The sequence below is a fragment of the Macrotis lagotis genome, chromosome 1 (genome assembly GCF_037893015.1).
Source record: "Macrotis lagotis isolate mMagLag1 chromosome 1, bilby.v1.9.chrom.fasta, whole genome shotgun sequence".
Classification (NCBI taxonomy): Eukaryota; Metazoa; Chordata; class Mammalia; order Peramelemorphia; family Peramelidae; genus Macrotis; species Macrotis lagotis.
Window position 1 is genome coordinate 220,773,992 of NC_133658.1, and position 138,068 is coordinate 220,912,059.

The following is a 138,068-nucleotide window of genomic DNA, read 5'->3' on the forward strand; positions in this document are numbered from 1 at the left end:
AATCTCAGTTTCTTCCACCTAATTTTCTTGTATCTGGTCATTTCCAGCTGTTCATAATGTAGGGAATTATCTACCTGCACAAACCTCAATCCCATCAACTGCAAAAATTTTGGAGAATATATATTTTCCTATTTTTATACCTTAGACATTGACAAATAGAGAATTGTGATCAAAGATTTTTTAGTTATTACATTTATCATGGAATTTTGTATGCTTATAATATATGCATAGAGATACCTTGCTAGATGAAATCCCTTAAACCTACATTTTACTCTATGAAGTCTTATCATTATTCATTTTTTAGGGTTTTTTTTTGCAAGGCCAATGGGGTTAAGTGGCTGCCCAAGACCACACAGCTAGGTAATTATTAAGTGTCTGAGGTCGAATTTGAACTCAGAGTCGGTGCTCTTTCCACTTCGCCACCTAGCCACCTCCTTATCATCATTCATTACTAAAACCTAACCTTTGATTAATCCCTACCATCTACTTTCTCCATTCCTATTCATGTTGCTTAATGTTGCAGGAGGAAGTTATATAACCTTGTTGACTTAATTCATTATAAATTTCACTAGGAATTCACTGTTATGGCAAAATGGGACAAATGGAAAAAAGGCAAGCATAAATATTCCTTGCTTGGTTCTATTCAATCAGTAAATCAATAAGCATTTATTACCACAATGAATTTTCTCGGACTGATTCTAACCATGGCTTATACTATGAAATATTGAAAAGTTCCCTAATGAATTCCAAGCTGGAACTAAGTAGATGTACAGATGGAGCAATCCTCCCAATCTATCACCCCTTTCTTCCAAGCCACAGTGAAGCAAAATTAATTTGAGCTACCTCCTGAGAGCCAGTTGAAGGCAGGGGAGCTGGTTTGTCTCTGCACCTGGTCATGCCAAATGGGAGCTTAGAGGTGACCAGGGCATTGTTGTTAAAGTAAGAATGGCTGAGATCAGTAACATCTGTACCAGGACAGGAGAGATACCCTGAGGAAAATCAGGTATGTGAATAGTCATAAAGGGAAAAGCAGCTTCTGGGAATATCATTCCACCTCCATTCCTCACCACAACCCAGAGAAGCACAGGGATGGTATAGTAGAAAGAACACTGGCCCTAGAGTCAGAGGGACTCATTTCCAATTCCAATTCATCCCCCTTGTATAACCACGAGCAAGTCAATTATGCTCCCTGGGCCAGATTTTCCTCATCTGTAAAATATCGGTATTGGTAAAGATGGTCTCTAAGGTTCAGACAAAGTCTCTATTTTGCAGGGTCATTGTGAGAGTCAAATAAGAAAGTGCTATATAGTGCCATAAGTTTTACAATTTCCTTTTTTCTTTGGCTCCAAAACAGCCCTTTCATTTGTAAGGAAAAGCACACAGATGGCTGAGGCTTTCCTTATGGCTCAGTGTAGCTGAGGTTTCCAAATACTTTGACTCAGATAAGAAACTAATCAGGATTTATTGTCTCAGTTTTGTGATAGCCATTTGTTAGTCCTCTTAGTGTTTGTTGATGAATTTATCAGATTTAATTTCTTTCCTGCTATCTTTTTTCTCTTCTGTTACCTTTTGACAGGTAAACCTCCTTACTCTAGAGTAGCCATATAATTAGCAAAAGATAAATTTTACAAGCTTATCTTTGAATGAAAGTCCTTCTCTCTCTCTCTCTCTCTCTCTCTCTCTCTCTCTCTCTCTCTCTCAGAAATATAAACCCATGACTTCTGGGGCAGAGCCAAGATGTCAGTGTGATGCTCCCAGAGCTTTTCCCCTACCAAAGATAGCCTCTACTCTGACATTCACACTGCAGATCCAACTAAGAAAAAGAAAAGATTCAAAGAACTTTTCAACTGTAGACATTGCAGAGGATCTTCAGTGAAGGTCTGTCTCTTTGGAAGAAAAAGGGAAGTAAAGTTCAGGAAGTGGAAGAGTGGAAAAACCAGAAATTGGCTTTTAGCCACAGTGCAATCCAGGTTCCAACATCTTAACAACAGCATAGGTCCTGGCAGCTAGATAGCAAGCCAGCAGGGAGGATCCCAACCCCAAACCAAGTCTGAAGCTGAGAACAACAGGGTAAAAGACAGGAATGGATTGGGAACAAACCACTGTTAAGTCAGAGCCTGGATATAAAGGAGGAAAAAAAAACCTCTACAAAGGCAAGTCCTGGTCTACATGGGCAACATCTTAGCCAAGGACAACACAGGGATCAGACCCCAGCCCCAGTAAAATAAAAGCTTAGCTCTATATTCCCTATACCCCAGGAGCAGAACTAAAACATCGAAGATGAACAAAAAAGAGTCTCACTATAGAAAACTACTTTACCAACAACAATGATAACAATGCCATATCTGAAGAAGAAAGCAGTGAAAAATCAGGGGAAGTATAAAACAGTCTCTAAATTGGACTCAAATACAAAAGCTCTTCAAAGAACTTATAAAAAAATTCAAAAACCACAGAAGAGAAGAAGAAAAATGGAAAAAAAGAAATTAAAGTCATGCAGGAAAATTAGGAAAAATTGACCAAAGAAATCAACTCCATTAAAAGTAAAAATAAGGAAACACAGAAGCTAATTGAAGAAAATAACACCCTAAAAATTAGGATTGAACAGTTAGAAACCAATAAATCTACAAGACTACAAGATTCCATCAAGCAAAATAAAAATGCTGAAAAAACTGAAGAAAATGTACAGTACCCTTTACAGAAAATAAATGACCTGGAAAATAGATCCAGAAGAGACAATTTATAAATTTTTGAACTACTGGAAAGCCTGGACCACAAAAAAGAACCTGGAAAATATCATGCAAGAAATTATAAGGGAAAACTGTCTAAATCTATTAGAACAAGATAATAATATAACAATTGAAAGAATCCACAGTACCCCTCCAGAAAGAGACCCCAGGATAAAAATTCAAAGGGCCATAATAGTCAAATTCCAGAGCCCTCAAATAAAGGAGAGGATATTGCAAGCAACAAAAAGAAAACAATTCAAATACAAAGGAACAATCAGACTCACACAATACCTATCAGCCCTAACACTAAAGGATCAGAAGAACTGATGAATAGCTTATATTGGAGAGCAAAGGACCTGGGATTACAACCCTGCAAAATTCAGCGTATATGATCAGAAAAAAAGATAGATGCTCAACTGAGGACTTCTAAAATTTCCTGACACAAAAACCAGAACTGAACAGAGAATTCAATCACCAAATGCATGACTTAAGAGTTGCATAAAAAAGGTAAATGAAAAAGGGGAAGGAGAAAACAAAACAAATGCTGGTCAAAAACCATCAAATTATATACAACCCTAAAAGGGAAGATATAACAGTTCTAATTCTTTAGAAGTTTACTTCTTTTAGGATAATTAAACAGTAGAATATAATTGAGGAAAATGAACCTAAAGGATATAGGTATGATTGGGTCTTAACTCTTCATTGAAAAAGTCTAAGATGATATCACTGTTTGTGGCAAAAAGCCCTCAAGAAAAGCAGGGTTGTTACCTTTAAATTTAATTGTCTCATAATTCTTTAACCCACTTTAATCCTACTGCGCTTATCATGGAGAGCGTCATAAACAGTGAGGACCTGAGGTAGTACAATCATTTGTAATCATTACAATCATTTGTTCTCAGGTGAGACCTCCAGAGCCTCCCAGGACTTAGAGCACTTTAAGCATCATAAATTTGGAGGACCTGAGTAAGTGTCTGTAACTTATATCAGTTGTAAAGTTCACAGGTAATACCTTCAGAGTACCTTCAGTATTTAGAGATCTTTAAGATTCTTGTAGTTAATTAGATCAGAGTTTGACTTAACCCATGCTTCACTTAACAAAGGGTTAAGTACCCTGAGTGGTCGGGGTAAAGTAGGAGAGAGAATAGGTTTTACTTCACTTAACAAGGGGTTAAGTACCCTGATCCTGGGTGGGGGAGGGCAAGGGGGATAATGTGTGAGAGAAAAATAGGCCTGGGGGGGGGCACAAATAGTTCAAGAAATGATATGGCTTTGGAAGATACTTTGGCTTATGGGGAGGCTTGAAAGATATTTGAAAAGGGGGTAAAGTAAAAAATAAATATAATTATAATCTGATGAAATTTGAATCAATGCTGTTCATCAAGCAAACAATCTGTGATGATAACTTGATTACAATATGATTTTATCAAGCAATCAATTAATCAAACTGTGATTGATGATGATACCAGATTAAAAGTATTAGAGAGATAAATAACACCAAGGGAAAAAGGACAAAGATTTTTAATTTTAGAGGGAAAGAAGGGAGAATGTGAATTCTGAGTAAATTCTATCCAATAGAATTAGGCCAGAGAGGGAATAAGATACATTCCCACTTGGCTTTAAAAATCTAACCTAGGGGGTGCCTAGGTGGCAGCTAGGTGGCGTGGTGGATAAAGCACCAGCCTTGGAGTCAGGAGTACCTGGGTTCAAATCCGGTCTCAGACACTTAATAATTACCTAGCTGTGTGGCCTTGGGCAAGCCACTTAACCCGATTTGCCTTGCAAAAATATAAAAAAAGAAAAGAAAAAAAATCTAACCTAATCTGGGGTTAGGTGGTGCAGTGGATAGAGCACTGGTCCTGGAGTCAGGAGTAATTGAGTTCACATCCAACCTCAGAGACTTAATTATCTAGCTGTGTGGCCTTGGGCAAGCCACTTAATCCCATTTGCCTTGCAAAAACCTAAAAAAAAAAAAATCAAACTTAATCTACAGGGAAGGGAGGGACTAGGAAAGGCAAAGATAAGGGAAGGAGGGACTAATAAAAGGGAAGGGAAGGTATAAGTAAAAATAAAATGAAAATTAATATTTTTTTAAAAAGTCAAAGGGGAAAGGTAGTAAAATTTTGGTGAGGAGGAATAAGAGAAAAGGAAAGAGAAAAATATAAATGGAGAAAGATAGCATGGAGGGAAATATAGAATTAGTCATTTTAACTGTAAATGTGAATGGGATGAACTGTCCCATAAAACTGAAGCAGATAGCAGAATGAGTTAAAAACCAGAATCCTACGATATGTTGTTTACAAGAAACACATTTGAAGCATAGAGATACACACAGGGTAAAAGTAAAAGGTTGGAGTAAAATATATTATGCCTCAACTGAAGTAAAATAATCTGTATCAATTTTAATCTCAGATAAAGTACAAGAAAAAATAATTGTCATAAAAGGGATAAGGAAGGAAACAACATCATCTTAAAAGGCATCATTGGTAATGAAGCTATATCATTACTAAACATATATGTACCTAGTTGTATAGAATCCAGATCCCTAGAGGAAAAGCTGAGAGAATAACAAGGAGACATAGACAGCAAAATTTTAATAATGGGAGACCTCAATCTCCCTTTCTCAGAACTATTTAAATCTATCAACAAAATAAACAAGAAGATGATCTCACCAGGTTAGAAGATATCCAACATGCTAATAAGGAAGAGCAGAGGAGATTTACAAGTGGTTCTAACATTAGTGAAGTAGCTGGGTCAAAGTCAAAAGGAAGCTCAGCAGCAGATGAGTTTTGTAATGAAAGGAAAGGTCAATGCTGTAAAATCAATATCACATAAAAACCTGGAATGTAAGATGAATAAACCAAGGTAAGCTGGATGTATGCAAACAGAAGATGAAAATATTAAAAACATCAACATCTCAGGTGATAATGAACTTAAATGGATCAGTATGAGTGAATTTAAATCATTACATATACTACTGTGGGTAAGAATATCATAGAAGAAATTAAGTAACCCTCATAGTCAATAAGAGGGTGAGAAAAGCAAATTGGGTTTAATATCAAAATTTATAGAATTATAACTGTCTGAATTCAAGTAAAACCATTCAACATCACAGCAATTCAAGTGTCTGCTCCCACTACTGATGCTAAAGAGGCCAAAGTTGATCAGTTCTATGAAGGCCTACAATATCTAGAAATAAAAACCAAAAAAATGGCACATGAATCACAGGGGACTGGAATATTAAGGTAGAAAATCAAAAGATAATTGGAATAATGGTAAATTTGACCTTGGATTCCAAAATGAAGCAGGGTAGAGACTAAAAGAATTTTGTCAATATAACTTGATAAATATACTTTTTCTTTTTTCAATTATAAAGATTTTATTTATTTTGAGTTTTACAATTTTTACCCGAATCTTACTTCCCTTTCCCCACCCCAACAGAAGGCAATTTGCCAGTCTTTTTTTTAATTCTTTAATTTATTTTTTAATATTTATTTATTCTCTTTTTGTACAAATAATTTTTATACATTAATAAAATATTCTTGTGTAAGAGTAAACAGAATGCCCCCTCCCCCCACAAAATATAGACTCGCTTGAATGATAAAGTAAAGGGGAGAGAAAAAAATTAAAATAAAAAAAAATAGTAATAATTGTAGGTATGGCCAGGTGGTGCAAGGGATGGAGCCACAGCCCTGGAGCCATGAGCATCCGAGCCCATATCCAGCCCCATACACCCAACAATTACCCAGCCATGTGACATGCAAGCCACCCCAACACCACTGCCCTGCAAAAACCGAAAAAAAGAAAAAGAAAAAGAAGACCCAAAATAATAGTGGGGTGGCTGGGTGGTGGACAGAGCCTTGGCCCTTGAGCCAGAAGCACCCAGATCCAAATCCGGCCTCAGACACCCAAAGATCACCCTGCTATGAGGCTCCAGGAAGGCCACCCAGCCCCATTTGCCTTGCACCTCACCCCAAATAATAATAATAAAAACTGTGCTTCAGTCTTTGTTCCAATACCAACAACTCTGTTGCGGGTGGATCACATTCTTTATGATAAGTCCATGGCAAAAGTTAGTTCCATATTTTTCCACCCTTGCCATTGCTGATCGCAACTCACTCCTTTCGTAGTTCTCCACTACCATGTACTATATTTTCTCTCTCCTTTCACTCTGATTCTGCTGTAGGGTATCTGAGTGATGCAGTAGACAGATCCCTCGTCCTGGGGCCAAGAGGCCCTGAGCCCCCCTACCACCCCTTAGGCCCAGCATCCACCTGGCCCTATGGTCCCAGATAGGCCATCCAATCCCAGCCTCTTGCAAGAAGTAAAAAGGAAAATGTGTTATATCTGACCACTCTCCTCCCATGGTCCATCCTCTCCTCCATCACTCACATCCCCCCTTCCCCCTGTCCTCCCCTCCTTCTTACTCCAGATGCCTATACCCCATTGAGTATATGCTGTTTCCTCTCCTAGCCACCTCTGATGAGAGCAAAGATTCCCTCATTCCCAACTTGCCTTCCCCCACCTTCCATATCATAGCAATAGCTCATTGTAATAAAGAAAAAACTTATTATATGAGATATCTTGGCCTATTCCCCCTCTCCTTTTTTTTTCTCCCATTACATTTCCCTTTTTTTTTCCATTGACTCCATTTTTACATCATATTTTATATTCAAATTCAGCTTTCTCCTGTGCTTCAACTATAAAAGCTCCCTCTACCTGCTCTATTAACTGAGAAGGTTCATATGAGTATTATCAGTGTCATTTTTCTATGCAGGAATACATGCAGTCATTAAGTCCCTCATATTTTCCCCTTCTCCTCCAATCTCTGTGCTTCACCTGAGTCCTTTATGTGAAGACCAAACCTTCTGTTCATTTCTGGCCATTCCAACAGGAACATTTGAAATACCCCTGGTTCATTGAAAGTCCATCTTTTTCCCTGGAAGAGGACATTCAGCCTTTCTGGATAGTTGATTCTCAGTTGCATTCTAAGCTCTTTTGCCTTCCGGTGTATTATATTCCAAGCCCTATGAGCTTCCAATGTAGTTGCTGCTAAGTCCTGTGTGATCCTGACTGCAGCTCTACAATATTTGAATTGCGTCCTTCTGGCTGCTTGTAATATTTTCTCTTTGACTTGGGAGTTCTGGAACTTGGCTATAATATTCCTTAGGGGTTGGTTTTTTGGGATCTCTTTCTCGGGGTGATCGGTGGATTCTTTACATTTCTATTTTGCCCTCTGCTTCTAGAATATCAGGGCAATTTTCCTGTAGTAATTCTTTGAAAATGATGTCAAGGCTGTTTTCCTGATCATGACTTTCAAGTATTCCAATCATTTTTAAATTATCTTTCCTAAGTCTGTTTTCCATATCAGTTGTTTTTTTAATGGGATGTTTCACATTTTCTTCTAATTTTTCATTTTTTTGGTTTTGAAGTAATGAATCCTGGTTTCTCATAAATTCATCAATCTCCCTGAGTTCCATTCTTTGTCTGAAGGATTTGTTCTACATCTCTCTCTTTTCTTTTTCCAGTTTTTCTTCTAACTCCCTCATTTGATTTTCAAAGTCCTTTTTAAGCTCTGTCATAGCCTGAGCCCAATTTCTGTTTTTCTTGGAGTCTTTAGATGCAGGAGCTTGTGCTTCCTCATCTTCAGACTGAGTATTTTGATCCTTCTTGGGCTCACAGGCAAAATATTTCTCAATGGTGTTCCTTTTATTTCTCTGCTTGCTCATTTTCCCAGCCTGAGCCTATTTTGGGGGTGCTTCCTGAGCTTTTGGGACACTCCCACAAGGGTCTCCATGTGAGAGGCTCTGTCATCCCTCCCGGTCTGTGAATGGAACTACAAGCAATAAAACTGTTCATACCCAGCAATTCCAATTCTAGGACTATATCCAGAAGAAATTGTAAAAAATGGGAAAAGTCCTACATGTTCCAAAATATTCTTAGCAGCTCTTTTTGTAGTGACAAATAATTAGAAATTGAGGGGATGCCCATCATTAGGGGAGTGGCTAAACAAATTATGGCACATGAATGCTATGAAATATTATTGTTCTAAAAGAAACCATAAATGTTCAGACTCTAGAGAAGCATGGAATGACCTATGGGATCTGATGCTGAGCAAAGTGAGTAGAGCCAAGAGAGCAATGTACACATCAACAGCATTATGAGATGAACAACCTTGATGGAAGCAATTTCTCTTGACAGTCCAGAGAGCTAGGACAATTGTATTAGACTGGTAATGGTCTATATTATCCCCAACCAGAGGAAGAAAAACAAAACACACACACACACACACACACACACACACACACACACACACAGAAAAATGCATAACAAAAACAAAACACTTCTACTGAATCCAATGAAAACTAAATAAAAATTATCTTTTATGTATCTTTCCCTTTATTCCCTCATGCCAAAAATTACTAATTTGTAAATATGTTTTAAAAATATGTATGTAAAATGCTAACCTGACTTCCTTACTGAGGGGAGGAGGGTGGGAAAATTTCATAACTTCAAAATATGCATGTACAAATGGATGAAAATAAAAACATGTAAGCGACAAAAAAGGGGCTGCTAGGTGGTGCAGTGGATAGAGAACCTGCCCTGGAGTCAGGAGTACCTGAGTTCAAATGTGACCTCAGACACTTAATAATTACCTAGCTGTGTGGCCTTGGGCAAGCCATTTAACCCCATTGCCCTGCAAAAGCTAAAAAACAAACAAACAAACTCCATGAAGATGGAACCACATTGATTAGCAATAGGGACATTATCCTAATGGGATGGGCTGAATACTTCTATAGTGTTTTTAACAGATCATCATCAATCAGTGCAGAAGCCATTGACTATTTACCTCACATTGAAATCAGGCCCTGGCTGAAGTTCCAACCGAAGAAGAAGTTTTGAATGCCATTAGACACCTTTCAAGTGGCAAAGCACCTGGTTCCGATTTTATTCCAGCTGAAATCTACAAGGTGGGGGGAGGTCCATTGCTCACCCAAAAACTAACTGGAATTTTCCAGATTATGTGGCATGAAGCGGTTATCCCCAAAGAATTCAAAGATGCCTCCATTGTTCATCTCTATAAAGGTAAAGGGAACAGATTATCCTATGATAATCATAGGGGTGTTTCTCTTTTAGTCATTTATGGTAACATTCTTGCCATAATCCTCAAGAGGCTGATCCTTCACCTGGAAGATGGTCACCTCCCTGAGAGCCAGTGTGGCTTCAGAAAGAGTCAAGGAATAGTTAATATAGTATTTGCTGCCCAATCACTCCAGCAAAAATGCCAGGAACACAATAGAGGTCTATATATAGCATTTGTAGATCTGACCAAGATCTTTGATACCGTCAGTCATGAGAGTTTATGGAGAATTATGTCAAAATTTGGTTGCCCAGGTTCTGGATAGTGGACGATACTCTTGAGATTTCCCAGTCACCAATGGAGTGAAATAGGATGTATCATTGCTTCCATGCTTTTTAGCATGATGTTTTCAGTCATATTATTGAACACCTTCACTGAGGATAAGCATGGCCTCAAGGTCAGTAACTGCACTGATGGCAAATTCTTTTACTTGAAAAGGCTACAAGCTAAAAACCAAAGTGGAAGGAGTGTTGGTGTGTGATCTTCTATTTCCAGATGATTGTGCATTCAATGCAGCCTCTGAAGCTGAGATGCAAAGTATGGTTTGATTCTCTGCTGCTTGTGCTAATTTTGGTCTAACAATTAACAGCAAGAAAACACAGGTGCTCCATCAGCCAGCATCACACCATCCATATTTGGAACCATCAATTACAGCAAATAGAGAAGTTTTGAGTATTGTGGACAAGTTCACTTACCTTGGCAGTGTCATTTCCAAGAAGGTACACATCGACAATGAGGTTGACACACACATTGCCAGAGCTAGCTCAGTATTTGGGAAGCTCAGAAAGAAAGTATGGGAGAGAAGAGGTATTATACTGACTACCAAACTGAAGATCTATAGAGCTGTTGTGCTGACTTCATTGCTCTATGCCTGTGAAACCTGTACAGTCTACCAGCACCATGTCAGGAAACTGAATTGCTTCTATTTAAATTGTCTTAAGAAGATTCTGAAGATCACCTGGCAGGAGAAGATACCTGACACTGAGGTCATTTCTTGAGGTAAACTGCCTAGCATTCCACCATTACTACAGAGAGTGCAACTGTAATAGACAGGACATGTTGTTAGAGTGCCAGAAGACTATTCTTTGAAGAACTCACACAGGGCAAGTGCTCACAAGGGGGTCAGAAGAAGCGATACGGGGACACACTGAAGGTCTCTCTTAGGAACTTTGGAATTGATTGTGCAGCATGGAAGACACTGGCACAGGACTGGCAAGCATGCCCTCATCAGTGAGGGTACTGTATTCTATGAGGAAGACAGAATTGAAGCAGCCTCACCCCAAATCCCCTCATCAATCCAACCAAATTCTAAAAAAACTTCTGCTTGACTCTTGTCCTAGCACCCTGGCTGACAGTAGCTGGCCTGGAAACTTGGCTTCAAAGTCAACAGAGTTTGTGTTTCTGAGTCCAGAATTCTATCACATGTACTCAGACCTGAAAAGGATACTTGAAACAGATCAGGCCTGGTTCTTAAGACCACGGGATTGAAGGGAAGGTAGTCCTTTCTCCCACCCACTTTAGTGGCCATACAAAACCTTCACAAAGCAATTTGTGGTAATATACTTCTTTTGAAATTCTCCCATCTCATGATTTACAGCCATCTAGCAAGCAACATGGGGAAATTAATGGAATCTAGGGAGATTTTTTTTTTACAAACAATGAATTATGTTCTAGCATAAGTAAATGAAATTTAATGATTTACACTAAAGTCTAAACCATATAGAACTTCTGGAGGTGAAGCAGGGTCAAGTTTGTCTCTGTCTCTGAGTTTTCTTATCTGTAAAATGAAGGGACCAAGTTAAATGATTTAAAACTTGCCTTCCAGTATTTAATATCCTAAGATCACCAATTGCACCAATGTTTCACCATCTAATGTTTATTTTTCAAAAGCCTTTATTTCCATTATTAACCCAATTAATTGTTTTGCATTCCTATTTACTTCCTCTATAAAAAGTAAGCTTTTGACTAGTTTCTTCCCATGATAGCATACCAGAGTCATTTCCATAATCTATAAACATTTATTAACCACCTACTATGTTCCAAACACTTTGCTAAGTGGTGAGGAAGAGTACAAAGAAATGCTCTGAGAGAGCTCACAGTTTAATGGGGAAGAGAACATGTAAATAATTATGGATAAATGAGAAATATTATGAAGATTGAAATGAGAGGGCTTGGCAACTGATTGGATTGGAGGGATGAAAGTAAGGAGTAGAAGATGACAACCTAAGTTGGAACCTGAATGACTGGAAAGATAGTATCCTCAGTAATAGGGAAGTTAGGAAGAAGGTAGAATATTAAGGAAAAGCTACTAAACTGATTCCAGTTCCTGTTAATCTATCCTTTACCTAACTCATTCTCTCTAAGAGGGGTCTCATCCAATCTGTTGTCAGATTTGATTTCACCCTAGGAGCTTCTCTCAGAATAAGCCTCTTTCTCTCCAGTCACTCTCCCTTTGCAAGCCCTCATCACCTTATGCCTAGGCAATAGCCTGCTGGTGGTTTCCTATCTTAAGTCTCCCTCCCTTCTATTCAATCCTCTACTCAGCCATGAAAGCAATATTCCCAAAGCAGGTCTGACCACATCACTCAGCTATTTAAGAAATGCCCAAATTGAGGGGATGCCTATCAATTGGGACAAGGCTGAACAAATTGTGGTATACATATATATATATATATATATATATATATATATATATATATATATATAATGTAATACTATTGTTCTATAAGAAATCATAAGGGAAGGGATTACAGAAAAACCTGGAAAGACTTGTATGTACTGATGTTGAGTGAAGTGAGCAGAATCAAAAGAATATTATATAGACTGACAACAACATGGGGTGATAATCAACCAAGAGGGACTTGCTGTTTTCAGCACTACAATAATTAAAGACAATTTTAAAAGATTTGTGATGGAAAATATCATCCATATCCAGAGAAGGAACCTTGGAGTTTAATTAAAGGCCAAGCTTATTATTTTCAATTTCTGAAAGTTGTCTTATGTATTATGTCATCTCCCCCGCTAATGTTTTGTTTCTTCCATTTGGATCTGATTCTTCTCTCATGACATGATCAATATAGACCTATATTTAATGATGATGTCGGTCCTTCAGTTTCCAAGAACATGACACCATAACAAGCATGTGAATTGGATTTGAGTGCAGGGGTTCTATGTAACATCACCAGTCTCAGTTTCTCCTTCAGAGTCATCTGGGTCCAGTGGTCAGATATGAATCAGAACGACTGGAGATGACCCTGGATGTAAGGCAATCAGGGTTAAGTGACTTGCCCAAGGTCACACAGCTAGAGTCAAGTGTCTGAGGTTGTATTCACACTCCTTTCCTCCTGACTGCAAGGCCAGCTGCCCCTGGATTTATGTTTAGTATAGGTATAAATGTAGAGTCTCTATCAGATTGCTTTCTGTCAGGAAGAGAGGGGAGGAGCATAGGGAGAAAAATGTAAATCTCAAAATCTTGCAAAAAAAATTGATAAAAACTACCTTTGTGTATAATTGGAAAAACAAATAAAATATTTTTAAAAATGTTCAGAGGTGGGGCAGCTAGGTGGTGGAGTGGATAGAGCAGCGGCCCTGGAGTCAGGAGGACCTGAGTTTAAATTCGGCCTCAGACATTTAATAATTACCTAGCTGTGTGGCCCTGGGCAACTCACTTAACCCCACTGCCTTGCAAAAACCTAAAACAAAAAAACAAAAAACAAAAAAAATGCTCAGAGGCTCCCAAACACCTCTGGGATCACATATAAAATCCTGACAAGCAGCACTTTAAGTAAGATAATCCATCAGGGTCTCTCCGCTCCCCCCCCCCCCCCCCCCCCCCCCCGTTTCCTGGTTTATCTGGCTTGCCTTCCTTCAAAAATCAAAGCCCACCTTCTCCGAGAAGCCTTTCCTAGCCCTTCTTAATACCTCAATGCCTTTCTTAAGCCTTCTTTCAGAGTACCCCCAAGTTATCCTGTATTTATGTAGTTTGCAGGTGCTTTTGCACGATGTGTTTCCCGTTGCATCGTGAGTTCTTGGAGAGGAGGGGGCTTTTTTTGGCCTTCCTTTGTATCCCCCAGGGCTTAGCCTAGTGTCTGGCTCATAATAGCATCTTAATAATGCAAAGTAATTGACTGACTCCGGAAAAGCCATCTTTGAACTTGTTTACTTCAAGCGCTCACAAACGCCAAGGATCACTGGGGCGACAAAGCATCCATCGCCAAACAAACATAATTTGGAGTTGAAGCCGCTCTAATGAGGCGCAAGGTGAGCTGGGAATTTTCCTTTTATAGAAGGCGGAGCTGACGGGGAGGCGGGGCTGAGAGGAAGGCTGCGCAAGCGCACCGCCGGAGCTCCAGTCAACAAAGACCTAGGCGTGCCCGTGAGCTACGGTCCCCCGAGAACGTGCGGAGCGTGCGCGTGTCCGCTTCGCAGCTGCAGCCTATGAACGGAAAGCGAGGGGATGACGTGCGCGCGACCGCCCGACTGCATAATCCTGTGGCGGAGAGGGCGGGGCGGGCCCGGGAGCTGTCCCGACACCAGGCCGGCTGGGCATGGTGTGAAGCGGCGGCGGCGGCGGCGGCGGCGCGGCGAGGCTCCGGACCCAGCGGAGGGGCGGGGCGGGCGCGGGGACAGCGCGCGCGGGGGCGCCGGCCTTGCGTCCTCCTCCTCCTCCGCCCCCTCCTGCCCGGGCAGCCGCCCCGGCCCCGCCGCCGCTCGGTCGCCGTGGGCGGGTTATGGCGGCGGCGGCAGCGGCGGCCGTGAATGAATTCTCCGGGCGGCCGAGGGAAGAAGAAAGGCTGCGGCGGCGCCGCGCCCGCCGGGCGCCCGCCCCCCTGCGCGGGCCCCGCCCCTGCCGCGGCGGCCGGCCCGGCCCCGGCCCCGTCCCCGCATAAGCGCAGCCTGCGCTCCTTCTCGTCCCCGCTGCTGGCCGCCTTCGCGCTGCTGCGCTTCGTCGCCTTCCACCTGGGGCTCCTCTTCGTGTGGCTGTGCCAGCGCCTCTCCCGCGCCCTCATGGCAGCCAAGAGGAGCACCCGGGCGGCCGCCACGGCGGCGGCCCCGGCCCCGGCCCCGCCGCCCGCGCCGCCGGCGGCCGGGGACGCCGAGAGGGTCCGTGCCTTCCACAAGCAGGCCTTCGAGTACATCTCCTTCGCCCTGCGCATAGACGAGGACGAGAAAGGTAGGCGGGCGGGGCGCCCCCTCTCCGGCTCGCCAGCCGCCGCCCGCCCGGGCCGGGCCGGGCCGGGCCTAGGCCGGGGCTCCGCGGGGGAGATGGCGGCTGCTGGCGCGGAAGAGCAGACGCTCCGAGAGGGAGGGAAGGAGAAGAGGGCTTCTTGGGAAGGAAGTGCCTTTATTGCCCACACTGTATTCGCGTCAGCTGAACAAAAGCCGCGTCTCCCCACCTTTTTTTTTAACAGTAAAATGACGGGTGTAATGTCAACTTTTGACACTCGTGCATTGGAAAATTAAGTCGATTTTCATTGCGCAGGTTTGATTGCCAGTTTCATTAACTTCATTTAACCTAACCCGTCCCAGGGAGATTTGGGAAGTGTTTGAATGCCCTGTGTATACGGTTTTATACATTGTACGAAAGGCCTAATATCATATTTTTGGCCTCGGTGGAGGAAAGGGGAGAGAATTTGGACTCTCAAAATTTTTTAAAATGAATCTAATAATCATTTAGCAAAAACCTAAACCTAAAGTAGTTTTACTTTAGAATGAAAATCTAACAGGGACCGCCTTAATTTAAAGTGTGTTTTAATTAGAAACAAGGTATGATTTTTTTTTTTTTGGATATAGGATTCTCTGACAATGGTCTTTATTGTGTTTTGTTTGCTCATTTTTACTTGCTTTCTACATTATTAAGCAAAGAGTAGCTATAGTTTCTCCATGACTTTCATTACTGTATGACTGTTCCCTTTTCAAACACCTAGGTGGGGAAAGATGCAATAAAGGTGAAGACCACAAACATTGTTGATAGGAATCAGTATATAAAAAAGCAGTTTTTAAGGATTTGTCCTATGACAAGTACTGTGCTAAGTGACACAAGAAGAGGCTTAGCCTCCAAATAAAACTCTTCAATTGGGAGATCAATATGTAAATGCAAAAGTATATTGTTAACTTTTGGGGGATAAACAGCTAGCAACTGCAGAGAGCTAGGAACTCCATGACCAAATTTAATGAAGATAGCTATTGGATTGAGCTTTAAATGATAAAAGGGAACTCCAAGTGAGGATAAAGATTCATGAGGGATGGGTATGTGAAAAAGCAGGGAGAGTGCTAGGAGATGGGATATATTACAGGAGAAACTACAGTGGTGGGCAGTTTAGCTGAATTCCTATAATATTTAAAGAAGAATGATGCATACTAGAATTGAAAATCACTTGTAACTTAAAGCTTTAAATGCCAAAAAGCCTTATTTAAGATCATAGAGGTAATTGGGAACAGATAATCTCAAGGTAGACTTAGCAAGATCTGGGAGAAGATTCCAGCACCAAAGAGTTGGATATTTTAGTTTCTCTACCCTTCTGTTAAATTCTGGGATAGCAAGGGAAGAATCTTAAAAGAAAAAATAGTAGTCTTGTTACTTTTTTCATAGCTCTGTGAAGTTAGTAGTTCCAAATATATTACCTTTTATAGATAAAGAAAAGTGAAATGCAGGGAAGTGAAGTAACCTGCCCCATAAGATGAGTCAGGACTTTTGAACCTTGATCTCCTGACTTGGTTCAGGACTCTTTCCAATATATCACACTGACAAACACTGCTGTATTGTAAGGAGGTATCTATCACAAAGAGTTACTCTGAGCCACAAGGTGTCTAAAAATAAATGAAGTTAAGGACTTGGAAATAGGAGTTTGTCAACTACTGTAATTTGGGAGGGAAAGGGGAGAAGAAAAGAAGGGAATGCCAAGTAATGTTATTTAACACCAAAATTGATTCAGGACCAGGTGAAAAAAGAATCTAGTTATACTAATAATAGCTCACCTTTGAATAGGATTTCATTGTTGGTGAAGGGCTTTCTTGTAACAGCTCTTTGAAGTATACTATAATATTGTCTTAAATTTTATAGATGAAAAATAGTGTTAGGTGAAGCTATTTACCCACAGTCATACAACAAGTTAAGTGTTGGACCTAGTATTTAATCTTGGCCTTTTGATTCCCAAACTCATTCCTTTGCTCACTACAGCATGATGTCCAAATGAAAATAATAAACTCAAAAGATAGCTTATGCTTTATTACAGATTCGTGATCTCACTGGTGTGAAAACTCCTCCCAGTGGTGCAAAACTTTTGTGTTCTTGTGCTTTTCCATCTCATCCCCTAACATCATGTTCATCCTTGTTTAATCCTCTATACTTAGAGACAGCTTGTCGCACAGTGGATGGATTTCTGGTCTTGGAATCAGAAAGACTAGTTCAAATTCAGTCTCACACTTACGAGCATGTCATTTAACTTCTCTTTGCCTCAGTTTTTTCAACTATAAAATGAGACAATAACAACGATAATATTTGTTAAAAGTGCTTAGCACAATGCCTGGCATATTGTGGACCCTAAATAAATTACCTTCCTTTCTCACATAATCCTACTCTGAACAGGTTTAGAAGGGATCAGCCCCACCTCTTGACATAACTCTTAGGTTCCAGGGTTTTCTGCAATCAAGCACAATCAAGCAGGGAAGTACCTGGGTAACCTCATTGGTGTGTAGGGAACTTATTTTCCTTCTGGAGTTATGCAGGATCTCTTTGATAAGAGTAATAAACTTCTTTGAGTATAGGTACCTTTTGAATGCTTTGTTAAATACCATCAAAACATTGATAAACACAAATTAATTCTGAGGTTCAAGAAATCTTGAATATCTTGTCTGGAAAATGCCGTTTTGGAGGTGAATCTTTAAGCCTGTTTTATTGTAGTAAATCTATTTTATAATCAATGAATTATAAACACAGTAGACTCATAACTTATATATTCCCCATTCACTTGTATGACTGAGAAAACTTAGTCTGCTAAAAGGAATCATCCACTAATTTTTCTTGTTTTCTTTTCATATTTTTGTCAGCGATACCCTTGATAAGTTTGAGGACCATTTTCATAAAAGTTTTATAGAGAATAAAAAGTAGACTAATGGATTAGTTGTTACTGAGATATACATACTGAGATATACACACACAAATATATTTTGATGATTTTTGTCCTTTTTCTAGAATCATACATTATTTGAGAGCTTGAAAATCTATCAAGGCAAAAAGTATTTATTAAGCATTTACTTTGTGTCAAGAATTGTGATAAGTGCTGGGGATAGATATATAGCAAACTGACTCTAATGTAACAAAAAAATTCCCAAAAAGCACCTCAATATGTAAAAATTCTCATAGACCATTTAAGGGGAGAAATGGGATTTGAGGCATAGTGCCCCAAAACTTGATGACGGGCATTAAAATAAATGATAGGAACCTAATTTCTAAAAATAACAGCACCTCCCCCCCCCCATATGTATGTGTGTGTGTGTGTGTGTATGTGTATATATACATATATATATGTATATATAATGTCATGGTTAAACAATCTATTAATACTACGATAAATAATGTCTTATGTTCATGATGTGAAGTTACTGCTCTAAGTTGTACAAGCAAATTGGGCAGGTCACCACTTCAATAAGGGGTCCTTGGATCTGAGATTGCAGTGGAAGGGAGTGGGATGGTATGTGCCAGACCTTCTCCAGTCATAGCTCCTACTGCATAAGAAGATGTTTTTTAAAATTGTGATACTTTATCTTGACAAAGACCTAAAGTTTACTTATGGGAGTAGGCATTGGAGGAATTGTGCCTTTGAATTATTGCAGAGTAATGCTATTTTCTATATTTTTGCTGTTTCTAGTGGAAGAAATAATGAAAATTTACATTATGATCAAAATATTTTCTTAAATATCAATCACACTGGAACAAGTTCTCATTTTGGTAATATGAGTTGATGTTGATGATGTTTGGTCTTTGTTTTCAAAGAAGACCATGATATCAGGGAGGTGATGTCATGACATGAATGTGAATTGGATTTGAGTGAGGGGATTCTGTGCAAAGTCACCAACCTCACTTTCTGCCCAAGGTCACCCAGCTGGTAAGTATCTGAGGCTGAATTTGAAATCAGGTCCTACTGACTCTGGGGCCAGTGCTCTACCCACTGTACCCTCTAGTAAACAAAAAGATAGTCTATGCCCCAAGATGTTTACATTCTTAAGAGAGCTGAAAGTAGAGATGGGGTGGAAAGGAATAGTGTTCACAAAGGGATGAGGTGAAAGAGTCCTCAAAGAGAAATAGAGCCAGGAGATGAATGAAGGACACCTGATCTCAACCTTTTCTCAAAATGGAGCTAATGTTTACCTTGTGACTTCCATCTCCTTTTGGGTTCAGAGTGTTCACTGAGGGAAGGTGGTAAGGGACCAGGTTAGGTGTTTCCCATTTGTACCAAAGACATGACTTCCATCTATGTCAGCATAAGACTATTCCTCTTCTTATCATCCTAGATCTCCCAATTGGAATGTGGAGAACTTCAGTCGCAAAAGAGGACCAACCTACCCTTTGACTTAAGGCCTTCTATAAACTTTTATGCCTGTCCTTTAGGAGAAGAGGAAAAGGAAAGTTGGTGGAGAATAAAACTTCTTTCTTCTGAATTGGAAGTTTATTCTCATACCTGGTCATACCCTTCATATCTCATTGATTCAGAACCACTGTAGATCATCATCATCCAAACCCCACTCTACAGTCCCTCATTTCCAACTCTTCTCAACCTTCCTACCTCACAATTTCACCCTAGCTCTACCCAACCCTTCCACTTTGCCCTCTAGAATGATTGTTCTATAGGTAACAAATTTCCCTTCATCCGAAATTTTTTCCTCTCTCATATTTATTTATATCTATTAGCTATTACTGAAACCTATCTCCCCTCAGTTGTCACAGCTTCCTGGGCTACTCTTTCTAGTATTTGTTTCACTTTTTCTCATTCCCCTCAACTCGCTGATTGAGGCAGGGGATTTGGAATGTTCCTTGTTCCCTGTTGTCACTTTCAGATACTCTCTCTACCTCTATTAATCAGTAACCTCTCTTTCTTTGAGATTCATGCTATTTCTTTCTACCAGTTAAAATCCTGATAGCTGTTTCTACCCCCAGGTTACTCCCTTGCTTTTCTGAAAGAGTTTGTCACATTGTTTGCAGTTTTTCCTCTCCACTCCAAATCCTGTCCTCATCCTAGGAGACTTCATCATATAGATTGACTCTACCTCAAACTCTCTAATAATTGAGTTCTCAGCCTGCTTACTTTGCATGAAATGTTTCTCCACCACACCTTCAGTCACATTCAAAAATGAAATGATTTTTGCCATCATATAAAAATGTACCACTTTTTTAATAGTAGAACAAAAACATTTGCTAATTTTACAACCATAGTCTATTAACTTTTCACACCTTTGTTTGCTTTCCTTTGCAGAGTCCTATTCTTCATATCATGATGATCTCCACTCCCTTGACCCCTCAGTTCTCTTCTAGGACATCTCCCCTTCAATAGCTACTTTCTTCTCATCTTCCCTATCTTAACTCATTGGTGAACCTTAACAACACCACACTTTCCTCCTCTCCTGAATCCCTAGCTATACTTTATCATACTAATTATGTCCTGCAAAACCTCAGCCTTGGATCACTACCACCCTACCACCCACTACCCTCCTTCTTATATAGATACTGCTGAAGCAAGGGGAAGAAAATCATTCAATTGTTTTCACTGGGTCCATTACAAATTTATATAGCATGGCCTCAACTGGGCCCTCACTTCTATTAAGCAATTCTACCATATCTCCCTTAGCAACTCTCTATCCTTCTCTTTACAGTGGTTCTTCCAAATTTCTTCATCTAACTCCCATGGCTTCCCATCCTCTCAACTGACATCTTTGCCTCAAATATTACAGAAAAAAATGAGACAATTTACCACGATCTCCCTCGTCTCTCAGTTTAATTACCTCCTATCACTCAGGTGCTTCCTTTCTACTTCTTCCTTCACCTGACCTCACATGGTGAAGTGGCCTTACTCCCTCTGCTGTTCAAATGATCCCATTTCCTTCAAGTAATTCTATCTCCACTTATTTTCAATCTCTTTCTATTTCCTACTATCTACAAACATTCCCCACATCTCCTCCATCTTGGAAAAAACCCTCACTTGATTCTTCCATCCCTGTTCTCCTCTATATCTTCTGAACTTTGTCACTACACAACTCAAAAAGATTATCTATAAAGGGGTTGCTAGGTGGCGTAGTGGATAAAACAGCGGCCCTGGAGTCAGGAGTACCTGGGTTCAAATCTGGTCTCAGACACTTAATAATTACCTGGCTGTGTGGCCTTAGGCAAGCCATTTAACCCCATTTGCCTTACAAAAAAAAAAAAAGCTATCTACAATAGGTTCTCTACAGTATCTACTTTCTCTTCTCTCATTCTTCTTAACCTCTTAAAATCTGGTTTCTGACCTTATTTCCCTAAAACTCCTTTCATCGAAATTAACTATTATCTCTCAGTGGCCAAATTTTAAGCCTTTTCTCTCTCCTTATTTTTTTTTGGATTATAAAGATTTTATTTATTTTGAGTTTTACAATTTTCCCCTAATCTTAACTTCCCTCCCCCCCCCCCCCCCACAGAAGGCAATTTTCCAGTCTTTACATTGTTTCCATGGTATACATTGATTTAAATTGAATGTGATGACAGAGAAATCATATCCTTAGGGAAGAAACCATAAAATATAAGAGATAGCAAGATCTTCATCTTTGTTCAAACTCCACAGATCTTTCTCTGGATACAGATGGTATTCTCCATCTCTGACAGCCCCACATTGTCCCTAGTTGTTACACTTGATGAAATGAGCGAGTCCATCAAGGTTGATCATCACCCCCATGTTGCTGTTAGGGTGTACAGTGCTTTTCTGGTTCTGCTCATCTCGCTCAGCATCAGTTCATGCAAATCCCTCCATGCTTCCCTGAATTTCCATCCCTCCTGGTTTCTAATAGAACAATAGTGTTCTGTGACATATATATACCAGTTTGCTAAGCCATTCTCCAACTGAAGGGCATAATACTTGAGCATTTACTTGATTTCCAATTCTTTGCCACCACAAACAGGGCTGCCATGAATATTTTTGTACAAGTGATGTTTTTACCCTTTTTCATCATCTCTTCAACGTACAGACCCAGTAGTGGTATTGCTGGATCAAAGGGTATGCACATTTTTGTTGCCCTTTGGGTGTAGTTCCAAATTTCTCTCCAGAAAGGTTGGATGAGTTCACAGTTCCACCAGCTGTGCAATAGTGTCCCAGATTTACCACCACCCTTCCAACAATGATCATTATCCTTTCTGGTCATATTGACCAGTCTGAGAGGTATGAGGTGGTACCTCAGAGAAGCTTTAATTTGCATTTCTCTAATCAGTAATGATTTGGCTCAATCTTTCATATGACTATGGATTGCTTTGATCTCCTCATCTGTAAATTGCCTTTGCATATCCTTTGACCATTTTTCAATTGGGGAATGGCTTTTTTTTTTTAAATCTGACTCAGTTCTCTGTATATTTTAGAAATGAGTCCTTTGTCAGAAACATTAATTGTAAAGATTGTTTCCTAGTTTACTATATTTCTTTTGATCTTGGTTACATTGGTTTTGTCCGTGCAAAAGTTTTTTAATTTAATGTAATCAAAATCATCTAGTTTGTTTTTAGTGAAGTTCTCCATCTCTTCCTTAGTCATGAATGGCTTCCCTTTCCATTGATTCTCTCTCATTTTTTTAGAAAGATTTTATTTATTTTGAGTTTTACAATTTTCCGCCATTCTTGCTTCCCTCCCCCCCACCCCCCCACAGAAGTCATTCTGTTAGTCTTTACATTGTTTTCATTTTATACATAGATCTCAGTTGAATGTGATGACAGAAAAATCATATCCTTAAGGAAGAAAAATAAAGTATGAGATAGCAAAATTACATAATAAGATAATGGTTTTTTCTTTATCTGATTTGAAAGTAATAGTCTTTGGTCTTTGTTTAAAGTCCATAATTCTTTCTCTGGATACAGATAGTATTCTCCATTCCCCATTATTGTCTCTGGTTGTTGCACTGGTGGAACGAGCAAGTCCATCAGGGTTGATCATCACCCCCATGTTGCTGTGAGGGTGTACAATGTTTTTCTGGTTCTCATCTTGCTCAGCATCAGTTCATGTAAATCTTTCCAGGCTTCCCTGAATTCCCATCCCTCCTGATTTCTAATAGAACAATAGTGTTCCATGACAGTTTGTTAAGCCATTCCCCAATTGAAGGACATTCATTTAATTTCCAATTTTTTTTGCCACCACAAACAGGGTGGCAAAGTGATGTACAAGTGATGTTTTTACCCTTTTCCATAATCTCTTCAGGGTATAGACCCAGTAGTGGTATTGCCGGATCAAAGGATATGCACATTTTTGTTGCCCTTTGTGCATAATTCCAAATTGCTCTCCAGAATTGGATGAGTTCACAGGTCTACCAACAATGTATTAGTGTCCCTGATTTCCCGCATTCCTTCCAACATTGATCATTGCCCTTTCTGGTCATATTGGCCAGTCTGAGAGGTGTCAGGTGATATCTCAGATGCTTTAATTTGCATTTCTCTAATAAGGAATTATTTGGAGGAATTTTTCATATGACTATGGATTGCTTTGATTTCCTAAGTTGTAAATTGCCTTTGTATATATCCTTTGATTATTTGTCAATTGGGGAATGACTTGTTTTTTTTGAAAATTTGACTCAGTTCTCTGTATATTTTAGAAATGATCCATATTCAGAAATACTAGTTGCAAAAATTGTTTCCCAATTTGTTACATTTCTTTTGATCTTGGATACGGTGGTTTTGTCTGTGCAAAAGCTTTTTAATTTAATGTAATCAAAATTATCTAGTTTGTTTTTAATGATGTTCTCCATTTCTTCCTTGGTCATAAACTGCTTCCCTTTCCATAGATCTGACAGGTAAACTACGCCTTGATCTTCTAGTTTGCTTATAATGTTGTTTTTAATGTCTAAATCCTGTATCCATTTTGATCTTATCTTGGTATAGGGTATGAGGTGTTGGTCTAATCTAAGTTTCTTCCATACTAACTTCCAATTTTCCAAACAGTTTTTATTGAAGAGCAAGTTTTTCTCCTAATAGCTGGACTCTTTGGGTTTGTCAAACAGCAGATTACTACAATCAATTCCTGCTATTACACCTAGTCTATTCAAGTGATCCACCACTCTATTTCTTAACCAATACCAGACAGGTTTTATGACTGATGCTTTATAATATAATTTTTTGATCTGGTAAGGCTAAGCCACCTTCTTTTGCATTTTTTTTCATTGAATCCATGGAAATTTTTATTTCTCCGTATAAATTTACTTGTAACTTTTTCTAACTCATTAAAGTAATTTTTTGAAATTTTAATTGGTCAGGCATCTCTCCTTATTCTTAATGACTTCTTTTTCAGCCTTGACATTGTTACCACTCTCTCTTTCTTGATATTCTCTTTGTAGTTTTTGGGGATTCCATTCTCTTGGTTCTTTTCCTACCTCTCTAATGGTTCTCTCAATTTCCTTTGCTAGAATCTCGTCCTGTATACCCTCGATGCCTGCCAGGGTCCAGGTCCTCTTCTTTTCTTCTATGCTACTTTAATTGGTGTTTTCCTCTGCTCTCATGGATTTAACTACTATCTCTATGTTGATGTTCTCAGATCTACCTATCTTGTCTGCTGATTTCCTGTCTCATATCTCCAACTGCCTTTCAGTCATCTCAAACTGGATATACAGTATATCCAAAAAACTCCTCTTTCCCCCTAAACTACTGACTCTTACTTTTCTTTTTATTGTAGAAGGAACAACATCCCCCAGTCCTTCAGACTTGAGGCATCATTGTTGACCCCTCACTATCTCTTCTCCCTGCCCTGTCCCCAAACCTCTAATGATGCCAAAGCCTGTGGATTTCACCTCTACAGTATCCCTTCTGTCCTTTGACACTGCTACCACTCTCATGCACCTTATGCCTGGATCCTTGCAGTGGCTTGCAGGTGAATCGGGCTACCTCAAGTCTCTCCCCACTCCATTCCATAGTCCAATCAGCCACTACAATGTCAGACCATGTAACTCCCCTACTCAATACTCCATTGACCCCCTATTACCTCCAGGATCAAATATAAAATGATCTCTGTGGCATTCAGAACTCTTTATAATCTGTACTCCAGGCTTCTTATATCTTATCCCCCGACCCCATTTCAGAACAATACACTCCATGTCTTAGCTATAAGTATTTTTCCTGGCCTGGAACACTCTCTTTTCTCTGTTCCAACTACTGACCTCCCTTCTAAAATACTGCCTTCTAACAGGAAACCTGTCCTAATCCCTTTATTCCAATGTTTTCCCCTCTGTTAATTATTTCTTATTTATTCTTATACAGCCTTGTATATATTTATATGTTGTTTTTTTTTCCTTTAGATCGTAAACTCCTTGAGTTGCAGGGACTATCTTTTGCCTCTTTTTGTAATCTTTGTGCTTAGCCAATGCTGGACATTCAGGTACTTAATAAATAGTAATATATTGATTGATCATTATAAAAGAGATGGCAGGGTGAGAGAATTGAGAAGGAAGAAGTGGGAAAGGAGCCAGGAAATGGGTGGAGAATAAGTCAAAATTCATCTTCCATGGTTCAGGTTGATTATAGAGTCCAAGGTTGTTTGGAGCTTGGTGAGTGCAGAATGCTGGGAAAGATTGGCAAGATACATGTTTTATCAAGATAAAGTGAAAGTTCACCTATCAGAACCTAAGATGATTCTATGGATCGATTCAGAAGTTTATTTGGGGAAGAGGTAGGGATGATAGGAGGCTCCATGGCATGGAGGTGACCTTTAAAATTGTGTTACAATCTCTAGGATATAATATAGTTGCCTAAAAATCATCGTTGAACCCATGGAAGCTGACCAGATCTTCAAGAAAGAATGTTTACCAAAAATAGGACCCAGTATACAGCATACATCCTTGGAGGAGATATAGTTAGGGATTAGGAGTTCTGATATAGCTATTGATGGAGAAAATGAGGATTTGTAGGAATGACTTTACATATCTAAGAAGAACCAGGAAGAAGGGTGGTGGTGGTGAGTTTCAGAGATTACAGAGAAAGTAGGAGCAGCTAGTTGGCACAGTGGATGAACATTGGACATGAGTCAGTAAGACCTGAGTTCAAATGTGGCCTTCCATACTTGCTTTATGACCCTGGTCAAATCATTGAATCTCTGATTCCTCATCTATAAAATTGTGGATACTAATAGCACCTACATCACAGGGTGGTTGTTAGGATCAAATGAGATGATAGTTGTAAAATATTTGCAAAGTGCTTTGCAACCTTAAAGCACTGTATAAATGATAGCTATTAAAACAATAGATAGTTTGAGGATTGAAAAAAGATGACCAGATTTGGCAGTTAAGATAACTGTCTCAACCTTAGAATAAGATTCAGTGGAGAGGTGTGGTTGGAAAACTCAATGCAAGAGGTTGAGAAATGAGCAGGATTTGAGAAAAGATACTGTAAGTTCCAAGATTTATGGCAGGATCGAAAGAAGATTCTTTTTTTTTTTTTTTAAGGTTTTTGCAGGGCAAATGGGGTTAAGTGGCTTGCCCAAGGCCACACAGCTAGGTAATTATTAAGTGTCTGAGACCGGATTTGAACCCAGGTACTCCTGACTCCAGGGCCGGTGCTTTATCCACTGCACCACCTAGCTGCCCCAAGGAAGATTCTTTAAAGAATGTGGGACCTGGAGCACCATGTAGTTAAAGATCTAGTAAATGAAGAGGTATTGAAGATGAAAGAAAAGGGGGGAGGTGATCCAAGGGCAGTTTCTGGAGGGAATGGAGTCAAGGGTATTTATATAGGATTTTTACCTTGGGAAGGTAAAATTTTTCATATAGGACTAGAGCTGAGAAGGAGAAAGGAGTTTAGAATATAAGGTTTTATTACTAATTTGTGCTTTTCTAAATCAGTATTGGAACTGTATAGAGATCCATATCTATTTGAGTTGGACAGTGACCATTAAACCTTAAATTAGGATCCCTGCAAGTTACTGACTTAGAAAACTAGACATTTATATATACATCAGCAAATTAAAATCAGATAGGAATTGCATTTTAGCTTGGTTTTGATCACACTTGGGAACACAGTAGGATGCATCAGATGTTTGACACTTAAGTAGAAGACTTTTATCATTAGTTCAGATGTTCAAATATAGTCCCTAAATGATTGTAGCAAGCATAGAAAGGACCACAGAATTTTTGTGGTGATAAAAAACTGAGTATATGTTGTAGCCACCACATGTTGATGTAATAAAAAAGGTTTCTAATCCCAAATTGGAGTATATTTAGCCTCCAAAAATTGTAGTACAAAGATCTGGAACAATAGATACCTGGAGTATGCTCAGTAATCTAGTTCCTAAACAGGAGCCATATATAACATTTTTCAAATGTGAGATATAAATACTTCTACTGTAATAGTGACACCTCTTGTGAAGAAATAACCAGTAGTTGACTGAAGAGTACCATTGAAGGGTAGCACTTTCCCTGTGGGGCCTTATTCCAGATCTTCCAGATTTTTCTCTCTTCTCCCATTTTTTCCTAAATAAGAAACGAAAACATTTCAACTTTTCAATGAAGAATGGAATAGAGGATTGCAGATGGAACTGAATTGTTAGGAAATTTTATTTTGATTGCATGTTAGATTTAACACAAACTATCCTTGTAATAAGCTGCCCTCATAACAAAACTGTCTTGCTTATCTGAACTTTCTTAATTCTCTTATCTGTATTTTTAAATGTTCCACTGATACTCATCTTTCTTTTTTTGGTGGTGGTAGTGTGGGGCATTCTTATTATTATTTAGGACCCCCCCCCAAACTTCTTACTAGAATACCAATAAGTATAGTCAAGCAAAGATAAATCAACACTTTACCTATATCTAATATATTCTTTCTAAATCTTTAATACATCAGTTGGTAGGGATTAATTATCAGCATCCTGAAGATTATTGTATAGATAATTGTCTGGAGTCTTTCAGAGATATTTTCCTTCACATTCTTGTATACATCTTAATATGCTCTACTTCATTTCAGCACCTCTTTCCTTGAATCTGCATATTCCTTATTTCTTTTTTTGATAATGCTGTAGTTGGTTCAGCCATATCTTAATTGGTGAGCATCCACTTTGTTTCCCTTTTTTTTTTCACTAGAATGAAAAGTACAGCTATAAATATTTTTGAATGTATACCATCTTATCCTCTGTCTTTGAAGTTTATGCCTAATATTAGTATTGCTGGGGCAAAAGGTAGGAATAGTTTAGTGACTTTTGGGGCATAGTTCCAAATTGTTTTCCAGAATGGTTGAAACAATTCAGTTTTAGAAACAATGCTTCACTGTATTTCTTTTCCTTGTAATTCTTCCAACAATTGACATTTTCCCCTTTTGTTATCTTTACATATCTCAAAATTATTTTAACTTTCATTTAGCTTGTTAATAATTGAGGGCAAATTTTCACTTTTTTGTTTTTTATAGCTTGCATTTTTTTCTTTTAAAAGACTTTTTAAAAAAAGAAAAGAAAAAGACTTTTTTTCTTGTTGAGTCTCTGAATCCTTTTTCTCTCATTGAAGCTCTATCTTGCTCCTGTATCTCTCTGTCACCAGATCCTACATGCAGATGGTTCCCTATGAAAACGGCATAGATGGACAAGAATCATTTCAGTTTTAGGTTCAACACATTCTGCCTCTGTATTTGTATCTCTTTGGGAGGACCTTTCTGAATCATGTGATGATCTTTCCTTTAGAAAGATGATCTAATATAATGATCTCATAATCTCTTCTGCCTTCTGTATTTTGGAAATGCATTTATATACCCTAAAACTAGTATGGCTATGACTATCCCATCTCTTTCCTAATCAAAATAAACTGGCTGAGACTGTTTCTGGACTCTTTTGCACTCCTTGTTGTGATGCTATCTCATATTATTTAAAGTTCTTTAAGAAATAATGATACTCAGGGGCAGCTAGGTGGCACAGTGGATAGAGCACTGGCCCTGGAGTCAGGAGTTCAGATCCTGTCTCAGACACTTGATAATTACCTAGCTGTGTGGCCTTGGGCAAGCCACTTAACCCCATTTGCCTTGCAAAAAAAATAACCCTAAAAAAAAATAATGATACTCAGAGCCAGTATATTTTACCTATTTCCAGTTTCTAAGAGTCAATGGCTTATTTAATTAAGTAGGTCAGTTTAGAGACTCTTTTCATTGCATTTAGTGTCTTATCTTTTTGTATTAATTTTATGTTAATTTTGACTTTTATTCTGACCAAGTAAGTTGATTTTATTTATTTTATTTATTTTTTTGTTTTTTGCAAGGCAATGGGGTTAAGTGGGTTGCCCAAGGCCACACAGCATGGTAATTATTTAAGTGTCTGAGGCTAGATTTGAACTCAGGTACTCCTGATTCCAGGGCCCGTGCTCTATCCACTGCGCCACCTAGCTGCCCTAGTAAGCTGATTTTAAAATCTGTGCTTATAAGTAGTTGTTTTCTATCAATATATTTCATTTTCATTTCACTATTCATGACATATATAGATGTGAGTTTTCTGAATAAACTATAAGCCATTAGCTGCTTAGCTTTCATAATCTTAAACTATGTTTTCCAATGTTTGGATTGCTGACACCTTCATATTAGCATCCTCTCCTAAAAAGCTACATTTTGACTTGGTCCTTGGAGTATGTTAAGTTTTGCTTAGAATTTTCTACTTTGGTTGTAAAAGATATTGGTGCAGTTTTGGAATCAGCCAAAAAAGTGCCTTGACAAAAAATGGAATTTAGAGAATAGTTGATAGACTTTTTCCCCCCTGAAGTTCCAAACTCAATTTCTATTCATCAAATATTTATTAGTAATAACCTATTTGTGCTTTCATGGTTTAAAAAGGGTCTTTTCAAGGTCACTAATTTGAACCTTAACATGGTCTAATGAGATAGGCAGTGCTGTTATTTAAATTTTATAGATAAGGACTTACTCAATATCTCACAGCTAGTAAGTGTAAAGTGTCTGAGATAAGATTTGAACTCCAGGACCCATGCTTGATTATCCACTACTGTCACTTAACCCTGATTACTTCACATCCAGGGCCATTTCCAGGCTTCCTGATACATATTTGGCCTCTGGACCTAGATGGTTCTGGAGGAGAAAGTGAGGTTGGTGACTTAAATACCCCCCTCACTCAAATCCAGTTCATTTTCTTGTCAGGATCTTTTCTGAGAAGCTCTGATGTTATGGCCTTCTTCAAGAATGAAGGACAGACATCATCATTTTGGAAATGATTCTCAGAAAAATTAAATGATTTGTTTAATTCATATGTCTAAAAACTGGACTGTTGAATGAATTGTGCTTTTTGTAACCCCATTATGTTGAATACTATTTGGGACTACAAATGTGAAAAATGAGAAAAAAACTTGAAAGCATTTTCAATCTGTTGGGTAGGTAAGGGGATGAGACATGTACATAATTACAATTTTTCAGTGGATGCACAGTGTCATTTGTGTGTTTCACACACACACAAATTGATCCAACTCACAACTATTATGGGACATTCCTTGTATGAGCTTCTTGTTCATGTTTTTATAAACCCTCACTCAATTACCTATTTCATACATCTTCACCCTTTCTTTGGGTCTTTTGTGATTTTAGAGGCATAACACAACATCGGAGCATCATGATAGATGATAATATGTTAGATTATAATAAAGTGCTTAAGTAACAGCAGACTGTTATGAGAGATTGGAGCAGAGAAGGATCAAGGATTATATAATTTAAAGCAGGGCTGTCCAACCTTTTTAAAGTTTTTATTGAAATAATAGACATGATTTTTTGATTTGCCATTGCTATTCTGTAGTAGATCAGCTTCATTTACTAAAGCATTTAATAAACCCATAGGCAGTCCACATAAATTTGTACTGTGGGTTGCATTTTGGACAACCCTGATTTAGAGAATGGAAGACTTGTAGGTGCCATTTACTCTGAGCTCATAAATTTTTCACATGAGGGAGGTGACTTGTACAGTATTACCCAATGAGTGGCAGCACCAACATTCACAATGCAGGTGCTCTGACTTCACAGGCAGCTGAGTGGGAGAAAGGAAGTCAGGGAAGGCTACAAGGTGTTCAGCAGTCAGAAATATGATGAGAGATCCTATTGGGCAGAGGAGATGGTATAGAACATATTTCTGGATGTTAGAGAAAGGACAAATCAGAGAATGGCCAGTTAGCTCTGAAATGAACAGAAAATGTGAAGTATGAAGTAGTGAAATTAACCTGTGGCCTTGAATTTTTCTTATATATCATAGTTACTAGATAGCTACTGAAGGTTTTTTCCAAGTCTTCTGGAAATAATTTTTTTCTATTCTATAGTCTTTACTCTGGAAGAAGTTGGTTGGCCAGAATTCACAATTAAAGAAAAAACCCTATATGAGAAACTGGAGGCAGAACTAGTAGAACTGATACATTCACACTGCTACCATTTTTAAAAGTGTTTTTTAAATTACTTATTATGTTTTTGAGGTTTCACTGGTATTTGTACTACTTCTCCATGAATAGCTCTTAACTAATTCATCATGTTTTATTCACACATTTTAAAAAAGAAATTTTTGAATACACTTTGATTTCTGAAAATAGAAAGGATAATAACCCTAATTTGAGGATTCTATAGCTGAATAAGTTATTTAGAGTTGACATAAATCATCACTGTTTTGGAAATTTTTATCAGATTTTTATTTAATGAATTTTTTTGACAAGGAAATCAGTATTAAGTAATTTGCCCAGGTCACACAGCTAGTAAATGTCAAATGTCTCAGGTCTAATTTGAACTCCTGTCTTCTGGACTTCAGGACTAGTGCTCTAACCACTTCACCATCTGCTACTCCCAGTTTTTATTTTTTACTAATTTTATTATTTTCATTTAAAAGTGGTACAAAGTCTTTAAAAAGTGATATAGTGTTGATTTCTATTTCTTAAAAATTATCTCAGATTTTTGTCTTTGGGTTTGTTGAGATTTAGGTTTTGTTCCAGTGTACTATTGTGATGAGGGACTTAATCCATTAGTAGTAAGGAGGTTTTCTTTTTGAGGGGTTTCTAAGATGTTAGCTATATCCAAAAACCATACTTTTTTTCCTGTTCAATTAATTTTTTGTGAGGGATTAGAGTTGCCCCATCAGATTTTCTTTAATAAAATTATAATCTACTTTAGCCTCAAATTCCTTGGAGAAATATAAACATAAAACTTTTAAATACAATATATGAGTATATTTTTATAATCCTTATTCATTTGATCCAGAAATGTTTTACTCAATCCTCTAGCCACATAGGCCTTATAATATTGTATAGTTATTAGCTTAGACAGGAGATTTAAGAATTTCAGAACTTCTAATCTCTTGCTTCTTCAGATTCTCAGATTGTTTAGATTATCAGTTGCCCTTTTCTTATTCTTTTCAGTTTTATCTTTTCAGTTTAATTAATGTCTTTAATTAAAGACAAGAAACTGTTTGCTTTGGTAATTAATATCCTTTCATAATTCTTAGCTTAGTGATTCTCATAGAAGTTAAATATTTCCTAAACATACAGACCTGACAATAAGTCTCAGAGCAATAGCTTGTTTTTATTCAGTCATTCAGTCACATCTGACTCTTCATTATTCCCATGTAGGGTTTTCTTGTCAAAGATATTGCAATGATTTGCTCTTTCTAGTGGATTAAGACAAACAGAATTTAATTGATTTGTCTGGGGTTACATAACTAGTGAGTGTTTGAGGGCAAAGGTCATATTTGAACCGTGATCCCCCTGACTCCAGACCCAGTGTTCTATCCCCTCAACCACTGATCTGCTTCAGGGCAGGCTATACAGAGTTACACCGATAATAAACTCTAGCATGATTTTTTTCAGGATGCTTGTAATATAAGCCCTACCCCCAAAATAAGTCCCAGATAAGATTGTTAGCCAGAACTGCAACGCGTGACAGACATATTGAATTACAAAATAATAATATTAATATATAATTAAATGTATATTAAATAATATTATTGACATTAGTACTTAAAATAAATGATGACTTAAATTATAATTATTTGTAAATAACCTAGTAGGCTTCTTTGGACAAGAGATAAATTCCTATGTAAACAGATGAACTTGAAACTTATTGCCAAATGACCAATCAGTGTACAGACGTAATATGCGAATAATATGTTCACACTTTGATAATGGCTAGATGGAAAGAAATCCCCACCTTTATTCATTACTAAGGGAAAGAAAGAGAAGATTGAACATGTTTAAGACATTTTATGTTCTTGAAACAGAAAAAGCCCTGGTGCACACAAGCAATTTTAAGGAAATGGGTTGATTTAATGCTACTGCCACTTGTTTTGCGAGGTGGCCAGAGAGGTTTGCTAGTCTGGGATTCATGAAGAACCTTCCTTGCAGAGAGGAGAATAGATCAAATAATGATTCCTGCAGGAGTGACAGCCTATCTCCTGATATTCCCTGAAAATAAACCCTTATACATCATTTGGTGCAAAAAAAAAAAATTTTATATAAGACCAGGTCTTATTTTCTGGGAAATACAGTAGATTGTTATAATTGGTAGAGTATTGGTTCAGGAATACCTGAATTCAGGTATGACCTCAGAGATTTGCTAGCTGTGTGATCGTGAACAAATCACTTAGCTCTGATTACTTCACATCCAGGGCTACCTCCAGTTGTCCTGATTTATATTTGTACTCTGGTCATTGAATCCAGATGATTCCAGAGGAGGAAACAAGACTGGTACTTAGCACAGCATCCTCCTCACTCAGATCCAATCCATATTCATGTCATCATCTTCCTGATATTATGATTTTTTAGAGAATGAAGGACAAACTATCAACAGATCTATATGTAACTGAGAACCAGATGAATAGACAACCACGATTTTTTGGGGGAGAATTTTAATTTTCTACTGGAGTTCTTACCTTAGGAACTAAGAGCTGTCCTTCATATATTCTGGGATCCGTGCAAGCTTTATCAGATTAGTTGAATTGGCTCACACTTTTAGTGCCTGTAATTAAAAATCTTTTAGCAGTATGAAGAGGGCCAGACTAGGATTTTGTTTTTATGAATGCTTTAAGACACAGAGTTGATCATTTGAACAGTGAATGTTCATTTTGTATTCTTTCTGATAGTCAACTTTGAGATGTATAATATATGCATATATACTTGCACATTCATATTCTATGTGTATATTTGTTTCAAGTCTTAAGAAAACAGGCTAGACAACTTTGTTACTTGTCCAAGATTACACTAGCAATATATCTCAGAGGCAATATTTGAAAACAAGACTTTGTAACTCCATTATCACTTATACTAGGCTTCCTCTCATGGAAAATATGTGTTTTTACTATGTGTGTAATACAATATGTCTCCCTTATGTAGGGATTTTATATAGGAATTTTACCTAGTTATTGAACAAATCTGGAAAAATGATGGCTTATATGAAGTGCAATATAAACATACTAAAGTATAGAGTCAAGAGCAGGATCAGAAATAAAGTTTAAGTAACCTAGGTGATAATTTGATATTGTAGATCTTGTTGCTTCCTTAGATCATATGGAATGATATCTACAGTTTTGGTAATGACTGTATCATTGAATTCTGGGAACATAAAAAGTAGGAAAAAATTTACTATAATACAGTTGATACTGCTTGTAATCAAGATAATCAAGAACATTTCTAGACAGGTTTTGTATAGAGCCTAATAGTAGTAGACAAACCTGAAATTTGATGTATCATGGTATAGATGCTTAAGATGTGATTTTATTACATAAAAATATCTAGGTCTTGAAAATAAAATCCATTACATTTAGAGTTGCATTTGGTTTTTCAAGTTTATATAATATTAATATTTCTGAGATGGGTCAGAGTTTTTCTTGGTAAATTATGTTAATAAACTTAAGATAAATTTAATATTTAGTGAATTTTATTGTTTATAATTTCTCCATTTAAATCAACTTGGTGCTTTTACTTAAATTTAAAACAACAACAATAAGCTTCCATTAATCACATTCATTCTCTATCCTACTTTTCAAAGTGGAAGTGACAAATATCACACTTAGTATACATTCTGGGAATTAAACACTCAATTTAAGCTGAATTCATCTAGGTATTATTTATAAGGTTTTAAAATTCAAATAATGAAAGTTTGTCAAAATGAAACCTAATTACTTTTCTGTCTTAACTATAGTAATAGTATAATCATTAGTCTGCCTGGTGTAGTAATTTTTACTTCCAGAGGTTTTATGCTGGAAATTTGGGATTCTGAAGCACAAATTTAAGAAGTAATATCCTTACTAAATTGTAAAATAAACAGTTATTTAGTCCTGTGAGATTTCTTTGTATTTATGCCTTCAGCATCTAGCACAGTACTTGGCTTATAGTAGTTGTTTAATAAATGTTGAATGATTGAGTTTCTCCTATGGAGAGAAGATACAACTTTATCCTCTTGTGGAAGTTGTTGTTGGGGCAACCAGGAGACGCAGTGGATAGAACACTGGACTTGGAATCAGGACAGGTATTCTAATCCAACCTCAGACGCTTGCCACTGAACTAGCTCTGTGACCTTGGGCAAGTCACTTAATCCTGATTTCCTTATCCAGAGGCATCTCCAGTTGCCCTGATCCAAATCTGGCCACTGGACCCAGAACCTGAGTGAGGTTGATGACTTTGCATAGCAGCACCTCTCACTCAGATTCAATTCTTGGGCTTGTCATGGCATCACCTCCCTGATGTCTTGGTTATCTCTGAAAATGAAGGACAAATTTTATTAATGACTTAGATATAGTAACTTCCTTGAAGTAAGGACTGTTGAAAAATTTTTTCTTTCTTTTTTTTTTAATTTGCTTAGCACTTACCTTATAGCAGGTGTATAATAAATGTTTGGTTGGATTGGATTTTTGTCATGTGGCTCAAAGTTAAATCCTAAAATATTTAGTGGGTTTCCTTGGCAAAACATGAAATGACCATTTATCAATTATAGGGTTTTTTCACATTATATTATATTGAAAAACCTTTCCAACTTTGAGATTCTACACTAGAGATTTCTGAGATTTTTCCTAAAAAAAAAATAGAAAGACTGCAGATTGAAGTATCATAGATTGCAAATTGACATGCTTTTGTTCTATTGTATTAGCTTTCAACCTATATAGTACCTGCAGTAATCTGAAATAGCAGTGAAACTTTTCAGCGCTAGGATGGAAGAGTTTAAGCTGCAAGTACACTGTGTTTGCAGGTACACATTGCTTGATAATTCCCTCTGCTATGTCCCTGCTTCCATTTAATCCAAGCATGAATTGGCAGTAGCAATGGTCACTCCTCCAGTTCAGAGCTGATAGTTGATTAGTGTAGCTTTGTTATTATTGATGATATTGTTATTATTAGCCACCGTCTTCCCTACTCCTGTGGTAGCCCTATCCCTAGTTCTTTGGTACTGCTTTTCTACTCAAAAAAACTTCTTTGTGCCTAATCCTCTGTCATGGAGGTTGAGAGTACTAATATTAAATAACAAGATTTAAGAAATACTAATAATGAAAAATATAATAACAATATCTTTCATAATGCTTTTCTACTTAAAATCCATTTCCTCATGACAACCCTGTCAGGAATAATTTAGTGGAAGAAATACTGTCTCTCAGTAGATGGGAGAACTTCAGCTTGAATGAAGTTGTGACTTGCCCATAGCCCCATACTTAGTAAGTGATAAAGCCACAGCTTAAAACCCATGGCTTCTGATTTGATCAATATTCATTGTAGAGTATAGTGTCTCAATTCTTGAATTATCTCATAGAAGTTCTTATGCTATAATCTTTGACATAATGAAACTGAGACTAGTAAGTTAGCCCCCCCCAATTGCCTTTTCTACTTTTTTTGAAGATGTGAAGGTAGTTTATTTGTAATAAATTTGTTTGAATTTTCAGGTAATGCATTATTTTGAATCATTTTTATTTAATTAAACATTTGTATTAAATTTTTCTCTGATAATATAGTCTATAGTGTACTATTGGTTCTCAGTAAATAAATATTAAATATTTCCATTTTATAGCAGGACAAAAGGATCAAGCGGTGGAATGGTATAAGAAAGGAATTGAAGAGCTAGAGAAAGGAATAGCTGTTGTAGTCTCAGGACAAGGTAAGGTATTATTGTGACTTGATGTACATATCTTTCTAACATTATGCTTATTTACAAGATTTTTTCCCTTCATGTTTTTTCCCTTGTTAAAGTTAGAAACCAAAACTTTAATATAGATTCCTCTACAATTAATTATATAAAACAAAAGAAGGAATAGGATTATCTAAAATCTTAGAGTAATTTTTGTCTGACTTTGGAATAGATTTCAGAAGCTCTGGGATTTGAACATGTCCTTTATTTCCTGCATAGTATGAGTGAAGAAATGTATCCATGAAAGGGAGGTGATGTTCAGCTGTGTTTGAAATTGCAGAGAAGTCAGAAACATTGAGAACTAAAAGATTTAGCAGTTGAGAGATTTTTATGATCTTGAAGAGAGCAGTTTAATTTGAGTGGTGAGATTGAAAGCCAGATTGCAAAAAGTTGAGAAGTTAGTGGGAAGTGAAGAAGTATAGGCAATGACATAATATCTATTTTTCCTAGGAGTGAAAAAGAAAGAGATGAATAGACCAAAAGAGACAGAAAAAGATTCAAAGGCAGAAGGAGCTGGTGAATAAGGGGAATGAAGATCAGAGCAAGAAAAATTCTAGAGGGGCAGCTAGGTGGCGCAGTGGATAGAGCACCTGTCCTGGAGTCAAGAGGACCCAAGTTCAAATGCAGCCTCAGACACTGCATAATTGCCTAGCTGTGTGACTTTCGGGCAATTCACTTAATCCCATTGCCTTAAATTAAAAAAAAAATTTAAAAGAGAAATGCTGGAAGGGACAAATTCCTAAAGACTATGGGAGGCATAGCATAAAGGATCCAAATAGGTTTGGGTTGACCTTGACAAAGAGCAGAACTACTTGTTTGTCACATCTAGAAGCAAAGGGGTAAATAATAGGAGATGAAATAGAAGGAATAATACTTGAAGTACACAAAAGATAAACTTTTCTTAGAAAAGTAAGGGATGAGTTTCCTTGCTGGAGGAGACTTAGTTTGAAATAACTGCTCAGAAGATTATAAAAGAGGGTCAAGTTAGGAAAGAATAAAAGAAGTTCCGTGTAACAATGAAGTCCCGTTGCAAATTAGCATGATTTTTTAGTGGATCTACTTAACAAATGTGCAGTTTATGGTTTACTATATTTTATGATAATAGTTTAGAATAAAATTTTGAACAAATTAACTTTAGATTTATTTCAAAAGAAATGAATAATGCCCTAAAATTCCAAGTCCCATTAATCAACTACAAGAAATAATCTAAATTATTTTACTGTACCTGAACTTTCTTATATTTACTACTGATTTTGATAAACTTTTTTTAAAAAGTTACTTCAAAAAGCACATTTTAACTTTTAATTGGGTTTGTGTTGTGCATAAAACTCTAGATTGTATCTTTGTAAAGAAACAGATATTTTAATGAACTTTGATTTTTTTTTTTTCCTTTCTCTTAGGTGATCAGTATGAGAGAGCTAGGCGCCTTCAAGCTAAAATGATGACTAATTTGGTCATGGCCAAGGATCGTTTACAACTTCTAGGTATTGTTAACATTTTGGGGAGTGGACTTATTAATATCTGTGAAAATTTTACTTTATATGGATATAAAACTGATACTCATTTTGAAAATATGCAGAAACTCACATTTCTAAATTTAATTACTTATAGCTATTGTCCCCACCTCCCCACCCCACTAAAAAAAAAAAGAAAAATTGTATGAAAGGTTATCTAGCTATTTACTCATTTGTTTGGGGGGGGGCATGTAGAGAGATGAGTATTTTTATTGGGAGTTAACCCTGGTTGAGATATGTTTCCATAATTTAAGGACTACCTGCTTGCCTTTATCAATGTTTCTCCCTTACCTCCTGCCATAGAATACTTGTTTTGTACATACTTCATTCATATTGATTGATATTGCATCATTATTCAAAAACATGTTAATCAGAGAATATTGTAACAAAGCCTTCTTCTAATAAACCTACTTTTCTTGTTCTGCTTTGATTTTATTAGTTATATTAAACATACAATGTGACTAAAGTAGTGACTGATTTGCTCTGTAATTTATAAAAACAGGAAGATATAGCAGTGATATGCTAGAATACATTTCAATTTGTAGTAGCAAAATGGATAACTTTTATGTAAAAGGCTGTCTTTTATTTGAAGTGTTATGCTAGAGTAACCTAACCATTTTTTTAGATAAGTCTCATCCTGAGAAAAGTTCTTTATTTCTCACATTTCTTCTTGATCAAAAGATGATTTTTTTTTGAGGGGGGGAGAATTTTAAATGCTACTGTGTTCTATATAATATTCCTCTTGTTGAAATTTGATTTGGGGATTGAATATTGTTGTAAATTAAACATTTTGAATTTCCTCTTTACAATAAGATTCATTCCTTTTGTTTCCAATAATTCCCAGTCTGTGAACCTAGTGATTGCTGTAAGCTGTAGGTTTATATGTATATATGTAAAGATTTGTGAAAAACCATATGGGATGGTAAATTAAGTCATTTTTGGAGTTTGGAAATCCTGGGTTCATTTTCTTCCTGTCACTTTTCATCCCGGTAAAGTCAGTTAACTCTGTGAATCTACTTTCTAAGTAACAGATTAGCTGCTGTTCAGTATCAGAGAAAGGAGCTGCCAGAGATCCTCCAGATCAAAAAAGAAATTATAATAAAATATATAAATAAGTATTTATATATTTTATATAAAATATATTCTGGAATATGAAGCATTCTAGAATTCAAACTTTTCTTTTATCAGAATACCAATGAACAAATCATGATTGTTAGTCCTAAGATTTAATTTTATAACATTCATTAGTAATATACCAATTTTAAATAAATATTTTAAAAATTTTTAATTATTGAGAGTTTTTATTATTATTATTTTATAAAGCAAATACTTAGGAATTCAAGATAAAGTAATAATCTAGATATGAAGAATGAAAGAATATAAATGATGAAAGAAGTTTTTGATAATAGTCTTGGTCATTTTAAGTAAAAGGAATCATTCTGTTTAGAATTCCTTAAGGTTTTTGTTTTTATTTTTGGCAGGTGGGAGAGGATACTAAGACACATAGCAATTCACTTACACTAACCAAAAGCTGAACATGCTAAGCTTTTTTTTTTAATTATTTAAAGCAATGGGGCTAAGTAACTTGCCCAGGGTCACAGGGCTTGTGCTCTATCCACTGTGCCACCTAGCTACCCCCAATGCTAAGCTTTTTAAAAAAATAATTTTAATAGATTTAGAGAACCATTAGGAAAACCAAAAAGCAAAATAAGTCTTCCATCCATTTCAGGACTTTACAAAAAAGACTGTTAAGAGTCTTGAGGAAGTTCTTAGTTGAGATAAGTGTAGACCTAGAGCAGAGGGCAAATCAGCACCCAGCTTAAGAATTAGGGAATGTAGTAGAGGAACTATCAGAGAGAGAGAGATATGTGCTAAAATTAATTTGTTCCCTCTATGCTGACTATGTATTTTATATTAACACGGAATCTCATCCTGTTCAAGCTCTGGAGAGTATGTAAATGAATTTTTTTAATAAATTGCCCCTCTCTTAGAAGGATTCTGTAAATCCCTGCTCCTAGGTACAAGACTGGCCCTTATCAAGAAAGCACTGAATCCCTGCCCTAGCCTGAAAGGATTAAATCTTTGAGCTTCTACTCCTCAACTCCATGTCCTTAACTACCTCATCTTTGCTCTTTGAGCCATACCCCTCATCTTCATATCCCTCATTACCTCATTTCTGCTGTCATTAATTATCTCATCTTCTTGCCCTTTTAAAAGCTCATCTCTCCTCAGTTAAGTTGCTCATCTTCCTTTGGGAAGCCAGCCTGATCTTGAGGAGCATGCTCTTATACCTTTCCTTCTGCTTTTCCTCTCATGGCAGCTGGTGCTGCTAGTTTCTCTCCCTTACCTTCTGTTAGCCACAACACCTAAATAAACCTGGATCAGATTGATCTTTCAAGTGAATTTTTCCACATTTGCTCAAACACTTGAAACCTTTAGCTGGCCACTTCTACCAGCAACTCTTAGACACTGGAGTGCCCAGGCAGCCCACACCCAAAGCTCAGAAAAAAGAAAAAACTAGGATTGGTACTGGGAAGCATACTACTAAGGGTCTTTCAGTAGTCTACCTCAGGTGGGGATCACAGCAAGAGACAGAGCCAGGGTTAGGGTTGGAACTTTGCAAGAAGGAGGAGACAGAAGGAAACTCAGCAGAAATCAGGAATTCCTTCAGAAGATGGGACCTAGTCTGTCTCACCAAATCCAGAACTGGCAGCTGGACCAGTCTATACCATGGAAGAGAATAGGAGTAAGCCGAATTTGATTCATACACAAAGCCTCAGTCCAAAAACTGACTCTAGAGTTATGAGTAGCAAAAGAAAATCATACAGTGAAGGAGTTCTGTGGCCTGAAAAAAAGTGTCCTGGAAGATGAGAAAACTCCACAAGTCCAAATAAGATTTCAGAGAAAATAATGCCCCAGTCACAAACACATCAGGAGAATATAGAAGAAATAAAATTGAAATAGGGGAATTGATAAGAGAAATATGTTCTATCATTAATAGCCTGCTCTCCCTCTCACTCCCCTGTAACGCCCACCCGCAGACTCATCGTCCAGGCTAAGTACCTTCTCCCCAGCCCCTTTGCTCTTCTTAATTACTTATTCTCTGTTTGCTTGTCTTCACTGACTTCCTTTTCCTTTCCCTTTTCTTAACTTGAATATCCTCTTTGCTCTTCTCCCAGTTGAATCTTCTTTGGGTAACTCCACTACCTTCTTAGAAACTCACCCTCTTTACCTTGTTAAAATACCTAAACTTAATACCCATATGACTGTTTTCCCTCATTAGGATTTCACTTTTGCCCTTCTTTCCCTTAGCTTTTAATCAATCTGTCCTTTAAGCATCTTTCCCTTTAGCTCTCAGCCATACAGACATTTACTATCTTTTTGCTTCTTCAAATAACTTAGCTTATGAACTTTTTGGAGTAGCTTATAGCTTGCACTTTTGTGCAGTCTGTGGATTAAAGTCTAAACTGTGATTTTGTCACCCAAATGAATCACAGCTATCCCTGCAACAACAAAATGAGATACAAAATTTAATTTTTAAAGAAATGACAATGAGGGAGTAAAGAATGGTCAAGAGAATTAATAACTTAAACTATAAAATGTTCAATCTTACCTTGGAATTGAACTCCCTGAAAATTAGAACAGGGTAACAAAAAGCAACAATTTTATGAGATGAGCAAGGCATATTAAATCTAAATCTAAAGATTGAAAAAAAAGAAGAAAACCTAAGGTATTTACTATCACGTAATAGCATCTTTAAATTTTGCAAAGAACTTTACATGTGTTAACTCATTTGATTCTCACAATAGCCTTATTGGGTGGTTGCCATTATTTCCATTTTATAGATGAGAATTTTTTTGTTCAGTTGTTTTACTTGTATTCACTTTGTTATCTCATTTGAGGTTTTCTTGGTAAAGATACTGGTTTACCATTTCCTTCTCCAGGTCATTTTACAGATGAGGAAAATGAGATAAATAGGTTTACGCAACTAGTAAGTGTCTAAAGCCATATTTGAACTTAAGGACTTAAATCTTCCAGGCCCAGCACTCTTATCAACTGTGCCAGCCAACTGACTCACTTGGGCTTATAAGGCAGAGTACAGAATCGAAATATTTTCTTTAATAGCATAATGCTATCACTCCACTTTTGAATAAAGATTAAAAGCAATTGTAGACTAAATCTATATATAAATTTATAGATCAAAAAACTCCAATCAGTTTCATCAAAGAAAATAATGAAACAACTTACTAAAGGTTATGGGATACAGCCAAAACAATTCCAAGGGAAAAAATTATATCTCTAAACATTCACATTAACAAAAGAGAGAAAAATCAATAAAGTAAACATTCCATTAAAACTGCAAAAGCAGAATTCAAAAGACTTAGCTAAATGTCAAAATGAGGACTCAAAAAATTAAAAAGGAAATAAGATTGAAAGAAAAACCCAGTAACATTGAATTAATAGAAATAGGAACTTTTTTGATCTATTAAGATTGATTATCATATAGTCTGATTTTTTTTTTTAGGTTGTTTTTTTTTTTTTGGCGAGGCAAATGGGGTTAAGTGGCTTGTCCAAGGCCACACAGCTAGGTAATTATTAAGTGTCTGAAACCGGATTTGAACCCAGGTACTCCTGACTCCAGGGCCAGTGCTTTATCCACTGCGTCACCTAGCCGCCTTGATTTTTTTTTTATAAAAGAAAGATTTTATTTATTTAGAATTTTGTAATTTTTCCCCCTAATCTGCCTTCCCTCCCCCCAGCCCTCCCACAGAAGGCAGTCTGTTAGTCTTTACATTGTTTCCATGGTATCCATTGATTTAAGTTGAATGTGATGAGAGAGAAATCATATCCCTAAGGAAGAAAAATAAAGTATAAGAGATAGCAAAATGACCTAAGATAGCAGTTTTTTTAAAAAATTAAAGATAATAGTCTTTGATCTTTGTTCAAACTCCACAGTTCTTTCTCTGGATACAGATGGTATTCTCCACTGCAGACAGCCCCAAATTGTGCCTGATGCAATGAGCAAATCCATCAAGGTTGATCATCAGTCCCATGTTGCTGTTTGGGTGTACATTGTTCTTCTGGTTCTGCTCATCTCGCTCAGCATCAGTTCATAGAAATCCTTACAGGCTTCCCTGACTTCCCATCCCTCCTGGTTTCTAATAGAACAATAGTGTTCCATCACCATATAGTCTGAGTTTTAAAAGGAGAAGTAAACCAAAAGTTTGTATGATAAAGTACTATTCACAACAATTGAAGATGAAATCTTAAATGTTCAGTTGTAATTCATCAAAGCTGATAACTGACTAAATTGACAAATATTTACAAACAAAATAAATAATCTAAATTCAGAAGAAATAGTTTCTTCAACCCAACATCCGAAAAAGAAATTGATCATATCTTAACCTTCCCAAAGGGGAAAAAACCCAACCCAAGATCAAATAGTTTTATAAGTGAATTTCATCAAATATTCAAAGAATAAATCAAAATTTATGTAACTTGTTGAAAAAAGAAGTGAATGAATGAAACAAAATGAATGAAATATTATTTGAATATGATCTTGATTCCTTAATTATTAGGGAGGGACAAAGCCAAGAAAGACAAATATTAACCAATATTCCTAATGAATATGTAAATATTAGCTGAAATATTAGCAAAGATGCTACAGTAACATTAAAGTTGTTTATTATAATCAGGTTGTATTTATACCACAAATATAAGGTTGATTCACTATAAGGGAAACTATAACAGACCATATCAATTAAAAAAAAGTAAAAACCACCCAGTCCTATCAAGAAATGCTGAAAAAAACTTGAAAAAAATGCTGACAAAATCTAGAATATCTGTGGAATACCTAGCAAAAGTGACTGAGAATAAGTAATCAGGGCAAAGGAGAACCAAAAGATCAGTGGCATGAAATCAAGGAGTATCTAGAAGGGAACAAGGTGACAAAGGATAAGAAATAAGAAAAGGTTATTGAGTTTGGTAATGAAGAAATTATGAGAACTTTAGAGACAGTGGTTTAGTTGAATGGAAGTCAGATTGCAAGGGGTATAGATGTTAGGGAAAAGAAAGTAGAGGCAATGAAAGTAGACAGCCTTTTCTAGGAATTTGATTGTGAAAGGGAGTAAGGAACAAAATGATAGTACGAGGAGATGAAGATCAATTTGGTATAGTTATCTAAATTAATGGTAAAACATACATATGGAATTGATCTAATTTTTTTATCTAGTTTTGCTTGCTTTTGGACTCTTAGTAAGTCATTTAATTTCTCTAAATTATGTTTTTCTCAATTGAAGATTCTTTTGCTACCTTCATTTTGGGGATTGTTGTAAAGAAGAAATAATGTAGGTAAAGGATTTTGTAGACAGTAAGGTATCCAGGCATTCCATCACCCCATACCCTTTATTTTTATTTGATCCTTATTACAACACTGAAGGATGTATTACCAATAAGGATAATCTGTTTAGAGCCAGAAGGACCTAAGAGTTCATCTAATAAAACACTTTCATTTTATAGTTTAGAAATATATTCAGAGTGGTCAGTTAACTTGTGATCCCACAGTCTGTTAGAGGTGAAATTTGAAAACAGGTCCTTCTGATTTCAAACTCAATAGTCTTTCCACTTATTCCCTTACCAGCTGGAGTCTTACTGACAGCTCAGCATCTAGTTACATTGATGGATCCTGTAATTATTCTTAGGGCTCCCCATTATTACAGATTTTTTTACATATCCATACTTCTTTGGGTGAGGGGAAATAGCTCATTGTTTAACTGAAGAAAACTTTCATTTATAAATATTTTCTTAATTGAAAATGGTATTTTTGCATTGTAGCACTTTCTATCTTGACAAATTTTGTTCATTTAGTTTCAAGTAAAATTTATTTTTACTTTTTTTAAAATTAATTCTTGCAATATAGATTTTTTTTTAACTCAAAAGTTTCCAAAGAGTTTCCAAAGCAGAGCATTTGTATTCTGGGAGAAAAGTGTCTTAGCTTGTTTTCCTTGACTAACAGTGAACTTTTTTGGAGTAGATTCACTTTGGCTGTGAATTCCATAGATCAAAATCGACTTTACAGTTTTCATGTAGACATAAACAGAAATAGGCTCTGTCATTTATTTTAGGAATAGGTAGAACTTCTTAATAATAATTATAAAAATGTACTTCATTTCTGCCCTTCATTTTTAATTGTTTAAATATTTTTGCACAGTTTTTTGAATTTAACATTAATTGATAAAGGTGACATTTTTAATTGTTTTATTTGCTCTAATTCATGTGTTTTACCAACACAAATAGTTCCTGTCTCTGAAGAGTATTATCATTGAGAAAAATCAGATGACCTGTTAGCTAACAAAATCTTCTCCAAGGTATATTATATCAGCTAGCCTAGAGCACAAAAGCTCTGCAGTCCTTTGTGCTTTGTGAGAAAAGGGTAGTTGCTATTCAACCTACCTTAGAGGCATGTGCAGGCTGTACCACAAACCAGCCATGGTGCCTGCCTGTCTGACCTGCAAAGTAAAGCTTAAGGGGAGTCACTGTGTATGTGCAGACTTTCCTATGTTTTGTCTGCAGAGGTGGAAGGAAGCTGAGAACTCTATGTTATATGTCAATACTGAATATGAACTACCTGATTAATATTAAATTACTGAGATATAAATGTTAAAATGTCTCTCTGATCCTCCAGAATTACTAGGAGTGCTGGTCCACACTGAATATAATAATCATTTTATGGTCACAGATCAAAATAATATCTATAGCTGTAATAATATAATGTCTCAGACTGATGTTATAAAAAATCAGGGTATAAGTTAAAGTAGGTTGAATTTTAATGGATTAAAATTTGAGTTTTGTTTTATGTTCTATCATCTTGATGCTTCAGCAGTTGTTTGTGGTTTGCATTTCAAAAGTTCATTTTATGTCATTTGTTTGGGATTTAGATGATCTGAATACTTAAAACCTATGTCAGTGAAACACAAGTGATGACAGGTTTTACTAAGCTGGGAAAGCTTTCAGTATAGGACAAATAAAAAGACTTGTTTATCACTCATCTGAGAACCAACCCAAGTTCAGATTTGACTTAAAGGAAGATGAATTTTTCTTCTACAGCAACATTTGGATGATCATCTCTGAGTTTTGATCTATATTGGTGGAGGGGGCATACTTATGCCAATGAAATTTATTCCTTAAGGGTCTATAAGTAATGGAATCCCAACACATTTTCTGTTGAAAATGGTGTTACAAAGGATGATAGCTTGTTTTTCCTGCTCAATCCTCAAAACCCTATGCCATAGTTGAAATACAGTATTAATAATAATAATGTAGATTAGGGATTCTTAACCTTTTTGTATTTTTTTTAGGTTTTTGCAAGGCAAATAGGGTTAAATGGCTTGCCCAAGGCCACACAGCTAGGTAATTATTAAGTGTCTCGAGGTCAAATTTGAACTCAGGGACTCCTGATTCCAGGACTGGTGCTCTATCCACTGTGCCACCTAGCTGCCCCATAAACTCATTTGGTGTTCTGATAAAACCTATGGAATCCTTAGAGTAGCCTTTTTAAATAGATAAAATGCAAAGCATTACAAAGGAAAAGTATTAAATTGAAGTTCATCTGTCAGAATATTAGTTAATTCACACTCTAGATTAAGAACCTCTGCCCTCTGCTGTAGTACTAATTTCCATCTATTTCATTCATCCATAATGTATTTTGAGTTTGAAGTAGAGATACCTAGAACACATCTCTTTCTGCTGCAGTCACAATGATGTTTTTCCCCTGACCCTGACAAATAACCCAAGGGTGCTGGTCCTTGGCTCGGCTTTCCTAGGACAGCAGAAGTGAGAATAAATAATAGAAGTTGTATTATTCATTAAAAAAAAAGTGTAGATGAGTAAGAAGTGAGTTATTCATGAAATAAGATGTGGCATTAAGGTCTTTAAGAGCTATAATGTATATTGTGTAAGCAATAGCGTGATGATTCTGTTTTGCATCATCAGAAAGGATTTTGCCACAGAATTTGCATTTTTGTTTGCTTGATTATAAATGTAAAGAGGTAGGGTCTTGGTTTCTTCATGAGTTATCTGGAATGACACCCCCACTTAAAAAAGTCTTACTTTCCACTTGACTTTTTTTGTCTGTACTTTTGTAATTTTCCTAATTCTGTTTTCTCTGTTGGATTAGTTTTCTGTACCTATTTGCTCATTAAAATCCTAAGGCCCAAGTCAAAGGCCTTTTTTATAAAACTTTTATTTACATGCCAGCCTATCCCACAGTGATATCCCTCTAATACATATTCTCTTCTACTTTTATCTACAGTTTCATACTTACATAATCTTGGAGTTTTTTATTACAGCATGTTTTAACCTTTCCAGGTAGAAGGTTCTGAGAAGTGAGAATTGTTGTGTCTTAGACTGTGTATTATCCACAGTGTCTTAACACATTTTCTTGTCCATAGCAGGTGCTGAACAAATATTTATTAAAAATAATAATAAGCAAATACTCAGCTTATAATTTAATAACCTTTCATGTTTGCCTATAAACACACTACAGCTATTGATTTCTACAGTTATTTTCCATGCATATGCTTTTTTTGCTAATTAGAATTTATTTGGGTCATATAACTGCATAAAAATCTTAACTCTAAAACCCATTTGATCTTAATATGTACATTTTATTTGTTTACTAGTTTTTTTTGGTTTATTTTGTATTTTTTTTACCCCCTTTCTGTTTGTTGCATAGAGAAGCTGCAACCAGTTTTACAATTTCCCAAGTCGCAAATGGACGTCTATAATGACACTACTAACCTGACATGCCGCAATGGACATCTCCAGTCAGGTGGGTTTGGGTAACTGACACTTATGTAAGTGAGCTCCTGTCTTCAAACCATAAGACTTGCATTTGAAGTTAGATCAACTACTTAACTAGAGGATATGTTTTTCTGTTTTAGAAATTTTAGTTTTCCCATTTCATAAGGCTCTGTTGACTGCTTGTTCTTTGACATATTCTTTGGCATATCTTTGTTCCTGTTGTTAACAATACATGTAAGTAAAATTATATTAAGGAGAATATTAATTAAAAGACAAAACGGTTTCCTGCCTCTGTTCTCCTTTATGCTTTTTTACACAAGCCATCTAATATGAGTAACACTTTTTTCTAATTGATGTTTGAAATTCGTTTTTTCAGAAGGGACATGAAACTTATACTTTTATGTCTTTTGGTGGTGCTACTATAGTAGTAATTTTTGCAAGTGATATTTAAAATTTGTGGGGTTTTTTTACTGATTTTATTGTTTTAGAATTATAATGTATATATTCTAATTATACTTTAATGTAATGTGTACATTATGTATATATATATATTATGAATACTGTATTGTAATATTGAAAATTTGAAGTCAGCTTTATGTGGTAAAAGAAATTGGAATGTTCAGCCAATTCCACTGAATCACTTTGGAATAGATGAAATTTATTATATATTTGCTTGGTAACTGGATGGCAAAAGAAGAAATTAAATTCCATATAATTTTCAAACTATCAGTTTCTTCAATATTTATATATAGCATTTTCCCTTCTTTTATGTCCACTGAAAGTTATTGCTTTCTGTAAACTGTTCTAGGATCAATGTATATTAGATATGAGAACCTCCCTGACTCTACTATAAAGATTATGAAATATTGAAATTTAGGAAGATTATAAAGTAGGTTTTTTTGGTGAAATTCTTTAAAAGGTAAGGTGTTTTGCTGAACTGATTAAAGAGGTTTTCCAATATCTTTTTTACCTTTAAATTTTGATTTTTTACCATAAATTTGATTAGGTTATCATAGAATCTCAGAATTGTAAGAGGCTTCAGAAATTAGTTTTATCAAATTTAGAAAACGTCTAGTCCCTTGTCTTCACCTAACAGTTTGCTTAGGTGCTTTTTGTTCTGAGGTCTATTCTACTTTTTCCTAATTCTAAAATGAAAATATCCCTTTTATCAGTCCTGGTTCTGCTTTTGTGCATTTTCTAACCCGACTTTGTAGAGTTACTATCTGGGGCAAATCAAAACAATTCCTCTTCCCTATTATAATTCTTCAAATACTTGAAGACTGTTATCATGTTCCCTAGTCTTCTCTTCTCCAAACTAAACATCTTAATATCCCTTAAACAAATCTCATGGCATGATGTCAAGGCTGCTCACAACCCTTTATATATATTTGTGTGTGTGTGTGTGTGTGTGTGTTTTCTTTTGAGAATTTTTCATATTATTTTTATCCCATAGTTAAACACCAAATAAAACAAATATTTACATATACATTGTAGAATGGAAGCGACTTATACAAGAAAGAGTCTCTATTACATAGAGCTTGCATTTCATTTTAAGTGAACGATTGACTCAATATGCAGCTCTTAAAATTGCCCTTCTTTTATCTGATTCTTTCTAGTCACTTTTTGGAGGGAAGGAGCCCAATCTCCACCTCCCTTCCCACTTCTACTTTCCCCTCTTTGAAAGAAAAAATCCTTATAGCACATATACATAGTGAAGCAAAGTAACATTGAGATATACAGTTCTCATTCTGCAAGTTGATCTATCAGCTGTCAGGAAATGAGTAACATGCTTCTTCATCAGTCCTCCCTACTGATTGATTTAATTAGAGTTTTTGAATCTTTCAGAGTTATTTATTTTTATATGTTTTTGTTATACAAAATATTCTGGTTCTGCCCCTTTTGCTCTGTATTAGTTCTTATAAAGCTTCTCAGGATTCTCTGAAATCACTTTAGCTACATTTTATGATATAGTAATGTTCATTTACATTCGTGTCCCATATTTGTTTGGTTATTTCTCAATTGATGGACACCTCTTTAGTTTCTAGCTTTTTTGGTATATCAAAGGGAGCTGCAATAAATATATTTGAATATATGGCTATTTTTCTTCTTTCTATGATCTCTTTTGGAAATAAACCTGGTAGTTGTATCTGGGTCAAAAGATATACACAATTTGTTGACTTTGAGGATATAATTCCAAATTATTTTTCAGAATGGTTGGACTAATTCATTGTCCCATCAATAGTATGCTAATGTACCTTTTTTTCCTGCAACCCTGTAAGTAATTATCATTTTGCTTTTCATCTTCATCAATCTGATAGAATTTCATGAAGCTGCTGTCATTTTTTCCATTTATTTGTTAGTGATAACAGCAGAATATTTTTCCATTTGCTTACTGAGAATTTAGATTTTTCTTTGAAAACTGTTTATATACATTGACAAGTTATCTCTTGGAGGATGGTTCTTATGAATTCACATTGTGTATTTGAGACCTTTATCAGAGAAAACTGCTACAAGAGTCCCCCCCTTCCCATTAGCTGTTTCCCTTGTGATGTCAACTTCATTGATTTTGCTTCTGCAAAAACTATTTTAATTTTATGCAGTTAAAATTATGTACTTTATCTTCTTGTGATCATCTCTGTCCTTTGATTATGAACTTTTCAATGCCCAATCCATACATGTGAAAGATATTTTCTTCCTATCTCCACTGATTTCTTTTATCATTTGATTTTTTTTATATCAAAGTCATATACATATGATGCATATACTTGAAGCTTATTTTATGGTGTGAGATGATTCACACCTAATTTGGCCCAGAAGTGCTTTCTAGTCCTTAACCGAGTAGTTGGGATATTTTCACCTATTAAATATGAATACTATGCTGCTATATCAATTTGTTTCTGAATGTTGTATACCTAATCTTTTTCTTTGATCAACTTTTTTCTTTTTAATTCAGTATTAAGTAGTTTTGCTGATCGTGTTTTCCCAGTTTAAATTTTGGTTTTGTTAGTTTTTCATTAATGCTTTATGTTTTTTGATCATGTATTTCTCTAGATGAATTTTTTTTCCTAACTCCATAATGTAATTGGTAATTTAACTGGTAAGGCATTGAATAAGTAAATAAATTAATTTAAGTAATATCATCCTAGGCACTCTCAGAATTATCTTCTTTTATCCTTACATCTGATGCCTACATATGTACATAATAAATATTCTAGGTGTTGTTTGTACCTGGAGGAGTACATTGGTACAATTATTTCTTTAGTTCTGGCCATTTTCCTTCTCGATTAAGGTTTAAGATGCCACCTACCTTCCACATTGCATTTTTGATATGTGGTTATTTTGGTTTCATTTTAATTCATTTATAATAAGTTCTCCAGATCTTTTTTAGTTGAAGTTACCTAAAACCATGACCTCCCCATCTTGTAGTTATAAAATTGCTTTTTGAATCCAAGTGTATATATAAGTTTTTTTATTTATCCTTTCAATTCTGTGGTATTGGATATGGCCTGATGTTTGAAATCTTTTTGTCTTCTATCTTTGTTATACAGCAGTGTGCGCTTTTTGTCTAAGTTCATATTGCTTATAAAGGAAAAAATTTATGAACATTATTAGGTATTTTAAAACTGTATTAGATATTATCAAAGATCTTTTTTAGCTTTATATGTATGACCAAACAAGGAGATTGGCTAATCTTTTATTTAAAGTGAGCATAACAAGTAAGCAGTGCAAATGTTGTACTAATATTTGAAGTAAAACAACAGGTAGGGTGTTAGGTAGATCCTCTCAGGGAATTTTAAAAGGACATAGATTAGTTCTTTCACAAGATGAGAAAAATATCAAGAAACTTATCTTTTTTGGAGGGCAAACCCATACTCATGAGATTATGAATCCATTGAAATGGAAGTATCTATTTTTACGTTCGTTTTAAAGAGGTTTTCATCTATTGTGTAATTACTAAATGCAAAACACTGAAAGGTTTGGGATGAAATAAAAGGTTCATTTTGGAATCATACCTATACTTGTGGAGGCAAGTAATATATAATAGAAGCCTTAGATAAGTCTACTAGTAACTATAGTAGAAAATAGTACAAATTAAGAGGATAAAGGGAGGTATGAGCAAAGGGATATATAGTGATCCTGTTGATCTATTCATTCCTGTTTAGAGCAAGAATATTGGAGAAAATGAGTCAAAGATTACTTGGTGAGCATGTTGTTTGATTTTTTTTTAGTTTTTTTGTTGTTATTTTTTTCCAAGGCAGTGGGGTTAAGTGGCTTGCCCAAGGCCACACAGCTAGGTAATTATTAAGTGTCTGAGACCGAATTTGAACCCAGGTACTCCTGACTCCAGGGCCAGTGCTCTATCCACTGTGCCACCTAGCTGCCCCTGTTTGATCTAGTTTTAAAAGAACTAATGAGAATTCAGCAAGGAGAGGTAGAGAAGTAAACATGTCAGATATAGGGAAGAGTATGAATGTATGAATGAAAACCTACCCTTCCTCCTAATTTTCCTAGTTGTTGTTGATGATACTACCTTTCTTTGAGTAATCTTTGTCTCTTCCCTGATTTTTCACTTTCACTTTGCTCCAAAACCAAGAACTTCTCATCTGGACTATGTAATAACTTCCTTATAGGATTTCCTGCCTCTAATCTTTCTCTCCAATCCCTTCTCTACATAACTGGCAAATATATATCCCTAGACTCTTAGGTGATCATCTTATTCCCCCGAACAAGAAGCTTTAGAAAAAGTGCAACCCCCTTTTTTTTTTTTTATCATTTAAACCCCTCACAGTCTGACTCCAACCTGTCTTTCTAGATTGATTAGATAATTACTTTGCTTCAGTCAGACTAGCACTCTTGCTTTTCCTCTGAAGAGCAGCCAGTCTTTACCTTATGTAGCATTAGGTTGTCCAGCCATACCTTGGATTGCATTCCATTCTTACCTCCTAGAAGCCCTAGATCACTTCAGGGTTCCACTCAGTTCCCCAGTTGTTAGCACTGTTTTCACCTTTCCCCTTTATTATTATGCATTTATTTTTTATTTTGCTGTGGACATGTATTCCCACTCCCAGAATACTGTGAGTTAACCAAGGACAAGCATTATGTTTTCTGTTTTTATCCCTGGCATGGTACCTGGCGCATGGTAGGCATTTAGTAAATGGAAAGGTGGGGGGGGGAATAAGCATTTATTGCTTTATAAATATTATTTCATTTGATCTTCATAACAATCTGGGGAAATAGATGCTGTTCTCCCCATTTTATAGTTTTTGGGGGGTTTTTTTAGATTTTTTTTTTTTCAAGGCAATGGGGTTAAGTGGCTTGCCCAAGGCCACACGGCTAGGTAATTATTAAGTGTCTGAGGTCAGATTTGAACCCAGGTACTCCTGACTCCAAGACCGGTTCTCTATCCACTGCGCCACCTAGCCGTCCCTGTCTCCCCATTTTATAGTTAGGGAAACTGAGGCAGACAGGTTAAGTGACTTGTCTAGGTCACACAACTAGGAGGTCTGATGCCAAATTTGAATTCAGGGCTTTCTAACTCCATGCCTAGTTCTCTTATCTACTGTGCCACCTGGCTATCTCAAATACTTGTTTAATTCATGGAGTAAAATCCAAGTTGTGTACAGGGAACAGAGTAGTACATTTGACTGGAGCATGATATGAAAGAAGTCCAGAAAGGTAGAGAATCTAATTGTATAAGACCTTTAATACTAGGCAGAGAAATTTTGATCTTTCATCAGTATTCTTTTGAATTTTGAGAGGAATAGCATCAAAAATTTATCCATAAGGGACTAGTTATCTACTGTGCAACCTGCCTCACCCTATACTAGAGCCTATCTGAGAAAGGTAAGGGAGAAAAGATGGGATGGGGGGGGTGTATGAAGTAATAGACCAATAGAATTAACCACCTGTCTACCACTATAAATTGTATGATTTAATTCTCCAGGGTATGATGCTACCAAAGTTTTTATATAATTTGGGTAATTATATAAAATTGATGCAGTATATACACCTATATGAATTTTCCCAGAAGTGATACAACATTATATAATTCTTAGATGCCTTTAGCATAAAAAATAAAGTCTAATAAGATGCTTTGAAGTGGGGAGAGAGCATTTGGGAAGACCTTTTTAGGCCGGAATATAGTTAATATGGGTAATAATAAGGCTCTGCTTTTATTAATTGGCATTATTTATTTATTTATTTTTGCAAGGGAAGTGGGATTAAGTGGCTTGCCCAAGGCCACACAGCTAGGTAATTATTAAGTGTCTGAGACTGGATTTGAACCCAGGTACTCCTGACTCCAGGGCTGGTGCTTTATCCACTGCGCCACCTAGCCACCCCCCTTTATTAATTGGTATTATTAACAATAGAAAGGAATGATTGGGTACAAGAGATACTTCAGCATAGAACCAACAGAAATAAAAGGTGAAGCAGAGTCAAAAAGAGCACTCTTGTTATGAACTGGGAGATTTATGGAAATAGTAGTGCAATCTTAGAAACAGTGAAATCAGAAAGAGGGCTAGATTTTAGGATAAAAGACCTCAATATGGGATTTAATAATGAGATGAAGTACATTGAGATAGAGTCCATAGGGAGTTGAAGATTGAATTTTGGAGTCCAGAAGGGAAGTTTTGAAGCCCCCTGTTTATGGGTGATAGTTAAAACTATCTCTGCCACATAGCTGGGCCTGGCACAGTTCATCAGCAGAGGTTCTAGCTCCTCCCTGACTCTCCCATCACTGCCTGGGAGGTGAGAATTCATATGGCTAAGTGGAAGGCTTCCTCCTATTCTGGCTGTCCCTTGAACTCTGTCAGTTTCAGGGACCCAACCTGGAGGTGTTTCCATTTCAGTTAGCTGAGCCTCCAACCTGGGAACTTGCTTTGAATCTTCTCTAGTTGACTCAGGAGGATGCTTCGACTCTTGTTTATTTTTGCTGTTCTACATTTGCCCTAAGGTATTTTTAAAAAAAAATTTTGTTTGTTTTTGCAAGGCAGTGGGGGTTAAGTGACTTGCTCATAGTCTCATAGCTAGGTAATTATTAAATGTCAGAGGCCGGATTTGACCTCAGGTCCTCCTGAATCCAGGGCCAATGCTTTACCCACTGTGCCACCTAGCTGTCTCTAAGGTTATTTTTTGACTTGTTTGTGGAGGAAATCTGGAGGGCTTGAAATTTTTTGACCTATTCTGCCATCATCCCAGAATCCTCTCTGCATAAATGATTTTTTAGCATTTTGTATAAGTTGGGGCAATGAGACTTCACTTAGTTTTTCACATGAATCAAATTTTTGCTTAATGATGTGGAATCCAGTTCAGTTGAGATCACTGAAGTTATCATTTTGTTATTGTTATTTTGAAATTGATCTGTGACCTGAAGAAACTCGTGTTTCTTTTTAACTTTCAAAATAAATCAAACAGTAGTACATTCGTACTCCAATGATTCATGGGGATTAGGGATGCAGGACCCTTATAAATAGTAAGACTTAACTAAAAGTAAGCATTAAAAAAGAATAATTTTTCCACATGATGGTTTTTACAAAGAGACTGGTTATTTGTTTTTTAAAAAAATTAAATATTCTATTAAAATTTTACATTGTACACTAATGCATTGTGTGTTTAATAACTTAATTTCAAAATATAGAGTAATATAACAGTTTTTGCTCATCCTCAATAGAATTTTTTTGTTCATTTGTTCTCATTTACTTTTTGTTCTTCTTCTGGATCTACTTTTTTTCCTTATAATTTCATAAAGATCTTTCACATTGCCTTGTATTCCTCTCTCTCTCTCTCTCTCTCTCTCTCTCTCTCTCTCTCTCTCTCTCTATATATATATATATATATATATATATATATATATAATATATATGTATGTATATGTATATATATACATATATAATTTACACACATATATGTATGTATGTATGAATAAAATGCTTCCCTGTGTTTTTGTAGTGGTTAATGTCCCCTTTTTGAAACTTCTATAGTATATTGCTAGATTATACTCCACAAATATTCAGGAAATTTGCAATCACTGTATCATTGAACAAACTTTTACTAAGCTTTTCTTAATACTGTATATTCAGACATTGAGAATACAAACACAAATGTAAGACTGTTTTTGCCTTCAAGGAGTTTTATATTCTATTTTAGAGATATAGCACCCACAGATTAATAGATAGAGCATATTAAATAGCATATAAATATACAGTGATTTAGGCAATACATTTAACAATAGGCCTTAGGAAAGACCACTTTATGGAGGTCTCTTAAGTTGAATTTTGTAAGGGATCTTAGAGGTTTCAAGAGGTGCAGGTATGTAGGAAGAGTATTCCTGGGTAAGGAGGGAAAAGATGAAATATCACATATGGAGAATATCAAATAGCTCACCCTATACTGGGAAGATCAAATACATTTAAGTTGGTATAGTTTTTGGTTCATTATAGATAACTGGTGGCATAGTGGACAGAGCATTAGATCTCGTATCAGGTAGACCCAAATTCAAACCAGGTGTCAGATACTTATTAGTTGTATGATGCTGTGCAAGGCACTTATTTTTTTTTTTTTGCCTCAGATTCCTTACCTGTAAGATAGTGATAATAATAGCACCTACTTCCAAGGATGGTGAGGATCAAATGAGGTAATATTTGTAAAGTATGCTTTATAAATGCTAACTATTACTAGAAGACAGCATGGCATATTAAATAGAAGACTGATCTTAGAATATAGAAAAAGTAGATTTAAATTCCACCTCTGAATCATACTAGTTATGACAAGTAACTGTAATTCTTCTAAGCCTCAACTTGTTCTGTAGAACAGGTGTCCTTGCATAGCTGGGTGGTATTGTAAAGTTCATGAGATGATGTTTGTTTCTCAAAATTTCTTTTGTTATTAAATTTAATATGTCTTGTTAGTCTATTCTAAACTCTTAATCTGGAATAATAAATATGGAGTAAAATTTTCAAATATTGTCTTCTTTCATTTCTTCCCACAGATGCCTCCAAAGTTTAAGCAATCATTTTATTCTTGACCTTGGAACATGTATAGTTTCATAATTATAATGCCAGAAGTCTTTATTAAGTAATAATAAGCATTTATTAAGTAATTACTGTGTGTCAAGTACTGTGGCTCAGGCTGAGAATACAGAGAAAAGAAAACAGTCCCTGCCCTCAGGAATTCTAGTGGATTTTCTCTCCTAATAGAAGACAACATTATATAATTAAGTACACACAAAATAGAGAGCTAGAGAAATGAATCAGAGAGAAGCCCTTGGCTGTGGGGAGGAGTTAAGGCTTCCCTAAAAAGTTGGGGTTTAAACTGCATCTTCAAGGAAAACTGGGAGACTGTCAGTGAAGAGCAGAGCATTCTGGGCAAAGAACAGAAAGGGGAAATATGGAGGATAGTCAAGCAGAGTGATTATAGTTCTCACCTAGAAAGTTCTACATTGTACTAGAAAAATGGAGTTAAGACAGTTCCATCCACAGTCAGAACTGTCTGGAGGACTTCATCATCTAGACCAGAATGTCTTAATCTTCTTTGTGTCATAGATACTTTTGGCAGTCTGATGAAGCCCCTTGTCAGAATGTTTTTAAATACATAAAATAGAATACTTAAGTTTACAGAGAAAATCAGTCATCAAGATACTAAAAAATAAATTCCCTGACTCTATAGAAAGAACTCCTTATCTACAGTTATCCTTTCATTTGTGCTGTTTTTTTTTTAATGAACTTTGACTGTTACAAATGACTTTAGCAAACAATTATCTTCAAATTTTATGCCTTGTCTGATATTAATAGGTTATCTGAAAAAGTTAATTGCTTTAAAGCTTTAATGAAATTTGTGTGGTTTTGAAGTAATCATGGGAGACGTCTTGATGGAATAAAGGCTTTTATATCAAATATATATATATATATATATATATATATATATATATATATATTTTACGTATTCTAAGTCAGCAAATGCAAGTCTTATTCAGCCATACCCCAATTGATGAACATCCTGTCAGTTTCCAATTCTTTTTCACCATGAAAAGGACCGATATAAATGTGTGTATGTGATGTATATCCTTTCCCTTTGCTCTTTTTGGATACAGACCTTGTAATGGTATTGCTGTGTGAAAAGGTTTTATAGCCCTTTCAGCATATGGTTCAACCAGTTCACAGTTCTCCCAACAGTGCATCAGTTTTTCCACATATCTTTCAGTATTTGTCATTTTCCTGTTAGCCAACCAATCTGATGAATGTGAAGTGGTATCTCAGGATTGTTTTAATTTATATTTGTTTAATCATTAGTGATTTAAAGCATTTTTATGTGATTCTTGATAGTTTTGATTTCATCATGTGAAAATTTGTCATATTATCCAATCTAATGGAAATAAATTAGTATCTCAAGATTGTTTTAATTTGTACTTTAAAATTTTTTTTTTATTAAAGGCAATGGGGTTAAGAGTGACTTGCCCAAGGTTATACAGCTAAACAATTAAGTGTCTGAGGCTACATTTGAACTTGGATCCTCCTGACTCTAGGGCCAATGTTCTATCCACTGTACCAACTAGCTGCCCCCTTAATTTGTATTTTTTAAATCATTAATGATTTAGAGCACTTTTTATATGTCTTTTGATAGTTTTGATTTCATCATCTGAAAACATACACATATGTATGAGTATGTTTTAAGTCCTCTTAAATTATTTAGTGTTGGAAGGAGAATTTAAACTTATCCTATTCAGTAGCCACACCAGTTGCTCTATTGAGTAATTTAGTTTTTTTTAGTTTAGTTTATTTATTTTTTTTTTGGAAGGCAATGGGGTTAAGTGGCTTGCCTAAGGCTACACAGCTAGGTAATTATAAAGTGTCTGAGGCTGGATTTGAACTCAGGTACTCCTGACTCCAAGGCCAGTACTCTATCCACTGCGCCACCTAGCCGCCCTTTCTATTGAGTAATTTAAAGCTCCAATTTTAATTTTGAGTATTATATTAAATTGTGATATGTAATATAGGAAAATATTATTTTGAAATGATGAATTTTAAGAATATTCTGCAGTTAAACTGACAGGATCTTTTAAAACAAATTGTTTATAACCTGAATTCTAATGAAAGTACAGTTTATATTAGAATTCATTTTGTACAGTACTATTTTTATCCTCAATGGTATCCTATTTTTTTTTTAATATAATTTTGACAATTTTACTTTAGGTTTTCTTTCTGGTTTTCTTTTTTTGACATTTTTAACAATTCATTTGTTTTCCAATAATATAAAATAGTAAGATGTACCGATCCTTTTTTGCAAGGCTCTGAATTCTACAGTTTCCCCCCTCCACAGAAGGCTGTCTGATAGTCTCTACATTGTTTCCATGCTATATATTGATGTAAATTGAATGTTATAAGAGTAAATATAAAATTCCTCCCCCCCTCCCAAGAAGATGAGAAACCTCAAGAATAGAGAGGGGGAAAAAAAATTATACTTCAGTCTGTGTTCAGTTTTCAATGGCTCTGTCTTTGGGGTGAGTTGCTTTCTTTATCATAAGTCCACCATGCTTCAATATTTTTCCCATAGTTGCTATTACTAGCTGTACCTCCACTCTTTTACTCCTCACTCTCATTTGTTCTTTTTTCTCTCTCCTTTCATCCTGGCCCTGTTCAAAAGTGTGTTGTATCTGAGTACTCTCCCCTATCACCTATTCCCCCCCCCTTCCCTCCCCCCATTCCCCCTTATCCTGTTCATTTCTTCTTATTTTTCTCTAGGGTGAGATAGATTTCCTCAGCCTATTAAGTGTGCATGTTGTTTCCTCTCTGAGCCATTTCTGATGAGAATGAAGGCTCGCTCATTCCGGCTTGCCTTCCCCCTTTCCACTCCATTGAAAAAGCTTTTTCTTGACTGTTATGTGAAATTTCTTAGCTTCATCTCCTTTTCCTTCCTCCTGGTATTTTCCTTTATCACCCATTGACTCCATCTTTTTACTATATTATACCATTATATTCCACTCCTTCCTATGTCCTGTCTATATATGCATCTTCTAACAGCTCTTATGAATGAGAAAATTCATATGAGTTATCAATATCTTCTTCCCATGCAGGAATACAAACAGTTGAATATCCTTAAGTTCCTCATAGTTAGTCCTTCTCTTCCACTCCCTTTATGGTTCATCATAGGTCTGTACTTGGAGATCAAACTTTCTGTTCAGCTCTGGTTTTTTTCAGTAGGAAAGTTTGAAAGTCCCCTGTTTCATTGAAAGTCCATCTTTTCACCTGAAAGAGGATGCTCAGTTTTGCTGGGTAGTTGATTCTCAGTTGTAAACCAAGATCTTTTGCCTTCCAGAATATCATATTCCAGTCCCTACGAACCCTTAATGTAGATGCTGCCAGATTCTGTATGATACTATGGAGCCTTGGTAGTTGAATTGTTTGTTTCTGGAAGCTTTTAGAAATTTCTCTCTGATTTGGGAGTTTTGGAATTTGGCTATAATATTCCTGGAAGTTTTTTTGGCGGGGTGGGGCTCTCTTTCAGACCTGTGAATTCTTTGATTTCTATTTTACCCTCTGCATGTAGAATCTCAGGGCAATTTTTCGGTATTATTTCTTGAAAAATGGAGTCTAGGCTCTTCTCCTGGTCACGGCTTTCAGATACTCCAATAATTTTTAAATTATTTCTTCTGGATCTGTTTTCGAGGTCAGTTGTTTTTCCCAATGAGATATTTCACATTTTCTTCTAATTTTTGGATTTTTTTTTTGAAGAGTTGTATTTCTTCCTGATTTCTTGCAAAGTCATCAGCTTACTTTAGTTCCATTCTGCATTTGAAGGAGTTATTTTCTTCAGAGAGCTTTTTTTTTAAATCTCCTTTTCCAGCTGGCCAATTCTGCTTCTTTAAGGCATTCTTCTCCTCATTTGCTTTTTGTTTTGCTTTTTTCCATTGCTTCCATTGCTTTTTCCATTTGCTTTTTTTCAGCACTTTTTTTGTATATCTTTCACCAAGCTTTTGATTTGGTTTTCATGATTTTTCTGTAGCACTCTCATTTCTCCTCCCAATTTTTCTCCATCTCCCTTAATTGCTTTTCAAAGTCTTTTTTTTTTTAGCTCAACCATAGTCTGAGCCCATTTTCTGTTTCCTGTGGAGATTTTAGATATGGAAGCTTTGATTTTGTCATTATCTGCATATGTGTTTTGATCCTCCTTGGGACTAGAGTAATTCTCTATGGTCATTCTTTTTCTGTTGTTTGCTTATTTCCTCAGCCCAAGACAGCACTTCCAAGGCTTTTGGGGTTTTTTGGGGGGCGGGAGATGGGGACATCCCACTGGGACCTTTATTCCTCCAAGGTCTTATGCTCTCTTGCTTATGCTTTGATATGTAGATTTTCCCCCCCCTCACCTTACTTCCCTCTGCCCTGGAGCTATAAAAAGGAATCCAGCTTGATTATTTAGTATGGAAGCCCAAATTGTAATATCTGAGTGTAGGCAAACAGCAGAGTCCTACCCCAGGGAGAGCAGAGAAATTTCTGCAGACTTCCCTTACCGGCTCTGTGGGTGCAGGCTCTTTTCTCCAGATTCTTGTAGCAGGCTCTGTAGCCAGAGCTCCCTCACCCCACACTCACCCGGGTGCAGCAGAGTTCTCTCACTGTCCCTTCAAGCTGTTGCTGATGATCTCTGGACTGGGCTGGTGAAACACACCTTTCCTGCGGAACTTCTAAGTTATCTTGGACTAGGAAAATGTATCATTCAGTCTTTCTGTGGGTTCTACCCCTCTAAAATTTGGCTGGGGTCATCATTAGTTTGGTTTTTTTGGAGTTTGGGGGGAAGGAGTTCCTGGGAAATGCTGCCTTCATGCAGAATTCTTGACTCCACCCCCCCAAGGGTATTCTAAAACAGTTACATTAAATACATTTTTTAGATTTTGGAAGGAAGCTTTGATCAATTTTGAGTAGAGAAAATATTTTTGTGTTTATAGATTTTTATTTTGAATATTAGACTTCTAGATCGCAATATTCTAATGTTACCTGTTATAAAATATTTTAATTTTTTTTCTTTCAGAAAGTGGTGCCGTTCCCAAAAAAAAGGATCCATTAACACACACCAGTAATTCACTTCCTCGGTCAAAAACAGTTACAAAAACTGCATCCACGGGTCTTTCAGGCCATCATAGAGCACCCAGTTGTAGTGGGCTATCTATGCTCTCTTCAGCTAGACAGGGAACTGTCCCTGCAACTACATCTTATAAGGTACTTTAAAAGTGTAACCAAACATTCTGTGCTACTGAAATGATTGTGCATATGACAGATGTTGGAGGGGGAAGGTGGGGAAAATGAGACATTAATGCATTGTTGGTGGAGGTGTGAACAGATTTAGCTATTTTATAGAGCAATTTGGAACCTACATCCAAGGGGCTATAAAATCCTGTATATTCTTTGTCCTAGCAATGTCACTACTAGGTCTGTATTCCAAAAAAAGAAAAAAAAGAAAAAGAACAAATGTCTACAAAAATAATTATAGCAGCTTTTTTTTTGGTGACAAGGGATTGGAAATTGAGGAGATGCCAATCAGTTGGGGAATGGTTAAACAAATTGTGTTATTGATTATGTTGGACTACTATTATGTTATAAGAAATAATGAGTAGTATGCTCTCAGAAAGAAAAAACTTGGAAAGACTTCAATGAGTTAATGAAATATAAAATGTACTGTGTACAAAGTAACAACAGTATTGTAAGTTGATCAGCTGTGAATGACTTAGCTATTCTCAGCAATACAATGATCCAAGAAAATTCTGAAAGACTTCTGATGAAAAATGCTATCCATCCTGATGGTGTCCAAATATAGATTAAAGCATGCTTTTTAAAATTTATTTTTCTTGACGTTTTTTGGTGTATATTTTTCTTTCATAGTATTTCTGTTATTGAAATGTTTTACATGCCTACACATAAATAGCCTGGATCAAATTGCTTGCCTTCTCAATTTGGGGATGGGGAGATTGGGAAGAGAGAATTTGAAACTCAAAAGTTTAAAAATGAATGTTAAAAATGGTTTTTACATGTATTTGGGGAAAATTAAATACTAAATTAACTTTTTGAAAAATCAGAATACTTATTCTATAAAAGTGTGTAACTTAGAACAGGGACTTAATTGTAAGGGTTCAGTTTCTTCATTTGAAAAAGACAGAGTTGGGCATTATGACTAACTAAGGTCATCTCTGGCTTTAAGGTTTTTATGTATCATATTCTATACTACAAGACACTACTTAATGGAAAATAACTGAATGTCAGGTATGATCCTCTATTCATGGTAAACCTCTTATAGTGAACTTGATTAGTATTTTTGCATTATTTTACTTGAAATAAATGTCACATCTTTTTATAGACACTGAAGGAAAAAAAATGGTTGTGCTTCATTTTTTTTGTTCATGTATGTTTTGTTTTTTAAGCTTTTGCAAGATAAAGGGGTTTAGTGACTTGGCAAAGGGGTTTAGTGACTTGCCCAAGGTCACAAAGCTAGGTAATTGTTAAGTGCCTTAGGTCAGATTTGAACTCAAGTCCTCCTAACTCCAGGGCTAGTGCTCTATCTAGCTACCCCATGTGTTTTCTGTAACAGAATAAGTTATATTCCTAAAAAAAAAAAGTAAAGTTGCAAGCTGTGTTTCTGAAAATGGATTTCACTTGAAAGTGCAGTTAGAACTTAATATTAAAGGGCTTCCTAACCCTGACTCCTTTGGTGCCTATTTTGTCTTTATATATTGCATTTATTTACATAGTACTTCCATTTTTATTTGGAACCTTCATTTTCTAATTATTATAAACAACTTATGAATCTTAACACTTGAGGGATTTGGTATAATGTTTCTTATAGATTTGATCTAGTCTATGAGACTTAATTTATTTGTGAAATGGTGATTTCAAAAAGATTTTTAATATTTAAGCTATTGAATTCTTTTGGATAAAGTCTAACCCATACCTGCCTTATGATAAATATTTTAATAGTGAAAATGTGTATAGTTAAGGTTTGCTGGGATTAAATTAATTATAGTAAATTTCAGATTTGAAGTACTTAGATGAAAAGCTTTGAATCTGTAGGGTAGAGGATCTAATTTTGAAATGCTCTTCAGCCAATGTGGTAAGTAAAAATAAATATTTACCAACACAATTATGAAAAAATAACCTTTTAACTGTGAATATACTTAATTTTTATTTCATAATTTAAATTTTTTAAGTGTCTGAAAATTTAACTAGAACTTGTTAGGAAAGAATACAAACATTCCATTGTATTTGCTTCACTCTTAAAACTTTTTTCTTTTAAGGGCACTCCCAAAACTAACAGGACAAATAAGCCTTCAACCCCTATGCCTACTGCTCGAAAAAAGAAAGATTTGAAGAATTTTAGGAATGTGGACAGTAATCTTGCTAATCTCATTATGAATGAAATTGTTGACAAGTAAGTTATATTATTTAATTTTCTTCTATTCATCTGTTTAAAATTGTTATTTTGTTCCTAATGTGATTCTAAGTGAATAAAGTTTATTGTTTACATACTTTTTACGTTTTTCATTTCATGATAGTTTTCACTCAATAAAAAGATGATTCACCTGTACATAAATATTTAAATTAATCCTGAAAATTACCAAATGTTTAATAGATTATTAATTATTTCACCTCAATTTAAATATAACAGTGAATAGATTCCCATCATGGGATTAATTTTAATTTTTTTTTTGACAGTGGAACAGCTGTCAAATTTGATGATATAGCTGGGCAAGAGTTAGCAAAGCAGGCATTACAAGAAATAGTTATTCTTCCTTCTCTTAGACCTGAGGTAAGAATATCCATTAACATTTTCCTATCACATCCTGCATCGTGGCATTGTAGAGACAATAAGCAATTGATGCTATTGGCAGTACAATTATATTCACATGTTATTTGCTATTATGACAATAGAGGTAATGAAAATAAGGAAAAAATGCTAAGATAGATAAAGGAATAAAAATCAAAATATTATGTATTAGTGCAATATCATAACTAATTATATAGTAGGGGAAATGGTATTTGCCATTTTTCAGTCATTAAAAAATTGTTTATGATAAAAGGATTATAGATTCTAAGCTGACAGGGGAAGTTAATAGAGTGGTCTATTACAATTAGTGTTTTGATAACAATAAATCAAAGTAACTAGAATTAGAAAAAGGAAAGGAAACTTCTTTGAAATGTGACCTCATTAATGCTTAAGAATTACTCTCCAAAGTCACTGAGTTTACTAAAGTGAGCAGAACGACAATGAGTGCCAGGGAGACATCTGAATTCCCAATACACTTTTTTTGGGGGGTGGGGGGTTGCAAGGCAATGGGATTAAGTGACTTGCCCAAGGTCACACAGCTAGGCAGTTATTAAGTGTCTGAGGCCAGATTTGAATTCAACTCACTCCAGGGCAAGTGCTGTATCTACTATGTCACCTAGCGGCTCCCCAATACATTTTTTAATTGCCATTGGAAATGAATGGTTTACTGATTTTCTTTTCATATATACATATTTAATGTTATTGTGAATTTGAATACTTATTAAAGCAAGATTTGCAGTCCATAGACATGTTTCTGTTTTATGAATTCCAAAATAATGTAAAAGAATCCTTCATTTTTTTTCTTTTTAAGTTTTTTTTTTGCAAGGCAAATGGGGTTAAGTGGCTTGCCCAAGGCCACACAGCTAGGTAATTATAAAGTGTCTGAGACCGGATTTCAACTCAGGTACTCCTGACTCAAGGGCTGGTGCTTTATCCACTATGCCACCTAGCCCTAGAATCCTTCAAGTTTTTAAACAAAAATATAAACATTCTTTTTCAGATAAAAGGATCTTGGGAAGACCTTCTTGATCATTGTCTTCATACTTTTTTGAGGAAACTTGATAGGGTTCACCAAGGGGACAGTTATTCTTTTTATTTATGGTTCAAATTATGGCTATTGCTTTTATCTTGTCTTTGTTTTTATGTAGAGTGAGATCTTTTTTTTCTTTGAAGCTACTGAAAAGAGCCCTGCATTTTAAGTCAGAGGACCTACTTTCAAATTCCCTTTCTCTCTCTCTCTCTCTCTCTCTCTCTCTCTCTCTCTCTCTCTCTCTCTCAGTATCTTTGTAGTCTTGGGCAAATCATCTTAATCTCTTCTTCAATTTCTTCATTTTTATATAAAAGGACCTCTATATCCCTTCTGGCTATAGATACATGATCTTGCCTTAAATGTAGCCAAACCGCATGGATTACCGATTTGACTGACTTCTGTCAGCAGTTGTATGAGAGAATCAAATACAAGAAGATCAAACCAATATACACTGAAGTGATGAGTATTTATTAAGTGTGGTTTTTAAATACCTGCTGAATTTTATATCTTTTTTTGAGCGAAACATTTCTGGAACCATAATGGAGTCATGGAGAAAAATGATTCTGTCATTACTCAAATTTTCTTTCTCTTAACTTTCTTGGTAATCTCACAGGAACATACTTGAAGCAAATAGTAGAATTAAACTATTTTGTAACCTTGTACTAGGCATATTCCCAGAGCAGTAACGATGAACAAACCCAGGCTGGAATGAAAGAAAATACCCATGTGATGACAGTTATATTTGCTTTATTGTAGAATTATGGGGTAACAGAACATATAATTAAGCAGTCTGATTGATTTCAAAGTAATTGATTCTCTGACCTCATTTGTTTATAGTTTGTTAGAAAGTGTTGTTTAAATTTTTTTTTCACAGACTTTTAGTGGATGTTGAAAAGAATAATAGGATATCCCAGACTGTGATATTTTCCATCATCTCAGAAAATCCTCTTTGCAAATAATATTCCTTATATATTTTCAATGGAGAATGTACTCTGCCTGTCTAGCATTTGGCCAAGAGATGTTGGCATGGCAAAGATGAAGTCTATGGAAAAGACTGCTGGGACAACACACTACTATTCTGATCCAGGCAGTGTTACTAAACCCTTCTACTTTAATTTCTTCAGCTATAAAATGGCAACTGTGATACTTGGATTGTTGTGAGAAAGTATTTTGTCAACTGTAAAATTATAATTAACTATCATTTGTTTCCTACATAATGTGATTTGAATGGTTTTGGGGATGGGTCTCCTAGTTAATGTTATTACTGACTTTTCAATATGTGAAATTGCATTCTTATTTTGACTAAGGATTTTCATCTTCTTGGATCTTTTGTTGAAAATATAAATAGACTTGGAAGGGATGGAATGAAATGGAAAAGTATTTATTTATTAAGCCACTTAGTCTGTGCCAAGTGCTATAATAAAGTCTTAGAACACAAATAAGAAATTGAGATGCTTCCTGCTTTCAAGTTCTTTTATTTTCTGATTAGAAGAGACATACACATGTTTCTTTAAGGCAGAGAGAAAGGCCAAGTAGTACTTAGGGAAGTTAGCTAAAGGAGGTCACCCCTTGTTCAATATTCCTTTGGTCCCATATCTGGTCTTTTTGTCTCCTCTCTCTTCTCCTCCCATTTATTGTATGGTCCTGTTAGATCAGTCTTCATAACCTCAGCATGTTATTCTCTTGCACAAGAACTTTAGTAAAGCTTAAACTTCATGAGTCAAGACTTGCTATTATTTGGTTAGACTTTACCTTTTTTAGTCATTAATCCTGTTTCTCTCTTTTGCAGTACTTATCTTTCTTTACCTCTCTGTAGCTTATTAGACCACCCCTTTCCTTCTCAACTCCATTTTATTCGTTGATCTTCTTGACATTGTTGTATCATATTTCTCTTCCTGACTCTACCTTTTGTGTTTCCTCTCTAGGATCATTATCCTTAACCTGCCTCCTAAGCATAGGTATATCCCCCAAACTATTCTGTGTCCTCTGTTCTTTCTCTTAATTTTCTTGGTAATCTCATAGGAATACAGTTATCTTTGGAGATAACTCCCAACTCTCTTCCTCAAATGATGTTACTACAAAGAAAAGTAAAACTGTTTTGTGACATTGTACCAGGAATATTCCCAGAGAAATAAAAATATTCAAGCCAAATTGTAATAAAGTAATAGATAATTCATATTATCAGGATTTTGTTCATGTTATTCTAGAATTATACAGTAACAAATTATTTAAATAATAAAATTGATTTGAAATTAATGCGTGATACACAGAATTATTTGTTTCTAAATTGACAGACTTAGATCTCCCCTTTTCCATTTGTTCTTTTTGGGGGACTGGACATTTCCCCCTTGTGTTTCATAAATATTCCAAATTTAACTTGACTGAAATAGAATTTTTCCTAATGTCTCTATTTCTGTTGAAGGAGATGACCTGTTCTAATTTATCCAGGTTCAAATCGGCAAGATCCTTGATACCACTCTCCCATATCCAGTTATTTGCCAGGTCTTCTTGATTTTGTTCCTTGCTCACAGGACCAGTATCCACATTTATGCCAACATTGTTTCTTGACTGAATTTGCTTTTCTTTTTTTAAAATTTTATTTATTTAAGGTACTGAGGTTAAGTGACTTGCCCAGGGTCACACAGCTAGACAGTTATTAAGTATCTGAGGTTGGATTTGAACTCAGGTCCTCCTGACTCCAGGGCTGGTGCTCTATCCACTGTGCCCTGTGTTTTTCTTTCTATCACTTGATAATTAGTAAGTTCTTAAATAATAATAAATACTAAATAATCTTCCTGCTTCTGGCATCCCCATTCTTGGCCATCCTCCTCCATACAACTATCAAAATCATCTTCGTTCAGCACAAGTCTAAATATGCAATTCTCCTGCTCAAGAAACTGGAGTGACTCATTGTTGTCCAAAGGACAAAATGCAAATTCTTTGGCATTAAGAAATGTTCACGGTCTTATCTCAAATTTTCCAAATTTATTTCATACTAGTCTCTCTCATGTACCCTGTGTTGAATCAAAGCAACCTATTTGATATTTCCCATCTATGACATTCTGCTTCATTTAGATAGAGCCTATATAATTTTTGCCTTATTCCTAGCATCTTGTTGGTGCCTTTCAAGTGCCACATTCTTAATATTTATTTATTGAGTTGAATTGAATGTAACTACACACATGTATAATCGATCAAAAGTATAACCAAACCAAACAACATGTCCTCAAAACATTTAATTTCATCACCTCCACCAGTTCCATGTACCCGTAAAGCTTTTCTTTCTGCCATCTCTACTTGTTTATACCCATGTGTTAAGGTTTATATTAAAAATCATCTCATATGTTCTTCCTGCCCTTAGAAAGGCTTTCTGTATAAGTAATTATAATTAATTACAGCTAAGGTCTATATAATACTCTATAGTTTTCAAAGGTCTTTATATAAGATATCCCATGTATTATCATTGGGCTGTTTTGACAATAATTTGTAAAGCAATCAGCACAGTGACTGACATGTTAGCTGGTGGTGGTGGTGGTGGTGTTTATGTCTTCAAAATAACACTGAGGTTGATGCTATTATTATCTTCATTTTACAGATGAGGAAACTGAGTTTTAGAGAAGTTAAATGACTTACCTGGATCTTACAACTAGTAAATATTTAAGTCAGAATTAAAATTCAGATCTTCTGACTCCAAGTCTCTTCATTATCCTCCAAACTTTTTCATATGTACTTCTTTTATATCAGTAACCTTTTCCTACCTTAATAATTATTTGTTTGTTTTTCTTTCTATCACTTGGTAAGAAGATAGGGAATTTCTTACTCATTTTTACCTCCCATTGTGAAGCCCTCAAATAAATTAGTCTAATTGGAAATATAAGCAACATCAAATTTGATGCAAATATTATAAAATAAATAGTACTATAAGAAATAAAAATTAATAATCGAATGAATGCATTAATAATAGCAGAAAATGTCATAATGCACTAAACTACATGAAGGTTTTGAATTTTTAAATTTTGTTGAAATTTTGAAGCAGGGTAGGATCATTGTGGGCTCCATATCTCCCTGGAGGAGGTAGAGTTTGGGGGGGGGGTAGGACTTGGGAAAAAAGGAAGGGGATGAAGAAGATAGAAGCATTAATGTATTTATACAATTAACTTGCAAATAAATTTAAAATTCTAGTCAATGATATTCTCATTTGAGTTAATATCTCCTAGTTCGCTTTTGTGTAACTTGTATGAACCTCTGTCTGCACTTAAAACTTTTGCTTTACTTTGGCCTAGTTCGTTCTTTCGCCATATTTATCTTTAATAAAGAATCAGTGAGGGGCAACTATGTAGTGCAGTGGATGGAGCACCAGCCATAGAGTCAGGAAGACCTGTGTTCAAATTCAGCCTCAGACACAGTAATTACCTGGTTGAGTGACCTTGGGCAAGTCACTTAATCCCATTGCCTAGCAAAAAAACAAGAATCAATGAAAGCTTCTGTTCTATCTAATTAAAAATGTTTTATTCTTTGTTGTAACATCTCCATGGGTTTTAAATTCTGAAGTTGTCTATCTTGGAAAATAATGAAAATATGAAAATAATTTGGACATGTTTGTCTTGTTTATAAAGTTACCTTTTCTAGTTTCCCCGATTTAGTGATTTTTTAATTCACTGTAGAACAAAATAACTGAAATATGTTCTTGTATTTTTAAAAGTTATTCACAGGACTTAGAGCTCCAGCTCGGGGATTATTGCTATTTGGCCCACCTGGAAATGGAAAAACTATGCTGGTAATAAATGCTGTTATGTTTGAATCTTCCATATTTGAGGAAATATAGAAATATATTCTAGAAATCATTTTTCTTTCCTAGATAGTTTCTCTGATTTTTCTTGTTAAAAGATTTATTGCTAGAAACTTTGGTAATATTGAAGTAGCTACCTGTAATAATATTAATACTGGAGAGGATTTGTGGTGCAGTGGAAAAAAAGAATAAACTGTGAGTTAGAACTACATTCCAATTCCTCCTTTGACATTTGGTGGTATGATCACTGGCAAGTCACTTATTTGTTCCGTACCTAAGCTAACTTGTAATAACTCATGAGATTACAATTATTATTTTCCTGATTTTACTGATGAAGAAAATTGATGTATTCCCTAAAGAACTAAATCCCCTAAAGTTGGGGATTCAATAGCAAATATTTTTCTTAATAATTTCACATAATTGTATCTGGGTAGAGTTATCCTTTCTATATCTCAGTGTTCCCTATTGAAGTTTTGATATATGAATCTGCATGACAAAAGGCAACCATCTTATTCCAAGACTTACGTAAAAGTTAGGTTTATTATAAGAACATGTTTGTGGATCCCAAAGAATTCACAGTCCTATCAGAAATTTATGTATTTATGATAGTACAAAAAAGGAGAAAAAAAAAACAGGAAGAGGCATGGCATGGGAGGGAAAGGCCATGCAAAAAACAGATTCTTTTCCTTTGGAAATACTAGACTATGAAGATAAGAGTGTTCACTTAACTGCAAAGGTCCCCAACTGACTGGTTCCTATCTTGCCTCCCAAGAAATCCACCTTGAGGTCCAAACAGCAAATTAAGTCACCTTGGGAGGGCTTTGTCCTTGACACATTCAGAGCTTCGTAAATGCTCTGGGACCAGTGTTTCTGGAAAATAGGGCCTCTGAAAAAGACAAGGATCTTTTAATAGCCGTTAACATCTATTAGAAATCAAATGGAAATTTGGGGGAAATTATATGTAAGTCATTGATGACACATGATGAAGGCCATCAGATGACACAGAACCTAGGACCAAATATTTAACCCAGATGTTAAAATAGGGTACTGTAAACACCCTATAAAAGAAAAAGAAAAAATTCAGATCTCTGTTACGAAGAGAGGGCCAAAAATTTTTATGTGGATTTTCCAGCTTGCAGGAGTACAATATTCCTAACCCTGGAATATAGAAGGGATAACTGTAATTTTCTTTTTGATGTAATCTTTTTCTGCTTCTCATCTTTTCTATTAAAGACCTCACAAACATATTTACATGAAGGCAAACATGCAGTCTGCTTGATATGTGTTTTTGGACAAATGAAAGGAGTGGTAGGATAATTTTCATTGTTTTATGATTTTGCATTAAAAAATATGAAAAGCAACATGTCAGAGTGGCTAGAAGACTGACTTTGTAGTTTGGAAGTCTTAGATTAATGTTCTGTCTCCAAAATACATAAATGTGGGCCATTGGGAAGTCAATTAATTTCTCAGTGACTCCAGGCTGAAGCCTATAAAATTGCTTGGCCAGTCCATCTTTGGAGACAGAATTAAAGTCATAAGTTTTCCACTTGGAAATAAATCACCTCTGGACCAAATAACATTGTATACATTGTGTCTACATATCCTAATGTATTGAATACTTTTTTAATTTTTAGCTACTTAGCAGATTAAAAAATAATGAGCAAGAGATACATAGATTTTTGTTAAAGTTATACAAAAAACCTGATTGTAAAAGTTTTCCAGACTTTTTCTCCTTGCCAAGTTTCCAGGTGTTTCTGATTGTCTGGATATCTTTGCCCCAAAAAAGAGATTTAACAGAAACATGGCACTGTTTTTTTGCTGACAACTCAAAACTCCTTTTTTTGTCAGTTACCATTTCTATAATGGAAAGGAGAAAAGCTAGCACCTCTTCTTTTCTTAATACTTTTAAGAGAAGCTTCCCCTTTCACATAAATGAAAAAAAAATAATTGTATTACATGTCTTTAATTCTTAGACCATCTTTGTTAGCTATTTTAACATTCCAAATTAGGTCTGATTTAAATAGTCTATCATGCTGCTTCAAATCCTTATTTTAATATCTGCTCATGTGACTTTACACCTGCTTTTTTTTACATTTTTTAAAAGGCCAAAGCAGTGGCTGCAGAGTCCAACGCAACTTTCTTTAATATAAGTGCTGCAAGTTTAACATCAAAATATGTGAGTAAACTATTTTCAGTATTCTTTAAGTAACTTTTAATATATTAAACACTAATACTGTTAGTATAATAAATGGGAATGTTTTCTTGGCCTCTTATATCCTTGTTAAAGTTATAACTAGAAGTTATAAAATTAAAAGTAGCTAGTTTATTTGTATTTGTTACTCTCTTAATATTTCCCCTTTCTGGAATATAATCATTTCACCCCTAAATGTTCAATTCAACAAATGTTACTAAGTACAAGTATCTAGTATACAAAGTAAAATATGAAATGATCCTTTCCCTCGAAGAGCTTACATTTCTTCTGAGAGAATACAACATGTACAAAGTAAATACAAAATATATAAATATGACTATAAAACGTTTAAAATGTGTCCTCAAGAGGGAGAGAGCACTAATTGCTTCTGGGAGAAAATCAGAATCTATTTCATGTAAGAAGTAGCATCTAAAGTATGATTTGAATGACGTTAAGGACACAGTGAGAAAGTGGTGAGGAGATAGGGCAGTCTGCTTGTGCAAAGATACAAGAGATAACAGGTACAAAGAATTTTTTGTATAGAGAATTAGTTGGCAGCCTGATTTAATTCAAATAGAATTTCCATAAAGATGAATAATGTAAAATAAGAATAGAGAGCTAGTTGGTAACTAGAAAGCAAAGAGTTTTAAGTTCAAGGATAAAGGTTTTGCTTTTATCCTAAGGGGAAGGGAATAGTAGATAATATTTGTTGCTAGAAAGGAAGCACCCAAATTCTCCAAGGCTTCCTACTACCCTCCTCCTCAGATTTTATATATGACCTTCCTAAACCCCTTCCCTCATTTCCCTCATTATTTACATCTTAATTTTGTGTCTATTTTCCTTTTGCTTTATGATGTCTATGATGATATTTCAGAAATAGCTTAATATTGCTATTTCAATATTGAGCTTTTAGAGAAGCAGTATATGATGTTACACAGCAGACATGTTACCAGAGTTAGTGCCAGGCAAAACTGTGAATATCATAGTTCAACTTTTGCTTCCAATGTTCAGTCAATAAAGAATAGTATTGTGCATGGTACGGTGTAGAAGTACTGGGGATTGATTGGTTGGTTCTTCTCCTTCGTTATCCAAGAAGGCCAAAATAATATCACTATGTTTGAGGAAAAATTAGCGTGTCCGACTGTGAGATCAGAATACTCTAGCATATGTTGGACACAAATAGTCCATGTGAACACCTGGGGTAGGTACTCTAAACTTATGTATGTCACATTTCCTTTGAGCTGCTTTACTTCTGCCTTCCTCATAGAGTACAGCACCCTCACTGATAAGGATGCACCATGCTGGGTGGTTCTGTGCCAGTGTCTCCCATGCTGTACAGTCAATTCTAAAGTTCTTTAATGAGACTTTTAACAGTGTCTCAGTATTGTGTCTTCTTATCCCCTTGTGAATGCTTCCCTGTGTGAATTCTCCATAAAATAGGTTTTTTTGGCAAGCATATGTCTGGCATTCTAACAGTCCAGCCTATTGTGGTTACCATATGCACCCTTTTTCTAAAAATTTGGGGTCTAAAAATTGGGAGCTTCTTATATAGTGCTTGTAGGTTTTTTTACTTGTATTTCTCACTTTTTCATGCTTGTCTTGGTGCTCATTGTTTCACATTTGTTAATGGTATATAAGGTTACATTTTGCCATGTACTGCCCAGAAATGACTCAGAAAAGATTATGTACAGTGCTGAATTCAAGTTCAAAGTGATCCAGTTTGCAAACATGAATGGAGGGGGGGGCAGAGCCAAGATGGTGACAAGAAGGGATCAAGTCTTAGGAGCTCTCTGATAAAAACTCATAAACTAAGGACTCTAACTAAACTTTCGAGAGACAGAACCCACAAAGGGACCTAGTGAGGCAGTTCTCCTACTCAAGGTAATCTGGAAAAGAGCAGAAAGGCTCTGCTCCCTGGGGCCGGAGGGGTGGCCCGCCAGAGCCAAAGAACTTCAGCCTCCCGGAGGCAGCCCCAGGGTGCTGGGAGCCTCAGCTCACAGCAGCGGGGGAGTCGCCTGAGGTGCACCCCAGGGAGCACCGGCACAAAGTGGGGGAACAGCGGGGGAGCAACACGTGGAGCCCAGCCCCCAGGGCACACAGAGAGCAGCCTGGTTTTTCGGCAGCCTAGACCTGGAAACAGAAGCAGGTGGAGCCGGTAAGCATGAGCCCATTGAGCTGAGGGAGGGGAGTGAAGAGAAACTGCAGAGCTCTGTCCTCTGCCTCTGGAACAGGACTCTGGGGCTCTGACCACATTCAGATCCTGATAGCAGTCTAGCCCCCCCCATAGAACAGCAGTGCCCCCCCCACCTCAGCCCCGTGGCAGAGGGAGGTGCTTATGGTCATTCACAGACCAGGAGGGAGGACAGAGCCTCACACACTGAGACCCTTGTGGGAGTGTCCCAAAAGCTCAGGAAGCATCCCAAAACCAGGTTCAGGCTGGGAAAATGAGCAGAGAAAAAAGAACACCATTGAGAAATATTTTGCATATGACTCCAAGAAGGATCAAAATACTCAGTCTGAAGATGAGCAAGCACAAGCTCCTGCATCTAAAGACTCCAAGAAAAACAGAAATTGGGATCAGGCTATGACAGAGCTCAAAAAAGACTTTGAAAATCAAGTGAGAGAGTTAGAAGAAAAACAGGGAAAAGAAATGAGAGAGATGCAGGAAAAACATGAAAATGAAGTCAGCAGCCTAGTCAAGGAAATCCAAAAAAATGCTGAAGGAAATAGCATGCTAAAAACCAGCTTAGGTCAAATGGATAAAACAGTTCAAAAAGTTATGGAGGAGAAGCATGCTTTAAAAAGCAAAATTGGTCAGATGGAAAAAAGAGATAAGAAAACTCTCTGAGGAAAACAAATCCTTCAGACAAAGATAGAATTCAGGGAGATTGATGAATTTACCAGAAATCAGGAATCAATACTTCAAAACCAAAAAAATGAAAAATTAGAAGAAAATGTGAAATATCTCATTGAAAAAACAACTGATATGGAAAACAGACTTAGGAAAGATAATTTGAAAACTATTGGAATACCTGAAAGTCATGATCAGGAAAAGAGCTTTGACATCATTTTCAAAGAATTACTACAGGAAAATTTCCCTGATATTCTAGAAGCAGAGGGCAAAATAGAAATGGAGAGAATCCACCGATCCCCCCGAGAAAGAGATCCCAAAAAACCAGCCTCTAGGAATATTATAGCCAAGTTCCAGAATTCCCAAGTCAAAGAGAAAATATTATAAGCAGCCAGAAGGACACAGTTCAAATATCGTGGAGCTGCAGTCAGGATCACACAGGACTTAGCAGCAGCTACATTGGAAGCTCGGAGGGCTTGGAATACAATATACCGGAAGGCAAAAGAGCTTAGAATGCAGCCAAGAATGAACTACCCAGCAAGGCTGAATGTCCTCTTCCAGGGAAAAAGATGGACTTTCAATGAACCAGGGGAATTTCAAAGGTTCCTTTTGGAATGGCCAGAGCTGAACAGAAGGTTTGATCTTCAGATGCTGGACTCAGGTGAAGCATGGAGATTGGGGGAGAGGGGGGAAATATGAGGGACTTATGAGGATGAACTGCATGTATAGAAAAATGATACTGATAATATTCATATGAACCATTTCAGATAATAGAGCAGGTAGAGGGAGCTTTTATAGTTGAAGCACAGGAGAAAGCTGAAGTCGAAGATAAAATATGGAGTAAAAATGGAGTCAATGAGAAAAAAAGGGAAATGGAATGGGAGAAAGAAAAAGGAGAGGGCGAATAGTCCAAGCTATTTCACATAATAAGATTTTTTTTTTTATTACGAAGAGCTATTGCAATGATATGGAAGGGGGAGGCAAGGGCAATGAGGGAACCTTTGCTCTCATCAGAGATGGCTAGGAGAGGAAACAGCAAATATACTCAATGGGGTATAGACAACTAGAGTATGGAGGGGGGAGCAGGGGGAAAGGGTGGGGATGTGAATAAAGGAGGAGAGGATGGACCATGGGGGGACAGTGGTCAGATAGAACACATTTTCTTTTTTTACTTCTTGCAAGGGTCTGGGTTTGGATGGCCTGCCCAGGACCATAGGGCCAGGTGGATGCTGGGCCTCAAGGGTGGTATGGGGGCTCAGGACTTCTTGGCCCCAAGACCGGGGATCTGCCTGCTGCGCCACTCAGCGACCCTACAGCAGAGTCAGAGTGAAAGGAGAGAGAAAGTATAGTACATGGTAGTGGAGAAATAAGAAAGGAGGGAGTTGCGATCAGCAATGGCAACGTTGGAAAAATATGGAAGTAACTTTTGTGATGGACTTATCATAAAGAATGTGATCCACTCATGACAGAGTTGATGGTGTTGGAACAAAGACTGAAACACATTTTTTGTTATTATTTGGGGGAGGGTGCAGGGCAAGTAGGGCTGGGTGGCCTGCCTGGGACCACATAGCAGGGTGATCATTGGGTTGTCTGGGGCTGAATTCGGACCCGGGTGCTCCTGGCTCAAGGGGCCAATGCTCTGTCTGCCACCCAGCCACCCCTACTATTATTACTATTTTATTTTATTTTGGGTCTTTTTTTTTCTTCTTTTTGGTTTTTGCAGGGCAGTGGGGATCGGGTGGCTTGCATGTCACATGGCTGGGTGATTATTGGCTTTACGAGACTGGATATGGACTCGGGTGCTTGTGGCTCCAGGGCTGGTGCTTCGTCCATTGCACCACCTGGCTATACCTACAATTTTTACTATTATTTTTTTTTATTTTAATTTTTTTTTCTCTCCCTTTACTTTTTTGCCCAAGCAAGTCTATTTATATTCATGGGGGGAGGGGTATTTTGTTTACTTGTAAACAAGTATATTTTATTAATGTAAAGAAAAACATTTGTACAAAACGAGAATAAAAAATAAATTTAAAAAAATTATATCATAGGGTTATAGATTTAGAACTGGAAAAGGCTTCAAAGATTATCAAGGCCAACCTTTCATTTTACAGATGAGGAAAGAGAGGAAGCAAAAAGACTTTGTGACTGACTTACCTAGGGTTGGCATGGGCTGCAAATATCTGAAGGGGGATACTGGGCTGTATTTTTCAAACCTTAAAGTCTATGTAAATATCAGTTATTGTTATTATTATTATAATCTCATGTCTACCCTTTTGGAAAGTTTACAACTTACTTAATAAAATAATCTCTGTTATTGTGTTTATTAAAAACAAAATGAACGGAGGACTTCCAGAGCAGAGCCAAGATGGTGGCGTGAAGCTAACATGCTCCTGGAGCTACAGATAAATGAAGTCTGTATTCTGACATTCAAACTACAGATCCCACCAAGAAAAGGAGAAAATTCAAAGAAGTTTTCAACTGTAGATATTGTGGAGGATCTTCAAAAAAAATCTGTCTCTTTGGGGGAAAAGTAGAAGTAAAGTCCAGAAGACAGGAGAGCAGGGAAAGCCAGCAGGAGGCTTTTAATCACAGTGAAAGGGAAAGATGAAAATGAAGGTATAAGTCAAAATAAACTAAAAGTTAAATTTTTAAAAGAAAAGTCAAAGGGGAAAGTAAAATTTGGTGAGAAAGAATAAGAGAAAAGTAATGAGAAAAATATAAATGGAAAAAAGATAGCTTGGAGGGCAATACAGAATTAGTCATCTTAACTGTAAATATGAATGGGATGAACTGTCCCATAAAGCAAAAGCAGATAGCAGAATCGTACAGTATGTTGTTTACAAGAAACACATTTGAAGTAAAGAGATACACATAGGTTAAAGGTAAAAGGTTGGAGCAAAATATATTATGCTTCAGCTAAAAAAAAAGAATCTGGGGTAACAATCCTAATCTCAGACAAAATAGAAGCAAAATTCAATTAAAAAGGAATAAGGAAGGAAACTACATTTTCATAAAAAGCACCATTAGTAATGAAGCTATAGGATTACTAAACATGTATGCACCTAGTGGTATAACATCCAAATTCCTAGAGGAAAAGCTGAATGAATTACAAGGAAAAATAGACAGCAAAACTTTAATAATAGGAGACCTCAATGTCCCTCTCTGAGAGCTAGATAAATCTAACAATAAAATAAACAAGAAGGAAGTTAAGAAGGTGAATAAAAACATTTAGAAAATTGAGATATAATCGACCTCTGGAGAAAACGTAATGGGGATAGAAAAGAATATAGTTTTCTCTCAGTAATACATGACTCCTTCACAAAAATTGATCATGTACTTGGACACAAAAACCTTATAATCAAATGCAGAAAGGCAGAAATAATAAATACACACTTCTCAGATCATAATGCAAAAAAGATTACATTGTAAAAAGGGTCAGGGAAAGATAAACCAAGAACTAATTGGAAATTAAATAACTTTATCTTAAATAATGGGTGGATCAAACAGCAAATAATAGAAATAATCAATAATTATATCCAAGAAAATGATAATAATGAGACATCATACCAAAATTTATGGAATGCAGCCAAGGCAGTTTTGAAGAGAAGCTTTATATCTCAAAATGCCTATGTAAATTAAATAGAGAAAGAAGAAATAAATGAATTGGGTATGCAACTAAAAATACTAGAAAAAGAATAAATTAAACAACCCCTATTAAATACCAAATTAGAAATTCTGAAAATCAAGGGAGAGATTAATAATATTGAAAGCAAGAAAGCCATTGATCTCATAAATAAACTAAGTTGGTTTATGTAAAATAGACACACCTTTGGTTAATCTGATTTAAAAAAAAGAAAGATCACCAAATTACCAATATCAAAAATGAAAAAGGTGAGCTGTCCACTAACAAAAAGGAAATTAAAGAGATAATTCAGAGCTACTTTGCCGAACTGTATGCCAGTAAATTGGATAACTTGAGTAAAAAGTGATGGAAATCTTGCTGTTGAATGCAAGTTTACTCCTTTCCCTCCAACTGAGAAAACAATCTGCAAACACCTGGGATGAAGAAGACCATGAGAGGCAAGTCATTACAATGGCCTGATGTAGAGAGGGAATTGAAGAGGGATTTCAGAGCAAATTAAAATTCCTGTGTCTACAAAGGTGATTCCGCAGAAGGCAAGAAGAATTGCTGACAAAAAAAGAAGTGACTGATTTCAAAGGAGGTCAGAATTGGTGTTTCGGGTTCATGAATCTGAATGGACTAGTGCATGTGATCAACCCCAAACTAGAGCACAGGAGAACAGTCAGAGGCTCTCCTAAGACAGTGATTCATCACTAAACATAGATGAGGGCAAACTAATGGATGAGTTTTGACAGTGATGAGGAGTTGTATGAATTTTATGATGAATAAAACTTGAGTTCAATAACTTTATGTAATATATTTTTTTCAAATTTCAAACCCCCAAATTAAGATGCATCTTATACATGGGAGTGTCTTATATATGGGGAAATACAGTATGTTCTCTGCCATAATGTTGGAATGCTAGGCAGTTTAGCTCAGAAAGATCCTCAGTGTCTGGTATCTTCTCTTGCCAAGTGATATTCAGAGACTGAAGTTCTCACTTCTATGGAGTTTACTTTCTAATTAGCAAGAAAATGTATACAGATAGAGTGTTGAGGGAAGTAGGAATGACTAGGTGAAAAGGGGGTACTTGAGTTGCATCATCAAGCATTTATTCAGTCTCTTTTGTGTGCTAGACCTTTGCTAAGTGCTGGATATATGAGCAAAATAGAAAGAGCTCGTGAATTTACAGAACTTACTTTTTAGTAGAGGAATACAACACATAAAAAAGAGATAAGAAGTAGGAGGAATTTAAGGAGGTGACATACCCATGGTGGGAGTGTGGATTATGGTGAAATCTGGAGGATGAAACATGACTGGTTTTGAATCTTTCCTGTAAATACTGGTTCAAAATGGAGCTGACCAATGAGAGAAGGGGGCCATGATTGTTGAGGAAAAAGCAGCCGACTCATGGGGGTGAAGAAGCTAGCAATTACAAAATGCAGAGATGAAGACCAGGCATGGGAGACAGTTGAGTGTAAGAACACAAAGATAGAAGATGAAGTGTTGTGTGAAGTCATCTAGTATAGCTGCATTATAGAGTGAGGTGTAAGAAGACTGGAAAATTTGGAAGAAGGCCACATTGTAAACAGAAGAGTTTATATAAGTTGTCCCAGAAGTCTTAGTGCAGTTTTAAGTCACTCAAGACATTGTCCAATATTTCATCCTAGGTAGAAATGGGGAGCCACTGAAGTTTGTTGACTAGGAGATCTGAACTTTGAGAAAATACTTTGAGTTTTATAGGAAGAAGATAGATTGATATAGGGAGAAGTTTGAGTCAAGAAAACAATGTAGGCTTTTTTGCTGTAGTTTAGATAAGAGGTTATAAAAACCTAGATTAGCATGGTGACCTAATATCCTACTATGGAAATCTCCAGTATAATTACCTTATAAAATTATTATGGCAATTAGAAAAACATGAAAAATTATAATAATCAACATAATTTAAAAGAACTTATAAGTAGTTGTGGAAATAATAAATTCTGTCTATATCAAAAGAGTAATAGTTTAAAGATGATTTGGTCACTGCATATGCAGATTTTTGAAAATTGTTTCTTTTGCAAAAAAGGAAGTAAAATTTAGTAAGATGATATTTTTTGTAGAAAAAAATTAATCTTGTCTATACATAGACATGTAAATGATAAATGTATATACTATATTAACTTTCCCAGATGTATTTGAATCTTTTTTTATTTTGTTGTTGTTGTTGTTATTGTTTTTAGGCTTTTGCAAGGCAAATGGGGTTAAGTGGCTTGCCCAAGGCCACACAGCTAGGTTATTATTAAGTGTCTGAGGTCGGATTTGAACTCAGATACTCCCGACTCCAGGGCCAGTGCTCTATCCACTGCCCACTTAGCCACCCCATATTTGAATCTTTTTAAAGTTTCATTTGTTTTTTCCAGTTACATACAAAGATAGTTTTCTGTATTCATCCTTTTGCAAGCTTTTGAGCTCTGGTATTTGGATTTTAATATTAGTCATAACCTTAAGCCACAGGAATGAACTTTGATGGTTGTATTTTAGCCATAGGCAGCCAGTCAGGAGATTTGATAATTCTGAGAAAGAAAGCCTTTCTGATTCCCCTGAAATCATATTATGTAATAGTTATTCTAGATATTGGTCTTATTTTGATTGTTAGTTTTTTGATGAAAGTATGCCTATAAGTTCTGTTATCATTTTGCATTTATAGTAATGGACAATAAAATGAATTATTGAAGTAACTGAATTAAAATTGTTTTCTGATAGTGGATTAGTGTGTTCCACTAGTGTGCTCTCAGGATCATTCTATAAATTCAGTTGCACTACTATTAAGATACCAAGGACTTTTGAGGGCAGCCAATTTAATCTCATATTCAATAAGGAATCCCTTAAAAATGGCTCCTCAGTCTTGGTCTAAATACCTTGAGGAAATCTCATCTATTAGGATGGCCTGTTAGCCTATTCAATTATTGGACTGTACTAGTTATTATAAAGTTTTTCCTTATGTTAAACCCAGATCTGCTTCTTTCTAACTATTCATCCAATCTTCAAAAATAGCACAAAACAAGACTGTACTCTTCTACATTATATTCTTTGATGAAATATACCATATCTACCCTTGGTCTTATTTCCAAACTAAACACACCCAGTTTCTTTAGCTATTCCTCAAAGATCAAGGGGTCCACACTCTTTCATTATTCATATAAACAATCATCAAAGCAGCTTTATACAAAGGTTGGTATCCATAAATTTGGCCTAAGTCTCTTTGACCAAATACCAAGTTCTTTTGATAAGACTTGTGGAAAAGGGAAGGTAAGGGAAGAAATGCATCACAGAAACGTTTCAAGATAGATTTGTCTATTTGCCAGTTGTCTTTATGCTGAGAAAGATGATTGAATTTGGTACAATAAGACTGTTTCGATTGGAGAGGTCACTTTGACCTCAAGATACCTGTAATTTTTTGCCTACTGTTGGTGTTTTCTCAAGAAGTTTCACTAACATTATTCATGAAAGATGGATTCTCCTTCATCTTCCCCTCCCCCCAGAAAAATATGTAAATCTATATATCTCCTTCACTTATTCCTATATACTCATTTACCCTCTGCTTTCCATCTCAAATTCTTTTTGTTCATAAAGGAAAAGAAAACTGAAGTTGTCTTTTTTTTAATTTTCACACCCGAATTAAATCTTGATAAATGTTTTCTCTAGCCCCTAAATTTATATTAAAAACAAAGGAAAAAAGTCAGCTCTAGTTATCTTAAAATTAGTCATAGAAATGATAAGAGGTGGAATAATCTGAAGTTTAATATGTAACAAAATGTTTAATACTTTGTTTTTAGGTAGGTGAAGGAGAGAAATTGGTAAGAGCTCTTTTTGCTGTGGCTAGAGAACTTCAGCCTTCTATAATTTTCATAGGTAAGAACTATGTTTTCCTCATATATAACATTCATGAAATCCCTTTCTCCAAATATGATAGGGCTTTTATACTTTCAGCACTTAAAAAGGTCTGTGACCCCATTGTTACAGATACAGATGGTAATCTATCAAAACTCTTCCTTGGTGTTTAACTCTTATTTGTCTTCCCATTAATCTTCCACAAGATATTCATCCAAGATGCTGAGGAACTCCATCTAGATCTTTTGGTTTTATATGAGTACATGTGCATTATGTAGGCTGTCCATCTGTAACTGACTTAGAACAAGTTCACCACTGTTTCCTGTTCAGAAATCTCTTTGTTATCCTTTACATTTTTCTGGGTACATAGTTTATCTTTGATAATATGCTGCAATATATTTACCATCACACATCTTGCTATGAAACTTATAAGTTTGATTCTTCATGAATTATGATATTCTGTAATTTATAGTGTAGAATCAGTAGAAAGATAGTGCTGTTAAAATGATGAGATGGAGTAATTGAGAGTATTTCAGGCAATCTTGTCCATTCCTTTCTTCTATTCAATTCTGTACCCAGTTCATTGTCTATCTATCATACTTGCCAATTAAAGTATATGATGTGCTCTAAGATTATCCAGTTGACTGTATATTGTAGTCTGGTCAGTATGAATTCTTCATCTACTTTATATTTCTTGCATGGTTAGTCAGGTCAAACTCTTTTGAGTGATTATGGATTTCATTTTGGCTGCTATGCAGTGTTATGGGTCTTGATGCAGCCAACACTATCTCATCCACAAACAGGAGCCTCTGGAGGACCTCATCTATAGGGAATCCCTCTTCCATTTGGACTTTGTACTGGACATCCTCCATGACAGTGACAAACACCTTTGGTGAGCATATGTCTCCCTGTTTTATGCCTCACTTGATATTAATAATCAGAGGATTGTCAACAAGTCATTCCTGATATCTTCTTGAATTCTTCTCTCCTTGTAATAATAGCATCTTTGGACCCCCCCCCCCCTTCAGATACCTTAAGAATTGATCCCTCAATGCCCTGAAGATTATCTCTTGGTCTTCCTAGCTCTATTTTCTACAACTTTATAAATTATATTAGACATCCTGATATTTAGTTCCTAATTGATTTTTGTAATTGTAATTCTTTCCCTTCCATTCTTTGTCCTTTCTTTTCCTTTGTTTTGTCCTATCTCCCCAGCTTGCTCAGAATGGAAGTAGAGAATTGCTCACAGGCCCTATCTCCCTACCAGTCAGCATGGAAGCTTCGACATTGCTTCATTTCTGCCCTGACCTTTCAGCTCTTTTTAAGATAATTTTTGACTCTTCCTTCCACCCACCCCCAGTCCTAGAATTTATCATATTCCCAATTTAGTTCAGATACCTGATTAATATAATCCAGTGCACCTCAAAACTCTCAAATTCAAGAGATCTGCTAGTTTGGTTCTCCCAGAATTCCTGGTAGCTGGGATTACCTGTATTTTTTTCTGTTTTCCAAATGGGTATATTTTAACCTGGTATTGTTCTTAGCTATTATAACTCTCCAATTGCGAAGGATATTTTAAATGTTGACCATTCAAGGTTATTTCTAAACTTTTTGTTCCTTCACTGTGACAATTGACTTATGTTACTGTGGAAATGAGAATAATCTCTTTTTTAATTAATTTCCATTTTTATGCATCACTTGTTAAAGTAGGTCAGATTCAAAATATTATATAGAATTTTTTCTCATTTTTGTTCTTTTAAATTTGTTGAATTTTGACCTTTACTATAACAAGTCAGTGGTCTGACTGTACATTAGTAACTAGTCATTTCTTATCTATTAAGGTTGGAAAAGTTTTCATTTTTCTGTGATGATATTCAGTCTTTACTTTGCTCAGAGCCTCATGCTTCACTTCTTGAATAAAATTTTATCATATATAGGCATATTACTTCTAAATAGAATAGGAGCTTTTGTCCTCTCTTTATTCTTATTTCTGAACCATAGTTTTCTATCACGTTTTTCACCATTTGTCATTTCCTATTTGTCATCTTTGCATTGAAGACCCCTGAGTATTAAAGTATATATTGATTTATTTTAGGAAGAATTTAATAAGTTTTTCTTAAATTTCTTTTCTACTACATCATTTGATAGAGTTTGTAACATAAATTACCACTATCTTTGGTGATCCTTTTACAGAATGGTTCTCATGTATTTTGCAGGGCAGAGTGAACACATATTCTTTGAAATTCTATTTCTTTTAGCCTTTGTTGGTATCATAAAACCTCTTTCTTGAAGAACTTGTGAACAATCTTTCAATTTAGCTGCAACAGTCTCATATCTTCTGATTTCTTTTATGTTGATGGTGCCAGCATTTATATAATTCTTCAGTTTCAGTTCAGGGGAAACCCAATCATGGACCAGCATCCTCACATTTAAAGCACTAACAACTAAATTACTGGTAATTGTTTTACAACATTTTTGATACAAGACAGTTTTGATTATATGATTCATAGCCTTCTTTGCATCATTTCCCACCCTGCCACTCTACTTGTCAGATTAGAGCAATATTGAAGGCTATTTTGTGTATTTCTTTTTTTTTTTTTAAGTTTTTGCAAGTCAGTGGGCTTAAGTGACTTGCCCAAGGCCACACAGCTAGGTAATTATTAAGTGTCTGAGGCTGGATTTGAACTTAGGTACTCCTGACTCCAAGGCCAGTGCTCTATCCACTGCACCACCTAGCTGCCCCTATTTTGTGTATTTCTTTGTTTCACACATTGCTATGACCAGTGAATTCATTGCTTACTAAAAATGAGGTGTTTTTTTGTTAGATTAACTGATGTGTTAAATTGTTTAGGTTAATTGATCCTTGGAAAGCAAACATAAAAATTTTATCATTAAAACATTTTTTAAAAATCCAGACCTATTTTGTTCAAACCTTTTCAGGTTGGTAGAATCCAAGAGAATTTATTAAACGCTATTGACTAAGTCTTCACAAGCCCAAATTTAATGTCCCTGTAAGGATATTGGAATGGGACTTTTGTAGAGAAGGGGAAACTAGCTAGAAAATATTTTTTAAGATGGAAAAGTTCAAAGAAGAATCATATTAAAGCTCCATGATGACTTAAATTTGTTTCCCTTTGTTAATAACTTGTAGCATTTAGCTCTTAAAACAAGAAATAAACTACATAAAAATTATTTGACTAGTTTGGCCACTAATAATGGTATCATTTTGTCTTTTCCAGATGAAGTTGATAGTCTTTTATGTGAAAGAAGGGAAGGAGAACATGATGCTAGTAGACGTTTAAAAACTGAATTTTTGATAGAATTTGATGGTGTAAGTATTCTTTTTGATCTGTATGTTTAAACGTCAATATTTTCCTTTTAAATAATCAAAATTAGCAATATAATTTGTATTTCTATGTTTTCTTTTGTATCATTTTATTTAAAGCTTTAAAAAAAATTTTTTTGATTCACCTTATAGGTGCAGTCAGCTGGAGATGACAGAGTTCTTGTAATGGGTGCAACTAACAGACCACAAGAGCTCGATGAAGCTGTTCTCAGGTAAATATTTGTATGTCTTTCTGTATTTTTAAAAATGTTATACTTTTCCTTTCCTTTTCCATCATTTACTTTCTCCCCCCCCCCCCAGCTTCCCCCATTGCTCTGCTGTTAATTGTGAAAAGGGGATACTATTTTTTTTCTCTCATGATTTGTTCTGTTTTCTTTGTTTATCAATTATATCAGCTTTTTTGAATATTATCCTTTATAATTTTCTTAACACAGTGGTTCACATAAATGTATAATTCTCTGTGAGTTAGCTGTAAGGACTATTAAACTAGTAGATCAACTTAATTGAAAACTTTCCTTCAAAGGAAAAGCAATTACATTTTCCTTTTCCTAATTGAGAATTAGCATCCTAATTGTCACTTTTTTCTTCTAGAAGTATAATATAGGTGGAAAAAGAAGGAAGTGTGTGTGTGTGTGTGTGTGTGTGTGTGTGTGTGTGTGTTTGTGTATGTTTGTATACACAATGACTTACTATATTTGAACTTGTATTTTATATACTTTAAGAAACTTGTTTTTCCCACAGCAAATAATTTAGTATGTTTTCTTCATATCAATTTAAGACTAGATAGGGATAAAAATAAAAGTAAAGTATGGAAGTACTTAGAAAAATATTTACCAAGTCTAATGCCCTGTTATAAAAATATGAGGCATTTCAATAAATTTTCATTCAGTTACATATTACTATTACATATAAACTTTCAGATGAATAAAATTGAATCGGAATCCACAATATATAGTGACTACTGGTTTGTAGACAAGCTATATTGTAGTTCTCCATTACTTTCTGAACTTTTTAGAAATTCCCAGTTGGAGATATATAGAATGGAAAGACAGAAATGGTAATTAGTAACTTGAGAAAATTACACTGCCAAACAAATCCTTCCTGGTAGCTGAAGAAGAATACAATTCTGGAGCGGCTAGGTGGCACAGTGGATAGAGCACCGGCTCTGGAGTCAGGAGTACCTGAGTTCAAATCCGGCCTCAGATACTTAATTATCTAGCTGTGTGCCTTGGGCAGTCCACTTAACCCCATTGCCTTGCAAAAACTAAAACTAAAAAAAAAAAAAAAATACAATTCTATAAGATATAGGATTAATTTCCTTTACAGGAGGATCTTATCATAATGCTATTGAAGGGCAAGGATCCATCATCTCATCTATAGTTATTCTGTTACTTTATACATGAGGATTATGAATATAAACTAATAAAATATATAAAATATAGTATAATTGAACACTTTATAATAGGATTTGACTTTTTCTTCTAATTCTGTAGCTTAGAAATGTGTACCCTAATGGAGTCAGTTGATTTTTGTGAAAACATAATGTTAGGTTAAACAGGTTGGGAGGAAGTTAAATTAGGAACAATCTTACGAATGGGAAATCTGTTTTTAGCATCTAAAACTCTTGGAGTGAGAACTTTTAAAATGCATAATGATAAGAGGAAATCCTGCTAAAGTGGAAATTCTCCTTTGAGCAGGTCAGTTATGGTTTATGGATTGGTCATACTTACCTCTTACCAAGAATAAGGACGGTAGAAGGCTTTCCCTAAAATAAGAAGGTTAAAAAACCTCCACTTGGAAGGATGAAGCAGCTAGTTAGAAGGAATTAACAGTATTTTTGAAACTTTTTTTATGTCAGGGTTGTGCAATTTAAAGTTATTTAGGTACATATTTTGAGTTAATTGATCATTTAATTTCTTTGTCATTTTGTCATGTTGCTGTGTCTTTGCTATCATCAAAAATAGATCAGTACTACCTATCATTTTTTAAAAGCTATATTAATGTGCTTTATGTTCTAATAGCAGTCATTTCCAGAAAATTCCCACTTCCACCTATTGAATATCCCAAGTAACAACAAAAAACAATTATGCAAAATAAAAACATTTTATTTGATAGTATATTCAACTTTCAGCACATCAAATCTGTTCTAAACCAAAAAAACCCCAAACCATTGTAATTATTCATTTTTTCTGTGTTTAAGTGTTAGTTTTATTTATATTATTTTGGTCATTACATATACTTTTTCTAGTTATGCTCATTTTACTCTGTCATAACACTTTTCCCCATGCTTCTTTCAATTCCTTTTATTTGTCATTTTTTACAGTGCAAGAATATTCCATTATAGTAATATGTTCAGTCATTCTCTTTGGCTATCACATAAGTTCCATGTGTTATCTTGTGTGAAGTAGATAAGCTAATTTTAAATAATAAGTGATGTAAAAAAGCACTTTTAAACATTTTTCTTTTTAAAAAAAATTCAATCTTATTTTCTGTTTTTTGTTTTCTCCCCCCTTCCCCCCCACAGCCCTTTCCCTCACCTTTTGAGAAGGCAAAAAAACCAAAACTTATTATTGCAAACAAAACAAAGTTCATATCGAGCATGTTTGGGAAAAAAAAATATGCCTCACTACCCTCTGAATTCATCATCTCTTTCTCTGAAACTGAGAAGCATGTTTTGTCATGAGGCCTCTTTCAAAGTTATATTAAACAATTTTTCTGTATAACCTTCAAGTCTTTTCTGTGATATCTTGAATTTAGACCTTATTTTTTAAGTGAATTTAACATTTTTAAATCAAATTTTTCTTAATTGACCAAATCATTTTTTTAGGCGTTTCATCAAACGAGTATATGTGTCTTTACCAAATGAGGAGGTAAGTATATATGTTTTAATTTGTAAGTGCCTTTTTTCTTTAAAAAAAATTAGGTTTCTTAGTGTCAATTCCTATACTATTTACAGAAGTTGAGAGATTTTTGGAGTGGGGAAGGAATCTTTAATATTTAATTGTTTGGTTAGTAAGGTACCTGATTGTTTTATCAAAAGAATAAGATGAAATAAGAATGAGTAAGACAGTTTTTACTCTCAAGGATTTTATATTCTGGTAGAAGAACTTAGCTCAGTGGTTTATATAAGAATAGTTTTGTGTCATAGGAGTTGAAAGGAATTAGGGATCACATGTAGCCAGGGTAATTAGAGCAGATTTCATGGAGAATGTTGTTTTTGCTAATTATATAGTATAAAGAGATGGTATACTCTTAATTTTAATTTTGCTGTCTTTGATAACATCATTCACTCTCATGATTTCAGTTAACTAGTTCACAGTAATTCCCATATCTTTTAATTCTAGTCCCAGCCTTTTCTAGAGAACTAGTCTCACATTTCCAACTGCAGTCTGAATATCTCCTTGGACATTTCAGGAATATCTCCAATTCAACAGTGTATCTGTAACTGAACCCTTTTCCTTCCCACCACCCCAAATCTGCTAAAGTCTCAATTTGCATTAAAAACACTATCCTTCCAATAATCTAGGCTCAAAATCACAATCATCTTTGGTTTAACCTTTCTTATTCCCCCCTACTCCCTGCTCCTATCACTTTCTGAGTTCTATTAACTATCTGTGCAGTAACTCTTAAGTCTGCTCCTTCCTTTCCTTGACCATCCTAATTCAGATGATTACCACATCTTAACTGGTCTATTGTAATAGGCTATTTGACTGGTTCTTTATTTCTGGTCATCCCTTTATACTTCACTACTTGGAATATTCTTTATTTACTATTCATATCACATCATTTTCATGTTCTAAAACCTTAAGTAGTTTAATAAATACCCTAACTTGGAATTCAAGAGCTTTTACAACCTAACTTTAACCCACGTTCATTTACTTAAGATTACTCCACCAATTCTGTATTCCATTTAAACTAATTCATGGTGGATTTCACTTTGACTCCCACCTCAAGATATTTCATAGTTGTGTGACCTTAGGCAAGTCAGTTAATCTCTGATGTTTGATTTCCTCATTTATAATGTAGGGATGATATTAGCATATGCCTCACATGGTTGTTATAAGGATCAAATGACAAAATGTGTGTAAAATATTTTACAAGAATTTTTATTTAAGTACCTGTTATTTTTATCATCATTTTCTTTCTCTTCTCCTCCCCTTCTCCCCCCCCCCAACCCCACATTTCTGTGCCTTTGTTTAGCTGATACCCCAATGCTTGGAAGCCTTCCCATACAAAATTTTTCTAATCACCTCTTTCATGTTCAACCTTGGTCACATTCTCCTGAAAGATGATTTCTCTGGTCCCCATCCACACATCCTCAATCTAGAAATGACTTCTCCCTCCTATTCTTCCTACTACCGTATAATTTGAATGAACATGACATAGTTCTTCTTTTTATTCTGATGCCTTGTACATGTCAGTCATAAAATGATGAGTTAGTTGAATATGAAAGAGAGAGAGGTTTTGAGCTTGCATGATTAGGGGACATTGGAATTCAGTTAAAATATAAAAGAAAAGGAGGCAAAATATTTATTTGTGAATATTAAAAAACTAAACTGAAACATAAAGTAAATCTTATAATCAATCCCTGTATTTATTAAAGTTTTACTGTGCATTATTGAGCATGACAAATTCAAAGAAAGAGAAAGAGAAACATATAGTCTTTATTTTCAAAAAGCTTATGTTCCATAAAATGACAAAATGTATATTATATATGTACAAGATATATATGCAGAACAGATGGGAAATAAACTTAGAGGAGAAAGGCTTTAGCTGAAGGAAGTGGGTGAGGGATGAAGAGGGGGAAGGAAAGGCCTTCATTTGAACTGAGTCCTGAAGGAATCCATGGAAATTAAGATATAGAAATGAGCAGAGAGAGCATTCCAGACATAAGGGATAGTTAAGGCAAAGGCAAGAAGACTAGAAGGTAAGAAACAGCCAGGTTGTAAAAGGCTTTAAAGCCCAAACATAGGATTTTATATTTGATCCTTGAGGCAGCCACTAGAATCTATTGACTGGGGGAATAATGACGTGGACAGACCTATACTGTTGGAAGATAACTGTGGTAACTGAGTTGAGGTTAGATCGGAGTAGAGATAAAATGGAGTCAGGGAGACCCGTAGAAGGTTATTAAAACACTTCAAGCCAAAAGTGGTAAGGTCCTATACAATTGTGGTTGCTGTGTGAATGGACAAAAGTGAATGTATATGAGAAGTGTTGTAAAAGGTGCAAGTAGCAACACTTAACAAGAGATTCAGATCCAGGTAGAAGTTGAGGATGGCAACAAGGTTGCCAGGCTTCCTTTGTGTCCTCTAACCCTTGATCCCTTAATTCTTTTTCAGATCATTTCCCCTATACTAGCCACTCTCTTCTCTCCTCCCCATTTCACCTCCTTAGTAAATCAATTCATTTCTTTACTTCCTTCACTCTTGAATGCTTTACCCTCTTATCATATTGCTGATTATACCCACTTAAACCTCAGCCTTGGATCACTACTACCATTTACCACTTTTATTCTTTTATTTTTTAGCTTTTGGGTTTTTTTTTGTTTTTTTTTTTTTGCAAGGCAATGCCCTTTAGGGTTTTTTGTTTGTTTGTTTGTTTGTTTTCAAGGCAGTGGGGTTAAGTGGCTTGCCCAAAGCCACATAGCTAGGTAATTATTAAGTGTCTGAGGCCAGATTTGAACTCAGGTACTCCTGACTCCAGGACTGGTGCTCTATCCACTGTACCACTTAGCCACCCCACCACTTTCACTCTTGCTGAGTGAAGGTGGAGACTCTCATGTAGCCATTCTGGCTGGATTCACTACAAAATTTATATTACATAAACTCAACTGGGCCCTAACTGTTGTTGGGTAATACTGTTACCTCCCTTATCAGTTCACTGGCCCTCTCTCCACAGCATAGTGGCTCTTCTAAACGTTTTTATCCCTCCTCCAACCTCCTATGGCTACCCTTCTCCCATTCTCTTAGCTGAGGACTTTGTCTCATATTTTATGGAAAAGAATTGAGAGAATTCACCATGAATTCATTTTTCCTCATCTTCTGCCAGTATCGCCTCTTTCATCCCTGTCTCACATGATGTGGTGGCTCTTACCAAGGCTAATTCTTCTGCCTGTTTAAGTAATCTCATTCCATCCTGTCCTCTTCAACAGCTTGTCTCCTTTATCATCTCCACTCTATCATTTCTTGTCTTTTTTTCTTTTTTTAATGTATTTTTATTTCATTAAATATTTCCAAGCAATATGATGTTAATTATACATGTAAAGTCATGTAAAATATAGTTCCATATTAACCATGTTGAGAAAAAAACATACGCACACAAAAAGAAAGTTAAAAAAAAGTCTTTTCCATTCTGCACTCAGAGTTCTCTGGATTGCATCATGAATCCTTTGGAATTGTCTTGGATCTTTTGTCTTGTTCAGAGTTGTTAAGACTTTCACAGTTGATTATTTATTTATTTTTTTTACTTAAGGCAATAGGATTAAGGGACTTGCCCAAGGTCACACAGGTAATTATGTTAATGTCTGAGGCCAGATTTGAATTTATTAGATCCTCCTGATTCCAGGGCTTTTGTACCATCTAGCTGCTCCCACAGTTGATTATTGTTAAAATATTTCTGTTACTGTCTTTTGCTTATTTTCAGTCTTTCCCTGTTCAACTGGCTACAAATATCCATGTCTCTTCTATCCTTAAAAAACCCTTACCTGATCCTTTCAAGTGGATACAGCACTGGCCCTGGAATCAGGAGGACAGGAGTTCAAATCTGGCCTCAGACACTTGTCTCTTACTAGCTATGTGACCTTGAGCAAGGTACTTAATCCTAATAGCCTCACATCCAAGGCTATCTCTAGTCATCCTGATTGACATCTGGTCACTGGACCCAGATGCTCTGGAGAAAAAAAAATGAGGCTGGTGACTTAGCACAGCTTTCCCTCACTCAAATGCAGTTCATGTGTTTGTCATGGCATCACCTCCTTGATGTCATGGTCTTCTTCAAAAATGAAGGATAAAAAAAATCTGTACTTTGTAGCTAATCTCCTCAAAAAGATCTTCAACAATAGGTGCTGCCTCCACTTTGTCTCTTCTCTTCCCTTTTCCTTATAAATCTGGTTTCTGACTTTTATCATTACAGAAAAACAACTCTCTTCAAAATTAGTAATCATCTTTGAATTGTCAAATCCAAAGGCCTTTTCTCAGTTCTCATTCTCCCTAACCTTTCTGCAGCCTTTGACACTGTGGATAACTCTTTTGACTTGATAATTTCTTCCTTGGTTTTTGGGACGCCATCACCTCTTGATTTTCCTTCTGCTTTTCTAACCATTCTTTTTTTTCACTCCTTTACTGGATCTTCATTCATATTATGTTTTCTAACTATAGTATCCCTCAGGATTCTGTCCTGAGCCTTCTTCTCTTCTTGATAATCTCATCTACTTCCATGGATTTAATTACCATCTTTTTGCTGATGATTTTTAAATCTACTTTTCTTGCTCCTCTCTCTTTGCTGCTCTCAGTTTCACATCTCCAACTATCTTTCCAACATCTTAACATGCATGTTCAGTAGACATCTTAAACTCATTGTGTTCAAAACAGGGAGTCAGATGTTTTTCACTTCTGATGCTGCCACCACTCTAGTTCACGCCTTCACCACCTTCTGACTGGGCAATAGCCTGCTAATGGGTCTGCCTGTCTGAAGTCTCTCTCCAATCAAGTTTATCCTCCAGTCAGCCATTATAGTTATTTTCCTAAAGTTCAGTTCCCATCATGTCACCCCCTCTCTCAGTAAACTCTCGTGACTTTCTGTTGTTTCTAAGAATAAATATAAAATCCTCTGTTTAGTATTCAAAACCCTTCATAATCCTACCCCTCCAGTTTTCAGTCTTATACTTTTTTTCCTTTATAGATAGTTTTTGATCCAGTTACTCTAGCTGTTTCAGGAACAGGACATTCCATCTTTTGGCTCCAGGCATTTTCTCTAATTGTATTCCATGTACTCCACCCAGTCTTCTCAACTCTCTGGCTTCCTTCAAATTCTAACCAAAATCCTACCTTCTCCCAATCCCTCTTAATTCCAGTGTCTTTCCTTGGTTGATTGTTTTCTAGTTATCCTGTCTATAGCTTGCTTTGTGTTTGTTTGCATGTTGTCTTCCCTATTAGAAGGTCAGGGACTTTCTTTTGCCACTTTTTTGTAATCCCTAGCACTTAGCATAGTAGCTGGGACATAACAAATACTTAATATTTATTGATTGATCCATTGGTGCCTTCAATAGTAATAGGGGAGCTGGGAAGAGAGGAAAATTTTGTGGGAAAGATAATAAATTTTGTTTTGAACATCTTGATTTCTATGAGGTATACTATTCAGAATGTCCAAGAAACAGTTGGTGATGTGGGACTGCAGCTCGAGAGAGAGAGAGAGAGGTTAGGACTAGATAGATAAATCTGATTCATCTGAATAAAGATATTTGTTTCTTAAGATGATTTTAAGCTGATGGTCTTTGTGACTTGTACATTTTTTTCTCACTTTTCAGACTAGACTACTTTTACTAAAAAATCTATTAAGCAAACAAGGAAGCCCATTGACCCAAAAAGAGCTAGCTCAGCTAGCTAGGTGAGTAAGTCTGTTTGGATTACTTCAGCATTTTTGTGAAGAAGTGGTTTTCTGTTTCATTTAAAGTAAGTTTTATGATAAGGAGATGCAAATTTATATATTATAAAAGCTCTATCAAAATATTTAATAGTTTCTTAAAAGGAATGTGTTTCACATGACATGATTGTAATGGATCCTAAATTGTTTAGTTTATATTTTCTTCCCCAGGCCTTTGTTCTGAAATACTGTATTCTCTTCTTCCTCTATAGCAGATAGTTTATACTATATTTTTTGTTGACATTAATAAACTCCTGTGCATTCTAATCTGTTCGTCCAGTCCTAACCTTCATCACATCTCCATATTCCTGGTGAGCATCTTAAACTGGATATTCTTAAAAACTGAATTCATTACCTTTCTCCTCTTCCCCCACCCCCTTCCCCCAACTTCCCCTTCCTAAAATCTGTGAGGATACCAACCCTCAGTCACTCAGACTTAAATCTTGGCTGATTTTTTTTACACACACATTCATATCCTTTCTCTCTTTCCCTCCCTCCCTACCCTCCTCACTTCTCTCTTAATTGCCTGCATCAGCTTGACCTCTCTACTTCAAGTCTTTCCCACTCCTTTTTATCTTCTGTTCAGCTGTCAAATTGATCTTCTTAATGCAGTTCTTACCTGGTCAACCTCTTGTTCAGTAAATTTCAGTGACTCCCTGTCCCCTCCAGAACAGATGGAAAATTCTCTGACTTTCAAAGCATTTCATAATTTGACCTTCCTTCCACCTTTCTAATCTTCTTGGCCCTTATTCATCCTCACATACTCTGAGATCCTGTGACATTGGCCTCTGCTATTTCTTGAATGTGATACTTCCATGATTTTCTGACTTCATGCATTTTCACTGGCTGTCTTCCAGAATCCTTTTCCTCTTCATTACTAAGCCTTCTGGCTTTCCTGTCTTCCTTCAAGTCCCAGCTAAAATTTCATCTTTTTCAAGAAGCTTTAACCTAAAACCTCTTGCTGTTAGTGACTTCCCTTTGTTGACTTATCTGCATTTTGTCCTAGCTAGATCTTCTATGTATATAGTTATTTTCATGTAGGCTACTCTGTTAGGCTGAACATTTTATTGTTGTTTTTGCCTTTCTTTATATCCTCAGTCCTTAGCATGTTGCCTTGACAAAAGTGCTTAAGAGGTACTTGTTAACTGACAGACTGAGATGGGAGACTAATGGTTAGGTAAATTCAGAACTTGTTTAATGATGTCATGTTGGGAAAAGGTATAATAGTATGTTATAAGAAGCTGATTGTGACAGTATTATTCAGTATTCTTACCAATGACTTGGATAAAAGAATAATAGATATTCTTATGAGATATGCAAATGACACAAAGCTGGGGAATAATAGCCCACAGTTTGAATGATGGAGCTTAGTAGGCTAAAAAGATGACACAAATCTGATAAATTTATTTAATAGAAATGAATTTAAAGTACATTTGTAAAGTATATCTATGGGGGGAGGCATAAAATGGATTTATCAGTTCTTTTGAAAATCATCTGGAAGTTTTGTTGACCTGACAGCTTAATGTGAGTTCTTTGTGACATTGAAGCACAAAATGCAGTGTTAGACTGCATTAACAGTGACTTTCTGCACTCCACTTTAGTTACTATATTTGAAGTATTGTTTTCAGTCCTAAGTATCACATTTAGGAAGGATAATAAGATAAAGAGTTTCTTTAGGAAGTTAAACCAGGGTGCTGAGGAGACTGGAGATTGTGACAAAGAAGGATGAATTGAAGGAATAGCAGTAAGAAGATCTAGAAGAATAGTATTTGATTTCAAGTATTTGAGGAGCTGTCATAAGAAAAGGAATTTGAGGGGCAGCTAGGTGGCGCAGTGGATAAAGCACTGGCCCTGGAGTCAGGAGTACCTGCGTTCAAATCCTGTCTCAGACACTTAATAATTACCTAGCTGTGTGGCCTTGGGCAAGCCACTTAACCCCATTGGCCTTACAAAAAAACCTAAAAAAAAAAAGGAATTTGATTTATTCTACTTGACTCAGAGTAGAGAACTAAGAACAATATGTAGAAGTTGCAAAGAGGCGGATTTAGAATGGACTTAAAGAAATCTTTGGAATGACATATATGAAGAACATGAAAAATTCTTATCAACTAATGCTGAGTGAAATAAGCAATATCAAAAGAACAATATACATAATTACTAAATGTAAAGGCCACTAACAGAATGCCAAACTTCTGATTAACTCAAAGAGGTGGCATCATCATATTCCCAGAGAACAAATAATGAAACTTTCCTTCCCATTCATAACATAGGGTTGAGTGATTCCTAAGGCAGAATGTAAATGCACTCTCCGAGACATGTTTATGTTGAACTATTTTTCTTTATTAAAAGAGAGGGTTCTGCACCTTTTTTCCTTGTATGCATCACAGTATGTCAATTTATTCCATTTAACTGGCAGTATGGGTCCTCTTCATTTTTTTACATTAGGTTCTTGGTTCTCTATTAAAATGTCCTTTAACTATTTGAGAAAATTAAACATTTCACTGAGTGCATTCACTTTTTAAACAAGTTGCATTAATACTTAACCCTGTCTTTAGAATTCCACATGTTCTTTATTTTAATCACTGAAGAGCCCTTTTAGGTTAACTTGTGTATGTTTATACATAGGTTAGCTTAACTTATGTATATACCTGACAACTAGGAGAATGACTACTGCTTTTTAATTGTAGTCTATAGATGAAGACTCAAGGAATGGGACAAATTGAAATTAATCTGTCATTTTGATAAAGTATACTGCTCCTAAATGTTCATCATATTATTTTTTGGCATAGTACATCAGGAATAAAATTTGAACACTTTTAAATAAAGTGAAAAGCACACATTTTTCTTAATGGTTTTTTATAACTTTTTTTTCCCCTCTTGGTCTTCCTGCTCTTGAGCTGAACTTCCCTTCTGTATTTCACTAAGATATTCCTATCCATATCTTACCTTGCTAATCTTCAGTTCTGTCCTTGTCCATTCTACATAAGCTTTTTGTCATGATAGTAGTTAATCTGTGTTAATAGATTTGTTGTTAATGTGTTAATGAATTACAGTGGTTTAAAGATTTTTGCCCTTCCAGTAAACACAAATTGCAGGATCTTTCTGAATACACACACACACACACACACACACACACACACACACACACACACACAATTATAGGGGGGGTTTTTTGGCAGATGGACCATATGGTAATGCCATGTAAGTGACTGTTTATCCATAAAGAGTGCCAAACTTATCATCATTAAGACATTATTTCCAGTGGTATAAGTGTTTTGGTGTTTTTCTTTCCCTTTCTCCAAGAATGACTGAAGGATACTCAGGAAGTGATTTAACAGCACTTGCAAAAGATGCAGCCCTGGGTCCCATACGAGGTAAGTGATAAACAGATGTGATACTTCGAATTTATTCCTTCTTTTGAGATTAACCTTGTAGACATTTTGCCATCAAAAGTTATGGGCACCCAAAACAGTTAAAATCGGGAATTTACAAAAATAAACTTTTTCTCAAGTGGAATTAATTACAAAGATCATTCTAAGACAGAGTTAGCATCACCAATACTGGAAAATGTGGAATAAAGTAGTTTCTAAGCAACAGCTTGTTTTTTAATTGAAAAACAAAGAGACTCTACAAGAGAAAAAAAATTAAGATGAACATTTATATACCAAAAAGAAAAATAGATTTTCTTTCTCTATTTTCTATACTGGGAAAAATATAATCAAAAATCCATCTTTTTTGACTTCCAGATATAATTCCTTTCCCCATCCAGAACAATCCTATTTGTTTTATCTTCCTTTAGAAAGTAATTACAGTAATTTCAGTATTTAATTAATGTTTGTCATTCATTCATCATGTGGATGTCAAGAGGAAACTTCCCAGCCCTTATTGCCAACCCAAGTAATGTCTTCTGAATACTTTGGTCATGACCTTGAGAGAATACCTTTTTCTATTTGAACCACAGTTTTTACTTCCATCATCAGGATTGAGTGAACTTCTTCACCCCTTGATAGAATTAGCTAACTACCTTTGAACTAATATATAGCCATAATAGTAAAACTCCTTTTTTACTTCTCTTGTACTTTTCCAACTCCTCCACATGTTTGGGAGATTTTGAGATTTGACCCATGGTGCTTTAATTCAGAAGTGCCTCTCTCCCCTTACCTCTTTAATTATAGATTTCTAATAATTTTTAGTTAAATAAGGGTTTTCATTTGGAATCAGACAGCTTGATACTAGGTGCTTATAAACATTTTACTGTAATAGACATAGAGTATTAGTAGTATTCTTACTTGTTCAGCCCTATTAAACTATATTTAACTAATCATAAATTTATGGATGAGTTTTAGGGACTGGCCTTGTAATTTTATTAATATAGTAAGTCCCCAAGGGATGTCTACCCTGAGCACATGGAGACTTCCTCTGATAGAATGGGTGGATGAGAACAATTTGTTCCAGTGGCCATGAAGACACTGAAGTAGGTACTGTTGTGGAGGGCTTAGAACTTGATCAGAAATCAAAAACACTAAGGTCATTGACTGAACCATCACTATTCATCTTGATTTTCATCTTGCCACTGGACTTTATAAAACTGGAAGAAAGTAAGGCTGACAGCTTTGCACTTTTCAAACTTATGAATATGATAAGAAATTCTGTCCTGTTTAGCTCAACAGTAGAGCCAAGATCATTGACAAAGATAAATCATTTAAAAGGGGAAAAAAAGATTGTCATTTATATTTTTTAAACATGTTCTACAAATTGAAATAAATCAGAACAATATTTGGTTTTCCATGTGAATGATATATTGTACTCTCCAAAATTAATAAAAGGGAAAGGAATAACAATTGACTGTGCTTTAGCCTTATGCATAATAATTGGATACCTCAAAGTTATTCAGCTAAGAAATATTTTTAATATTTTGAAGGATTTTATGTATTGGTAAAATTATAATGTGTCTTCTTATATTTGCATATAAGATGCGAGTATATTTGCATTATCTCCTTACATTTTGTTGTTGTGCAACAAAAATCTGAATTTCATTTACCAAAATTTTTTTTTATTTTGTAGAACTGAAACCAGAACAAGTGAAGAATATGTCTGCCAGTGAGGTATACTGCTTAATCATTCCATTTCTATTTTAGAAAAGTCAAAATGACTTACTTGAATTATTTTTTTTTAATCAAGTGAGGACAGATTTGCTTTGTTTCGCTTAAAAATACCGTAAAGTCTTTTTATATAGGCTTTGCATAGTCAGCTAAGATGTTTGGAAAGGTTATCACTATGAGACTGGCCACTTGTTATTTTTTTTTTTGATGCTATTACAGCTTTAAATAAATATCCTACTTAAGCAAGGAAGTGCTGTAGTCTGTTTTGATAGAAGACCCACATAGGAGAAATTTTTTGAAGCACTGAAAAAATAAAGACCCCAGGCCTTTCAAATTTTATTCTTTTGCATAAGCTTCTCATATAAGATATTAACATAAAATAATTGTATTTAGGAAGTTATACTTATCATAATAGCTTATGTAACTCTTTACATGAATTTACAATAATTTTCCTTTCAAAATTCTTAATACAAGGAAATTTAAGGTTCAGAAATTTTTGACTCCAAGGTGATCCTTTTCACCTGTTATGCTGCCTCCCATGTTTTTTAAATGTTCAAGTTGACCTTTAAAATTATGAATGGGCACAAAAGTACTTTAGCTTCTTATATAGAAATGCAATGGACTTTAAAAAACATAAACATTAAAGTTCATTTTATATAGTAATGTTTTCTTTGTGTGTTTAAAACACTAGCATTAATAAAACATTTTTATGCAGTATTTTGAAAAATGTTTTATAAAGTAAAATATATCTTTATTTGTACTATTTATGGTTAGTCATGGATATGTTTGCTGAAGAAACGTTAGATAATTTGATATTTACAAAAATGTTGTGTTATTACTCTTTGAAATACAGATGAGAAACATTCGATTATCTGATTTCACCGAGTCCTTGAAAAAGATAAAGCGCAGCGTGAGCCCTCAGACCCTAGAAGCATACATCCGTTGGAACAAGGACTTTGGAGATACTACAGTCTAAAGAAATACTTGTGTGAAACTGAAGAGACTATGTTTACCTGCCAAGAAGGAAAACCATTATTTTCAAGAAGCAGCTGGTTTAAACTGCTGAAATTCGGCCTGATTTTATGAGATCTTATAGATTCTCAAAACTATTTGTGCACTAAACTTGAAATTGAAGCAGAAAGCAAATTTGAATAAAAACATACAATGTGAATAGAATACTTTTGCTGTTTAAGGCATCCTTGCCTTCATAGTCAGGGTTTCCTTGCTGGGTACTGTAAATTAGAGCACAATAAAAACAATTAAGATGTTCTAGCAGTTTAATTATTGGATGAATAATTTGTATATGTTGTTACAGAGAAAGTATTCCAGAGACGTTGAATGGTTGAAGGCACCAGCCAGCACCTTTGATCTTCTCTCTTCTCACTCTTTTTTCCTCATACACATTTTTTTCCATTCCCCTATCCCACAACTGTCTCAACTAAATATATACTTGGAATGCCAAATGCTGTAAGTTTATTTTATTTTTCAAAATTCAGTCCAGTGTGCCAAATGAAACTTTTTCCCTATGCAATAAGAACAGGAAAAAGCATTCTCAATATTAAGTTTTTTAAGATGCATAAATCTGTAAATATATTTTTAAACCCTCTGATTTTTTTTCTCTCCCTGGATTTCTTTTCTGTTACATTGCTACCAAATTATTGGTCATTTTGATAGCAACAACACTACAGTAAAACTGAGTAGTAATTATTACTTTTTCACAAAACTTGAAACCCAATTCACATTTGGAATACAGTATTTTTTTCTTTTAGTATATTTGGTTTTTTTCTTAGTATATTTGTATATAATATATTGATTACAATGATTTTCCATTGTCCTAATTTGTTTTATCCTAGAATCAAATCTATTTAAAAGAGCCAATATTAACTACTTTTAAACTGGTTTAGAAGGGAAGGAAAGGGGTAAGTTATTGGTTAAAGCATTTCTAATTTTTTGCTTCTTTCAGACTGTTTACAGGAGTACTTACAAGCCAGCAAAACTACCATCCTTAATTCTTACTAGTGATTTAATCTATTCAACCAAGCTTTAAAATAAGAGGTTATTGGATTTTTTTATACATTGCATACAGTAACATTTTATAGGTTTCATGTGCTCACTTTGTATTCTAAAAGTCTTAGACCCAGCTAATCTGCTTTTTTTAAATACATGTAATGTTTTCTTGTTTGTATAAATATGCCCGAATTTTTAATTATGAAAATGAAATTGTAGTATATAGAACTCTTAAATCATGATTTATTAAATATTGTAATAAAGGGAAATGGATATTTGCCCTTAGTTTACTTGTTAAAATTTTGTTTACAGCATTATCTGTGGTGCTTATATGCTATTATTACAACCGGAGAGAATAAATTTGTAGTAAGAAGTATCATATTTTGTTTTTAGAGAGAATATGTGTGCGTGCGTGCATGTGGGTATATACATACATATATACATATATATATATGTATATATATATACACATGCATCTGTTAAAAATAAAAATTTGTCCCACTAGATAAAATTTTTATAATGAAACACTTCCAGTTAAATTTTCTGTAATCCTTTTCTTATAATCCTTTACCTAAAAGTAGATGTTAAATTGTTATTAGTTATTTGTAGCCAGACTTCCATTAGTTTTACTGTGCTTTGGAGAGTATAAGCATAAACAACAGATATTAGGTTGGAATTATTTGATTATAATATTAAAGCATACCCAATTTCTCACTTGTTAGCATGTAAAGAACAGGCGTGTTCTTATTATAACACTATCTTAAGTTTTTTAAAAGTATCTAAAGGAGGCAGCTAGGTGGCACAATGGATACCGGCTCTGGAGTTAGGAGTACCTGGGTTCAAATCTGGTCTCAGACACTTTATAATTACCTAGCTGTGTGGTCTTGGGCAAGCCACTTAACCCCATTTGCCTTGCAAAGGAAACCTAAAAAAAAAAAAGGATCTAAAGGAAATTTCATGTAATTTTCTATACTATAACATTTTACATTTCAAAACAATAATGTGCAAGTGACAGAAAATGACAGAATCTCAAAACATTTGTGATGGGAAAAGCTCATCAAATTAACTTTACATTTTAATTGTAACTTTTAAGGGGCAATTAGCATTGGTTTCCTAGAGCAAAGTTCTTAGCACTTTAGCAAACAAGCCAGTCATTTGAAATGATCTTTTGATTTTGTTTTAAGCATCTTAAAATTACTCAGATTTGGATGAAACAATTTATTTTAACTTTGTAAAAACTTAATTTTGAATTTAAGTGTTAAAGAGTTTTAAGGCACTAACAGTCAAATGTATCTCTGATCTCACATTTACGATATACCTTTTAGTGATATAGATCCCACGCCATCCTTTCTTGCCGACCTTCATGATTCTTGTCTTTGTCATTCCATTAAGTTGCAAAGGGATGGGTATGTATTAATGGTAACACATCTACCTAGCTAGATTTGCTAAAGAAAAAAAAACTGTCATTACTCAAGAGTATTACAAGACTTATATCAGAACATCTTATTACTGTGTAAATGTCCAGGTAGTGGAGTCATTTTTACTTTTTTGCTTTTAAATCACATTCTCTTTTAAACTATTTTAGTACTCAGGGACTCTTTTTAGGGTATTTTTCCATTTTAATTTAAAGCATCTTTTTTCATAGACATGTTAAAAAACCTGAATTAGAATATAATAGGGATCTAAGGCATCATTTTGTGAACAAAGATGGATGATGTTAACTTTATCAAATATCAAATTTAAATGATGCCCCATTTGAGGGTTTCTGTTTTGTCCATTGGCTAATTTCCTAAAAGATATACTTTTGACTTTAACTGCTGATAAGCCTTTCATGCCAATGGGATACAATATATTGTACAAAGAAAAGAAATAAACTAATCATTAACTCATTAGGTTGAAAGATCATTTCTAAACAATGACTACTTAACTATACAGGTCATATATCATACAACCATAATTTGAGCTCAAGAAAAAGTCTGAAAAATGATCAATAATGCAGCCTTTAGATACATATTATAGTTAGATTTTATAAAATCTACTAGTTTGTTAGTTATTTCTCATTTATTTCAGAAATGTAAGGAAAGTTGCAGGTTGCTATTTTTAGTGTTATTGTGGCTTTTAGAACTTTATTTCAGATGGTGGTAATGAAAATAGTCAAGTTTATCATGAAATTATTTCAATATTTGAGATTTTTATCTGATGATTATAAGTTAATTTTACATGGTTAAATATAAAGTTACATGATTAAGTTTTTCCAGTGTGTTAGATCTAAATAATAAGTAATCTCAAGAAGGGGGAAAAAAAGCTAATTTAAATCTCATCTTTTCCCTATGATTTGATGGAAGTGACTGTGCTGGGACTGTTATTCAAAGTTTTAGGGGTTTTTTTCCATAATAATTGACTTTGGTTTCTGAAATATCATAGCTTACATCTAAGTATTTTATTTAGTTGATAAAATTATATATAAATATGTGATACACAAATTAGTTTAATGCTTTTTAGTTATACTCCAAATATAAGATCTTCATTTTCTAGTAATTTTTATTCCCTTTTTCTCAGCTGAATTAGGTATTATAAACTCAAATTTGATTCTGTAGTGTTAGATCTTTTAAAGGTTAAGATATTTAAATATTTAAAATTTTGTTAATTTAATAATGACAGGCAACTTACAAAGAACTTTCGATTTTTTTAATATGTCTGCACACATATAAATGTAAAAGCTTTTGAACATTGATATACATTGGAGGTGGTAAACTTCCCTTCACTAGAGATTTTCAAGTAGAAATGAGATGGACATGTCAGTACAGTTGGGAGAATTCTAATTTAGATGACCTTGTGGTTCTTATAAGTTTTGAGATTCTATTTAAAAAAAAAACTTGATTTAGAAAAATAGATCATATCTTTCCAATCTCAGAGACAAAAAGTCTTTTCTAACATTATTTAGATGGAATTTACTTTATAATATTGGTGAAGTCTATATTCTGACAGTTTTTTTTTAACTTCCTCAATTCTATTATATGCTTTTATCAGAAAATCCTTTTCTGGTGTGTGTGTGTGTGTGTGTGTGTGTGTGTGTGTGTGTGTGTGTACATATATATACATAATATTTAAGTAAAATTAATCAGTCATTGAGTACTTTTGACTTTTCCTGTAGGCAATACTGAAGGGCAACTATATGACGCAGTGGATAGAGCATTGGCCTTGGAGTCATATCTGACAGCAGAACCCAGGTGACTGGAGAAGAAAGTGAGGCTAGTGACTTAGCACAGCACCTCTTCACTCAAGTCGACTTCACGTACTGGTCATGGTATCACCTCCCTAATGTCGTAGTCTTCTTTGAGAATGAAGGACAAACATCATCATCAGGCAATACTAGTGGAGGCAGCATGAGACAAAGGCAGAAGCACCAGATTTGCAGTCAGAAGTATTGAATTGGAAATGAGGATCTGCCATTTCTACCTTTAATACATATGAGTTGGTTACTTTACCTCTCTAGATACCCATTTTGAGAAAAGACAGTAAGGGGGTAAGGGAAACTACAGAAATCTCTCTGCTCTCCCTAGGGCAGGACTCTGATGTTTACCCACACTCAGGTCCAGGTTGCAGTTTGGCCTTCCATACTAAGATAGTAGAGAGCCTCCTCAAAGCACAGGCAAGAGAGCATAAGACATTGGAGGAGTGAAGATCCCCCCAAAAACCCCCAAAGTCTTGGAAGTGCTGTAAATTACTCTTGGGCTGAGGAAATGAGCAAACAACAGAAAAAGAAGAATCTTAGAAAATTACTTTTGGTCCCATTGAAGATTAAAACACATACTCAGATGATGACAAAATTAAAGCTTCCATATCCAAAACCTCCAAGAGAAATAGAAAATAGGTTCAGACTATGGCTGAGCTTAAAAAAAGACTTCGAAAAGCAATTAAGGGAAGTGGAGGAAAAATTGGGAGAAATGAGTGTGATATAGAAAAATCATGAAAACCAAATCAGCAGCTTGGTGAAAGAAAAAAAATACTCAAAAAAATATGTTAAAAACCAGTTCAGGCCAAATGGAAAAAAAGCAAAACAAAAGGCAAATGAGGAGACAAATGCCTTACAAAGCAGAATTGGCCAGCTGGAAAAGATTTAAAAAAACTCTCTGAGGAAAATAACTCCAGATGCAGAATGGGACTAAAGGAAGCTGATGACTTTGCAAGAAATCAGGAAGAAATTAAAACTCTTCAAAAAAAAAAGCCAAAAATTAGAAGAAAATGTTGAAATAACTCATTGAAAAGAACAAGCGACCTTGAAAACAGATCCAGAAGAAATAATTTTAAAATTATTGGGCTATCTGAAAGTCACAGTCAGTAAAAGAGCCTGGGCTACATTTTTCAAGAAATAATACAGCAAGATTGCCCTGAGATCCTAGAAGCAGAGGGTAAAACAGAAATCGAGACAATTCACCAGTCACCCTCCTGAAAGAGATCCCAAAGAAAAACTTCCAGGAATAATATAGCCAGATTCCAAAACTCTAAAGTCGGAGAAAATACTAAAAGCTTTCAGAAACAAACAATTCAACTTCTGAGGCTCCATAGTCAGTATTACACAGGATCTGGCGGCATCTACATTAGGGCTTGTAGGGATTGGAATGTGATATTCCAGAAGTCCAAAGATTTTGGTTTACAACTGAAAATCAACTACCAGTAAAACTGGATATCCTCTTTCAGGGAAAAGATGGACTTTCAGTGAAACTGGGGACTTTTAAACTTTCCTAATGAAACAACCAGAGCTGAACAGAAAGTTTGATCCTCAAGTACAGGACTCTGGTGAACCATAGAGGCAGTGGAAGAGAAGGACTAACTATGAGGAACTTATGTTTGTATTCCTGCATGGGAAAAAGATATTGCTAACTCATGAACTTTCTTATTTATAAGAGCTGTTAGAAGGAGCATATATAGACAGGGCACAGGAAGGAGCAGAATATAATGGTATAGTATAGTAAAAAAGATGGAGTCAGTGGGTGATAAAGGAAAGTACTGGGAGGAAGAGAAAAGAGGAAGAAGGAGCCAAGATATTTCAAATCTGTCAAGAAAAAGCTTTTTCAGTTGAGCAGATTGGGGGAAGGTAAGGGGGAATGAGTGAGCCTTCGTTCTCATCAGAAATGACCCAAAAGAGGAAATAACATACACATTTTTAATAGGGCATAGAAATCTAATTTACCCTAAAGAAAAATAAGAATGGGATGGCATGGGGGGGGGGAATAGGTGATAGAAGAGAGGGAAGATTGTGGGAGTGGGTACTCAGACACAATATGATCTTGAACAGGGACAGGGTGAAAGGAGAGAGAATAGAATAAATGAAAGTGGGAGGAATAGAGTGGAGGAAAATAAAACTAGTAATAGCAACAGTGAGAAAAATACTGAAGCAACTTCTCTGGTGGCCTTATGATAAAGAAGGCAATTCACCCCAGAGACAGAGCCATTGGAATCTGAACATAGACTGAAGTACATTTTTTTTCCCTCACTATTTTTTTTTAAGAAAGATTTTATTTTTTTTGAGTTTTACAATTTTTGCCCCATTCTTGCTTCCCTCCCTCCCCCACCCCCCCACAGAAGGCATTTTATTAGTCTTTACATTGGTTCCATGTTTTACATTGGTCTCAGTTGAATGTAATGACAGAGAAATCATATCCTTAAGGAGGAAAAATAAAGTATGAGTGAAATTACGTAATTTTTTTTTCTAATTTGACCATAATAGTCTGGTCTCTGTTCAAAGTCCATAATTCTTTCTCTGGATACAGATGGTATTCTCCATTGCAGACAGCCCCAAATTCTCCCTGATTGTTGCACTGATGGAACGAGGAAGTCCATCAAGGTTGATCATCACCCCCATGTTGCTGTTAGGGTGAGGGTGTACAGTGTTTTTCTGGATCTATCTTATCTATCTGTCTATCTATCATCTCACTCCGCATCAGTTTATGCAGATCTTTCCAGGCTTCCCTGAATTCCCATCCCTCCTGGTTTCTAACAGAACAATGTGTTCCATGACATAACACATACCACAGTTTGTTAAGCCATTCCTCAATTGAAGGACATTCACTTAATTTCCAATTTTTTGCCACCACAAACAGGGCTACTATAAATATTTTTGTTCAAGTTCTCTCACTTTTCTTGAGGTTTCTCATCTTCTTGGGGAGGGAGTGGGGTTTATGATTTCTCAGAACAAAAATATAATATGAAATAAAACAAATTTAAATATATAATTTTTTTAAATGAGCAGATGAAATTATATCTTTTAAGTTGCTTTTCACCTCTGAATCTATGATACTTGGTACTATGTTAACATTTTAATTGAATTAAACAAATACTGACTTTCCTATGAAATGGAAAACCTTGTGAAGGCAATATAAGAGGGATAAAGACAGTCCTTGGCCTCAAGTTATTTACAGGGTAGAAACAAAATACATGGTGGCATATGAATTCAACAAAAAAAAGACATAAAATACTTTGCAATTTAAGGCATTAAGAAATATAGGGGTGGCTAGGTGGTGTGATGGATAAAGCACTGACCTTGGAGTCAGGAGTACCTGGGTTCAAATCCAGCCTCAGACAATAATTACCTAGCTGTGTGGCCTTGGGCAAGCCACTTAACCCCATCTGCCTTGCAAAATCCTAAATATATATATATATATATATATATATATATATATATATATATATATATATATATATATATATCATGGAGTAGGTGACATGGATGACTGAAGAATAAGGATTTTGACAAGCATACAGGTCAAAGGTTGAAGGTCAGTCAACAGTCAAGCAATTATATGTCAGTCACTGCTAAGCTCAGCGATACAAAAGTAAGTAAAAGGACAGTTTTCCCTCTAATTAAAAAAAGAATGAAAGATGAACCTCCAGGGTATAGGGGGTAAAGTCCAGACAAGATTACAGATACTGGTCTGGGCCATTTCTCAAAATGAATATTTTTGGGGAAAATAATGGGAGGAGAGCATGGGGGTAAAAAGAAAGTCCAGAGTCAGAGGAAAATGGGCATCACTTGACAGTCTGGAGAGTAGAGCCAGGAAAAGGATAATAGTGTAAAGTTGTTAAGGAACAAAGTTGCAGCCTATGTTTGTAAAAGTGCATTATTAAAGATAATCCCTTTATTAACATTTAAAAATTAATGCCTATTGTCCATATAGTTATTCATTTAGGTTAAAACCAAAATTAATTTCCCATCATTTGGAATCTGAAAGTTAGTTTACTTGGTAAAGTTGGTAAGCAGTTGGAAGTCATGAAAAGCTAATGAGCAGAAGGATGATATTCTTTGGAAAGATGTTACAACCTATAGAATGGATCAAGGATTGTACTGTGGAGTCAGGAAAACCTGGCTTCAAATTCCCCCTCAGATGCTTACTAGCTTCATGGCTTCAGATAAACCAAGAATTCAGGTTCCCTGGTTTTCGGGTTCCTCATTTAGAAACTGGTTGAACTTGACTTTTTTTAATATTTAATATTCTCATTTTGTACAAATAATGTTTTTTATATATTAATTAAATATTCTTGTTTAAGAGTAAACAAAATACCCCCTCCCCCTAAAAATATAGTCACTTGAGCAATAAAGTAAAGGGGAGAGAAAAAATTAAAATTAAAAAAAATAATAGTAATTGTAGGTATGGCCAGGTGGCGCAATGGATGGAGCCCCAGCCCTGGAGCTCTTTGACTTGGGAGTTCTGGAGCTTGGCTATAATATTCCTAGGGGTTGGTTTTTTGGGGGTCTCTTTCTTGGGGGGATTGGTGGATTCTCTCCATTTCTATTTTGCCCTCTGCTTCTAGGATATCAGGGCAATTTTCCTGTAGTAATTCTTTGAAAATGATGTCAAGGCTCTTTTCCTGATCATGACTTTCAGGTATTCCAATAATTTTTAAATTATCTTTCTGAAGTCTGTTTTCCATATCAGTTGCTTTTTTCAAAGAGATGTTTCACATTTTCTTCTAATTTTTCATTTTTTGGTTTTGAAGTAATGAAGCCTGGTTCCTCGTAAATTCATCAAACTCCTGAGTTCTATTCTTTGTCTGAAGGATTTGTTTTCCTCAGAGAGTTTTCTTATCTCTTTTTCCATCTGGCCAATTTTGCTTTTTAAAGCATTCTTCTCCTCCATAACTTTTTGAACTGTTTTATCCATTTGACCTAAGCTGGTTTTTAGCATGCTATTTCCTTCAGCATTTTTTTGGATTTCCTTGACTAGGCTGCTGACTTCATTTTCATGTTTTTCCTGCATCTCTCTCATTTCTTTTCCCTGTTTTTCTTCTAACTCACTTGATTTTCAAAGTCTTTTTTGAGCTCTGTCATAGCCTAATCCCAATTTCTGTTTTTTCTTGGAGTCTTTAGATGCAGGAGCTTGTGCTTCCTCATCTTCAGACTGAGTATTTTGATCCTTCTTGGAGTCATATGCAAAATATTTCTCAATGGTGTTCTTTTTTCTCTGCTCATTTTCCCAGCCTGAACCTGGTTTTGGGGTGCTTCCTGAGCTTTTGGGACACTCCCACAAGGGTCTCAGTGTGTGAGGCTTTGTCCTCCCTCCTGGTCCGTGAGTGTGCCTTATGCACCCCCCTCTGCCACGTGGCTTAGACTGATCAGGATCTGAATGAGTTCCAGGGGCAGAGGACAGAGTTCAGCAATCTCTCTCTTCACTCCCCTCCCTAGGTTCAATGGGCTCATGCCCTGGGGGCTCCTGCTTACCGGCTCCACCTGCTTATGTTTCCTGGATCTGGAATGCAGTGCCTGGGGCTGCCTCCTGGAGGCTGAAGTTTTTTCACTCTGGGGAAACCACGGGGAGCAGAGCCTTTCTGCTCTTTTCCAGGTTACTTTGAGTAGTCAAACTGCCTCACTGGGTCTCTCTGTGGGCTCTGTCTCTTGAAAATTTAGTTAAAGTCCTCAGTTTCAAAGATTTATGAGAGAGCACCTAAGACATGATCTGTTCTTGTCACCATCTTGGCTCCGCCTGAACTTGACTTCTAAGGTCCCTTCTAATTCTAAATGTATCATCTTAGTAATTTTAAGATGCTTAAAACAAAAAACAAAATCAAAAGATCATTTCAAATGACTGGCTTGTTTGCTTAAGTGCTAAGAACTTTGCTCTAGGAAACCAATGCTAATTGCCCCTTAAAAGTTACAATTAAAATGTAAAGTTAATTTGATGAACTTTTCCCATCATAAATGTTTTGAGATTCTGTCATTTTCTGTCACTTGCACATTATTGTTTTGAAACATAAAATGTTATAGAAAATTGCATGAAATTTCCTTTAGATACTTTTTTTCTTACGGGGAGGCAATCAGGGTGAAGTAACCTAGTGTTACACAGCCCTTAACAGCCAAGTGTCTAAAGTCACATATGAACTCAGATCCTCCTGACTCCAGGGCCAGTTCTCTGATCAGCTATCTAGTGTTCCTGTTGGTTTTATATAACAAAGGTCAGCAAATCAAGTCCTGCTGTTTGTTTTTGTATGGGTCTGTGAACCCCTAAAAAATATTTTTTGAAGAATATTTTGTGACATGAAAATTATAGGAAATTCAAATTTCAGTGTCCCTAAATAAAGTTTTATTAGACCACAGTTATGGTCATTCACTATGTATTGTCTATGGCTGCCCTCACTCAACAGTGACAGAGAGGAGTCAAGACAGACCAGATGCAGTTATCCTAGCTCACATTTATGCTCTGTGTACTCCAAATTGTGGTTGATGTGATTATAACAGAATTTTGAGTGCCCTGAGAACTGTCATGATAGGGTTTTTTTTTTTTTAATTACCAGTGTATTCCCATCAGGTCAAAACGAGGAGAAAAAAAATTGTAAGTTTTTGAGACTGAAATCTTTTTGAAGGAGAACTGCCCTCAGCCACTATTATAGAAGACTAAATGACTGGAAATTAGCCTTTTGCTGTAGGCAAACCAGTGCTTATATATAAAACTTGTACAGGGTATAGTCGATTCATTCACTAATGTTTGAATCACAACATCAAGCAACTTTAATATATTTCCTGTGCTATCAAAACTTCAAAGAAAAATTGCAATCTCCCATTTTCACATGAATTTGCAGTAGATATACTTTCCTCTTTAAAACTAGTTCCAGCAATTTCTTTTCAGAACTCAATAAAAATGCTGCAAAAGCAATTTTCATATTTCAAAATCCATTTAATTGTATTTAAGGAGTTTTTACCCACCCTTCAATTGTAAGTTGAACTTTACAGTGTGATGACATGCTAAAAGGTAAATACTGAGAAGAATCTGATAGAATTCCATAAATGACTTCCAGGTGATGAATTTATTCAATTTAAATCATATGCTCAGATTGTTATCAGCCTTTAGCAGTATCCATGTAGAAAGACATGGAGGGGGGAGGGGATGTGGTTTGCCCAAGGCCACACAGCTAGGTAATTTTAAGTGTCTGAGTCTGGATTTGAATAAAGGTACTCCTGACTCCAGAATTGGTGCTCTGTCCACTGCACCACCTAGGCACCCCTGGAAAGACATTTTTAAAGATGAAATACATAAGATCTCATTACAGATCAGCTTTAACAGATGAACATTTACAATTGTTCTTGATTATCAGAAACACTAATTTTGAATGCTTATTAAGCAAAATATTTTCTTCAAACTATAATTCTGCCCACATTACAAAAACATTCCATTATTATTGTTATATTTTGAATTTCACCAAAAAATTTGTGCCATGTAGGGAAAGGGACAGGTTAAATTCTTTAATGGAGATTTCTCCACTCTAAAGAAAAGTGTATTTTTTATTTGAATAGAAGGAAAATCAATATGTGCTGTATTATCAAAATATCCCAGGCTTTTAAATGGAGGCAGTAAGAAAGAGAAGATACTGACAGTCTAAAATTATTACTATCCCATATATTTGCAGTTAGCCATGGTTTATCCATGGGAAATAATGGGCTTGAATATTACTGACATATTCCAGTCTCTTCACAATTGGATAGATATTTTCAAGAATTGTGGCAAAGAAAAATTACATATAAACTCATTTACAAATTATAATATTAATGAAATATTTTATCATCGTACTACCAAATGGATGATAAGTTTCTCTGAACTTAGTGAAGCTGGTCCTCAGTAAAATGTAGTAGTCCAATTTTTGAAACCTAAATTCCAGAAAGTCTTCCAAACTTGCCAGAGTTCATGTTCTACTGACATATCTTTTAAGAAACTAGAGTTATTTCCATGTGAATAAGTTAATAAATCAACAAACATTTACTGAGTCCTTACCATGTGTCATATACTCTGCAGAATACTGAGAATAGATAAGTTAAACAGTCCCTTTCCTCAAAGGACTTAAATTCTTATGATGTAGACATCCTGATGAGCCTGAAGGCAAATTTTAGTAGAACATGAATTTCATATTTAGCTATACAGGAGCAATTTTGCTTGAAAGACATATATTAAACATACTTTAATTAAAGTTATCTAATTATGAGTCAAAATTACATATACTCATTACTGAATTTTCAATCCTTAATTTCCCATAATTAATCTATTTAAACCAGATGACAATCACTAAATTTTAGGACATCTTACTTTTTAAACAACCAAAAAATTTTAACCCACAGCCAAATAATATATATTTTTGGTTAGAGCGAAACTAACAATTTTCTTGAAAAAAATCACACCAAGTTTCATCTGCAAGGGTATATAATATGACGAAATTGTTATGTTTAGCTTTCTAATCATTGAGCTTATCTCCATAGTAACAATATGCATACATTAACATGTACTCTTGGAGTGACTGTCAGTAATTCTATAATCTCAAAACTCTTCTTGCCATTGAAGTGAACTGCAATGCTTCCATGACTGTCCATCCTGTGTGCATTTTGTCCACGACTTCTCATTTTGCCACAGGGGATCCACATAACCTATTTAAGATCTTCCTCAATTTCTTTTGACTATAAAATTATTAATGGAAACATTATTTCTTGCTTTCTCCATCTGATTAGTGCATCATATTTTTGAATCACATGTTTCTTTGACATCTTTGACTATGCTTTTTTTTTAATTCATTGAATTCCTTGTCTAGAAGGTGTTGTTGCCTACTTCTGTCCAATAAGCAACTCTCCATTGATTCACTTTCAACCTTAGAAAACATATGACTTGCAATCATACAATGCAGGAAGAATACTGGTATTAAAAAGATTTGAGCCTCTATTTCACGTATTAGTTTGTGGTCATTAAGTGAAATATGGAATTTCCCAAAGTCCTGTTCAGATCTGGGCCCAACTCAGATAAACACCTCAAATTGTCCATCTAGTTGCATATTGTTGTATAGAAAATAGGCCTTCTTATTCCAACTGATTTTTCCTATGAGGATATTATGGATATCAACCAGGAGGGTTGCAGTATACTAGGGCTTGATGTAATTGGTACAATATAGAAGCTGGACTTAACAGTTCTTTGATTAGAACTTTGCACTGGGTCTTCTCAGATGGAACATGTTTGGCAGACAAAAATCTCCTTGTTTTATGTCTGTTCTGATATATATATATATATATATATATATATATATATATATATATATACACATATATATGTATATGTGTGTGTGTGTGTGTGTGATCAAAGGATCATCAAACAAAATTTTCCAGATTCCTCAAGTAATCTTATATAATTATAACATATATAGGATATAAAAATTTGTGAGTTAAGCATTTAAAGTATCTTTCTATACTAAATGAAATTCATCTTATCCTATAAGGAAGTAAAAAGGAAGAGTAGTTTGGGGAAGGCAGCAATTAGAAGTAAAATACATGTGAGAGAATACAGTTAGTAATTCTATACATACAATAGGATGAACTCATCTATAAAAACAAGTGGAAAGCAAAATGGATTAAAAAATAGAATCCTTCAATATGTTGTTACAAGAAACACATCTGAAGCAGAGAGGTACACATACGGTAAAATGTAAGGAACTGGATCAGAATTTATTATACTTTAATTGAAAGAAAAAAATGAGTAACAATACTGATCTCAGACAAAAGCAAAAGTAAAAATATGATCTAAGTAAAAGGGATTAACAAAGACAATGAAGTCATATCAATATATACATCTTAAGATATAGCATCTAAATTCTCAAAGGAGAAGTTGAATGGATTATGGGAGAAAATAGATAATAAAGCTATACTAATGAGGGATCTCAACTTTTTCCCTCTCAGAACTAGATAAAATATAAACAAGAAAGAAGCAGAAGAGATGGATAAAATTCCAGAAAAGTTAGATAAACTAGACTTCTGGAGAAAAAAGTGGAAATAGAAAAGAATATATCTTTTCTCAGCAATACTTAGCATCTATACAAAAACTGACCTTGTATTTTGATATAAAAACTCCACAACCAAATTCAGAAAAAAAGGAGAAACAGTAAATGCATCCTTTTCAGATCAAACTACAATAAAAATTGCATTCAATAATGAATAATGAAAAGAGGTTAAAATTTAATTGGAAATTGAAAAACCCAATTCTAAAAATTGGGTCAAAAAACAAATCATAGAAATAATTAGATAATTTCATTAAAGAAAACAACAACAATAGACAACATATCAAAATTTAAAGGATGCAGCCAAAGCAGTATTTATAGCAAAATTTATATCTTTTAATTGCTTATGTCAGTAAAGGGGAGAAGAAGCAGATTGATAAATTGGGCTTGAAACTAAAAAAGAACAAATTAAAATCTCCAATTAAGTACAAATTGGAAGTCCTGAATATCAAAGGAAAGATTTAAAAAATTGGAAGTAAAAAATCCATTGAACTAGTAAATAGAACTAGAAGCCCATTTTTAATTTTAAAAATCAACAATAAAAAAGACAAACTATTGGTTAATTTCATTTTAAAAAGGAAAGAAGAAAATAAGTTACTAGTAACAAAAATTAAAGGGGTGAATTCACCATCACTGAAGAGGAAAATAAGACAGTTGTTAGGAGCTACATTGATCAATTATATGCCAATAAAAGTGACAATTTAAATGAAATGGATAAATATCTACAAAAATGCTAATTACCCAGATTAATAGAAGAAATAAAATGCATCAATAATTCAATCTTAGAAAAAAAGTCATCAATGATCTAAGAAAAAATCCTCAGGCTCAGATGGTTTCACAAGCGAATTCTACAAAACATTTAAAGAATAATTAATCACAATACTATATAAAATATTGGGAAAAAATCCTTTTTAAAGATACAAATATGGAGCAACTAAGAAGAAGCAAAACAAAGAAAATTAATAGATCAATTTCCCAATGAATATTGTTGCAAATATTTTAAATAAAATGATAGTAAAGACATTACAGCAATACATCACAAGGATCATTTACTAATACCAGGTGGGATTTATACCAAGCATGGAGGGCTGGTTCAATATTGGGAAATCTGCACCAGCCCTGGAGTCAGGGGGATCTGAGTTTGAATCCAGCCACAGACACTTAATAATTACCTGGCTGTGTGACCTTGTCTATTTTTATCACACACAGTTTGGTGCATTGGCCAGAAATCAATCCCTACCTTAAGACTCCCCTGGACACAGATATGAGCAGGCATGCCATGCTGATAATCTCAGCAGCTTGTGATTTAATGCCCAGGCAGATCCCTTGAGGAGTGATGGAAGAATTCCAAAGAGACTTAGCTTGACCAAAATTGAAAGCCAGAAGATCTCCAGAGGTAGCACTACAAGGGAGATGACCCCACCACAGAAGACCCAGAGGTGGCAACATGAGTCCATAAGTTTGTGTACATGAGTCCAGACAAGCAATAATCATGAATCTGGAATTTGGTCCAGATAAAACCAGTGAGCACCTGGGTTACCTGACCCTTGATGCACTCAAGCAGCTCATAACTGCAGATTGAGGGTAGCTAGGTGGCACAATGGATAGAGTACTGGCCCTGGAGTCAGGAGGACCTGAGTTCAAATCTGGCCTCAGACATTTAATAATTGCCTAGCTGTGTGACCTTGGGCAAGTCACTTAAACCCATTGCCTTGCAAAAAAAAAAAAACCAAACAAAACTGCAAGTTGAGTTTGCATGGTGTTAAAAAAGAGGCAGAGGTGGAAATGTTTCCTAAAGATTAATATAATTGGGAGAGAGATTCCAAAGAAGTCTAAGCAGTTAGAGGTTCTAGGGATAAGACAGAAGGGTCCTGAAGTGCCAGCAGAGAGCTCTAGGGTCTAGACTTAATAATGGGGAAGAAATGCCAAAGTAAAAAGGGAAAGTGCAGAAAATGATGAAATGCTGTTGACTTTTTCTCTTCCCTGCTTCGCTGTGAATCTGTGTGGCCAGAATGCTTTCTTCCCCTCTCCCTCCTCACCTTTCCTGCTTCTTTTCTCTGGGGCACTCACCTGGCTTTTTTGGTTTGTTATATCTCGACCTTGGGAAATGGGAGCAAAAAGGGAATTTATTAAGAAAAAGGAAAAGAATAAGGTTAAAGTGAAGGGGAAGAAATATTGAGAGAATAAATCCAGGATACATAAAAAGGGAACAATTTATAATGGGAGGGGAGAAAATTGTTTCATGAAGACTTAGTAAAAATAAGTGATAAAAAGGGAATTTATTTGAAGTTATAGAAACAGAAAGAGCAACAGTGAGTATTCCCAGATGAGAAAGTTATGTGTTAAATAAATAAATCACACAAAAAAAATGCTACTTGACATTGAGAAAGCTTTGAAAAGGAAACTTCCAGGAAGACAAGAGAGTCAGGTACATTTTATTTTATTTTTTTAAATTATGTCTTTTTTTTGCTCATTTTTATTTATTTATTCTTATTTTATACAAATGGTGTTTATGTATACGTTACTAAAATATTCTTGTTTAAGAGTAAACATAATACCCCCTCCCAAAAAAATATATAGATCCGCATGAGCGATAAAGTAGAGAGATAAGAATTAAAATTAAAACTAAAAATAATAATAATAATAATAATAATAATAATAGGTAGGTGTGGCCAGGTGGCACAGTGGACAGAGCACTGGCCCTGGAGCCAGGAGTAGCCAAGTCCAAATCCGGCCCCAGAAACCCAACAATCACCCAGCTGTGTGACCCCATGCAAGCCACCTCAACCTCATTGCCCTGCAAAAACCAAAAAAAAACACCCTCCAAAATAAAATAGTAATAATAATAATAGTAAGAGCGGCCAGGTGGTGGACAGAGCACCAGCCCTGGAGCCAAGAGCACTTGGGTCCAAATCCAGCCTCAGACACCGAACAATCACCCATCTCTGCAGCCCCAGGCAAGTCACCCAACCCCATTTGCCCTGCAACCCCCCCAAAAAAATAATAAATAAATAAATAGATAGATAATAAATGTTCTTCAGTCTGTGTTCCAGTTCTGTCATGGGTGGATCACATTCTTTAGGATAAGTCCATCACAAAAGCTACTTCCATATTTCATTTACTCTTAAACAAGAGTATTTGGACGGATAGGTGGCGTAGTGGATAAAACACCAGCCCTGGAGTCAGGAGTACCTGGGTTCAAATCTGGTCTCAGACACTTAATAATTACCTAGCTGTGTGGCCTTGGGCAAGCCACTTAACCCTGTTGCCTTGCAAAAAAATAATAAAAAAATAAACAAGAGTATTTTATTAATGTATAAAAAAGCATTATTTGTACAAAATGAGAATAAATATTAAATTAAAAAATGAAAAGAATGACTCCGTTCTCTGTATATTTTAGAAATGAGTCCTTTATCAGAATCATTAGTTGTAAATATTGCTTCCCAATTTACTACATTTCTTTTTTTTATATTTATTTATTCTCTTTTTGTGAAAATAATGTTTTTCATACATTAATAAAATATTCTTGTTTAAGAGTAAACAGAATACCCCCTCCCCCAGCAAAATATAGACTCGCTTGAGTGATAAAGTAAAGGGGAGAGAAAAATATTAAAATTAAAAAAAATAATAGTAATAATTGTAGGTATGGACAGGTGGCACAGTGGACAGAGCCCTAGCTAGCCCTGGAGCCAGGAGCACCTGAGCCCATATCCAGCCCCATACACACAAAAATCACCCAGCTGTGTGACATGCAAGTCACCCCAACCCCACTGCCCTGCAAATACCAAAAAAAAAAAAATAGACCCAAAATAAAATAAAACATAATAATAGTAGGGGCGGCTGGGTGGCAAACAGAGCACTGGCCCTTGAGCCAGGAGCACCCGGGTCCAAATCTGGCCTCAGACACCCAAAAATCACCCTGCTATGCGGTTCCAGGCAGGCCACCCAGCCCCATTTGCCCTGCACCCCCCCCAGTAATAATAATAAAAATGTGCTTCAATCTTTGTACCAACACCAACAACTCTGTCATGGGTTGGTCACATTCTTTATGGTAAGTCCATCGCAAAAGTTACTTCCATATTTTTCCACCATTGTCATTGCTGATCGCAACTCCCTCCTTTCATATTTCTCCACTACCATGTACTATATTTTCTCTCTCCTTTCACTCTGACTCTGCTGTAGGGTAGCTGAGTGGCACAGCAGACAGATCCCTGGTCCTGGGGCCAAGAGGCCCTGAGCCCCCATACCACCCCTTAGGCCCAGCATCCACCTGGCCCTATGGTCCTGGACAGGCCTTCCAATCCCAGTCCCTTGCAAGAAATAAAAAAGAAAATGTGTTATATCTGACCACTCTCCCCCTATGGTCCATCCTCTCCTCCATCACTCACATCACCCCCCTTCCCCCTGTTCTTCCCCCTTCTTACTCCAGATGTCTATATCCCATTGAGGATATATGCAGTTTCCTCTCCTAACCACCTCTGATGAGAGCAAAGATTCCCTCATTTCCCCTTGCCTTCCCCATTCCATATCATTGCAATAGCTCATTGTAATCAAGAAAAATCTTATTATATGAAATATCTTGGCCTATTCCCCCTCTCCTTTTTCTTTCTCCCATTACATTTCCCTTTTTTCTATTGACTCCATTTTTACACAATATTTTATCTTCAAATTCAGCTTTCTCCTGTGCTTCAACTATAAAAGTTCCCTCTACCTGTTCTATTAACTGAGAAGGTTCATATGAGTATTATCAGTGTCATTTTTCTATGCAGGAATACATGCAGTTCATCCTCATTAAGTCCTTCATATTTTCCCCCTCTCCTCCAATCTCCATGCTTCACCTGAGTCCTGTATTTGAAGATCAAATCTTCTTTTCAACTCTGGCCATTCCAACAGGAACATTTGAGATTCCCCTGGTTCATTGAAAGTTCATCTTTTTCCCCTGGAAGAGGACATTTAACCTTTCTGGGTAGTTGATTCTTGGCTGCATTCTAAGCTCTTTTGCCTTCTGGTATATTATATTCCAAGCCCTACAAGCTTCCAATGTAGTTGCTGCTAAGTCCTGTGTGATCCTGACTGCAGTTCCACGATATTTGAACTGTGTCCTTCTGGCTGCTTGTAATATTTTCTGTTTGACTTGGGAGTTCTGGAATTTGGCTATAACACTCCCAGGGGTTGGTATTTTGGGTTCTCTTTCTCCGGGGGATTCGTGGATTCTCTCCATTTCTATTTTGCCCTCTGCTTCTAGAATATCAGGGAAATTTTCCTGTAGTAATTCTTTGAAAATGATATCAAGGCTCTTTTACTGATCATGACATTCAGGTATTCCAATAATTTTTAAATTATCTTTCTGAAGTCTGTTTTCCATATCAGTTGGTTTTTTCAATGAGATGTTTCACATTTTCTTCTAATTTTTCATTTTTTGGTTTTGAAGTAATAAAGCCTGGTTTCTCGTAAATTCATCCATCTCCCTGAGTTCTGTTCTTTGTCTGAAGGATTTGTTTTCCTCAGAGAGTTTTCTTATCTCTTTTTCCATCTGGCCAATTTTGCTTTTTAAAGCATTCTTCTCCTCCATAACTTTTTGAACTGTTTTATCCATTTGACCTAAGCTGGTTTTTAGCATGCTATTTCCTTCAGCATTTTTTTGGATTTCCTTGACTAGGCTGCTGACTTCATTTTCATGTTTTTCCTGCATCTCTCTCATTTCTTTTCCCTGTTTTTCTTCTAACTCTCTCACTTGATTTTCAAAGTCTTTTTTGAGCTCTGTCATAGCCTGATCCCAATTTCTGTTTTTCTTGGAGTCTTTAGATGCAGGAGCTTGTGTTTCCTCATCTTCAGAGAGTATATTGATCCTTCTTGTGATCATAGATAATGTATTTCTCAATTGGTGTTCCTATTGTTTCCCTGCTTGCTCATTTTCCCAGCCTAAGCCTGTTTTGAGGGTGCCTCCTGGGCTTTTGGGACACTCCCACAAGGGTCTCAGTGTGTGAGGCTCTGTCCTCCCTCCTGGTCTGTGAATGACCATATGCACCCCCTTGTGCTACGGGGGCCCTGCTGTTCTATGGGGGGGCCTAGACTACACTCTGGATCTGAATGTGTTCAAAGCCCCAGAGTCCTGTTCCAGGGGCAGAGGACAGAGCTCTGCAGTCTCTCTTCACTCCCCTCCCTAGGTTCAATGGGCTCATGCCCTGGGGGCTCCTGCTTACCAGCTCTGCCTGCTTCTGTTCTTGAAACTCAGCTCAGCAGGCCATGTTGCTATCTGTGTGCCCTTAGGGCTGGGCATCATGTGCTCTCTCTGGCAGAGGTCCCCCCCACTGTTCCCCCAATTTGTGCCCAGTGCTCCCCGGGGCATAGCTCAGGAAACTCCCCTGCTGCTGTGAGCCACTGCTCCCAGGGCCCTGGGGCTGCCTCCGGGAGCCTGAAGTTCTTTCACTTTGGCCAGCCACCCCTCTGGCAGGCCGCCTCTCCAGCCCCTGGGAGCAGAGCCTTTCTGCTCTTTTCCAGGTTACCTTGAGTAAGAGAACTGCCTCACTGGGTCCCTCTGTGGGTTCTGTCTCTTGAAAATTTAGTTAGTGTCCTTAGCTTATAAGTTTTATGAGAGAGCGCTTAAGACATGATCTGTTCTTGTCTCCATCTTGGCTCTGCCCCCCCAGTCATATTTTTAAAACAAAAAGCCATTCCCCAATTGACAAATAGTCAAAGCATATGCAAAGGCAATTTACAAAGGAGGATATCAAAGCAATCCATAGCCATATGAAAAAATGCTCTAAATCATTAATTATTAGAGAAATGCAATTTAAAGCTTCTCTGAGGTACCACCTCACACCTCTCAGATTGGCCAATATGACCAGAAAGGATAATAATCATTGTTGGAAGGGTTGTAGGAATTCTGGGGCACTATTACACTCTTGGTGGAGCTGTGAACTCATCCAACCCTTCTGGAGAGCTTTTTTGAACTATGCCCAAACGGCAACAAAAATGTGCTTACCCTTTGACCCAGCAATAACACTACTGAGTCTATATCCTGAAGAGATGATGAAAAATGGTAAAAACATCACTTGTACAAAAGTATTTATAGCAGCCCTGTTTGTGGTGGCAAAGAATTGGAAATCAAGTAAATGTCCTTTACTTGGGGAATGGCTTAGCAAACTGTGGTATATGTTTATCATGGAACGCTATTGTTCTGTTAGAAACCAGGAGGGATGGGATTTCAGGGAAACCTGGAGGGATTTGTATGAACTGATGCTGAGTGAGATGAGCAGAACCAGAAAAACACTGTACACCCTAACAGCAGCATGGGAGTGATGATCAACCTTGAAGGACTCGCTCATTCCATCAGTGCAACAATCAGGAACAATTTTGGGCTATCTGCAAAGGAGAGTGTCATCTATATCCAAATAAGGAGATGTGGAGTTTGAACAAAGTTCAAGGGACTATTCCCTTTAATTTAGAAAAAAATAGATATCTTATTGTCTGATCTTGTTACCACTTAGACTTCTTGTCTCTTCTTTAAGGATATGATTTCTCTCTCATCACACCCAATTTGGATCAAGGTACAACATGGAAACAAAGTAAAGACTGACAGATTGCTTTCCTTGGGAGGGAGGGAGTAAGATTGGGGGGGAAAATTGTAAAACTCAAATAATATCTTTAATAAAAATAAATTTAAAAAAGTAATGTTGGTCACTAGGATAAAAAGCTCTTGGCAGTTAGAGCATTTAGAAATTAGAATTGCACTGATAAAGATGAAAAGAATGTGAGAACTTCTTTTAGGCTTTGAACAGAAAATGATTTGTTATTTTGAATATGACTTTTGGAACTTAAGAGAAGTTTAAAGAAAATCTTGTAATTATAAAAAGGAACTTTTAGCAACATCTGGTCTTAAGAATTTTTCTGCGTTGCAAAATTCTATGGAGTAACAGAAATATAAATGAAATTGAAATATGTAATGAATAATTAGTAAACTTTGTATAAGAACAAATTCAAACAACTTTTTGAGAATTTAAAATTGTGTTACAATAACAAACAATGAATGAATTGAGGTTTTTTGTAAAGATTTCTTATGAGAAAACTAGAGAATACCTTGCCAGCAGGTTATATCTCTCAAGATCATTTTGGCCCAGAGAGTTTGTGAAAGGCTTTTTTTCACTTCATGTTTATGAAAGAGAATATTAATATGTAAGATTGATGTAACTTTTAATATCAATTATTTAAGAAGAAGAAATTATATATGTGTCTTGTAACAATGGCATGGGTAAAAAGTGTACATTGGGGGGTTTTTTAAGGGGTTTTTTTTTTGCAAGACAATGGGGTTAAGTGGCTTGCCTAAGGCCACACAGCTAGATAAATATTAAGTGTCTGCGGCTGGATTTGAACTTAGGTACTCCTGACTCCAGGGCCATGCTCTATTCACTGTGCCACCTAGCTGCCCCTACATTGGGCTTTTAGAATTATTTTATGTACAAAACTAAATTCACGGAGAATCTTATTCTCTTTGTTTTGAGAATAGAAATGTATTTTGGAATAAGAACTAAATAAGCTTATGAAACAGATTATTGTGTAACAGATATTCAGTTATAAGGTTAACTTTAAGAGAACCTATTGTTTTGTTTTGCTTTAAGAGAATGAGATGTCAGCATAGAAATCTTTTGTGTCATGTAGATTAAGAATTTAATGTTTAAATTTTTAAAAAGTAAAATTTCAGATTTTTTCCCCCATCTTAAATGCAGATTCAGATGGTTAGTGTATAAGATATTGGGAGATATATATTAACTGCAAGATACCCTTTCCAATAATGTTGGATAAATGTGAGGGGTTTTGGAAAATGATTAGGAAATTAAAAATTATGTAACACTAATTAGATGATTTATTAATGATTAAGATGTTGAAGAGTATTATCAATCATGTGATCTACTTTTGGAAACATATATTATTTTACAGTAATGATGTCAAAATCTGGAATTAATGATTGATTGATTTGTAGGGATAATGAGGGAAATTATCAAAGGTCATGATCCTCTGTGTTCCCTGAAATTTTTAAATGATGTGTTGGGCCTTGCTCTATATCTGTAGATCCACATATAAATGGGAAATATTGTTTTTGTGAAATCTAGCACTAAATGTGTTACACTTATTACTGTTTTGTTACATTTGTAATTAATAACACATTGGAAAATGTAACATCTCTTAAGACATTCTTTTTTTTTTTTAGATTTTTCAAGGCAGTGGGGTTAAGTGGCTTGCCCAAGGCCACACAGCTAGGTAATTATTAAGTGTCTGAGGTCAGATTTGAACCCAGGGACTCCTGACTCCAAGGCTGGTGCTCTATTCACTGCGCCACCTAGCTGCCCTCTTAAGACATTCTAATAGATTGAAAGAATTATGAAAGTAAGGATTAGTATTTCAAAACACTGTTAATAATTAAACAGGTTTATTATAGTGAATTGTTTGCATAAGAACCTGTCAATTAGGGCAGCTAGGTGGTGTAGTGGATAAAGCACCGTCCCTGGAGTCAGGAGTCCCTGGGTTCAAATCCTGTCTCAGACACTTAAGATTATTACCTAGCTGTGTGGCCTTGGGCAAGCCACTGAACCCAGTTTACCTTGCAGAAACCTTAAAAAAAAAAAAGAACCTGTCAATTATAAATGTAAATTGGAATTTTTGTGGTTATATGTAAATATATATAGATATATATAAAATGAGAGAGAGAGAAATCAAAGTGTAATACAGCAGACTAAAGGAAGGAAGGGTTTCTAGCCAAGAGGCCTCTAATATGACATTTTGATCCAGAAATAACACAGATATGATTGGAGACAAAAGGGATGTGGGTCCAGAGATTAGAAGTTACTGTCATCTGAAGGACAGCCCATCCAGTTAAATTATGGAACACCTCTGTGAAGTGTATTTTTATATGTCAAGGAATACTCCAGATATGGGTGTTATTTGGCTTCTTTTTGAATAAGTTTAGAAAGTAAACCTATTTAATGTATTGTGATGACAGGGACACTCAGAGTAGATATATATGATATATGTGTAGAGAAGGGGGTTGATTGATTATGACCTGCCTCCCTCATACAGATTATAAATAGCATTTAGTCTTTGTGATTTGAATTCACTTGGAGATCTAATTAAATGGAATTACTATTTTAGATCATGGGACTTTTAATTGGCTTTTGTTTTGTGTCAGGTATGATTAGCAAAAGAAGTGCGGTTGAGTCAATGCTCTCTTGAAGCCTGGAAGCCCAAAGGAAGTTTGAAGACTACATAGTTGACAGGTTTATTGGGATTAAAAGTTGAAGTGATGGCTTTTTAATGCAACGTGAGGTTGTACCCTTTTGACTTGACTTCCCCAAATATGACATTTGAATAATGTCTCCCTGGATAAATTTAAAATTTGGCTTAAGGCATTTGATTATCTACATGACCTCTGCCTGGAAACTGACACTCAAAATTATATCTATTAAGGAATTTTCCTTTGATGTCCTGGATATTTATAGTAAATTACTAAAAGTCAATGTGATATAAAGTAGATAGAGCACCAGCCCTGGAGTCAGGAGGACTTGAGTTCAAATTTGGCCTCAGACACTTATTAATTGCCTAGCTGTGTGACCTTGGGCAAGTCACTTAACCCCATTGCCTTAAATAAATTTTTTAAAAAATCAATCTGATATAGAAATTTTAGGTCAATTGGAGTTTAATAGCTAGATAGGCTAGCATATGGTTTTAACCTCTGCTGTTAGCTATATGTTTTGAGAAAAATAGTGATCCCTTGATTTGATTTGATTTTATGCCAGGAAAAAAGAGATATTTAGGTAAGAAGAATAAAAAGCTTTATGTAATCTCAAGATACACTTCTCTGCAGTAGCAGTTTCAAGTTCTACTTTAGGAAGAGAATGAAAGTCAGTTGAGTATATCAGGAGAAGAATCACCTATAGTTTAATTATAAACGTTTTGGGAAGAAAGAAGAATTTATTTTACTTAAGGATGCTTGAATTATTATAATGAAGAGCAAGAGATTAAGGCTGTTTGTATGTCACTTGTTGGATACTCTTTGTATTAAGATAATCATCTAATATAAATGTTATAAGCTCAAGTTAACTTGATAATGTTCAACACATTCACTTGTGAAGTGAACAATTATGGAAGTTTTATTTTTGTTAAAGTGAAGTATGTATATCAGTGTGACAGTAAGTCAAAATGTGAATTGTGATAGCTCTAGAATTGTATGGGCTAATGTTGAAATCATGAGTCTAAGTCTGCTAAGATGTGTTAATTTCCTTTACCAGAAGAGAAGATCTCAACAAGTCTTGAGTTGGAGATTGGAATGGACTCTGCAGATACAGAATGATATTGAATGTCTCCAGGGGAAAAGAGAGTGATCAGATGAGTTCATCTTTCTCCATTGCATCTATGTATGTGTATGGGTTGTTTTGTCAGGGGGTTCCAAGAAGAAGAGGGGTTCCAAATGGACAGGAAGAAAGAATAGAACCTGAAGGGCTATCAAGGATAGTGTGAGAGGACTTCAGATGCAAGATAGATAGATAGATAGATGATAGATAGATAGATAGATAGATAGATAGATAGATGATAGATAGATAGATAGATATAGATGTATAGACAGAGATAGAGATAGAAATAGAGATAGAGATAGATAGATAGATAGATAGATAGATATAGATATAGATAGATATAGTCCTCTCAGAGTTAAGAAATATTAAGAAAAACAAACCATTATTCTTAGATTATTCTTAGAGGAAAGACCCTGCATTCCAAGACAAGTTCATAACTTTATGATAAACCTATTTTTACTAGACTTAGACATGACTTCAATAAGATAGTTATAATCCTGTAGGTTATTCTCACCATCTGGATGGTGAGGTAATATTTTATTAAAACCTTTCATTTTTTTCTTTGTTGATGGGGTAGATTTTCTCGAGTAGAATGTAACTCTGAAGACTAACCAATGAGTCAACTGAGAAAGAAGATAGGGAGGAGGCTATATAATCCTGCTTGACTGTCAATTTGGGGCAGCGCCTTGATCTTTAGTACCTTTGTGAGACTTGAAGTCTTCTCTTAAGCAAAGCAAATAAAAACTTTCTTTTGCTTAGACCAGTCCCTGAAGATTTTGTTTAGTATATTTTTATCACACACAGGGTGATACTATAAGCAAATTAAGAGAACACAGAATAGTTTATCTATATCTGTCAAATTAATAGATAAAGGAAGAATTTAGAACCAAGGAAGATGTAGTGAGCATTACAAAATATAAAAGAGATAATTTTGATTTTATAATATTAAAAAATTTTTACACAAACACCACCAATGTAACAAAATTATAAGGAAGGCAGGAAACTGGGGGGGGGGGATTTTACAACAAATGTCTCTGATAAAACCTCATTTCAGAAATATATGGAGAACTAAGTCAAATTTACAAAAAAAAATTAATCTCCAATTAGTATGTGATCAAAGGATATAAACAGGCAGTTTTCAGTTAAAGAAATCAAAACTATCTACAGGCATTATACATCTCTCCTAATCAGAAAGAGGCAAATTAAAACACTTCTAAGGTATCATGTCACACCTATCAAGAATGGCTAATATGGAGCAATTAGGTGGTCCAATAGATAGAGCACTGGTCCTGCAGTCAGAAGGATCTGAGTTCAAATCCAGCCTCAGACACTTAATAATTAATTAATTATACTTAGCTATGTGATCTTGGGCCTTGAAAAAACCAAAAAAAATAAAAAGAGTAACTAATATGACAAAAAAGTAAAATGTTGGATGTTGGAGGGGATGTGGAAAAACTGGGACACTAAGGCATTATTGATGGAGTCATGAACTGATCCAACCTTTTGATAGGGAAATACCATTGATAAGTCTATATCCCAAAGACTCCTAAAAAAAAAGGAAAAACAACTTATTTAGACAAAATTGTTTATAATAGCTCTTTTTTTTTGTGGTGGCTAAGAATTGGAAATTAAAAGGATGCTCAGCAATTGGGAAATGGTGAAACAAGCTTTGGTGTATGATTTTTTTTGGGGGGGGTTTGCAAAGTAATGGGGTGCCTAGCTGCCCCTTGGTATTTCATTATAAAGGAATAGTATTGTGCTATAAGAAATGACAAGCAGGATGATTTCAGAAAACACTGGAAAGACTTACTTGAACTAATGCATGGTGAATATACCAAAACATTGTATACAGTAAGCAAAATATTGTATGATGAAGTTATACTCAGCAGTATAATGATCCAAGACAAACCCAAAGTATTTATGATGAAACATTCTATTCACCTCCAGAGAAAAAACTGATATTAAGTACAGACCACATCAAGATATTTTTCACATTCTTTTATTTTTTCTTTTATTTAAGTTTTTTTGTACAAAATGACTAATATGGAAATATTTTACATAATTGCATGTGTAGGGGAAGCTAGGTGGCTCAGTGGAGGGCAGCTAGGTGGCACATTTGATAGAGCACTGACCTTGGATTCAGGAGGACCTGAGTTCAAATTCGACCCTAGACACTTAATTATGTAACTTGTGTAACCTTGGGCAGGCCACTTAACTACATTGCCTTGCAAAAAAGCTTAGAATAATACAATAAAAATAATAGTAATAATAATAATAATAATTGCACATGTATAACATATCTGATTGCTTACATTCTCAGGGAGGAAAAAGTAAAAAGATGAAGGGAAGGATAGAATTTGGGCCTCAAAACTTTAAATAAAAATGTTTTAAAAAAGTAATGCAGAGGAAATCAAAGCAATCCATAGTCATATGAAAAATTGCTCTAAATCATTACTAATTAGAGAAATGCAAATTAAAGCATCTCTGAGGTACCACCTCACACCTCTGAGACTGATTAATATGACCAGAAAGGACAATGATCCATGTTGGAAGGTCTTCAGATCTGCTCAGGTGAGTTTGGGTTAAAGGTCAATTTTGACTAAAAGTCCAAGCTTAGGTGATCCTCGAGCTGAAGGCTCACCATGCTGTGATAACACAACTGCATCATCTGTGACCTCACTTGGTGATAGCCCTGTATCTGAACTTCTTTACTTAGGTTACATCCTGCTAGGTTACATCCTGTGCAAGTTTGAGATATGTCTTGTATGCTAATTTTGTGGTTTTCTGCTTTAAAGAACTGGCTGATATTGTGAATAAATGGCTCTGCTAGTTGTCCTGCTAGCATCCCCATCTGAGTGTACATGTTTCTTTTCTCTACTGAGCTGAATTAATTCCCCTGGTGAAAAGGGGAACTCAACATTTGGCGCTCTCACATGGGGCAGGTACTGGGACTTGAAGCCATCCAAAGGCTGAGATAATCTTTCAGGAGAAGAAAATCCCATGGTGAGGACGTGACTAGTCCTGGGATGACTAAGGTGAGGGGAAGGCTTGAAGAGAAGCCGATCAGTAGTGTCAGCTTTTTACTTTCTTTTTTCCAAGCAGGTATAGTGGGTGTAATAGGGAAGAAAATATTTATAGAGCTAAAGAAGCCAGGGCATAATATAAATATTTTAAAGAAACTGGCTAAAGAGAAGGGCTTAGAAATTATAAAAAAAAACAAATAGATACATTTTTATAGACCATTTATGAATGTTCTCCATGGTTCCCAGGGAAAGGAGAATTAAGCTTAGAAGGTACTTTGAATCTACATGATTGGAGAATAGTGTGTGAACAGATAAATGAATATTAATATGATAAAATGCTGTTGACTTTTTCTCTTCCTTGCTTCTTCACTGTCATTCTGCCAGAATGCTTTTCCCCCTCCTTCTCCATCTCTGCAGCTTGTCTACTTGCTGGTCTTGCTGCTATCTCTCAACCATGAAGATAGTAGAAAGAATATTTTTAGAAAAAGGACTTGCTAGAGAGAGAGAGAAAATTACTTCATGAAGATTTGAATAAACAAGTGTTAAAAAAACTACAAATTAATCTCCAATTAGAGTTATAAGAATCCATAAAGAGACAGTGTATATTACTAAATATGTTATATAAAAGAGAAATTATAAAAAAGAAATGCTATTTTTAATTTGAGTAAGTTTTGGGGAAGTAAATTCTTGAAAGACAGGAGAGTCAGGTTAATTCTAAAGTACATAATTTGGGTACTAGGTAATGCCAAAAATAAATAAATAAAAGGAATAGGGGGGGCAGCTAGGTGGCACAGTGGATAAAGCACCGGCCCTGGAGTCAGGAGTACCTGGGTTCAAATCTGGTCTCAGACACTTAATAATTACCTAGCTGTGTGGCCTTGGCCAAGCCACTTAACCCCATTTGCCTTGCAAAAAAAAAAAAAACCTAAAAACCTAAAAACCTAAAAGAAATAAGGGGAAACTAAATAGTTACTCTTACCTGAATGATATCATAACATTATAGCTTCAGGAGTTTATCAATATAGATTCTGATAATGTTATTTATAATAGAAAATTATGGGTCAAGTGAGGATTTAAAAACAGAAGATTCCACCCCACCCCAGAAAAGGCTTAGGATTGTCTCCTTAAAAAGAAGTTATTTGGTTTACTGTATTTGAAGAAGGGGGACAGGGGATATTCCAATTAGACTGAGGGATTTTTGAGTGACTGCCTTCTCAAAAGTTATACCAGTTAAAATCTAGACATGTTAAATATTAATACCTTTGTGTGGGAAAATGTATCGTGATAAATTGAATGTTCTCTATATTTTCTCTAATGTGAGAGCAAGGTGGGGTTTTCCCCAGAGTTCAGGGACCTCTCTGGTTCAAAGTGCTCTGATTCTGTTTATGTATTTTATATGTGTTTTAAAATCAGGCAGCAGGAAGCTCTTAGCTGTCTCTGCATGGTCAGGCCTCCTGTCATGTCTTTGTGTTCTGATTGGCCAATCCTCTTTCCTTTCTCTCTTTTCAAAATTGGGTCTTTCTCTTTTTCCACAAAATCATGATTTGGTGTCACAGGAGATTTTCCTGAAAATGATGTTGTTTTGGGGAAATAAGGGGTTCTATTACTTTCTCTTATTTTCTATTGTTTGTTTTCTGGTCTGATTGTCTAATGGAGTTTTACTCACTGATTTGGCAAACTATACTTATAAGGGACCTAGTAGAAATGGAAATTGTCCCTAAAATTATTTTTCTTGTCTGGTCTTAATAAGAGTTTATGGAAAAGAAGAATGGAACAGTATATTAAGGGAATATGTAAACAATTCAGTCTGAGTAATGGGTTCTGAAAAGATCTGGTTAAAGAAAAAAGGGTTGCAAGGAAAAATAAAGGCATATAGAAATTATTGGGGGTTTTGAACCACTTGTGAAGTATGGAAGTTGGTTTAAGCCTGTAGAAAGTAAGTATGAGCAGATCTGACTTTGTATAAATAAAAGATGGATTTTGGGGAAGTTTGAAAAGTGATTTACAAATCTATGTAGTAAGAGAAGAAAGTATAGAAAGCTATAAGTCTATATGGAGATATGTGTTTAAATGAGGTTGGGATAATCTGAAAATTGCATTAAACCACCACTTTTGCAATATCTAGCAGTGAATTGATTGGAAAAGTAATAAACTCCATGAAGTGAAAAGTTTGATATAAAAGCAATTGCTAGGTGAATGTTGACTGTTTCTTCAAATTAGGTAATTCTAATATGTGTTAATCCCCAGTACAAAGTTATCTGAAAATACATGTAACTAAATTAAGGGTTTTGTAAAAAATAATATTGATTTCTTTGGTTATAATGTTTTATGGCTCTTCCAGAGTCATAGGAGGAAAAAGAACTAATGGGAATGCTAATGTAGATAGGGACAGAATGGCCTTGATAGAGGCTAGGAGATTGCCAAAATCTTTGTAAGCACAGACTTCTGAGTTATATGCTCTTTATCAGGCTTTATAATTGCTAAAAAAAAAAAAAAGGGGGGTATAATTCATGTATTCATAAAATTTGGGGTAAGAGAGGGATGATTAAACAGTAAAGGTAAAGAATTAGTACTACTACCTTGATATCTCAAAATATGAGTAATCTCCAATTCCCAGAACATCATTTTTTCAGTGAGGATAGAAAGCTCTTATAAGTAAGAGCACTGAGAAGTTAGCATAGCACTGATACAGATTAGAAGAATTTGCAAACTTTATATTTGGAAAAGGAAAATAATTTAAGGTAATTTTAAATATGAGTTTTGGAATTTATAAGATTATCAAGAGAACTATAAAGAAAATCTTATAATCATGAAAATTTTTAGAAACATCTGTTCTTTTTTTATTAAGAAACATCTGTTCTTAAGAATTTTTTTATTGCAAAGTTTTAGAGAGAAAAGGGAATATATGTTAAATTGAAAATGTGTTATGTATAATTAGTAAACTTTATATAAGAACAGATTCAGGGGCGGCTAGGTGGCATAGTGGATAAAGCACTGGCCCTGGAGTCAGGAGTCCCTGGGTTCAAATCCAGTCTCAGACATTTAATAATTACCTAGCCTGTGTGGCCTTGGGCAAGCCACTTAACCCTGTTTGCCTTGCAAAAACCTAAAAAAACCAACCAGATTCAAACAATGTTTTTTGAAAAAGTTAAAATTGTGTTACAATAACAAAATATGAATGAAGTATTATCCATCACATTTGTAAAGATTTGTTATAAGAAAATTAGAGAATACCTTGCCAACAGGTTATATCTCTCAAGGTCTTTTTTGGCCCAGAGAGTTTGTGAAAAGCTCTGTTTTTCCAACTCATGTTTATGAAATTATATGTATTAGAAATTATATAAGTATCTTGTAACATTGACTTTGGTAAAAAAAATTACATTGGGTTTTTAAAATTTATATATATATATATATATATATATATATATATTTAAAACTAAATTCATAGAGAAGCTTATTTTCTTTTTGAAAATAGGAGAGTATTTAGAATAAGAGGAAAATAAACTTAGAATACAGGGATGTGACAGAAATTTGTGTATAAAAGATATTCAGGTCTAAGGTTAACTTTAAGAGAATGAGATGTCAGCTTGGAAATTTTGTTTCACATGGGTTAAGAGTTAAATGTTAAATTTTAAAGAAGTAAAATGGTACACTCAGAAGAAGAGTGTAATAAGAGATTGAGGAGTATACCTTAACTGCATTTATTTCCAATAATATTGAGTATATGTGAGGGACTTTGAAAGATCACTGGGAAATTGAAAATTATGTAAACCCTAGTAGTTAGGTGACTTACTGATGAGCAAGATGTTGAAAAAGTTATGTGATCTAGTTTTGTCTTTATAAGCTGTTTTACTGTAATAATACCTAAGCCTGGAATTAATGATTGATTGCTTTGTAGAGGTAATGAAAAATATCGGAAGTTATGATCCTTTGGGTTGCCTGAAATTTTTAAACAGGATGGAACTTATTCTAAACCTGTAGGTCCAAGAATATATGCAATAATAAAAAAGAAATGATACACTGCTTTTATATCAACACAAAAGAATGAATTATATGCTATATTATTGGTATTAAGAGAATGGCCACAACAACTTAATATTTTTATAGATAGTAAGTATAATTATCATGTGGTCAGATGCATAGCCTTTATTAATCATAGCACTGATATAGATTTATATCAACTCTTTACAGAAGTTATTAGAAATAGATACAATTTCTTTTTATTGAACATATAAATTCCCACCCTGGATTTCCTGGACCTATATATATAAAGGTAATCATAGGACTGATCAATTAACCCTTCCACACCTTATAAGCTTAGTAGTAGAGTAAGCTAAACTGTCTCACGAAAAATTGCATCAGAATGCCTCCTTACTAAGAATAGAATTTAAAATCACCAGAGAGCAAGTTAGGAATATAGTAAAAACCCGTCAACAATGCATTCCATATTTACCTACCCCCTCCAAATTATTTTAAGAATCCTAGAGGCTAGATTCCTAATGAGTAATGGCATATGGATGTGATTCATTATGCACTTTTTGGAAAAATGAAATTTATTTATGTTACTATAGACACATTTAGTTCATATACAAAGGCAACAGCACAAAGTTCAGAGGCTACTCAAGGTGTGATTGATCATTTATTACATTGTTTTGCTGGGATACCAAAATCCATAAAAACAGATAATGGCCCTGAATATACTTCTATAGCATTCAAGCAATTTTGTCTATATTACAATATAAAACATATTACAGGCATTCCTTATAATCCCACAGGTCAAGCCTATAGTTGAGAGGAAGAATAGGTGGTTAAAAATCTTCCTACATGGGGCAGTTAGGTGGTACAGTGGATAGAGCACCAGCCCTGGAGTCAGGAGTACCTGAGTTCAAATTTGGACTCAGACACTTAATAATTACCTAGCTGTGTGACCTCCGGCAAGCCACTTAACCCCACTGCCTTGCAAAAACTAAAAAAAAAAAAAAATGTTCCTACATAAACAGAAAAGGGGGACTGTGGGGGAGCAGATACCAGAACAATGCCTAAGTAAATCTTTGTATTTATTAAATTATTTGACTTTGAATATTATAATAAAACCTGGCTGAAAAACACTTTGGTTACAAAATTACCATAGACAACATAATAAATACTCCTAAAGAGTATTCATAGAGTAATGTGGAAGGATACAAAAGATGGACATTGAAAAGGACTTGATCAATGATTAACCTGGGGTTGAATGTATGCTTTTGTTTTGTCCACACATGGAGAAACTGTCTGGATGTCAGAAAGGAACATAAGACTGTGCAGACCAGATGATCAAGTAATACAGAAAATGAATAACTTACACTTAAGAAATTGAAAAAGAAAGCATAGAGAAGGAAGGACAGACCATGTAAAAGGGGAGCATGACATGGGCTTATAGGACAACTTTTTTGTTGTTGTTGTTTTTTAGTGGTTTGCCCGAGGTCACACAGCTAGGTAATTATTAAGTTTCTGAGTCCAGATTTGAACTCAGGTACTCTTGACTCCAGGGCTGGTGCTCTATCCACTGTAACACCTAGCTGCCTCCTTATAGGACAACTTGTGATGCTTTCATTAATCATGAACAATTTGGGGATTGAAAAAGGAACTGAATATTGGACTTATGTTCAAAATTCTCCATGGGTAACTAATATACTACAGGGAAAAAAAGTATTACTGAAGTTGTTTTGATGAGGGGAAGCTGCAAATTATTTGATCTATAACAAAGTTACTATTGGAAATATCAAAGAAGAGATGCCAAGAAGTTAGGTATAATTTTTCTGACTTAAATAGTATGACACCTGTATGTTTTTTGTAAAAAGTATATACTGTTGAACTCTTAAGTAAAACTAATCATTCAAGTCATCCAAATATTTATAGCATGGGAGCATCTAGGACCTTAGAAATGTTAGGAGTTCTATTTGCAGAAAGTACTGAAGGTAGAAAAAGATCTCCTACAGCACCTCCTTGTTTAAATTTACATGCTTGGGATTTTAAACATGAAGGTTTTCCACTGTGAGTTGCTTGTCACACCCCATATAGAGGAATTTATGATCATTACTGAGAAAAAGAGGGGTACAATATTAACTGATACAATTGCATTATTTGAGCATGTGTACGTAAAGAAGTGATGAATTAGGAAAAGATAGAAGCAAAATATACTCAAGAATTATCAGAAAATGTTATAGAGCATTAAAGGCTCAAAAGAAGAATTTATCATTTGATTAATGTCTTACAAACCTCTGTAATGAACAATTTGTGTTAGTGAAGAAAATATAGATTTGAGCAAGGAATTGTATGATTGGTTGTCTTCTCCACCTGTAATTGGTTCATAGTTACATGGTATTATTTCTGTTTTCAGTTTTGTTGTCATTTGTTGTTTGCCTCTCATTTTAAAATCTATTTTTGATCTGAATAAGAGCCTGGGTTTCACATTCAAGATGTTACAAGCCAGAATGGCGCATATTGAGGAAGATGTACAAAGAGCCTCCAAGAATGGTTTGAAGCCAGATAAGATGACTGATGTACTTACTGATCAGTATACTTAAGGTCTTTTATGTATGTTGAAGTTATAACATTTTAATAACACAAGTTAAGAATCAGATGTTATATGATGAAGGTTTGAAGGCCAACTCATGCAATTGTGAGCTTGTTGTGTAAACAGAAAAGGGTAAAGGTTGAAAGCTGCTCAGGTGAGTTTGGGTTAAAGGTCAGTTATGACTAAAAGCCCAAGCTTGGGTGACCCTTGAGCTGAAGGCTCTCCATGGAACTCTGCTGTGATAACACAACTGTGTCATATGTGACCTCACTTGTTGATAGCCTTGTACCCGAACTTTTTGACCTAGGTTACATCCTGCGCAAGTTTGAGATATATCAGTTTTATCTTGTATGCTAAATTTGTAGTTTTCTGCTATAAAGAACTGTCTGATACTGTGAATAACTGGCTCTCCTAAGTTGTCCTGCTAGACCTGAGTGTACATATGTTTCTTTTCTGTCCTGAGCCAAATTAATTTCCCTGGTGGATGGGGGAACTCAACAGGAAGGGATGTGGGAAGTACATTATTGGTGGAGCTGTGAACTTATCCAACCTTTCTGGAGAGCAATTTGGAATTATGCCCAAAGGGCAATAAAAATGTGCATACCCTTTGATACAGCAATACCACTACTGGGTCTGTACCCTGAAGAGATGATGAAAAAGAGTAAAAACATTTTCCCTCAAATGCATAGTAATGAGTGTCCAGAGAACAAGGTTTTTATAGTATTTTTATAGTATTTGGCGGGGGGGGGGGCTTCTGAGCAAGCAGGAAACAGAAGCAGAAATAGCAGTTAGATTTACTTCCTTGTCAGACTATTACAAACATATGCAAACATATGGCTTAATATAGATAGGTGACTAGACTAGGATGGAAGAGGGTCCGGGTCCTTGTGTTATGTCTCAACAACTTTCCCCAGACAGAGGGAGTCATGCACTCATGGGCTTCCCACAGGCTTAAGGGAGTTGAATTTACTATCTTATGGTTCCTGTTGCATCTGGGGAAAGGGGGAGGCAGTCTTGGGAGGAAGCAGGAATCTTACAGATTAGGTTAACAAGAGTGCTTTGTGTGTGTCAGACAAATTTATGGTATATTTCAAGATCCCAGAGT

The 138,068-nt window shown here is 35.5% G+C and overlaps 1 protein-coding gene across 3 annotated transcripts; it reads left to right on the forward strand.

The window, feature by feature from the left end:
• The first annotated feature begins 14,444 nt into the window (after positions 1–14,444).
• SPAST (spastin) lies at positions 14,445–105,255 on the forward strand. Of its 3 annotated transcripts, XM_074209672.1 has the most exons (17): positions 14,451–15,037; positions 37,055–37,141; positions 38,572–38,655; positions 48,419–48,514; positions 62,506–62,693; positions 64,760–64,893; positions 65,178–65,271; positions 71,022–71,096; positions 73,213–73,284; positions 83,591–83,666; positions 86,885–86,976; positions 87,124–87,203; positions 89,819–89,861; positions 95,519–95,598; positions 98,938–99,008; positions 100,699–100,739; positions 101,590–105,250. In XM_074209672.1, the coding sequence occupies exons 1-17, from the start codon at positions 14,623–14,625 to the stop codon at positions 101,710–101,712; spliced, it is 1,851 nt and encodes a 616-aa protein (XP_074065773.1). In that variant the 5' UTR covers positions 14,451–14,622; the 3' UTR covers positions 101,713–105,250. The 3 variants fall into 3 exon arrangements, 2 of the variants coding, with proteins under 2 accessions (XP_074065774.1, XP_074065773.1); XM_074209673.1 differs by lacking the exon at positions 48,419–48,514 and having other exon boundaries at positions 14,445–15,037; positions 101,590–105,255; XR_012473421.1 differs by lacking the exons at positions 95,519–95,598; positions 101,590–105,250 and having other exon boundaries at positions 14,449–15,037; positions 100,699–100,727.
• Positions 105,256–138,068: the final 32,813 nt, after the last annotated feature.

What these genes read in the sequence shown, in the direction of transcription:
- SPAST (XM_074209672.1), top strand. Translation starts at nt 14,623, where the DNA reads ATGAATTCTCCGGGCGGCCGAGGGAAGAAGAAAGGCTGCGGCGGCGCC. An exon ending in CAATGGACATCTCCAGTCAG is followed by an intron (nt 48,515 to 62,505) that starts GTGGGTTTGGGT and finishes TTTTTCTTTCAG; the next exon opens with AAAGTGGTGCCGTTCCCAAA. An exon ending in TGTCTTTACCAAATGAGGAG is followed by an intron (nt 89,862 to 95,518) that starts GTAAGTATATAT and finishes CTCACTTTTCAG; the next exon opens with ACTAGACTACTTTTACTAAA.